The sequence below is a fragment of the Alosa alosa genome, chromosome 17, assembly GCF_017589495.1.
Source record: "Alosa alosa isolate M-15738 ecotype Scorff River chromosome 17, AALO_Geno_1.1, whole genome shotgun sequence".
Lineage (NCBI taxonomy): Eukaryota > Metazoa > Chordata > Actinopteri > Clupeiformes > Clupeidae > Alosa > Alosa alosa.
The window spans coordinates 13830699-13965264 of NC_063205.1; the positions used below are offsets into that span (position 1 = coordinate 13830699).

General features: G+C 40.7%; 4 protein-coding genes across 9 annotated transcripts in view; all 4 read left to right on the top strand.

The window, feature by feature from the left end:
* The first annotated feature begins 5764 nt into the window (after window positions 1–5764).
* Window positions 5765–53465, top strand: ttll12 (tubulin tyrosine ligase-like family, member 12). The gene is given in 15 exon segments (XM_048268390.1): window positions 5765–5970; window positions 8401–8567; window positions 9072–9270; window positions 20586–20690; window positions 20692–20746; window positions 37058–37191; window positions 37298–37374; window positions 37736–37852; window positions 42210–42404; window positions 43028–43139; window positions 43465–43616; window positions 43953–44034; window positions 46395–46463; window positions 51733–51871; window positions 53275–53465. Coding segments are annotated over 15 exon segments (1905 nt in total). The 5' UTR covers window positions 5765–5820; the 3' UTR covers window positions 53427–53465.
* A 3069-nt stretch (window positions 53466–56534) lies between these two features.
* On the top strand, window positions 56535–69013 carry LOC125311002. The gene is made up of 3 exons (XM_048268805.1): window positions 56535–56689; window positions 62709–67807; window positions 68110–69013. Exon 2 carries the CDS (start codon window positions 62748–62750, stop codon window positions 67779–67781), a length of 5034 nt encoding a protein of 1677 aa, XP_048124762.1. The 5' UTR covers window positions 56535–56689; window positions 62709–62747; the 3' UTR covers window positions 67782–67807; window positions 68110–69013.
* An 11406-nt stretch (window positions 69014–80419) lies between these two features.
* Window positions 80420–110216, top strand: LOC125310583. Of its 5 annotated transcripts, XM_048268143.1 has the most exons (3): window positions 80421–80499; window positions 101573–101687; window positions 106365–110216. In XM_048268143.1, the coding sequence occupies exon 3, from the start codon at window positions 106402–106404 to the stop codon at window positions 109645–109647; it is 3246 nt and encodes a 1081-aa protein (XP_048124100.1). In that variant the 5' UTR covers window positions 80421–80499; window positions 101573–101687; window positions 106365–106401; the 3' UTR covers window positions 109648–110216. The 5 variants fall into 5 exon arrangements, with proteins under 5 accessions (XP_048124099.1, XP_048124100.1, XP_048124102.1 ...); XM_048268142.1 differs by lacking the exon at window positions 101573–101687 and having other exon boundaries at window positions 80420–80499; XM_048268145.1 differs by lacking the exons at window positions 80421–80499; window positions 101573–101687 and adding an exon at window positions 99073–99250.
* A 21252-nt stretch (window positions 110217–131468) lies between these two features.
* The window catches only part of LOC125310600, an 82508-nt gene continuing 79410 nt past the window's right edge, over window positions 131469–134566 (top strand). For both annotated transcript variants that reach the window (XM_048268184.1, XM_048268185.1), the window contains exon 1: window positions 131469–131554. In XM_048268184.1, coding sequence (XP_048124141.1) covers window positions 131524–131554 — 31 coding nt within the window. In that variant the 5' untranslated portion in view covers window positions 131469–131523. The remainder of the gene's footprint in view (window positions 131555–134566) is intronic.

Below are 134566 nucleotides of genomic sequence, written 5' to 3' on the forward strand. Positions count from 1 at the left end.
AGACCGAATAAAGTCCAAACACCACCAGGTGAGAGTAAAAGAGGATTAAAATAACAGGTGATAGAGAGAGAGACATACAAATCCAAGCACCAGATGAGACAATTCTAGGATTTTTTGTTTTCCTGAATGCTTCTCGAAAGTGTTCCTCTGCTGTGACTGACTGATGCCAGGAGGCAGCACTCAACAGTGTGAGGACATTGTGTGTTGTTCACAGTGTGCTGTCCCTGGAGCAGTATACTTCTTCTTACAATTTAGGAATTGAACCAATCAGCCCAAAACATGAGCAAAGACGGTATGCTAATTTACTGGTATACATATAATTTTGCACTTAACATATTTTACATTATCTTTTTAGGGATGGGACCACTCTACTAAACTTTGCAGGCAGGCAGGCAGGCATAAAAAAAAAAGCAGAAACCACATTTTTTGTGGTGGGGGATCTGTTCAGTATTGCTAGTAAGCTAGTTGCATTTGCACTTGTTTCAATTGTTTTGGTCTTTTATACAATTTCTCCCTTTGTACTTGGAAATCATGGTCACTCTGAAACTGTGTGTGTGTGTGTGTGTGTGTGTGTGTGTGTGTGTGTGTGTGTGTGTGTGTGTGTGTGTGTGTCACTACAAATACCAGTGACACTGGAAATATGAGTGCCCCATTCATCAGAGGAATGAAGTGTCCTTCTCTGCTGTTCTGAGGTGCGGAGGAAATGGCCATGTTTGTTCACATCACTTAGCGGAGCGGAGCGGAGAGGAAGGAGGCTGGTGGGCCACTCAGCTCAGATAACAACAAGAAAAATGAAGACGGGGATGAAGCAGAGAATTTATGCAGGGGGGGGGGGCCACAACAAAAACCCCTTCACTCACATACACACAAAGATTCACATGCTCAAGGACACACTCCCAGACACACATACTCTTTCTCACACACACACACACACACACACACACTCATACATGCATGCACACACACCCACGCCTCTTGAAGCCCTGCCAAAAAAGGAGATGAGCTTGCCTTGCGTTGCGTTGCAGCGTGATGTGGTGCAGTGTGGTATTGGGTGCACTCAGCAGGAGATAAGAGCACGTTGAGATCCTTGCCCCCCATTATCCGCCTCTTAGGCGCTGATTTTCTGTGTGAGAGGCCCAGCGTCCCGATCTGCCGGCGGGGCTGAGGGCTTAATCAGGCTCCACCGCTTGACTGGAGAGGACGGCCAACCACCAGGCTAGTGCCTCCGCCGCTGATGCCGCCATTGCAAAGGTGTGTGTGTGGGGGGCTGAGCGGTAGTGTCTGCCTCAACAGCTTGTGGGGTCAAAGATCAAAGCATGAGAATGATCTCATCCACCAACACACACACACACACAAACACACACACACAAACACACACACAGCGCTGCTTGTAATTGGTTTGTGTCTAAAATGGGGTAGAGTGAGATGAGTGTTTTGATGCTTAGTAGTGGACACATGACAAAGCCCTCAAGAGCAAGCCTGTGGTGAGAGCAACAAGGAGTTCAGCATGGTATTTAGAGACATCCAATAAGATGTCTGAGGTCCAATAACCACAAAAAGTGCATTCAATTCACTTCAGATGAGTTTCCTCATCACTTTTGGTAATACAGATGGCTTGAAAACCTTGGGTTCTGAACACCATTAACAATGCAGTCACAGACAACACACCAAGCACAATAAACAATATAATACATAGAATATAAAGAGCAATAAAAAATCCTGTTTCTGAGAAAGTGATAAAAGTAGCCCTAATAGCTTAGTTTGGTGTGAGCTATTTAGCACTGAAACCACTTTCCTCATTTATGAAACTTAAAAAAAAAGAGAAAAGGGAAGAAAAACAATGTCCAAACATCTGAATGCCATCACATGGATTTCATAAAACATTTCCTGGCCAAGTCTTCAAGATGAAATGAATCCTCCTGCAGTAAATTAAACTGTTGTTGAGGATTATGGAATGCAACGCTGCGCTGTCTGAGGAGGCTGTTGATTTGAATGTGATTTCGAGTGGCCTAGAGCGTGATTATTAGTCATCAGTGATTATGACGCTCAGTGCTTCATGGGTGTGTGTGTGTGAGGAGGAGCTGGGGGGGGGTTGGAGGAGTATTTGAGAGGTTGCTTCAACTCAGTCAATTGTTATAGCGTTATACACAAATAGCCACTTCAATAACAAAAGGTAAGGAAATGTGAGTGGGATTTAGCAAATGGACTCAACATCGGATATCAAACCCAGACTGAATGCTTTCCAGGCAATGATGCTACCAATACACCACCAATAAGACAGCATTGCTTACATAGCCTAGTGTACACCATTCCCCAGCATAAGGTGTAAAATTACAAAAATAAGTGCATAAGTGCAAATAATTTGCATTTCAAACCACAACACAGTTGTTTGGGAACAGCATTGGTGGCATCTGTGCCCTCTGATGTTTGGAGGAACACCTTTTGATGTGTGAGTGTCATCCACTCCACAGCACTATTGTAAAGCAGAAGAGCCTGATCAGCTGAAGACTTCGCTCACTGCCTTGCACAACAGACAGACTGAGGAAGTCATTTATCCCCAGGGCCATTGAACTGATCAATGCTTCACTTAAGGGAAGAGGAGAGACTTCTCTGCATAGTCTGTCTGCCTCTCCACCCATGTTTGGGTACTGTCTGTACACTAGCCACTTTTTACCACTGTCTTATGCCTCACTGTTTGCGTGCTATATTAGCACATATGCATAACCCCTCCCTCCATCCCACAGCCGGATTGTGGCCACACTTATGCCTTTACTTAATATATATATATATATATATATATATATAAGAAACATAGAGGGAACAGTTCCATATTTTGTTTAGGGAGCAGACTACATCTCAAACTTAAACTTAAGTTTAAACTACCATTTAAAAACTAATGCATACATAATGAAATAACATAATTAATAATTAAATATAATTCAAAACAATGCATCCATCCTTGTGAGGGTCAGGGACAGCAGAAGAGAGTCAAGACTTTTAATAACCATCACATTCAACATACAGCCGTGGCCCACTGGTTAGCACTCTAGACTTGCAACCGGAGGGTTGCCGGTTCGAGCCCCGACCAGTGGGGCCACGGCTGAAGTGCCCTTGAGCAAGGCACCTAACCCCTCACTGCTCCCTGAGCGCTGCCGTTGTAGCAGGCAGCTCACTGCACCGGGATTAGTGTGTGCTTCTGTTCACTGTGTGCTGTTTGTGTTTCACTAATTCACCGATTGGGTTAAATGCAAAGACCCGATTTCCCTCATGGGATCAAAAAAGTATATATACAATCAAAAATGTACCTACCTACATATTTTTGCTGTAGCATAACTAACGTATACTGGAAAGGAGATCTACAAGAGATAGACAGGAAGAGGTGAAAACAAAGACAGACAGACAGACAGAAAGAGGTGAAAACAAAGACAGACAGACAGACAGACAGACAGACTATTGATCCTCCAGGGGAAATTCAGGGGGTCTCAGTAGCATACAGACATAACACACAACATGCACTCACAGCAGAAATGGTAAACATAAGTATAAGTGTAAACATATAACTATAACTCCACTGTACAATAGAAGATAAGACAGATAAGAAAACTAAATACTAAATACACTATATAAGTTAAATTAAGAAAAGTCCAATATGCTTGAGGGTAATCAAGCATAAGACGCTTGTAGTGACAGGGCCGGGACTGGTGAGGTGCTAAAGGGAGTGAGAGATAGAGAGAGAGAGAGATCTGTGTGTTTACTGCTGTTGACTGAAACAATTTAACACCAGTTAAAACCACTTAAATACCATTCATCAATGGCACTGTCATTTGTCCTTTAGAGCATTCTCTTTAAATGTCTCCACCACTAACCCCCCCCCACACACACACACAACCCGCCCCACCCCCACACAACAAACCCTCGCCTCTCCTTCGGTCTCAAAGTTAGTGGAAGACAGCAGAATAAACTTCCTCCTCCGTCTCATGTGCAAACCTAATCACTTTCGCTTACCTCTGATCAATGCACTCCATTCCAAGCACCGCCGCTGTGTCAGACAAGTTAAGTTGTAAGAGCCCCCGCCATCCACTCCACGCCCTCCCCCCACCTCACAGAAAAAAAGAAGAAAAATGACAAAAGAAAAATGTCTCCCTCCACCCAAGCCCCCCCTCTCCTCCTCTTTTTTCAGTTAAAGATAGCAATTGTATGTGGCTGGGTGTCTGTCTTACCTGTGCACCTTTGATCAGGGCGGAGTGCAGGGTGGCGTTTGATTCGGGGGGCTACTTTTGACAGCTCACGGGGGTTGAATGGCGGCTCGGCTGGCAGCGATAGGTGGCGGCGGTGGCGGAGGAAGCAGCCTCTCGGAAAACCAACGGGGAAGATCAGAGGAGACAGCGAGGGAGAGGGAGAGGGAGAGGGAGAGGGAGAAGTCCAGCTGGGAGAAGATCAGAAGAGACACAACTTCAACCACAGCCATTGTGTGGAACCCGACACAGTGGCTTGGGTAACTTTTTCCTCACACCCCCCCCCCCCATCTTTTTTCTTTCCCTTGTCTCTTTTTACCGCCCCCTCCACCTCCTGCACCTAACACCCCCCATTCCCTTCCATCTCACCTTCACTCTCTAAACTTCCTTTCAGAATTTTTGAATGCTTCACTTAAAGGTCTGTGAGGTTTTTTTTTTGTTTTGTACGTCTGGCGCCGACAAAAGAGACATGTATCCTTTTTTTCTAGACCCTTCTGTCCTGTTTGAACACTCCAGGGGTTTGGCTTTCCCTTTTCCCTCCAAGAACATCACAATTCAGCTCCTGTTTCAGGTGCTTGCCACCATAAAGGCCACACTCTCTTTGCTCAAGGGCTTATTTCAATGCCCCTTGTGCTGTGCTCACAGGCTGTGAAAAGATCTCTCTCTTGTTTGTCAATCACAATTTCTTTTTCAGTTACCAAGACATCTAAAGAGGCTCATCACATCAAGTTTTTATCTATTAAAATAATGTTCTTCATCTAATCAACCTGTTTCTGAGTTAAATGTCTCTCGTAATTAAATAATTCACATAGAATTTAAATGATAATTCACACCTGATACTTGAATTTCAATTCTGCTTTATGTCTAGGCTATAATTAGAGGACTGACTGATTGGCATATAGACAACTGAGTAAATGTTCAATACAAATGAACATTACACTGTAACAATGTCTCCCTCTAGCGGCTATTTTTACAATCTACAGTACTGACGACCTAGAAATGATGGAGCAAAAAAGCCAACTAGCCTTCTTAGTACAACCTACCCTAGTGTAGTTAGTTTAGTGGGTGCTATTCTGGGTAAGTAGGCTAAAAGTAGGTAAGTAGGCTCATTTTTGAGTCCGAATCTGGAAGCCGTTCAACTGTGATCAGAATTAGCCTACTCTAGGCCTACTCTACAGCATCTGATGCATAGGCTACAAAAACATAAATTGAAATAAAACATATGTTTTAAAATATTTCATGAAAGAAAACATAATGATAGCGTGTTATTGTGACAATGATAGAGTGTTACGAGCAGTGGCTTACCCTCATAATTGTCGAGACAAAACTATTTACGCCAGGGCAGTTCGTTTTTATTTCAAAGGAACAAAGTTTGTTTTGCTGGAGGCCTAGTCAGAGAACGTCTAATAACGTAACGGGCTCTAGCCTAGTCTAGCCATGACTTATTTTGTCTCCAACCCAGTAGGTGGCGATAATTTCTCTGGGGCTGTTACACACCCGTCAAAATTATATTAGAAGAAAACAAAGGACTTCCTGGTTATCTTTACACGACATTCACGTGTAGTGATTTTTTGGATGAAACCTCATGGATGTGTCTGAGTCCATCATGTTGAATGGCAATGACCACGAAGATGAAGAATTTAAACTCTTCCTCAGTGTGCATACCCCTGCTTTAAAGGCGTCAAACATTCCTCCGGTGTATTGGAGAAATCTGCATCTGAAACTTGCAAATGAGGTGTGTTCTTATCTCTGGCCATCTCCTAGCTAGCTCCCATATACAATCTTTTGAAAACCATAGAATCATACTTAACCTCTTCACTTTATGTTTCTGCATGTGTGCAAGTGTGGTTGACGTTAAATGTAGCAAGCTGTTTTCACAATAAGCATGCTTTGTGAGGTTAACTTTATTCAGAAACCCTCTTTCAGGCAAGTTCTGCATTATGGACAAACCACGTTTTCAATTGACGTGCATTGATGTTAAAACAATTAAATTCTCATTGTAGCTTACTATGTTTACACGTCCCCAGAGATAAGTAGCTGCTAAGCCTACAAAAAAAAACTCACGAGCAAAACTGTCAACCCAACGGCATGGGTTGGGTCCGGGCTCATGCAAGCGCTGGCGGGTCTCAGATGGCTGAAAATGAGCCATTTTTGCTCACTTCGTTAGAGATTGACTGTGGAAATTAAACGCTCTTGTTTCTCTTACTTACACACCCTGGCAATGAATTATGCTGTTGTAGGCTTTTATTCGGTAATAGGCCTACCATCAAAATTTAAATAATGTGTTTGTACTCCTGGTATTTCACACCATAGACTTCAGCAGGGATGCCCAAATTCTTCCCCATCAAATCAAGGGCCAAAAATGAATGTTCAAGTCGTGGACCATTAAATTGAAATGAATGGCATGTTTGTGCAAAATTAACATTCTATAAAAAGTAGCCTAGACTATTTATTTAAGAAATACAAACACTACTCTTTTTCGTATCTTTTTCATTACAGTTCATACAGTTCTTGAATTTCCCCATGGGGATCAATAAAGTGTCTATCTATCTATCTATCTATCTACATCATGAAATGCATCCATTAAGCTGTTTTAAGAAGTAGAAATATGCGATGTATCTGAAGCAATGAAAATCTTTGAAGAAAAACATATGGAGCACTTATTTGTCTTGGAATAGAGTTATTTGCATCAATATGTATATAGAACACATGCCCCTATGGGACAAATTGATACATTTTTCAGAACAATCTTTTTTTCTCTCTCTCCAGGAAGGGAGGCATACGTATTTTTAAAAAATTGTTGTGCAAAATGTGTTTCCATAAATATAAATATGCATACAATATTAATACACATAAGAAATAATAAAAATATTAATACAAATAGATTTGATTGAGCAATGACAATTGGATCATTCAGATTAGCTACTAGCTTCAGTTGTGCCTGCAGGTGTAGCCTGCGGCCATAGCCTATGCAAAGTGTGTACCATCAGGCTACTAACAAGAGATCATTTCCCCTGGGTATTCTTCCCAACCAGCACTTTGTCCCATTAACTGCATGACAGTAGTTTATTTACAATTTTCTGTAAAATCAACTTGACGCAGAACTATACGTGCGCAAACTGTGCATGCACACCTTTTGTTTGAGCAGGAGAGAGAATAACAGTACACACGCAAAGTTGTAGGCTAGGCTACTTGTTGCTTTATTATGTTTCACACAAGCTTACGTCACAGACCACTTGGAGTTTTGGTTGATTTGACCATCAGTTAACTTCAAAACAGGCACTTTACTTTAGATAGACAACACATCATAGGAGTGATTACCGTCAGAATTTGACACCTGATATGTTTAGTGTTCTAAAGACATGAAATAGCCTGTTATAGTTAGGCCTACTAAATTGATAGCCAAGGATCCAGAAGTGAACACACAAGGATGATGACTACAAAAACAGTGCTTTCATTATACAAATGAACATGATAAAATACTTTTTTAACCCTTGAGCCAGCTCCTTTCTATTTGATCTCAATGGCGATGCAGCATTTGTTTGCACCAACTGCTTGATGGTATACCTTATTACTGCCTGCCTGGTTACCTCCGAAAAACACCCACAAACGATGCCCCTATGTTTGTGTGAAAGAATATGCTCGAGCTAATATCCTGGAGAGGCAAAGAGGCAGGCATGGGAATCAATAAGACACACCAGCTTTTCAACCAAACAACCAAATCTTCTCAAAAAGCTTTAAGTGTAGGCACCTATGCATCAAACTCAGAATGCTTGACATTTGAATGTATCAACATGTAGAACATCCAATGAAGAGAACAGTAAATAATTGGACGTTCAATCAAGGATCATTGTATACAAGGAAAGTAAAACATTTGTAATGAGATCTTTCTAAAGAGCTAAAGAGTTCCCATCGGGACAGCACATTTTCAGACACTTCAGTGTGTGTGTGTGTCTCTGTCTGTGTCTGTGACTGTAAATGAGACAGAAAGTAAGTAACCCAAAGACAATTCACAGGCGCTTACAGAGTAATAACAGAGGGATACACTCAGATACAGGATAATGCAACTTTCAGAGTGAAAAGCTTCCTCTTCAGAAGGAATAATTATAGCCCAGTAGCCTACATGGGTATCGACTCCCAGCGAGCATGATTTGTCATTTTTCAGGTATTTGATGCTGGGGAAGTCTTTGGCATTATGCAAGTTGACGACAGTGAAGAGCAGGAGGAAGAGGAAGAGAATTCCGAAGTGGAGAGAAAGAAATCCAATCCTGAAATAGTTTACAAAGTGATCGTCACCAGTGAGAGTGGCCTGCAAGCTTCTGCTCCCACCAGGTGAGGTGGCCAGAGCTATGCATTTGGTTGCATTTGGAAATTGTAGTGGTGTTGTGGTATATACTGTATTTACAGAATATAAAAACACAGTTTATGTACAGTTGGTTTCCAAGCATTCATTTAATGGTTTCAAAGTACATCACTTGTTTCAAAGCATTCATTAATGAATGACACTGAATATGTTGCACATATCCGTTGGATATCCTTTAAAAAAAAAAAAAAAAAAAAAATAGTGTGTGTTTACATTTGAATGGTAGTCATGCTATATAGCCTGGAGACGAGGCTATAGTATTTTAGCCTGTTGTTCTTTTACATTACATTACATTTGGCTGATGCTTTTTAGCCAAAGCGACTTACAACATGGTAAACAGCTTAAAGTTCTTATTGTCACATTGTTGTTTGGCCTGCATAAGAATTATCCTAAGAATAAGAATGATTGTGAATGCTCTAAGTAAGTAATTCTTTAGTATTAAGCAACATAATGTTTCTGGTGTGTGCCTTTAGTGTTTTCTTAGTGGACCATGCATGGACATATCGTGTGGAGACAGCAAGGCAGCAGCTAGAGCAGGTTGCCGGTCTGCTGGCACGTATGGCCAGCTTAATGGGCCTGGACTTCCATGGTGAGGCCCCTGACCCTGACACAGTGGACCAAGTGCTGGAGGACATGTGGCTGTACAACCAGACATATCATCTGTCTCACGGGGTGAGTGCCATTATATACCTATTTGTGTCTTCGACGGGAAATGCCGGGCCAATCAGAGCCCTTGTCAGAAGGTGATTAATCATATCAGTGGAAATTCCTGCTGTGTTTACCATAAAAATAATGTATGACATCAGCTGGTCTCAATGTCATGGTTTTGTTGATTAATATTACTTCGATGCACATGGGTTTGGGTGTTTGACACTGTGGTAAAAATGAACTATTAATCCACAAAGAGGCAAAAAGTAACGCACAGGCAATCCGACCGTACAGCAGAGTACAAAGCTTTTTTCACGACGCCAGAGACAGGCATTTTTTTAATTTTTTTTATGGATTACATAAAATGAAAGAAAAAGAGCTGTCATGATAAGGAAAAGCTGTTATTACTCCAGACTCCCTAAGGGCGGTTGACCTCAGAAGTCATGGACAAGAGAAACCCAAAATAACTCAGATCATCCTTTTAATGTCTACATTAAAAAGTGTAACTAGTTGAACAACAACAACCCCAGTAGACATTTAACCCAGGCACTTTTCTAGGCACTATCCCAGGCAACTAATCATATTGACTTGTGCTATGGGGATGCTTTCCTAAGTGCTCCTTAAGTGCTTTCTTAAGGCTTCTACATACAAAGTCAAAGTCAAAGTCAAAGTCAGCTTTATTGTCAATTTCTTCACATGTTCCAGACATACAAAGAGATCGAAATTACGTTTCTCACTATCCCACGGTGAAGACAAGACATATTTTACCAATTTTAAGTCCACAGACAAACATAACATTCAAGTAAACAAAAAAGTAAGTAAATAAGTAAATAAGAGGGCACATATAATAATGAAAAAATAAGAGCAGCAAAATTTTGTTGAAATTGTGCATAGACAGTCAATAAAAAACTAGTGCAAAGTCAGGCCAATAAGAGGCTTGGGTAGTTCTGTTTGACCTGAGTAATGAAGAAAGTGGCATAGTGGTGCAAGTTATGTAAGAGCAGCAGAAGTGTTGTGTTTTCAGGACAACAACACCAAGTTGTAAAGTGTACAAGTGTGCAAGTGTTCAAGTGTGCAAGTGGAGTAGTGCAGGCGGCCATTGTGGGTCCAATGTCCAGGATGTTATGTAGCTGAGGGTGGAGGGGGGAGAGGAGGGAGAGAGTTCAGCATCCTTACAGCTTGGTGTATGAAGCTGTTGGTGAGTCTGGTAGTGCGGGAGCGCAGGCTTCTGTACCTCTTCCCAGAGGGCAGTAGATCAAACAGATTGTGAGCGGGGTGACTTGCATCACTCACAATTTTGGTCGCCTTATGGTGAGGTGGGTGGTGTAAATGTCCTTCAGGGAGGGGGGGAGTGAAGCACCAATGATCCTTCCAGCTGTGTTCACTATGCTGCAGGGCTTTCCTGTTGTATTCAGTGCAGCTTCCGCCCCACACAGCGATACAGCTGGAGAGGATGCTCTCAATGGTGCCTCGGTAGAATGTGGTCATGATGGCTGGTGGAGCACTTGCTGCGCCCTGAGTTTCCGCAGGAAGTACAGGCCGCTGAGCTCTCTTAAGCCAGTGATGCAGTGTTGGTGGTCCAGGAGAGGTCTTCGCTGATGTGCACCCCCAGGAATTTGGTGCTGCTCGCTCTCTCCACCACAGCACCGTCGATGGTCAGTGGCAGGTGTTGGGTGTGACCTCTCCGAAGTCAACAACAATCTCTTTGGTCTTGCTGGCGCTCAGCAGGAGGTTGTTGTCCCTGCACCACGCGGGTCAGATGGTCGACCTCCAACCTGTATTGAGTCTCGCCGCCCTTGGTGATGAGACCCACCAGAGTTGTGTCGTCAGCAAATTTCACTATGTGATTGTTGCTGTAGGTTGCAGTGCAGTCATGCGTCAGCAGGGTGAAGAGCAGCGGACTGAGCACGCAGCCTTGGGGGGCCCCTGTGCTCAGTGTGATGCTGCTTGAGGTATTGTTGCCAACACGTACTACTTGGGGCCTCTGACAGAGGAAGCTACCATACCTGACGACCCGACCGGTAGCGCGACAACGTGACGTCAAAATGACGTAGATCTCTCTGGCGCGCCAGGGTTGAAGCCAGGTAGCGCGAGGTAGCGCACCACTCATTTTTTTTCAGACGAGCGCGACAAGGCGGAAACAGGAAGATGGACTAGTTCGAGGGCAAGTGAGAGTTGCAGTGTTTTGTTACAGTCGTGAATTTTTAATAGTTTGCTGGATAAGTTAACAAAGTTACCAGTGAGAGTTGCAACACATGGAATTAAGAGGAAATAATAGAAACTATTTATTTTCAAACAAAGGATATCTATTAAGGCCTGAAATCTATTTATTAAGGCCAGGAAATTACACAAACTCAGCCAGCTGCTAGCTAGCTAGCCAGCTAACTAAACTGTTTAAATTATTAAAATTTCCCTCGGGATGACTAAGATATCTATCTATATATCCATCTATCTATCTATCTATCTATCTACCTGTGCACACACCTTGGAAACTAGATGATAATGATGATGGTAGTTGTGAATAGTAGCAACCAAAGTCTGAAGTACCATCACAGAGGCTAGCTAGGTAGCTACCAGTGTTTCTTACTGCAGCTTCTTCTGCTGTGTAAGGTAGTTAGCGTTAGTCTTTTCACAACAGCGACACCTCTGTTCAGGAGAATATTGTAACTAGTGTCGCGACCACCAGCGCGAGTATAAATGGTTACGGCGCTTCTGTGACGTCACATTGTCGCGCTACAGGTCGGGTGCGTCGAGTATGTGGGACGTTTTAGGTTTCAGTGTCACGTTCCCAAGTTTCCAGGGGTTGCTTGGGATGCGGGCCAAGAAAGATGTAATGGGCAGTATCCAGCACACAGGTGAGTGCATGAACCAAAGTGGATGGGGAAACGAGTTCTACTGCAGAGTGGTACATAGGCCTCTTCCTGGAAAATTGCCACATTAGTCAAGTATTCAATGTTTTCCATGTTATGCATTGCAGTAACGCTGCTTGCATAGTAATACAGCAATAACAACTTGAGCTGAGGCAAATGTGGACGAGAGCATTCTTAACTTGTAGAGTGCAAGAGGCGGAATCAGTTACTAATATCAGTCTTAAATGAACAATTCAGTAACCAGTACCAGTAAATCAATGTTCTACAAACAGAATGCTGTCCTACTGTTACCATTTGTTTCTGCAGGTACACAGACTTTTGCCCCACCTTTGAGATCACATGTGTTGTATGTGTGTGTCACGATTTGTAACTATAAAACTGATTTGTGACCGTGCAAACAATTTGCATAAACACTTTTCAATATTACCAATATGTCCTTCACTTACAAATCTGTTCCACGGGTACATATCATTCCACAATTACTATGTGTTTCAATTACAATTATATTCTGCAGTTACAAATCTGTTACGCGTATGATTGGGGGTAGGTTTACAGAGTCTCGGCCATTTGCGTTTCTCCATTGCCAGAAAGGCCCTGTGAAGATGATTTTTAATTTTTTTCAAACAAGCACAATTTGTTTAAACTCAGCAAGGCAGACGGTACAGCTAAATTAGCTAGATGTACCGCATTGCGATACAAAATATGACCGCCTCTCAATCCTGCACATTCTCTATGCAGAAATAAATCATGCTAGTCAATTTGTGTGTGTGTGTATATGCGTGCTTGTGTGTATGAGAATGTCTGTGTGTTTATGTATTTGCGTGTGTGCCTGCATGTGTGTAAGTGCGTGTGTGTAAGTGTGTGTGTGTGTGTGTATTAATGCATTTGGCGCAAGGTGCGTGTGTGCATCGCGACGGGTGGCGGGATATGGCGTGCCTGTGTGTGAGCGTGCATGCGTGCGTGTCGGTGCAAGTGAGTGTGTGCATGTGTGTGCGTGCCTACATGTGTGTGCGTTTGTACATGTGAGTGTGTTTGTGCATGCGTGTGTGCGTGCGTCTGTCTGTCAGTATCGGGATGCGGGTGATGGTGTAGAGGTAGGAAGAGAGGCCTCATAATCAGCGCTCAGTTAGGGGTAAACCCCCCACCTCTAACCCCCTAACCCCAATCCTGGGGATGGTGTTTTGAGGAAGGGTGTAGAGGTGGGGAGAGAGGCCTCATAATCAGCGCTCTGTTGGGGGTGAGCCCACCACCTCTAACCCCCTAACCCCCATCCTCTGGCTCCACAGTAAAGTGAGAGCCCCTGGAGTGCATCCCTACCCAACCCCCATCCAGGTGGGAAAGGAGGTGAAGATATTGGGTGAAGGGGCCCTTTTGTTATTTACTTTCAATCTTGTTTTCTGTAGTACAGTGCATATGGAAAGTGTTCACAGTGCTTCACTTTTTCCACATTGCATTATGTTACAGCCTTACTCCAAAAATGTTTGCAAATTTATTAGAAATAAAGAAATAGAAATAAAGAACTTAAATATAATATGTACACATGATAGCCTTTGCTCAATACTTTGTTGTGGCACCTTTGGCAACAGTCACAGCCTCAAGTGTTTTGGAATATCAAGCCACAAGCTTGGCAACCCAGTTTCGCCCATTCCTCTTTACAGAACCTCTCCCCCGATCACTGGATGGACGACCAGCTCTAGGAAGAGTCCTGGTGGTTTCAAACTTCTTCCATTTACGGATGATGGAGGCCACTGTGCTAATTGGGACCTTTAAAGCAGCAGATTTTTTTCTGTACCCTTCCCCAGATCTGTGCCTCGAGACAATCTGTCTTGGAGGTCTACAGACAATTCCTTCAAATTCATGCTTGTTTTGTGGTCTGACATGCACTGTTAACTGTGGAATCTTATACAGACAGGTGTGTGCCTTTCCAAATCATGTCCAATCAACTGAATTTACCACAGATGGACTCCAATTAAGCTGTAGAAACATCTCAAGGATGATCAGCAGAAAAAAGAATGCACCTGAGCTCAATTTTGAGCTTGATTGCAAAGGGTGTGAATACTTATGTACAACTGATTTTTCATTTTTAATAAATTTGCAAAAATCTTGTAGTGGAAAATTCCACAAAAGCTGTCCAGTAACCTCCAATTAACACGATATAGCACTCTGGTAAACCCGATCCAAGAATACACGAAGAAACTGCCGTTGACCACAAAGTTTAATTCACAAGTACTGGCAATGGACAAAGTCTGACCAAGTACCACTAAACAGTAGAGTGAATCAAGGTATATGCAGATAACCAGTTCCCATTAGATGGTGCGCACAATCTGAAGTCTGAGCTCCCGGGCTTCGCCTTTTATGTGATGCACAAGATCTCAGAACCTCCTAGTTTTCATACATCACCTGTCCAATCAAAAATCAAGGATTTTCCTTGTGACCGGTGACTGACATGCTAACGAGCCAATCAGAGCGCTGATTAGAAAATTGATTAATCATAATGGTGGATTTCCTTTTGACACTTTCCATTAAAAAATTATATATATGACTTCTAGAGTTGAGTTCTTTGATGTTTTGACACGTGTCCAATTGATGCTTGAGTGCACTCTTCCACCATTAATCATGACAGTTTGTCATTAGGACGTGTTCTTGAGTGCGTCCTTGTTGCGGGCTGCTGCAAATGATGCTTGGTGTGTGCAAACGATGTTTGGTGTGCGTGCGAACAGAGAGGTGTCCTAACGGGCAAATCCCTACATACAGTGGGTGCATTAACTTTAGGGCAACAGGACATTCTGTTCTTACTGCAGAGTGGTACATAGGCCTTTTTCAATAGATATTCACCACAATCTCAAACAAACTGTTTTTAAGTTGTTATTATGGGGTATTATGTGTATATTTTTGAGGGGGGAAAAATTTCAATCCATTTTGGAATAAGGCTGTAACATAACAAAATGTGGAAAAAGTGAAGCGCTGTGAATACTTTCTGTATGCACTGTATCTCTCGTCTTAGGGGGACATGAGGGAGGGAAGCACGGCCATTTGAAAATACTACTCTACTGATACAAACCTAATGCTAATTGGTGAAGTGTCCCTTTAAATTTCTGATGGATATTATTGTGGAAATCTGTCTTAACCAGTATTACAGCCTAAAATAAATTCACACTGAGGGTAAGATACAGAGTTTTATTCTCTGCAGAGGAGGCATGTCTGAGCACAAGTGTTTGCAGTCAGAGAAGCCTGTCTATCCATCAGTTGTTTTTTTATAACAGGCTTTCTGTTGTTTTGATAACTGTCTCTAACCGCAGTCTGTTACCTGAGGCATATGACAGTTGCAGACAGTTACTGGGGGGTGAGTCAAAACTTCACAAGAACATTTGGTTACAAGAGGACTGGACTAGCGACACACATGAAAATTAAGTTATCTGAGGACTGAGAAAACAGGAATAGAGGTGAATTTCCATTACAGGTAGGCAGCCCTCTACCCAGGTAAAGGTACCAGGTACAGGAACCCCCTACTATACAGCCCTTTCAGTCATTGTGTTTCCACTGCTTACAGGACCTACAGAACCTATCCATATTCAGCCTTTTGCTCCATGATCGTGACACTTACTAGATTAACTAAAATGGCATAGCACCTGCAGCTGTGTTTAGTTACAGTACACACAGACACACACAGACACATACACAATTTGGTTGGGGGAAGAGACATTGAGCAGCTGTGTTTTTACACAGCCCCACAACCAGCATCTCCACCAAATAAAAACACAGCCACACACACACACACAAACTTCATTAGCAATCAACACATCTTTTCCTGCTTTTTATGCAAATCATGGTTAACAGTTTTGAATACAATTTTTAGATAACAATTTTAACAAATAACTTATAACATACTGAAGTTATTCTACTGAAGTTATTATTGTTCTTCTCTCTGTACCCCAATAAAGTCTCTCTGTGACCCAATGAAAAAACAAAAAACCCTCGGCCTTGCACCTGCTAAGATAACCAGTCAGCAGAGCCAAGTTCTACACAAAGAGCTAGTGAGAAGAGCAAACTCTTGACCCTATTGCTTACAGTTAAAAGTTCTTAGTTCTGGCAGCATTAGTGCTGACCAACCAATTGTTCCAAACAATAAACCTTTCAAAAGATGTAAGCAGCATCTGTGGGTTTGGAATTTCCAAGTGCTCTCTCAGCACTTCAGGAGGGGTTTAAATATTGGTGTGTGACTAATGTTTTTCAGTGCGATCCAGGGGTATGTTGTTGAAGATGTACTAGTGAAAATAAAACAATTTTTTATAACTAGCAACTGGTAACCAGTATCACCTATGGGTAGGCCTACACATAGTTCTTATCGTGCTGTAATTGTGTGTGTGTGTGTTTGTGTGTGTGTATGTGTGCTTGTGTGATCTGATCTCTTGTAAGTGTGTTTAATGTAATGTATCCCAATGTTCCTTGCCAATTTCGTCAGCTACAAGAGTCTGTCCACACGTACACTGTCACATTATATATGCCCACAATATAGTACCCCCTATTCTTCAATGAAAATTCACCACATACATTTCCTGTATTTTTATTCAAGCAAAGGCATGGCATACGTCTATACACCTTTAATACTCTCAACAAGGGAACCAAGTTTTTTTGGCACCATTGTTAGGTCCATATTCAACAACACACTTACAAGCGAACACACGCACAGTCGCCACACACGTAAAACACACAAACACATGCAGGCAAGCAGACACACACTAGTTAGTTGGCGACACTCCCACCCACCCACCCCCCAAACACACACACACACACACTCACAAGCGAACATGCATACACAGAAAAGCACACATATACACAAAAGAAAACGCACACATGCACACACTCATTTACATACACAAAAGTTGCAAGAGTAGGAGATGGAGACAATTTGACAAGCGTGATTTATTTTTGTGTGTAGAGAATGTGCAGGACTGAGCGGCGGTCATATTTTGTACCACTTTACGTCTATTTCCTTAATGAATGAAAGACTCCTTGAATTGTTTTGATTTTGTGTATTGGAATGTGCCCCACAGATTTAGTCGTCATCAGTTCTATTGTCATTCAACAAAGAATTCAAAACATGAAGAAAACACACCAAGGACATGTTCTCAATGGTAGATATTGGCATGCTCACCACCAGATTACAACCATGATAACATTTGTAATAAAATACTTTCTTTCAAAAAATGTTGTTACATTGTACCTTGTTTATAAAACAGTGAAACATATTGTGGTGCAAAATTCTGGATTTGCTTGAAAGTTCTCAGGCAGAGTCAGAAGTCAGTCAGAAATATTTATCTTTATAAATATATATAGCTTTATCCATGGTACCGTGGGCTTACGTTGGGTCGCTAACAGGTGCAATCTGAAAAGATACAATACAAAGCCACTTATTTTTATACCCCCCTGTCAGGCTTTCAAGTTCCATCTCCATCTTTGGTATGTCAATCGTCTTATTACCCCATTACCTAACTCATCAACAGTGGCCACAAGGATATATCCCCTAATGTTAAAGAAAAACACAATCGTTTGGAGTAATAAAAAAGATAAAAGCAATTGGCCTAATAGGCAATATATATATACAGTCTGTGTATTAATTAGGAAAAGGAACCAGAATGGCATGTGGTGGTGTGGGAGGGAGGGAGGCTGCATTCCTCCACGTCAGTTTTAATAAGGAGGAGATACAGAGTAAAAACCTGAGAGCAAACTATGCAGACAGAAGCATCAAAAGGCCAGATTATGTGTCAACATGCAGTAGCAGTGGCCGTCAGACTTCTGCTCTTGTTGCAATTAGCCTTATCTGTTATTTCCATAACCAAACAGAAATAGGCTAAACACTAATAGGCTATAATAAAGAAAATAAGGAAAACGAGTAGTTCAATAGGCTACATAATTTATGATTTTTTTTTTTACAAATTCATAACAGCACATATTGCAGATGCATTGCATTGTGATTACTGTGATGTGTTGCATATTCAGGCATTCAGTCATCCCATCACTTTTCAAAACTGCCACCATCATACCCGTGCCAAAGAAATCATCACCATCATGCTTCAATGACTACCGTCCTGTAGCACTCACGCCCATAATCATGAAGTGCTTCGAACGGCTAGTCATGTCACACATCAAAGCCACCCTACCCCCACCCCCTGGACCCCTTCCAGTTTGCATACCGAGCCAAACGATCCACGGAGGATGCAATCTGCTCTGCCCTCCATCCAGCCCTCACCCACTTAGACAATAAAGACTCATATGTGAGAATGCTGTTCATAGACTTCAGTTCAGCATTCAATACCATAATACCACAACAACTCATCAGCAAACTGGACAAGCTAGGATTCAGTACCTCCCTCTGCAACTGGCTGCTGGACTTCCTGTTGCAGAGACCACAAGCAGTAAATGCGTGTCGGGGACAACACTTCAAGCACTCTGACCCTGAGCACGGGGCCCCTCAAGGGTGTGTGCTCAGCCCCCTGCTCTTCACACTGCTAACACATGACTGTACAACCACTCACAGCTCCAACCATCTGGTGAAGTTTTATGGATCGACACAACACTGGTGGGCCTCATCACTAAGGGCTTATGAGGCTCACTACAGAGAAGAAGTAGACCTGCTGGCTAAATGGTGCAAAGACAACAACCTCCTGCTAAATGTCAGCAAGACCAAGGAGATTGTTGTCAACTTTCAGAGAGGCCACAAACAACTGCCACCACTGTCCATCGACGGAGATGCTGTGGAGAGAGTGAGCAGCACAAAATTTCTGGGGTGCACATCAGCGGCGACCTCTCCTGGACCACCAACACAGCATCACTGGCTAAGAAAGCCCAGCAGCCTCTACTTCTTGCGCAAATTGAAGAAGGCAAGTGCCACGCCCCCGTCATGACTACATTCTACAGAGGGACCATCGAGAGCATCGCCTCCAGCAGCATCACAGTGTGGGGCGGAAGCTGCACAGATCAGAACAGGAAGACCTCCAGCGCACTGTTAACACAGCTAAGAGGATCATTGAGCACCACTCCCCTCCTGCAGGACATTTACACCACCCGCCTCACCCGCAAAGCACTAATGATTGTCAAGGATACAACCCACCCTGCACACAAACTGTTCAGCCTCCTGCCCTCTGGAAAGCGGTACAGGAGCCTCCGCCCCCCAGCACCACCAGACTGGCAAGTAGCTTCATCCACCAAGCAATCAGGATGCTGAACACTCTACCCACTCTCCCATCACTGACAGCCCCCCCACCCACCAGCCAGCCAGGAACCTAGGAAACTAGGATCCTGTCTACCCTAACCCCCCTCCCCCCCAACACCGCCCTGTGGAACTGCACTGTGACTGCGCAGCCTAACGTGTTGGTGCTTCACATCAAGCCTGATATACTTGAAATTACTGCATACTGCATATCAATGTAAATATACAGGTCACACAAGCACAAGTTTAAACTTCATGTAACTGTTAAGACTATATAAATATACAACACAACTACCTTTATTTTTTTTTTATATATATATGTCCTATATTTCTATTTTGATACATACATGTTCTATATTTCAGTCTTGCACTTTAATTTAATGTTTATTGTCTATGACTATGTCTATAGTATGTCTATGTCTGTATTTAAAGCATGTCTATGTCTGCATGGGAAAGTAAGAAACGAAATTTCAATTCTTTGTATGACCAGTGCATGTAAAGAAATTGACAATAAAAGCCGACTTGACTTGACTTGACTTGACTTGATTCTGGATTAAATCCAGTGCCATGTTAAGTAAGTATATATACTCTTTTGATCCTGTGAGGGAAATTTGGTCTCTGATTAAGTATAAGTATATATACTCTTTTGATCCCGTGAGGGAAATTCGGTCTCTGCATTTATCCCAATCCGTGAATTAGTGAAACACACAGCACGTAGTGTACACACAGTAAGGTGAAGCACACACTAATCCCGGCGCAGTGAGCTGCCTGCATCAACAGCGGCGCTCGGGGAGGGGTTAGGTGCCTTGCTCAAGGGCACTTCAGCCGTGCCTACTGGTCGGGGTTCGAACCCCGGCAACCCTCCGGTTACAAGTCCGAAGTGCTAACCAGTAGGCCACGGCTGCCCTCTGATTATGTTGAATATGTTCGCTGATGACCTGATAAAAATGCCCTTTTCTTTAGAATGCATGTTTGTAGGCTGGTTTGACAGTGCAGGGCTTAAGGTGGCAGCGTGTGTTTCAGTGAAGACAGTGTGAGGTGAAATTGTATCTATTTCCAACACTATTCATAAACCGAATGTGGCAAAATAATATTTTTTTCTCAATTGCATTGTTTTTGTGATCGTTTGGAGCCCAAATCGAGATTGAAATTAAAATTCCATCAATTACACAGCCTACTTCATTGTAAAATGTTTTGGGTGTCTACATGAAGTGCTATAACATGCTGTTGTTGTTTTGTTATTTCCCCTGACTTTGTAGTCTGCAGAGGAGAAGGTGCCTGTGTGGTACATCATGGATGAGTTTGGCTCTCGGGTGCAGCACTCCAACCAGCCGACATGCTGTATGGCGCCCTTCTTCTATGCCCCCCCAGCAGATAGCCTACACGGTGCTGTGGCCCTTACAGGACTTGGAGAATGGAGGTACACAAACATGCACAAACACACACACACTCTTTGTCACTCTCTCTCACACACACAAATATCTTAATTACAGAATGATTTGATCTAAATGTACCCATAGGTGATATATTTGGACTGGTTACTAGTTATAAAAAAGTGGTTTATTTTCACCACTAAATCTTCAACAGCATACCCCTGGATCGCATTGAAAAACATTAGTCACACACCAATATTTAAACCCTTCCTGAGGTGCTGAGACAGCACTTGGAAATTCCAAACCCCCAGATGTCGCTTACATCTTTTGAAAGGTTCATTGTTTGGAACTATTGGTCTTATCTTTTGTTGGTCAGCACTAATGCTGCCAGAACTAAGAATGTTTAACTGTAAGCAATAGGGTCAAGAGTTTGCTCTGCTCACTAGCTTTTTGTGTAGAACTTGGTTCTGCTGACTCGTTATCTTAGCAGGTGCAAGGCCGAGGTTTTTTTTTTGGTTTTTTTTTCACTGGGTCACAGAGAGACTTTATTGGGATACAGAGAGTAGAAAGAGAATAGCGCCAGTAGAATAACTTCAGTAGCCTATGTTAGAAGTTATTTGTTAAAATTGTTATTTAAACATTTTATTCAAAACTCTTAACCGTAATGTTTTGCTAGCCATTAAGGTTACATAAATACATGTTTTACTGTTTCAGTCTCTTTCTCCTACCATGATTTCTTCATTTCACGTTATTTATTTGACCACAGTTGCATTCCACTTTCATTTCAGGTTTAGGTTTGAGGTTTATCAGGTTTATTGCCAAGTAGGTTTTCACATACAATGAATTTGCTTTAGTCTCAATGTGCATGACATAAAATAATTGAAACACATAAAATACAATAACACAATAAATAGAATAAACATGTTCAGTCGAGACAGACGACCACAAACTAAAGAAAAACAAAACAAAGTGCACAAAGACACCGAGACAGCCATTGCGGCGACAATGACAATGACACACAAGACAAAGATGCCAGACGGAGCAGCGCAATCGCCAGCATACGCGTGACACCAAGATACAACAAACAAATGAGCAAATAATAAAAAGTAAAACAAAAAATAAAACAAAATGTAAAAATCCATGTTAAATTAGTCCAATTGTTTGCATCTATTGCACCGGCTGAAAAAATATTAGGCCTATACAGTCCATTGCGACGAGAGGCGCAAAGCATCCGGAGTGTAGGGAGTTGGTGTGTGGTGAAGCGGGAGACACCAGGTGACTATCCTCCTCTGCTGGACGTTGAGAGCGATGCTTGAGCAGACTGCTGGAAGGTGCTGTGCTGTTTAGAAGGCTGTTGGCAGGCAACAAGCAGGGCAGAGCCAGTGACTGCGAACCTCATTGCAGATGCTGGCTTTGCAGGAGCAAAATGCGAAGAGCTCAGCGGCAGTGCACCGTAAGGCCTTCATGACCAAACAACACAAACAATCATAGCCTAGCTAGCACAAAGCCTCAATCTCCCAGCTGGACAGTCAACCGACTAGGATCCCAGCGTAGACAGGTTGGAAAGGGAGAGAGACACTAGTAGGCAGCAAGTCTTCAATAGCAGTGCAGTAAGTTATTTTACTGTCTAGTAGCTTCAACAGTGCAAACCAGTTACCAGATGTCTCGCTGATGGCAATCGGCAGAAAAAGAAACTGATCACCAAGCAGAAGCTGAAGCTGATCACCAAGCAGCGCAGATAGAATGCAAAGCGCGGAGGGCAAACTTCAGGTAAGAACACAGTAAAAGTATGGAAAAACAAAATAAACAATTGAAATAAAAAGGTTATCTATAACTGTGCAGCTAAACTAAACAAGAATTAAAGAAAAATAATCAGGAATAAAATAGTAAATGTAAACAATCTGAACAAAAACAAGTCAGACAGAGCGGCTTGAGCAGCCAGCGTCTCCGTTGCTGGGCAACCTCATTTAGATGACGTTTCAGCCTTGAGGTTTGTTCATGATCAATAATAGACAAAGATGTTTTTTCAGAATGCTGCAGGATGTCCCATTAATATGGACAGACCTTCCCAGCGTTTGGAGGTCTGATATTTCTGTCTGCTGCAAAAGAATGAATGACCGCTGCTAGTGGCAGTGGAAAGGGAAAAGTCAGCAACCTTGCTATACAACATTTGAAACTTGCCATTTCTATTTGTGTGGTGAACTATGTATTTCTCAGTAAAAGCCTCGAAACGGTAACAAAATAATTTTATTTTGAAAAAAGAATACACTGGTTCAAAACTCAGAGAAAACTATTCAGGAATAATAAGATTCATTTGCATAATAATAAGCTTTAAATAGGCTAATAACCCTATTACCTCAACCAGTTCTTGCACTGAAATAGTTTTTTATTTTACCTTGTCTACATTATACTTTACTCTCCTATTTGTCCATATTATTTATGCTGGTCTCTAGACCTTACTCTTGCACTGTTGCGCTGTTGGACTAATGTTGGACTACTTTTTGCACCTTCACCATGACACTCACTCTCTTGAGCACCTTGCCATGCACACATAACTAAAGGACTATGGTTGGACTACTTTTTGCACCTTCACCATGACACTCACTCCCTTTAGCACCTTACCAGTCCCGGCCCTGTCACTACAAGCGTCTTATGCTTGATCACCCTCAAGCACATTGGACTTTCTTAATTTAATTTATATAGTGTATTTAGTATTTAGTTTTGTTAGTTTTCTTATCTTTCTTATCTTCTACTGTCTTTATTGTACAGTGGAGTTTAGTTATATGTTTATACTTATACTTATGTTTACCATTTCTGCTGTAAGTGCATGTTGTGTGTGATGTCTGTATGCTACTGAGACCCTTGAATTTCTCCTTGGGGATCAATAAAGTATCTATCTATCTATCTATCATCTTTATTTGTTTAGCACCTTTCATATATAGAGGGCAGCTCAAAGTGCTTTACATTTAAAAACATTTAACACTATAATAGAGAAGAAAATAATAATAATACATGTTGAGGCTAACGCAGCAAGTTGTTGCTGTAGTGTATATATATATATATATATAGGCTCTGCTAACAAATGCTTAGGCCCTGTTGATGTGGACTCTAAGCGGTTAGCCTTAGTATGTTCTTAGTATTTGTTGTGATTATATGAATTTATACAGACATTTAACGATCGGAAATCTGCCAGCCTTAACCCTTATATGGCATGTGGCTGATATGGCATATGGCAATAAATTGAAACAACAGAGAACATGTCCGATACGGTTGAGTATGTGACCTCTTCAGATACCTGTGGGAGAGAGACTGGTTTTCATCTCACCAGAAGCTTTTACTCCACAGTGTGTGTGTGAGTGAATGAGAGAGAGAGTCCTGTTCGTCCTGTCGGGACTGTGGGACAAAGTTAATTTATGGCACTTTAATATTCTGCAGTATAATGTTTTATTTTATATCAAAAAGACCAAAAGGAAAGACCAAAAGGATAGACATGGAATGCATAAGTGAAGAGAAGTCTTGACTGTAGGAAGAAATTTATATATATATATATATATAAGATATATATGTGTGTGTAAGAGCCTTTTCATGTGTTCTGTGTACTCTGAACCTGTAATGTTTTATCCTTTTGTGTGTTCAAGCTATACAGAGAAGTGTAGGGAGGACAGACTGCTGAATAATGTTTGGCATTAATAACATTCTTTGTCAGGGTGACTAGGCCTGAGAGTTGGTTTGTTAGGATAGGAGAGGCCCTGAGTTGGCATTGCCATCTCCACCAAGAGGTTGGCACTTCATTGTATGTTAAGGTCAAAGGCTTGTGTTCAATGTTTAGAAACGTGGTGATGTGGCCGAATATTTGTCATGTCACAGGGGAAGATGTAATGCTCTGTCCTATAAAAAGTGTGCCTTTTATTTGTTTCTTCAGACTGCGTCTGTTAGCAACATGACGTAGATCTCCGGTATCGTGTATAAAGCTCTCTATAAGTATAAGTATATATACTTTTTTGATCCCGTGAGGGAAATTCGGTCTCTGCATTTATCCCAATCCGTGAATTAGTGAAACACACACACAGCACACAGTGAACACACAGTGAGGTGAAGCACACACTAATCCCGACGCAGTGAGCTGCCTGCTACAGCGGCGCTCAGGGAGCAGTGAGGGGTTAGGTACCTTGCTCAAGGGCACTTCAGCCGTTCCTACTGGTCAGGGTTCGAACCGGCAACCCTTCGGTTACAAGGCCGAAACACTAACCAGTAGGCCACAGCTGCCCCTCTGAGATTTCTGATCTGACTACCGACTGGCTGAGACTTTGTTTGACTGATTCCTAAAACCCAGATCCAACATGACACAACTTGATGACAATATTGAACGTTGACCATAGGAAAGGCACACACAATGAACATACATATATACTATAATGACCACCAACATAGGACTTACTTAGTTAAACATGAAACATACCGATCTGACATGAAACAAAAACTATATGCCAAGTAAAAGCAGTTGGCAATGCCTTTTGCAGATGACAATGTCTTTATATAAATGACAGACACCCTTGTAGTCGGTCATATTGCTGGATGGATTTGCCGCCATCGATCTGACTGCGCAGGTGGTCTATTAGGTTGCATACAACAAAAGCCTAGTCCTTGTATGTGCCTGCCTGTGTGCTGACATGATCTAATGATGATTGCGCGGTGGTACATCAGCTTCTAATCAAATTGCCATAATGCCTTTTCCAGAAAAGCCTAGAGGTCAGAGACAGGCCACCAGCCCCATGGGATTGTAGGGATTGTAAACCTCCTAGAGGTCAAACCAGGGGCACTGCCAGCTGTGACTAGCCTGAGAATGAATCCTTTCCAGGGCCAACTGAAAGTGATGACATGATGATGGAGGACTCCTATTATCAGTAGTCCTGGTGGGACGAGGGGCCAGGTGGTAACTGGTGAGGGTGTGAAGTCAAAAGTCTGTTTTTTTGTTAAGCGACCTTGGGTATCTTGAAAGGCACTCTATAAAAGAACTTGTAGTAATAGACACTAATTACATTCAGAATAGCGACAGGTTCAAACACACCTGGCTCCACAGGAAACAAACAAGCTCACCGATAGCCTTTCGTGCAACTATTCAATTGTGTGATCAACGACAGCTTTCTTGAGTCTCAGCGTGTCTTCTTCGATCAGGTTTTTCCAGTGTGCTATTTGTTTTATTCCAGAGTGCTAATTGGTAGTGTAGATAGCTAGTGTGGTTCTCACAACAGTCTCGGGGAGCGAGTGTTTCCATTTTAGGCCAGAGGCTTCGCCCATCTAAGAAAAAGAAAAAAAATGTATCAATCAACAGTCCTGATCCAACCGTCAAGCTTTATTGAGTGCCACTTCAATACAGACATTGATACGAAAACACAACACAACATTTTCTTTGGGCAACCAAAGAATGCAATAATTAATTAGTTCGAACCTACATCAATAAGTGGCACACATAGCGTTCCATAAGAAACAAAAGAAACACTAAACATATACTCATACATAGTAAATAAACATATCAATTAACCCATGGGTACATCAATACACACATCAAAATAGAACAATAGACCTGTACAAGTAGAATAATAGACCGGTCAAGAAAAGTTATACTTTCCAGGAAATGGGATACCCAGTACCTGATGGAGCGTAGCCTGTAATTTACCAAAATCTTCTTACTTTGCCGAAGCCTGAGGTCTGAGCCTGAGCCACACTCTCTCTCTCTCTCTCTCTCTCTCTCTCTCTCTCTCTCTCTCTCTCTCTCTCTCTCTCTCTCTCTCCCCCCACACACATTCCCTTTCCACTTCTCATGATCATGTCTAATAAAGACTAAAACACTCAAATATATAGCTTTAAAAAGGTTAATCTTAATACAGGGATGCAGAATTAAGACTGTTACACCTTCAACACCACATCAAAACCATTAGTGGTCAAAAAAACTCCAAGACAACCCAATGGTGAGACTGCGGCTTTACTTGCACACCAGACTAGTTACCTACATGCAGTGTTAAGTAACAAGCTCAATTTCTCTGGGCCTAAGTCCACTTGTTATACCTCAACACAGATACATTTAATCAGGAGCTGTCACCTATAACAATGATCCACTGAACCGGTTAGTATTAACAGAGACAAGGATATCACGAAGCCCCTTAGCCTTCCCCTCTTGACCTATGCCATGTTTGTGATGCCCCCTGGGGTCAGCAACACCAAAATACTTTACACCCCTCTCTCACTAATTAGAAATTCCATAGTGCTTGTATTATTACCTCTAGTGGGAGGTGTCAGGGACGAAGACATATATACATATATAAAACACATATACTAAAACATGTCATTAAATAAGAAACTTCAAACCATGCCATATGTTTTATGACATGGCACCAGATAGGGCAGACATTTCCTTGCAATATCATACAATCAAACTCTGCCCTTTGTATACTATAAAATTCTATCACACATTCAAATGGCACCAAATAAGGTAAATAAATGTCCTTGCAATTTCATACAATAAGTAGCATCCTCAACATGACCGATGGATGACCCTTGTGTGGTGGAGCATGGGAGAAAGTGGAATGTAGAGATAACAAAAGCAGGGGGGCAGATGACTGTTAATTGGTTGTTTGCCTTTTCTGCCTGCTGCCAGGAAGCACATAGTAACCTTCAAATATTCCCCAAAGGAGATACAATCCTGCTAGATAATGCTTTGCCACTGTAGACTAGATCTAACACTGTGGTTTCTACCTTTTTTCCTCTTCCGCTCCTTTCTTCTGTGGTGTCAAATTTTAATTAAATAATACAAACTCAAAAGAAGTCCGCACAGCGTGGATGAATACTGCAGATGATGGCTTTAATGCATTCCAGAGCATGGCAAGCAAGCAGAGCAATTCCAGAGCGAAGCAAGCTACAAGCATCATGTCTTTACACAGCTTATATAGCCCTTTTCAGTAGCATCATTTGTTTTTGTTAACTCAGAATAGAATAGAGCTCCTATGTCCTTCCTACCATTTTAGGCATATGTGCCTAGGTACTGTATTCATTGTATATTTCTACAAGTGACCTCTGACCCTGCTTGAACAGCCACTGAGGCTTACCACCCTCCCTAGGCCTCTATGCCCTTATAGGTACTAGCTGCATGCCGTAGTTAAAATTACCTCCTGTTGTTTACCACATCACCCTCAGACAGTTTTTCCCAATGTACAGAATATCTTTTGATAAAACTAAAGAATGACACTTCCACAACCAAAAGACCCATGTCTGTCAATGGCAATGCCATTTACAATTTATTATCAAACATATTCTAGATTAAAAGATCAGATGTGGAACTGTCTGTGGGGAGAATTAATACACACAGTAGGGTGACCAGACGTCCCGAAAAATTCGGGACAGTCCCGATATCCAAGCAGTGGTCCCGAATCCCGAATCCTGCCCTAATTGTCCCGAAAATTATACTCAATCAGAATACTGAGTAGTTATTTTCTGATAAACATTAAAAACTGTCCGTAGAGAGGTTGAGTCGACTGCATGCAGCCCCCGACGGCAGCTAAGTGTCTGAATGCAGCCCCGGCTACTTTTCTTTTTTGACGTTCTATAATTAGGCGCAAATATGCACTGATTTTAGCTCGTTTCCATTCATTCCTTAACACGGCTGATGTACCGGAACCCCAACACGCCGCTAAAAAGCAAAAGCGCCTATGCAGGTACCGGGAGGAGTGGGTGGTGGGGTACCTGTGGATTGACAAAGCCTTAAGCGACGAGATGAAAGCATTCTGCAAAGTGTGTAGAAGAGAGTTTGGTGTTTCTCACGGAGGGGAGGCATCATGTGTGCAAAAAAAATATGTTCGGCCTAATGTCCGATGTCGTTTTAACATAGCCTAATCTACTTAATCTAACAATTATTTTGTATTCATACTTAATGACCCATAGTTTTGGCAAGGCTTGTTATTAGCGTTAGGGTAGGCCTATTATCCTTATTCTGAAAGGTCTGATTTGCACTGTTACACAGTCATTGTTTTTTTCTTTCACAATGACTGTATTGTGAGGCAGACTTGATGTTTGAATAAAAATGTGTTTTGGTACAGGTTTGAAAATTCATTATCTTTTATAATAGGCTAGTCTATGTAGGCCTACAACCCCGTGAAAAAAAAAAAGCGTCCCGAATTTTAGCCAATCTCATCTGGTCACCCTAACACACAGTCATACTGGTAACAATGGGACAGATGGGTATTAGTTCAAAACTTTAAATCATCATAATGAATGACTGACCTGCTGACTCCTGTCACACCTCTGTAGACTACAGTGATCTACAGGTGAATAGAAAAAGTTTGAGGGGGAAATGAGAAATGGTCTATGGTGTCATTGATGTTTGGTGTTGCTAACAGACGCAGTCTCATGTTACAGAGAAAAAAAACACTTCTTATACCCTCCTGACAAGACAGACAAGACATGACATCTCCATTAATGGTACGCAAACCATTTTACGACCTTGTTACTTAAACAGTTGATCTTATCTATAAGGTTGTATCCCCTACAACCGACATCTGTGGAATCCAGTCAAATATTGACCCCGAGGCAGTAAATAAGGCCTAGGTGCCAGCCCGTCTGAGCAAAGGCCTGGCAAAGCTTCTCCAAGGCACAACACAAGCAGCATGGTTCAACAAACTCCTTGAACATGAAATTCCACAGATGCTGGACATAAAGGCCTACGTACAAGGCTGGCGACGCTACAGCAATTTATGACAGGCGACCGGCAAGATGAAATAGAATCTATTGAAGTGAATGGTGCATAGCACACAGCAAGTGGAATGAAAGGGCAACTGTTGCCATCGCTCCACACTTTTCTATTTTTCAGGGCGAGAAAACAGCTGTCTGGCCACTGAATCGATGGGTGATCGCGTCGCCAGCAGTGCGTGTAGTAAAGCGATTACTGAATCCCACCTTCGCGTTTGACTGTTGTTTCGCCTGTCCTGTAGTTTTTGCACTCAAAAGTTAAAAATGATAGTGTGTAACTGTGGAACTAACTTGGTTTTGTAACAGCGATGGTTGTTTTGAGTTCTTAAATAAGCAAATAAAGCCTTGACTAATTAAAATTCACTACTTTGCACACATTTTGTCTGGCACTGCAGGTGAAACTTCAACATATCACCAAATGACTTTACCACAGCCTGCATGAAGACAGTATTTCCCCCTGAAATGTTCAAATATAGTATTGTTTTTTTTGTTTTTGTTTTTTTTTGGGGGTCATTCAATCATTGCACAAAACATGATAAACAATTATCATGAAATAACAATTATTAACACGATTGTGATGTTGCCAACCAAATCACTGACCACAAACAATAACAGGACAACTTAAATGCTCACAAAAATGCATCACAGGATATGTTCACAAACATGGTGACTTAAAACACCACAGATAATGCACTGGAGACAAAAGACACCATGTACATGAAACACAGCAGCAGGAAACAATCTGCCGGAAACTTGAATTTCCCCTAGGGATCAATAAAGTATATCTATCTATCTATAAATCTATCTATCTATCTATAGGGCACAGGGTCAGGTTGCATGGGAGCAGCAAGCTTGATGATTACCAGCCACCATACAACGCAGCCTAATTGCTGATCAAGTTTAGCTGAAATGCTGTAGAGGGAGAACAAGGACATAAGTCACTTTTAATTGTTCCTCTCGACCGGCTAGTGTAAACCAAAATCTCGAAATTGACCAGTAACTTGGAGAAAAATGTTTTGCATAGTGTCTTGTCTTAAACTGCATCATTTTGATCATAGGCTCCTCCTTATCTAATAACTAGGACTATTCATTCTATTTAACTAGTTTGTTCTTTGCCAGTAGATCTTCATCAATACATGATTGATGATCATTTTGATGATACAGACAGCCGTTCCTTATATGTGAAAGGGGGATAATAAAGAACTGATTCTTAGGTTGAAATTTGTTGAATAGCCTATTAAATATTTGCATGAGTGTGAGGGTATTTCAATAAATCGGTAGGCCTAAATCAGATACTTGCTACCCATATATATATTTTTTATACTTTTATTTTTTATTTGAAATGTCTGCATTAATGGGGGCAGTAGGCAAACATTAGGCCTACGTTCGTTTTGCACTTCAGATTGTATTCGGTGTAAACACACAAGCATGCGTGGAAGCCTGGAGTTGTCAGTAGCGTTCTACCTTTGAATAAAATGGGAGTATTACGGGAGGCTACGTTCGCTACAGCTATATTTTGCATATTGCAGCCAATACCTCAACTGGGCTAAAAGGCATGTTAGGTTACCTTTCCTTCTGTCACTGCATTCTCAGAATCTCATCCTGTTCCTCCTATCCAGTGAATTCGGTGGATAGAAGAACTAATTTCTTCAATCTTTGCATCTTGGCTGGCTAGTCTAAACTTTCAGCTTTTTCTGCGCGCTCTTGGATTTGATAGAAGTGACTACTAGCGAGTCACAACGCGAAACTGCTAACGTTGATTGGAGGTGTAGTTTTTATGCTGCATTCGCGACGTGATTCTATGGTTTGCACCAGCTATTGTTTCTCGATGTTGCGGTGTATTTTGTAGACAAACATTGACATGGTTAAAAGTCACCATGTGCCTAAATATTTTTTTGCACTCTGTAGTAAGAAATTTTGGCCTTAAATGTGTTCACCATATAAGTGCGTGCTATATTCAACCATTTACCCTTTTGGTGTGGTCTGTGCAATGGTGAAGAAAGAGATTTATTAAGTGAAGGAGAGATTTATGAGGTAACAACTGTGGAATTCCATGTTCAAGGTGTTTGTGCAGCCATGCTGTGTGTGTGTGTGTGTGCCATGCTGTGTGTGTGTCCTCGAAGGAGGCTGGGTAGGCCTAGCTCGACAGGCTGGCTCCCCTAAGACCTTATTTATTGCCTTGGGGTCAATCTTGACTGGATTCCATAGGCCTTGGTTGTTATGGGATACAACCTTATAGATATGGTTGACTCTTGGTAACTATGTCGTAAACAAGTTTGCGTACCATTAATGGAGATGTCATGTCTTGTCTGACCTGTCAGTAGGGTATAAAAAGTGTTTCCTTGTTTGTAACATCAGACTGCGTCTGTTAGCAACACGACGTAGGTCTCCGGATTCGTGAATAAAGCTCTCTGAGATTTCTGACTTCACTCCTGGCTTTTTAAGGTGTGAGCAATCAAGGTGATTAAGGGCCCGTCCACAAGGAGACGCTTTTTGGGTTAAACGTAGAGGTTTTGCTTCGTCTTGGCCGAGCGTCCAAACGAATCCTGTAAACGCACTGCCCGAAACCGCACCTTTTTGAAACCTGGTCCCAGAGTGGAAAAATCTGAATCCGTAGCCCTTTTGAATTCGTTTGGACAGCGAAACCGCACATCCTACTTGCGTATCGATGATGTCATCGCCACACCTCAGTTGCCCTGGACTTGACACTTATAGTAGGCTACTGCCTAACAATACTATGCCTAGTTTTCATACATGACATTACCTACGATTACACTCCGTAGGATAAATATCACAACTGGTGCTGCGCAGCGCCAATAGCTTATGACTTGGTGGACTGAACACTGTTTTTCCCGGTGTTTTTTTATGCATTCTCGCTACTGTCAGTGACGGAGAGAACTTAAGTTATTAGGGAAGTGCGGTGTAAGTTTACATTAATTTGTGCGTAGTGCCGGTGTCATTCATTTATTTTACATGTCTTACAACATAAATGAATAGTGAAGTCAGATATGAGCATACAAAGACGCTTAGAACTCATGTTAAGCCTATAGATGCGCACTAAATGCGAATGCGCGATTTGATGCAAGCAAAAGTATCGACTGTTACTAACAAAGGTATTATAGCAATAGTATAAATGTGGCGACCGAATAGCCTAGTACGCCTAGCCTTTGCACTTGCGGTGATAACCAAAACTAATGTGAATCGCGGACTATCCTACAACCAAAGAAAGTAAAGGAGATTATTTTTACCTGCGTTAGCCAAATAAAGGACGGGACTGCACCCTTCACAAACCGTAAAAATTAAGTTTATTAGTTTTACAGTTGACTACAGTTGACAGTTCACTATAAGTCCACACAAACAATTCTGGTTTCCTTGCACTAGCCATTTCGTTGTAGCCTATTCTGTCTGTTTGTATAGCCTACAGCGCAAGCTTTGGTCAATTTCTGTAAAGAAACAGTGCCACCAATAGGCCTGGGATATGAAGTAACGTGTTGAGTCGTGTTGAGATTGATCCGTTTGGACGCAAATATTCTTAAGTATATATAAGTATAAGTATATATACTCTTTTGATCCCCTAAGGGAAATTTGGTCTCTGCATTTAGCCCAATCCATAAATTAGTGAAACACACACAGCACACAGTGTACACACAGTGAGGTGAAGCACACACTAATCCCGGCGCAGTGAGCTGCCTGCATCAACAGCGGCGCTCGGGGAGAAGTGAGGGGTTAGGTGCCTTGGCTTCAGCCGTGCCTACTGGTCAGGGTTCGAACCGGCAACCCTCCGGTTACAAGTCCGAAGCGCTAACCAGTAGGCCACGGCTGGTCGTGAGCTGTCTGCAACAACAGCGGCGCTTGGGGAGCAGTGAGGGGTTAGGTGCCTTGCTCAAGGGCACTTCAGCCGTGCCTACTGGTCGTGGGGTTCAAACCGGCAACCCTCCGGCACCAAAGACACATCTACAGCAGTTTCTACAACCAAATTCCAAGTACCGTCAACACGATTACTCAAGGCCTAAGCCTGTGACATCTGTGACCTTGTTGTCTAGATTAGACTGGTGTGAGGATCATGTTGCTAACCGATGCAAAGATCTGTTAGTGAAACCAATATGAGCATATTAATATTATGTTGTAAAGAGATGTAATGAGTTTGCTATATAATTGAGTAATCGTGTTGACGGTACTTGGAATTTGGTTGTAGAAACTGCTGTAGATGTGTCTTTGGTGCCGGAGGGTTGCCGGTTTGAACCCCACGACCAGTAGGCACGGCTGAAGTGCCCTTGAGCAAGGCACCTAACCCCTCACTGCTCCCCAAGCGCCGCTGTTGTTGCAGACAGCTCACTGCGCCGGGATTAGTGTGTGCTTCACTTCACTGTGTGCTGAGTGTGTTTCACTAATTCACGGATGGGGATAAATGCAGAGACCAAATTTCCCTCACTGGATCAAAAGAGTATATATACTTATATACATTTCAAGTGACTCTGTGAAACCCCAGGCATTCCCAGACCCCTTCCCCTCCGTCTGTGCTCACAGACACATAAACTGCTTTCAAACGTCCTCTGCACTACAGTGGTATGCATACGTTTAGACCCCCATGCTAAAAAGAGGAACCTTTTAGGAATCAAAAGATCATCTTTTGGAAATTGATCGTAATGCCTTAAAAAAAAATGAGAAAAAAATCCAACCTTTAACCCTTAGAACCCGTTTGACGCAAAGTGCGTCAAAAAACACACCCTTTCTTCTCTGTTACATTGCTCCGCGACTGTTCATCACAGCGAGATAAAACCTTTATTTTATGACAGAGAAGAAGTGGGGCTTTCCAAAGAGACTACGCACTTGTCTGTACGATCAAGTATGAAAATAAAAAAAAATCATGAAATTAAATAAAATTGCATCATATTTAAAGTCTATATTTCTCGGCGTTCACCTGCGCACCCATTACTCTCGTTTGAATTACTCGCGAACCCGTGATCGCATAGATATGGCAAGCATATCAGATGAAAGAGGAGAAACAGGGCTATCCACTGGTACCATGGATATCGATCTTTCTGGCTTATAAAAACAGACGAAGTGACTGCAAAATATTAACGTCATGTACACAAACCAACGCTGCACACCCATTACTCTCGGAGTAATTACTCGCGGACCCGTGATCGGATATATATGCCACGTATGTTAGATGAAAGAGGAGACACAGATCTATCATTTGATACCAAATACAGCAAAATAATAACTTCATATAGCTGGACTTACCCCACGATTTTGTCTGTTTCTGTGGCAAAGCATGTTTATAATCCAACGCTATCGTGTGTTTCTCTATGGCAAAACATGTTCATAATCCGGTTTTGAGATCCTAGCAAATTCCTGCATGGCATCCAATTCAAGGCTCACATTGCATCCCAACAAAGAAACACCTTTTTTGCCTTTACTTTGTTCATGGCAATGCAGTAAAAAGTTGAGAATCATCATGAGTGCATACACCATAGTCACACATGCTAACAGGCAAACTTGGGTCAAGTCAGGTCAGATCAGTTAAATGGTCACAGATATGGAGCCAGAATGGTCATTTTTCATCGCTAAATAAAAATGGCATTTATTTCCGTAAATCACACACCACATATTTCTGTAAATTGCTCAGCCCCAGAGTATCCCTCCAACATGGCAATTATATTGCCCGTTTCAGGACAGTCTGCCCTACACACACATGAAATGCATGTAGAGCTATGAGCTTGCTGTGGTGAGATACAGGTCAAAATATACAAATTTTTATAATATGAAATGCTAGTACTAATACATGAAATGATGGCAGATCTGGATAGCCTAGACTCTGCTGAAAAAAAAACAATATATAATATGTGTGTGTGGCACTTACAATGACCAGAATAAATCCTTATGAATAAAGGTAGTAAAAATGCCCTAAAAACAGCTTAGGGTTCTAAGGGTTAAGGACACCAATTTTCTTTGTGAATGAATAATGTATCGTAAATAAATAAATGACCTTCATTAAAATACAGGATGCATTATAGACCCCCCTATGTTCAATTCTCATAGAGGCAGGCAGATTTTTATTTTTAAACGCCATTTTTATCATGGATCCAGGATACCATGCATCCTGATAAAGTTCCCTTGGTCTTTGGAATTAAAATAGCTCCATATCATCACATACACTTACCTAAAGATTGGCATGGTTATCAGTTAGCATGGGGTAAGATCAGACCCAGAGGTCCTGCATGCACCGCAGGCAGGTAGCGCACAGCGCGTCAGAGAGGCCATCATGATGACCATCATGCCGCAGGCGTGATCCTGAAAAACCGGGGACATTTCTAGTTTGACTATCAAGATAATTGAAAATGTTGATGCTTCATTATTAGAAAAATGAGGGCAAATGTAGTGTTTTTCTGTAAAAATGGGGACTGGAAGGCATGGATGTTTGGTCACCCCATAGGTATATTATTCTGCTAACTGTTGTAAACAACGTTTTTTTCCCCCATATGTACACATGCAGTTGTGAAACTCTTTTATGTAATCTGTTTCACAATGTGCACGTAAACAAGCCTGAATGCACACTAAGCGGACATTTAGGCTAAAAAAAGTCACACGCAATTGTGCGTAATACTTGAAGTAGTCATGTAAGTATGAATACTTGAAGCTGACATTCATATTTGACTAGTTTGCAGGAGCACACAAAAGACATCTGAATGGCTGATTGTCATTTAGGCTGCCATTCAACGAAATGCAAATGGCCTATATGAACCTCCATGCCAGGCACACAATTGATGGGCTGTAGTTAGCAGATGCATAGCCACACATTATGGCAATGGCAGATGCCTTTTGTAAGATGCAGCTTATCAAATGTGTGTCTGGCATTGGGGATTGCATTTCGTTGAATGGCAGCCTAAATTATAATCAGCCATTCACATGCCTTTTGTGTGTTCCTGCAAACTAGTCAAATATGTATGTACATATTGCATTTAAGTAGCCTATTTGAAGCTAAATGCAGATGGCCATTTTCTTCATTTTCATTAATTTGGCAAGGCTTTATTCATTCTCAACCCTCTTAAAATGTTTTAGTTAAAAAAATTGTAGAGGACCCCCAGGTGGCCAGATTCACTATCCTGTGTCTGGCAGGTGTGTTTTGGTAATTATTTTAGATCACTAACAAGATATTACATTAGACATGGTTAATAAGAAGTGTCTATCATCTAGAAGTGATTACTTAACCAGAATGAAAGAGGTTATTAACCTTACAGTACTTACATATGTTAGATGCCCTTAACCTTACATTTGGGGCCGTTGGTAGCATAGTGGCTAAGTAGTATGCAATAGCCTGACAAGTCCCGGCTTCCATCGGTGTGCCCTAGAGCAAGGCACTTAATCCCAAGTTGCTCTGGGGACAATGGCCCTTGTAATATTATTGACATATGCAAGTCGCTTTGGATCAAAACATCTGCTAAATGAACAAATGTAAATGTTCACAAGCAAATTATTTGGCGGACCCCACTTTGAGACCCACTGGTTTTAACCCATACACCACTCAATGGTTCCTGCACTGCCACTGCCTAACAATTGCATCCATTAATCCATTGAACTAATGTATCTTTTCATTTATGTCTCCTCTGTGTCAGATGAAGTAACACGTGACTATGCCTATGGAGAGACTAATAACTTGATCCGTGAATGCCGGTTGTTGCCATGGGTACCATCAGACCTGGAGGGTGTTGGCAGCTGCACCCCTGAACCCCCAAATCTTTATTTTGAGGTGTGCTCATATGTCAATAAAAATTGACAAACAACTACAATTTAATATTATAACAGGCCTGGTGCACAAAACAACAGTCTTAATATGTCTTCTGTCTGAATTGCAGGCCATTATGGCAGGTAATAAAGAAACACGTCCTCTGCCTATTGAGCCCTCCAGTGTACCAGAAGACAAAGTATTGAAGTAAGTTTCCTCACTTTTGAGGTCATTTCATCATGTTGATATAGTATATGTATATTGGGGATTGGGTCTGTGGACGTTAAGTGCTTTTCTAGGCATTCTTGTGGATTGGTTAGGCTTGGGTGCATGGTGTTGTAATGGGCAAGTCTTGATGAACAAGTGTGTAGGTGAGTCAAGGTGACTAGGCAATGGCTTCTGTTGCACAGAGGTACGCCTTTTGTCTAGAAAATGACCACATTGGTGCACTAAATTTGTTTTCTTTTCTTTGGAATTACCTGTGTTGTACAAAATGCATTGGGTTGATTTGGACATTTAGAATTCACTTACCTTATACTGTACGTGTGTGTGTGTGTGTGTGTCACAGGGTCTACACAGAGATGAAACAAGTCAGAGATAATCTCACACACCCACGATTTCTGATGGTTGAGACTGAGGAGGAGGCTGATGTTCTCTGGATGTACAATCATATCAGAGACTATCGGTATGTATCGGTATCATATGGTCTTTTTGTCTCTTTTTGTTTCATTGGAAAACACACCTGACTTCATCTACAGAAATGACAGTGTTGTGCATATTGGGGGCAGTTGTGGCCTACTGGTTAGGTTGGGGGCAGTCGTGGCCTACTAGTTAGGGCTTCGGGCTTGGAACAGGAGGGTTGCTGGTGATACAACAAAGCATGAACGTCATTGAGCGTCTGTCCTAGCAAGCTTTTACATTATCACATTATAACTACTGTTAGCCACATAACATTTAGAAGCTGGACATTTGCGAACATAGCTTAATTTCACTGTTTAAAAAAAAAAAAAGAACTTTTAACCTTAATGTGGATAACTAGAAGTTATCCACAGTTACCCATAGTCCACTGTTATTTCAGTCATGCATTCTGTGGTGTCAAATCCAAATTAAATAATACAACATCAAACGAAGTCCGCACACTGTGGATGTATACTGCAGATGATGGCTTTAATGCACTCCGGAGCATTAGTGAAGCAAGCAAGTAAGTGAAAGCAAAGTAAGCAAAGTGAGCTCACATCCTCTGGCTGTTGTCCAGCCTTTATAACCCTTCAAGTCATCCCAGACAAGACACTCTATGTTTACAGATAACTGACCAAGTAACGTATGGTACTTCACCTTTGCCCTCTCATCCTGTTATTCATACATTCTTTATGCTTACATTTCCTGGCACCAAACCTTATCTATGCCATTTTTCTGCCAGGCCTGCTTCTTTCACTTAAACCAGTCTTCCTTTCCCACACTGAACGCTCCCCGAGTCGCTTCCTCGATCCGTCTCGAAGTCCAAACCTGAGACAAAGCCTGTTATACTAAAATCATGTCAACGTAAATCATGCCAACGTGGAAGGTACCAGCCATAGCTCAAAAATAATAGGAAAAGTACTAGCCCTGAAAACAGAATAACAAGGTGATATCTCATTCTGCCCATGCTATGACTACGGCCAGGAACATGGCAGTCTGACCTGTTGATGGTAAATCCTATGTGCAGACACAAACAATGGCATGTACCTCTCCACGTCTCTACTACACACAAAAAGTAACACAAAAGTAACACAGATGAACACATCAGAATACATACAGAAATACCCCAGATTTCTACAATACTACAGACTTCAGTTTCACAAAACAATGATATTACACAGAATAAAGATACTACATAGAAGATATATAAACTAAAGGATATATTTCAATAAAGCCCACAACAATTCTTCTCGGTATGAGCTAGTTAGAGATGGCCATATTATAATATCACACAGGTCTGACTAAATTCAATGTTCTCTCCAGAAACACTTTGTTGTAGCCTATAGCTAATGGACCTTGCCCAAAACTTCAGACAGCAGGCTTTACCCTTACAAACTGTCATAGTGTAATATGCAGTTTCTGGCATCCATAAGAAAAGCATTTGTAGATGAATGGCCAACATAACTTAACTGTAGCCTACATCTGATTCATCTTCAGGGAAGCAACATTACTCTCCTTCAATAACGTGACACACAACTTTATTTTCATACATTAATGGGATTAATAGGCTATAGCCTACATGGCTATTAAGCACATTGAAGAGGCTTTCTGTTCATTGTATTTTATTTTATTTTCAGTTGTCAAAAGTTATGGGGGTAAAATTAGTGATGGCAAAATCCCCTGTTCTGAAAATCATGCATAGTTTGTTCACAAATGTGTCCTGCCCAATGTTGCACATCACGCTTCATTTTGCTATTTGGTCCTGCCTCCTGGCTCCTCAATATGCCGGCTTCTATGTAAACACTTGGGGTACAAAAGCAAATTGTCGCTTTGGTTTTAGACACACTATGAGGTATCATCTTTTGCTGATCCAAATGGTACAAACTACTGACTATTAGGGGTTTATTGTTATTTCACCCCCCTGGCTTTTGGACCATTTATGGTGTGAAATACCACAACGACTAATGGGCCTGCCACACCTCACTGTCTCACACATGCATACACAGGTCTCAGTCCATTTGAAAGTCAGTCAGGGATCAAAGCTGTGCTTTTATCTTGCTCACAGCTCAATTCTTAGCTCATGCATTACCAAAATTAAAACAAAAAACTAAAATACCGAATGCTACATAGTCTAACCTTTGTCCAGTTTCATTTCATTTCTCTTGAATGGCCTAACAACAACACGTTACATTTATATAGCGTTTTTACCACCCCCAATGTGTAGCTCCCACCTGGGTGATGCACGGCAGCCATTATGCGCCAGAACACTCACCACACACCAGTTTGAGGTGGAGAGTGAGGGAGCAAAAATACTGAATGCTACATAGTCTAACCTTTGTCCAGTTTAATTTAATTTCTCTTGAATGGCCTAAGACATCATTGTGTATACATATTTTGACCTTTGGGTCAAACAGTACATTTTGAGACATGAGACCTTTAGGTCAGACAGCACATTTCAAGACCGCTGACATGAATTTCTTTCCATTCCTCTGCGGTTGATTTGCACAACTGCAAGTTGTGTGACTCAGCTTGTCTGGTGACTTAAAAGCGGAATTATAAACAGAACATAAGATTCATGCAGAACACTTATATGTTTTAAAGCAGTGCATGTGAAACACTTATATGTCGTAAATCAGTGCAATAACTTTTCTTAATTGTCAACATACGCAAACAGATACATTTGTATTTTACAATTTCTTCAATAGTTGGATTCTCTGGTTTCCCCAGGAAAATGTACTAATGTCTGTATTGAAGATGTTCTTAATAAAGCTTGACGGTTGGATCAGGGTCGGTGATTAGATGAATTTATTGTAGATGATATAACAATGAATACCAAAACCTAGGCTAAGTCTCGGAACAGGTAAATCGCAGAGTTTAACAGTCTTGTTATTAGAAGCGGGCTATTGAGCGTCCTGACAGAATAGTTATACTAAAACCATGAGAATGTAAATCTGTCAACGTGGCAGTTACCAACCATTGCACAAACTAGGCATGACCATAAATGAAAACACTATGACCCTGGCCCAAAAACAGGGTGATATCTCACTCCGCTCATGTTATAGCTGAGACCTCAGAGATGTCTCCAGCCAGCATGACATTATGTCCTTAAATCCTATAGGCAAATCCTGGCATTAAATCCTAGTTGTTTGTGACACAGGATCTTCAAAGGAGCACACAATGACATTACAAACTTTCCAATTTCATTAGCCAATATAATCAGTGCAGTGACAAGTGAATAATTAGACAGCTGCAGTTTTTCCCTATCTAAGGAGACATGCCATAAATATGACTACCTACTTGTTGCACCTCAGATGTCCACTTTACATCTCTATCACCTTGATAAAAGTTAGTCTTAAATGTAGAATTCTGATGCATCCTAGATGTATCTCACTTGTAGTTTGTGCAAACACACACAAATGGTCTCACTAATAGCCAGACTGATGCCCTGACAGGTCATGTATATGTGTGTAGAATTCTGATGTATTCTGGCCTGTTCTATATTCTGATGTGTTCATAAGTCATAAGAAAGGTAGATATATGAGGTTACAGACAGACCATGTTTATATAACACATTTTCCTTGCACTAGTTTACAGGGCAGGGTGCCACAGTTAGATTGGAGATGGTGCTGCTGGGTGTAACCGAGGCACAAGCCAGGCCTTTGTTATAACTAATATTATCAGTACAGGCTCCCTGTGTTCTGGGTCATGGGTCACATTATCTTCACCTATCGTTGTGTCTCAGGAATATTCCCTGAGACGGATCGAGGAAGTGACTAGCCTACAAAAGCCTCTCTGTCGGATGCCCAGCAGCCCACTTCAACCAGAAACTATGAACCAGTCTGCACTTTGGCTTTCGAGACTTAGCCATTTTTCTTTGCTTTTGTTATTGTGTCATTTGTAATAAATCACTTCATTAATCCTGATCCAACCATCAAGTTTTATTTCAATGCAACTTTGATACATTGATGCAAAACACAAACAATCTAATATAAAGTAACCAGCAGTTACATTTTTCCTCATGTTTAGATAAAGTAACAGTTTATTAATGACTATTTTTTCCTGATATAGTTACTTAGTGTCACTGAGACACTGTACCATACACTACTTCCAATGTCTCACTCACCTTTCAGTGTCCACTATTATTTTAAAAACATCAGTTCAACATTTTTCAAGAGTCACTATTTTCCTTTTCTCCCACAAGAATTGGTATGCAAAGTGTGTTTTTTGTTGTTGTTGTATTTTGTTATTAAAACATAAAGCATTAAAAAGCACATTTCTCTGAACTCCAATTGTGGATGATGATAAATGCATTGAATTGAAAATTGACTTTAACTGAACCTCTGTTTATCTTTATGTAACCATAGCAAGCTGAGTGAAGAGAGGCCTCATGTCCTTTTAAACCAGTTCCCATGTGAAGTGGTGGTCACTACGAAGGACTGCCTGGCATCTGTGTCACGTCGTGCACAGGGGGATGAGGGCGCCCAATGGATCCCGAAGACCTTTAACCTTCAGACAGAATTGCCTCAGTTTGTCAAGCACTACCAGCAGAGAAAGAACAGGTGGGCTGTGTAAACACACACAAACACACACACACACACACACACACAGAGAGGGAGAGAGATATAGAGTGAGAGAGATATTCATCCACTCTTCACTGTATATTAAAAAGTCATGGTTATGTGCATTCTCTCGTAAATATTTTTCTACTACAAGTTCAGTAGTAGTGCCAAAAACCTTTTAGGCAAGTCCCTCCACTCAGCGGCCATATTGTAACGCCCTCAGCCCATATTGGGCACTTATTGGGCAGAAATGCGCATGCCCAAGGCTTCACGACACCAACCTTGCTCCAGCTGTGAGATCACAAAACATGATTGGCATGATGTATTCACAACACACCACATGATTGGCACAATGTATTCACATGTCAGCGTTTTTTGCCACTGAAGAGGTGGGATATGTCGGAGACGGGACAACTCACATGTCACATGTCGCCTGGCACTTTGTTTGGGCGTCATAATTTCCCGGTACCTGTAAGACCAACACAAAACCTACAATAGATAACTACGAATCACCTATAATGTGTAACAATGAAGTAGCCAAACTACTTCTTGCTTATTTTTATTTCCCACATTTTAAAATGTACTTTGAAAATAACACAAACATGATTCATCTTCTTGTGTAGAGGAGAGGATAACCATTGGATTTGCAAGCCCTGGAATCTGGCCCGTGGACTTGACACACACATAACCAACAACCTCAACTACATCATCAGACAGAGAGAGAGCACCCCTAAGGTAGGCCTTGTTGTCGTCGTCGCTTAAGCCAGTATTAGACTCGACAGTAAGTGTTTGTGGCCTTTCTTCCTGTGCCGCCTTTAGTGACGTAAGAAACTTGCAAAAAAAAAAAAAACATTTAACAGCCCTACCATGGTGGTCATCTGTACAGATGTTGTTACCACTGTAGGTAGACATATTGTATAGATCACAGATTCACTTGGTATTAATACAGAAACAGAGTATTCAGCCATTATTGTCCACCATGGTCACGATTGTCGATTGAGTTTGTCAGAAGAGCTTATCATATTTATTTCTCTCACTCCTCCAACCCTTTTTTTATCAGGTGGTTTGTAAATATTTGGAGGATCCCGTCTTGTTTGACAGAGAGGATATAGGTTTGGTCAAGATGGACATTCGCTACATGGTGCTGCTGCGCTCGGTCAACCCCCTCCGTCTATATGCCTACAATGTCTTCTGGCTCCGCTTTGCCAACAAGTAATGTTTATAATCTCTATTCCTATTTAACAAATTAATTGTTAATTAATCTATTTCATTATTATAGAGATGTTAGGTCTACAATTTGTTTATGCAGGGGGAAAAGATATTTAAAATGTATTTAATATATATATAAACTTCTATGGAAAGTACATGGCACTCTCTTGTTTCTCTCTTATTTTACTCAACCCTCTTTCTTTCTCCGACTTTCTCCTGCCTGGTTCTGTCTATCCCTCCCCCACCCCTCCCCCATCTCTTCCTCCACCTCCCCCGCAACTGTTCCTATCTGTTCTTTCTCCTCTCTCTTTCCCTCCCCCACCCTCCTTCTGTCTTCAGACCATTCTCCCTCGACACCTTTGATGACTATCAGAAGCACTTCACAGTAATGAACTATGCTGAGGGAGTTGTGCTAAAACAGGTAAGAGGCCTTATTATCTTTAAGGACCTGTGGAATTCACAGATATGATTTCCAGTCATAGTTTGGGTCCCATCAATTTCCCAATAAATAATATTTATGAATAATTCAGTGTCTTCACAAATTTCCTAAATGAAACAATTATGTCGTAGATTTTAAGTACAATATCAGTAATGGCTGTTAAGATGCCATTTGAATTGGAGTTGTGTTTCATGTACATTAACACGGGTGGAAGTGGGGATGGAAAAGGGCATCCTTACAGCTCTGAATCAGCACAGGGTCATACTGCATTCATGATGTAGAATAAATTGCACCAAATAGACGCCGCGATTGTCAGGGCATGGTCAACATCATGTGTTGATGAGGGGATGGTCAGCATAATGTGATGGATGAATATTAATTGCACCAAATAGACACTGTGATAGTCAGGGCATGGTCAACATCATGTGTTGAAAAGGGGATGCTCAGCATAATGTGATAGATAGATACCTGTGGTGTCCCTCTGTCATTTTGTGCCTTAGGCAACCACGTATGTCTCCTATGCCTAGAGCCAACCCTGCCAGGGACAGACCAAAGAGAGCAGAATACACAGATAGCCTATTGATATGTAGGTCTCAGAGAGGCCACGTCTCCTAGCTGGCTTTGGCACCCTCACCTGTAAATTGGCAAATCTACATCTTGCTGTTTAGAGTCATTCCGTGTCAAATCAGACAAAAGCCAAGAAAATGGTTGCAGCACCGACTCCAATATCCCTAAAAGTTTGTCTACACAATGTTTAGGTTCTGTAACTATAACCATAACTAATATTTTTGTTCATATTTTGTTCAATTCTATTGTTTTCATAGTCTTTTTGCCCTTGATGTTTACACTCTCTAAAAGGCCTTATCTTGGAGGCCCTTTTTGGACATTGATATCTTAAAAAGTATTATTCCTAGCCTAACCAAACTTTGTAGAATAGAAGACAAACATCAGACAATCTCAGTAAGATTCAGACATTAAAAGTTTTTACCACAGTCCCATTGGTTTTATAGAAGTCCCTAATTTCAGAAAATACATGCAAAAAAGTGATGTTGAGTGTCTCAAAACTCTTTTATTGAGACATACCTGCCATCAATCAACTGTCCAAAGCATGGACAGTTAGCTTGTTTACAGTTGATTCCATTGTTGCGAAGCCTGCTTCCAGGCTCATCCGTCGTCCTACTATCATTGTTATAGTTACCATTCATAAGCATTGATATTGAACGGCGATTAAACTTTTTTTACCAGATCTACTTCATAGGTGTCCCGTTATTCAGAATTAAAAGCCACCTCGCCAGCCAATCAGAAAAGAGTATTTCTTCTCTCCGGGTGATAATAAAAAATGATGCATGGTTCCCGTCATAAGGTATTCTCGTGTTTCGAGCTTTTAAGTATTGTGTTCTCATTTGTCGTTTTCATGTATGGTTTTCTGACATGATGTACCCTCATGCAGTGATGTATGGCTCCTAGTCAATCTTCTCAATTACAATTCACTATTGAATGGGCCCCTGAGGGCACCCTCACTTTGGGTCATTTTCTTCTCGAGATCTTTATCACTGTTTTCCCTATATCTGGGTGTCACTCTTGATGTCATAAAAAAGTATGAAGGATTCTTGTTTTGAACAATGTTTGAGGTGCATTTGAGCAGAGGGGTAACTTGGTGAGCAAATCCCACGTGCAGGTGGGTGCATGAACCCTTCAAGGGAACAGGCCATTCTGTCCTTGTTACTGCAGAGTGGCACTTAGGCTGTTTCTTATGCTGGAAATGTACCACATTGGTCTTCCACCTTAGACAATTTGAGGAGGCTAGGGAAAAAAAATGTCAAGAAGATATTAATTCCCTAAAATGGCATGTGTTTTTTAAACTGTAAAAATGAAAGAATTTCAATGTCTGAAAAAGATATGAAGACAAGATTTGCACAGAAATATTTCACAGGTCTTGATTTTAGGACCCATTGATGAGACAAAGTTTGAACAAAATCTGAAATGGTGCAGCAACAACCTTATCTGATTTGACACAGAATGACTCATTACACATATGCATGGCCTTCCATGGCGTCAGTATGGCTGCCTGTATGGTGTTATTTACCAATGAGATACATCCAAACTTGACACAGAGAGGCCACAATGATAAGAAATTGACACTGATATTACTGATAGCAAGGAAAAATGTGTATTGCGGTATTGCAACTGCCCAGATACTTCAAATAAATTATGTTATCTGCATTACAATTCCTTGATCGACTCATGGTTAATTGTAACAGTTATCCATGTGTAATCTGAAATAGACTGAAGTTACAAGGTTCATGTTTTAATACCCATCTCCCTTTACTTCTCCTTTATAGGTTCATTATGATGAGTTCATTCCCATGTTTGAAAAGCAGCACCCACAATATCCCTGGAAACAAGTTGAGGTACGGAACACAAATGTTTAACACATTTCAACGCATCTTTGGTTTGTTTCTCCTATAACTCTTTGATAAGAGAAAGGAAAACATCCAATAATAATAATAATAATAATAAAGCTTTATTTGTATAGCACCTTTCATACACAGAATGCAGCTCAAAGTGCTTTACATTTGAAGCATGTAACACAATAATAGTCAGTCAGTCATTATCAATCACTTTTCTTTGCTGTTTATGATATACTCAGCAACATATCAAAAATATAGAAAATGACGTCATAAGACTGGCAGCCTTAACCCTCTTACCCCCCACAAGCATGCCATATGGCAACTGTGGCAAGGAAAAACTCCCATATTCCAGGAAGAAACCTTGAGCAGAACCTGACTTAATAGGGGGAGCCCATCTGCTTCTGGCTGGCTGCGCCCTCCAATAGTAGCAGATGTAGAATAATCTGAAAATGTAGTCTACAGGATAAGATGAGTTAACAAGGCATTCCTGTGCTTGTTGTGTGTAAGTATAGTGCACATGCCTCTCCCAAGGTCTACTGAGTCCTTACCTCTTATCACTAGAAAGGCCATGACGGGTCATTTTGACTATGGTTTCTATGGTTTTGTTCTGCTGGTGAAATTTTGAGTTAGGATCTGTCATGGAAAAACTGGTCCACTTCCTAATCCAGTTCGCAATTAGTCACTTAACTATTTACTAATTAGCACTCTGGGACAAGGCGTCCGAAGGAGACAATGGAGACAGGAGATCTCTGAAGACTGTTGATTCTTTATTCACCGTATTGCAGTGATAGTCCAGCCTAAACAATGTCAAGACCAGGTGTCAAGCAATAGGGTGAGGTGAGATGTCATCAGCTGGCGCCCCCCGATGAGATCTGACTACAAGGTGGCTGCGGCCTATCTTTTATACTCCTTAACCTTAGAGTTGGGCCCTCTCCTCTCGCCACTCTCGAAATACACCTGTTGGCCAATCAGCATGCACCAGGGTTACGAATATTGGTGGAACCCATTGTCTCATCATGCATAAAATGATATGCAAAACTGTCTGATTCTGGGGTCTTTCTGGTTCTATCCAGTTGGGTGTAAACAGGGCTTCTTATCTTGCCACCTGTTACTTGGCCTTGATGTTATCATCACCATTACATCATCCTCTCGCTCTTGACCATCAAAGTCAAAGTCAAAGTCAAAGTCAGCTTTATTGTCAATTTCTTCACATGTTCCAGACATACAAAGAGATCGAAATTACGTTTCTCACTATCCCACGGTGAAGACAAGACATATTTGACCAATTTTAAGTCCACAGACAAACATAACATTCAAGTAAACAAAAAAAGTAAGTAAATAAGTAAATAAGAGGGCACATATAATAATAATGAAAAAATAAGAGCAGCAAAATTTTGTTGAAATTGTGCATAGACAGTCAATAAAATACTAGTGCAAATACTGTAAAATACTATAAAATACTGTTTGACCTAAGTAATAAAGAAAGTGGCATAGTAGTGCAAGTTATGTAAGAGCAGCAGAAGTGTTGTGTTTTCAGGACAACAACACCAAGTTGTAAAGTGTACAAGTGTGCAAGTGTTCAAGTGTGCAGGTGGAGTAGTGCAGGCGGCCATTGTGGGTCCAATGTCCAGGATGTTATGTAGCTGAGGGTGGAGGGGGGAGAGGAGGGAGAGAGTTCAGCATCCTTACAGCTTGGTGTATGAAGCTGTTAGTGAGTCTGGTAGTCGGGGGGCGCAGGCTTCTGTACCTCTTCCCAGAGGGCAGTAGATCAAACAGATTGTGAGCGGGGTGACTTGCATCACTCACAATTTTGGTCGCCTTAGGTGAGGTGGGTGGTGTAAATGTCCTTCAGGGAGGGAGTGAAGCACCAATGATCCTTCCAGCTGTGTTCACTATGCGCTGCAGGGCTTTCCTGTTGTATTCAGTGCAGCTTCCGCCCCACACAGCGATACAGCTGGAGAGGATGATGCTCAATGGTGCCTCGGTAGAATGTGGTCATGATGGCTGGTGGAGCACTTGCTCGCCTGAGTTTTCGCAGGAAGTACAGGCGGCGCTGAGCTCTCTTCGCCAGTGATGCAGTGTTGGTGGTCCAGGAGAGGTCTTCACTGATGTGCACCCCCAGGAATTTGGTGCTGCTCGCTCTCTCACCACAGCACCGTCGATGGTCAGTGGCAGGTGTTGGGTGTGACCTCTCCGGAAGTCAACAACAATCTCTTTGGTCTTGCTGACGTTCAGCAGGAGGTTGTTGTCCCTGCACCACGTGGTCAGATGGTCGACCTCCAACCTGTATTGAGTCTCGTCGCCCTTGGTGATGAGACCCACCAGAGTTGTGTCGTCAGCAAATTTCACTATGTGATTGTTGCTGTAGGTTGCAGTGCAGTCATGCGTCAGCAGGGTGAAGAGCAGCGGACTGAGCACGCAGCCTTGGGGGGCCCCTGTGCTCAGTGTGATGCTGCTTGAGGTATTGTTGCCAACACGTACTACTTGGGGCCTCTGACAGAGGAAGTCCAGTAGCCAGTTGCAGAGGTAGGTACTGAGTCCTAGTTTGTCAAGTTTGCAGATGAGTTGTTGTGGTATTATGGTGTTGAATGCAGAACTGAAGTCTATAAACAGCAATCTCACATATGAGTCTCTTTTTTCCAGGTGGGTGAGGGCTGGGTGGAGGGCAGAGCAGATTGCATCCTCTGTAGACCGCTTGGCTCGGTATGCAAACTGGAAGGGGTCCAGGGTGGGGGGGAGAATGGCTTTGATATGTGACATGACAAGCCGCTCAAAGCACTTCATGATGATGGGTGTCAGTGCCACAGGGCGGTAGTCATTGAAGCAGGATGGAGCAGTTTTCTTCGGTACAGGTATGATGGTGGCAGCTTTGAAACATGATGGGACGATGGCTTGCTTCAGGGAAGTGTTAAAGATGTCTGTGAAGACATCCTTAAGCTCCCCTGCGCAGTCCTAATCTAATGAGAGGCCTAGTGTCACTGTGACCTTCTTCACCCCACTCCTTGACTGCTGGTCTGGTCTGTTTAAGATGTGTACAGGCCTTGAAGTCTCACAATAATTGCAGTAATATCCAAGTTTATAAAACCCATACATGCATCCTTTAAGTCAGTGTTTTTTTTTTTAACCACTGTGCCGGGGCACACTAGTGTGCTGTGAGAGATCATCAGGTGTGCCACAGAAAATTACCCAGATGTCACTCACTGGTCCAGAAAAGCAACTGTTGCATCAAAGAATTTATAACCACATGCTCTCATTGATTGTATGATTGCACTATTTGTGGTATGCAGGCATTGTACAACGGGGGCCCCATATCCAGTATTCACAGAATCATCACATATCCAGTTCATAACAACAATTAAATTAGATATAGTCACCTACAAATGAAACAGAGGGCGCTTGTTTTATTGAGCAGGTCTTGAATAGAAGCCATAATAAGGCCATATCTGTGTATTATTTGAGCTTTTAGGCTATGGCATGTTTATTTTTTCTTCACACAGGATGTTAGTGTGCCGTGGGACATTTTAAGTGTCAAAAGTGTGTCGTGGCACAAAAAAGGTTGAAAAACACTGCTTTAAGTCATAGAAATCCACCACAAATTCCAACGGTCAAAATGACTGCCTTGGCAGTTCTAGTACTTTTGAAATTCTTGGCAGTACTAGTGTTAAATATACTTCCCCCTTGTTTCCCCTTGTTTCTGCATCTCTCCGCTGAAAGGAAGTCTGCTGTCTTAAATGTAGTCCAACTGGTTTGTTTTGGGGGTTTTACATCCTGTGATCTTTACCAAGCCTCTTGACTGCTGTCATGTTACTTCATTACACAATGAAGCTATAGGGACTGGGGTCATGTTCGCAGTTCATTTGAAGATGATTTAGCATACTATACCCAGCTCCAGTGTCCTTTAATTCTCCCCTCTATCTTCACCTCAGTTCTCTCTTGTCTCTTATCTCTAATTTTATTTTCTGGCTTTAAGCCCAATCTGAGGCAGCCTGTTCTTTGTCAAGTTTATACCTTTCTCAATCTTGTTAGTTTTATACTTACCTGTTTGCTTATTTGGCATGTATACTTTTATTTTTCTATTTGTGTTATTCCTTTTTAGATCCTTCTACTTACGTTTGCGTTAGTATCTTCCTGTTTTAAAAATGCATTATATAAATAAAGTGGCTTGACTTGACTCGGTGACTCACTAAGCAGAGGCCTTGATTATAGTAACATTTGTCAGAGGTGTATTTGGGTCTTGTTAAGATTAGTTTTGTCACTTGTGCTTAAACCCTCAGATTAGAGCTTAGATTGGGCCCAAAAATCAAGCCCGACCAGCCCTTGCACGTTGTGTCCGAGCCCGGCCCTGCCCAACACATTAACTGTAATTATGAGCCCGAGCCAGATTTAAACCGACAATTTTTTAATGCGTGGGCCGTTATAACTGACGTTCTAAACTACAATTCTGAGTTGTTTGAACTACAGAAATCTGTTCAGAATTATCTTAATGAATAATGCAACAAGGAAACTGCTTTGTTTGTTTATTCAAAATGGAATGGATCGCAAATAAATCCGAATGAAGAAACGTAGGCCTAAGCACTTACAACATAAAATGGCCTTATGTCCCTGCAGCAAAACTCTGTGAGGGCTTGCCTCACCCTCAGGGGTATGCTTGAGGAAGTAACAAAAGAGCACATTGAAGGCTGACTATCATAGTTTCTGCAGGCAAGCCTGCTTCATGTGTCTGTTCATCGTCAAAGTCCCCGTTTTTTTGCTGTCATAGACGAGCAGCGAGCCGCACTTAATGCACTCGAAAAAGCCAGCACATATGTTGTCACTGCTCTTGACTTGTTTAAAATGGTTCAAACATGCTTAAAGTTAATTATCCTATTTTTATTTTTCTCTACATCTTCAAGCTCCATGTTGCACTGCTGCTACACAATACAGCACAGCAGGCCCAGTGTGATGCGAATGAGTGGAAGAGACGCTGTGCATGACACGTGTTGCGTTTTGTAACTTTGTAGCATAACTTGTGCAACTTTGTACACATGTGTTACTTAGGCCTACTTTGCTAAAAATATAAAATATTTTTGATTATGGCATAGCCTTCTCCCCATTAGGCTAATAGAGTAATAGAGAAATATCGGCCTGATCCGGCCCTCGGGTCAAGTTCGGGCTTGGGAAGAAAATCTATATTCTACCTCAGATAGATATGTTTCATTATTTTGTGCCCCTTGTTCATCTAAGTTTTCGGTGTGTGTGTGTGTAATTGGCTGTGTTCTTAAATCCACAGGCAGATATCTTTGTGGCCTTTGGTGAGCTGTTCCAGGCTGCTAGCTCCCAGCCTGCCCCCTATGGTATAGCTGATTATCCCTCTTCCAGAGCCATCTATGCCATCGACCTGATGCTGAAATGGGACAAAACTGAACAAGGTAACACACCTAATAACTGCTCCTGCGGATGTAATTCATTGCTGAGTACTCAGCGATACATTACATCCGCAGGAAAATGTTGCGTTGTGTTTTGGTATTAATGTCTGTATTGAAGACGTTCTCAATAAAGCTTGACGGTTGGATCAAGATTGGAGATTAGATGATTTTATTGTAGGGAATAAAACAAAACAAACAGGCTAATATAAACTGCAGATTCTAATAGTCTGTGTGGTGGAAAAATGCCACTAACCCTTTGCAGCTGTCAAGGAATTTACCTCAACATATAGACACAAGAACCACAGCACGTAGTATTGGTTTGCTCACAGACTCTCGGCGCCACGAGGAGAGAGTGCTAGTGAAAGGTATGAAACCCCTCACCATCAGTCTCCGACCCTGCAGCCCAAAAGCAGTGTCTTTTATTGTACAGATACACAAAGAAACAGGATGCCAGACATCTATCTCCTTCAGCACGACTTTCCTCAAAACCTACCCACAGACACACTCAGATCCGGGGGGCCTTTTCCTGTGTGTCCCAACTCGAACTCTGTGTCCTTGAAACTCAGCATAATATTTTTGGTTACAGAGATGATTTATATATCTGTTTACACAGGTGTTTTATACAATGATAATAATAATTCCTTTACAGCAGCCAAATTGAACTCTCTGAATAATGAGATCCTTGTAGCCAGTCAGAATGTGATCACTTAATTATATTGGTGTGATGTGTGCCATCAATCTAACTGGGCAGATCTATTAGGTTACGTGCAACATGCATGTTCCTGTGGCTGCCATGATCTAATGATGACTGCTCGGTGGTGCATCTGCTTCTAAACAAATTACCTCATCTGATTCGGTGTTTTTGATCGGTCTCGAAGCTAACTTCCTGAGACAAAATTATTTTACTTTATATTACTTCCCAAAACCAGACATGACCATAAATGAATACTTTGACTATTGCCTAAGAACAGCACATTTGCCAGCCATTGGCTCATGTTATGGCTGCAACCTGGGGTCTCCACACAGCCTCCAGGCACCCTGACCTTTAGGCTAGTAAATTGTAAGTTGTTGTTGACTTGGGTCCCACGTATTTGGTGACAACAAGATTGGATACAAGGGAGAACCCATCTGCACACCACATGTCACATCAATACAATTTTTGTTATCAATTCAAATACAAATACTGTAGTTGACATTAAAACATTTTATTTTTATTTTTCTCCTTTTCACTCAATGAATGTGTTGAGAACCTCGCTGTACCACAGAGATCTGAAGAATTACTTATTAGGTGTTTACTCTCCCTTCATGTGTTTACTATATCCGTCTGTTTATCTTTCTGTGCAAATATAATGGCCTGTAATGAAATGTTCTCATTCTTTTCTGCATATTTCTGTCTACCACCTCAGGGGAGCGTATAATGAGACCACAAATTCTGGAGGTGAACTTTAATCCTGACTGTGAGCGCGCGTGCAAGTACCACCCACAGTTCTACAACCACATGTTCCAGACACTATTTCTGGACAACGCTGAGGAATGTCCAGTCAGTCAGATCGTATAACTACTTTTTGTCCTCCAAGAAAAATAAACTGTTTCTTACAACCCATTATGATTTTTATGAAAGTTTTATTATTATTGACATAAATTCATATTCAACTTGAAGAATTCAGATGCATCCCACTTGTACCTGAACTGAGAGCAACCCTATACGAGTGGTTAATTCAACCCATAAATGCAGTTATGGGCTACGCCCCAGGAATCCCATGCATATGTGCAGAGTAAATAGCGAGATACAGAGTCAGGGTGATATCATATCAGGATGCCACAGCTACTTCCGTTACAGATGTACAAAGCTTTCATCCTGTAGGCGCCCTGAGTGTGGTCCCTTGGACAGGGCTCTAAATTAACGATGTCCCGACGTCCAGGGGACCATAAAAAATGCTTCCGGGACACAATAGAAGGATGTCTGGGACAACTCTGGGACAGTAGAAAAAATGGCAAAGTAAATTTCAAAATAGGTACTTTTTTCCCTAAACTGTTCACATGGGAATCTAAACGTATCTTTCTTGTCTGAATAAAATACAGAATCTGGCCTATACAAAATTTGACCTGGCGTGGACGGGCAGCTGGCAAAAAGCAGCGTTAGCCAGCTGATCTGTAAAGAAATCTGTAAAAGCGGTTTTGTACACGCAGCCTTACAACACTGTTTAGGCTACTGCTCTTCAAATCACTGTAGGCTACAATGTTATTTTTGGTACAAATATAGTAAGATACCCAAATGGGCTGGGTGCTTGCGTTTCCTTAGGAATCTGCCGTTATTGGTTAAATGAATATTGTGACTTATAGGCCGACGTAAAAAATAGGGCAAGGGCGGTAGGCCTAATGGGTCGATATAGATATATCGATATATATATTTTATATTTCGATATAGAGGTTAACTTACCTAACTAGCAGGCAGGTAAATGGCATTTGTTTTCATGACATTGTGAACATTTTTGACTGATAGTGTAGGCCTAAGGTTACACTGGTGTTCTAAAAAAAAACGAGATGACAGTCCTCTCTGACTAAAACGGTACGTGTTTTCTGTCATTGACAGACAAACGTCACCAATATCATGCTGAGCTAAATAGCCTACTGCAACTGCGATTTGACAAAACGATAGTGTTGCAAGGTAGCCTATAACAATAAAAACAGTTATTTAAGTTAGCATTTGACATTTCGCTGTGGCAGTTCTAAGGGGTGTCCAAACTGCGGCCATGCACTTTAATCAGCATTTATTAGTTTATCAAATTATTAAAATAGGCCGCTTCGCTATTTTTCCAGCAATAGACGTTGTTGTGGTTAACTTTAGGCTACTGCAAACTGCTTTACACTCTTCTTAGAGAACGTTTACAATGTCAAAACAGCTTGTTACATCGAGATACATATTCTAACCACGTTTTGCTAATTAATTTAATTGGGAACGATTTGAGGGTGAGAGCGTGGCAGGAGAGTAGGCTAGCCTATCTGACAGCTTTGTGGTAATTTCCCACGCTAGGCTACTTATTGTTTTCACTGAGATCTGTGGCCATGACATCATACCAAACTGACATTGAAATTAAAGACACGTGAAAATAGATTATTGACGGAATGTTTTACAACCCTGTCCGTCAAAACGATGGACAATGAATGTCTAGTGCAACCTCAAAAAAAGCCAAAAAGCTATCTCTGAAAAATGAGTGTTGTGTGAAACAGCAGATGATTAATGAAATGGTGTTTAATAAATTGTTCAGAACTGACATGGTGGACCAGAACGAGTTAATTAAGTGATGCAAGTTACTGATTATTATGCTGTTTATTATGTAGAATGGGAAAAAACAAGAACTTGAATTTGGGACACTGGTGTTTAAGTCCGGGACAGTGGCAAGTAGAATTCGGGACAGCTGCGGGACACTGAAAAAAAAAGTTAATTTCGAGCCCTGCCCTTGGATCACATTAGCTTGCACATGCCAATGACCATTTTTCTCATATGGTTGTGTCTGTTTTGTTCCGATCTGGGAACACCTGTCGCATTCCTCCTCACATGACAGATGTATGTATTTGCTTTTGTAATGGATCTGTCTTGTGACCAAAATGGACTCGACCATATGACCATAGCCAACACCTGTCACCTATGTCTTTGAGGTCCACAGAGCAACGGGTCTGGATTTTGTTGAATGCACCACTCAGCCCACTTCCGTTAACCTGATCTGCAGTTCAACTGTAGAAACTTTGCCATTTCCTTTTTATCTGACATTTTACCATCTACAATAAATCATTTCATTTGTGATCCTGATCAACCCGTTGGGTCTTATTTGATTGTAACTTCAAGATGTCTCTGACAAGAAAACACAACACAATGGTCATGCAATTCGCCTTATTCACCCGGCAGCCATAACGAGGCTAAAGGGTACACTTGCCATTACACCTAAGTCCAGCAGATGGTGGTGGTAATGCACTCCATTTGCAAACGGCCAAAAAAAAAACTCACTGAAGAAGAACAGGCCAGGACAGAAATACAAAACTAAGTTTTTTTGGAAGTTTTATTCAATAGGCCAATGCATACATGTATCCACTTTCATGTTAATCTAGCAATTAACAGTAGACACTCTATGTCAAATAAAGTGTTATAGGTCTTCTATCTTGAGTATCCATATCCATGTTTCATAAATGAGAAAAGTCAGGTAGTATGTTGTCTTTGTAAGTCGCTAGCTCCATCCCACAGGACCTTTGGGACTACTTCAAGAATCTCCATAGTGTTGCTGTTCATTGGGTGCTTGACTAGTATAATCATTCTATATTGTTTTTTATGTTTTTATGTTATGTTTTAATTATTACTTTTTAAACACTTTTAAATTATTGTCCTTGTATGCTTTTTATTATTAGGCCTACCTTTTGTGTTTTTCTTATTTTTCATGCTTTACTTTTTAAACTATTATTTGAGTATTGCCCTTCTATGCTTTATTTTGTTTATTTGAAGCACATTGAATGACCTCTGTGTATGAAATGCGCTATATAAATAAAGTTGACTTAACGTATTCACTAGTGACTAGGCCTAGTCCAATGCCAACTGTACATATAGGCTCCACCCACTGGTTCTGCAACAACTCTTAGTGCGTACCTAGGATATTATCAGTTTGCCAGAGTCCGTCCGATGGTGCTGCAGTCCGGGAGACTTGGGATGTGGTGGGCGGAGATATATCTTCTCATTATAAATAGGTAGTCACAGGCGAGCTATGAAGAAGAGCCAAGTTGTGACGGATCGAGTTCTGGACTGGATATAACATTAACATTTGGAAAAAATGCGTGAGTCGACTTTATTTTCCTTTTTTAACTCAACATTTAGTCAGGCATGCATCTGTTATGTAAACCATAGTGTATGTAACCCCAAATAGGCTAACTCTTCGTAAATTGAGTTAGAACGCTCGTCTTTTTCGAACTTCCGAGCTTTATTCTGTTTTCAGAGTGTAAGATTGAATTTATGAACGCACCCAAAGCCTTCTGATATGGGTAGCAGAACGCTAAGTGAAGCTGTCTCCTTATTCCGCATTTCGAATGAAGATACGTGTTAAAAGAGTGAACACAATTTCGGTTTGTCTAATTCTCAGTCGCATCTTTAATGTTGTGATCCTTGTGCTCCTCTCACGCTCGCACACAGACAACGGAGACTCCCCTCCGTAGAGGCTAGGCTACTTAAAACAAAACAAAATCTTGTGCCCCCCAAAATCACAAATGCCCCCTCTGCTCTGTCACTGTAGCCCCTGCGCAGGGCTACTCTGCAGCCGGGGTCTGAAAGGCTACCGTTGCTGCACTAGTTGAACGTAAATTGCATGCCGAAACGAAAGGCTTCTTTCAACTTTGCATGGTACCCTGAACACCACTTTTTTGCTACCAAAAGTAGACGTGCATACCATGCATTTTGTAAACTGTGCCAAACAAACACATTGTCAGTTCAGAAAGGCACGCTCTCACATACGGGCAAAAGGAGAAAGCCTGATCTGCCTGGTATCGTTTTTTTTGCTCCAGCCGCAGTATCTACTGGATGATAAAACCATAGCTGGAGACTCAGAGCTCAAGTTAAGTGACTAAAAAGTTGGAAAAAAGCTTTTTTATAGTTTTAATATTTTTATAGTCAGTAAAATAGTAGTTTGCGTGTTATTAAGTCCTTTATTGGTTGCTATAGCTCATTTGCATTGTGTTGTGTTTTGGCAATTAGCCTACTTTTAAATAGCAAAAGTAGGCTATCAAGGTCAGTGTTCAAATTACTGCATGTAGATGAATGCTATGCCGTTTAGCTATCTGATGTAGGTTACCCCGTCAGGCCTTCCCGTATTTATGGGATTTCTTTGACAGTTGCAAAAGGGGAAAAAAGTGAAGATGGTCTTTTTGCTCCCAGTGTGATTTCATAAGTAGCCTACAACGATTACCTGTTGCAATGTATCTGTGTGCATTCCTACACTACGTCTATTTCTTTGATAGTTAACATTATTTGCTACCACATAACAAGCCGCTATTATTATTAGGACTCAGCATGCTTCGGTGGTAGCGCATTTCCGGTAGCCTAATCTACATCTGGGCAATAATTATTGATTAAATTGCAGTTTCATATGATTCGTAAGTTATTTTGCTGCCTAAATACATACACTTTCACTTCAAAGCAGTCCATGTTTAAAGTGTTAAATTGTTCACAAAAAAAAATGTGAAAACATGCACAGGACTGCTTTACTAATAGTTAATTGCTTTTGCATGGTTGCATGATGCTTGCATGAGAAATACTTCTGAAAACAACAGCAAAAATATGGGTGCTATTGTTTTGGAATGTTTCCCTCATGCAAGCATCATACACTGGTAGGCAAATGGAGAAAAAATACATGTTTTTTTAATGTTTTAATTTTCATTCAGGAAACACAATACCACCTTTTGTGTATGGTAAACGGTGGAGCAGATAAGCGTACATCTCTAATCTGGAGATCTAAAATAAGGCTACAATAGCTTTTGGCCACGTTATTCAAAGCCAGACTGATGCCTGTCTGACTACGTGAGAATATACGTTAGAAGCTGTACATTATACCCTAATCTGCAGTTCTGCATCTAGTTTCTTTATGGTCTGCAGTTCATAACAAAGTCCTAAATGTTCCTCCACAGTGGATATAAAAGACAACAGTGCTTCTTAAAAAATTGTTTCTCTGTCTCCTTAGTCATTAAGCTTTCCATTCAGGATGGAGTAGTCAGCTATCCTGACTTTTTTTTCTCGTACTAATTTGCATTCAGAGCGCTATCAGCCTTTTAACATAACAAGGAGGCAGGGCCCATTCATTGGTCCTCTGGTCGTGTCCTGTCAAGTCCTAATAGGTTGCAGAGGTGTCAGGACCCATTCACTGGTCCTCTGGTCGTGTCCTGTCAAGTGCTGATAGGTTGCAGAGGTGTCAGGACCCATTCACTGGTCCTCTGGAGGTGTTCTGTGAATGTATAATGTAGGCCTACATGCAGTTTGCTGCACAATGAGCAACTTTTGGAAATTACAAATGACAGTTGTACCGTATTATATTGAATTATCACTTTCATTTTCAATTGTAAGTGGGAGAGGATGGAGCAGATGCTAGTTGGTGGTTTGGTTTGTATATGAAGACTATTGCGGAGAGAGTTCATTTGTCTTCTATAAATGGCATTTGGTAATCTGATTTTGAGGTTATGTGCTTAAGCACTTTTAATTACAATGTTGGTGTAATGTATATGGTCCTAGCCAGGTACCCCCCCCGTAAAGCTCTGCAATCTCCTCTATTATTGTCTTTGTTGCCCTCATGATTTCCTTTTAAACGTTTCTAATATTAAAAATGTAGGAAGAGTGAAAAGCAGTTTGCAGTAAAGCTTCTGTTTATTGGCTACATTTTGGTGCCCCTTCTGTCCCTTGGTGCCCTATGAACACAGTGTGTGTATGATGTGCGTGGTGGTAGTGGCGCCCCGGACCATTAGTTTTGTATAAGGCCCTGATATGGAACAAAGTGCAAAACTTGTGATATTGAGGGTAAACTGGTATCAGCTGGCCACATGGCAATCATTATTTTGTGTGCAAATACAATACTTTATTAATGTTGAGCCAATAAGGTCTCAGCAACAAATGCACATGATGATATTATGGATAAAAGGAAGTGTGATTGGATTTTTTGGTAATGTTCATAGGACTAAAATGGCATAGGAACACAAAAATCAACGTGGGAATATCTGAGTTTATAGTAATGTTGTGTATAAAGTGCCAATGATGTACCATGTTTCATTCATACATCACAAAATAATTTACCTGGTTACATAGGGCTGGGCGATATATCAGTATTACGACTACGACCGATATATTTTTGAAAACGATATGTAGTTGAGACAATATCGTAATACCGGTATTATGTCAAATAATGGCCCATTTGATCAAAGCCACTTGCTCTTCTGTGTTCAGACCATTCAGATAGCCGCAGCTCTGCTCAACTGCGCCCCTTGCGTGTGCACGTTCTCCCTCGCAGCACTACAAACTTTCAAACATGACGGACACTGAGTCAGATTTTGTTTACCTTGATCAGAGGTTGGTGCTGATGCCTATTCCGTCGGCACATCAACGGCTAGACCGAGAATTCTCGTTGTGAAATCAAAATTCCACTGGAGCTCCAAGCGGTTTTGTACACGCAGATTTAAGTTACAACACTGTTTACAGCTCTTCGACTCACGGTAAAATGTCATTTTTGGTACATAGCCTAGCTAATTTAAATACACCGAATGCTTGCGTTTAGCGATATACAGTAGCAGATCTAGTCCTCAGGGAGACCACCTACACGCTGATTTTATTAAGAGGATATGCACGCGACTCGCGAGCAGTTAGGGCATCATTTTTCATGATTCCTGAAACCCCATTCAATCGTGCATAGGGATTTTTCTTACGAACAGAAACATGCAAAAATGAACGCATACAAAACGACGGTAGCGTCTATCACACGCTTGATGAGTGACTCAGTTACGTTGTTTAAGTAGCCTAATTGTTGATAGCAACATGTCTAGGCCATCATAGTCTACATTTGCTTGTCATCTAGGCCCTATCAAACCCTTACAGGTAAAAAAACTGCATTTTGTGACAAAACTGCAGGTTTTTTAAATATTGTTGTGCCCAAAATAGCCTATTGCATTGTGCAGTACAATGTAGGCCTGCGTTGTCAGTCAGGGTCAACTTTTGGTCTTTTGTTATTTGCACAGCTTTATCAGAGCAACTGTAGCCTATGCCTATTGTAGGCCTATGTTATTGTTTACACTTTTTTGCACAGCTCTGTTAGAGCAGTCTGAAATGAATATAATTAAAACTGGCTGTGTTGTCATAATTGTTGTGTTGAGTGAATATACCAAGCACTTCGCTCTTTCTGTTTGAAATATCAATATCGTATCGATATCGTATATCGCCAATCAGCCCCAAAATATCGGGATATCAGTTTTGGTCCATATCGCCCAGCCCTATGGTTACATTGTATACCTATGTGTTTAATTCTTGGCCCTGAGGCAAAACAATGATTTTGACTCTATTTATTTATCTATGGTACAACATTGGCACTTTGTACCCTGGAAGTCCATACACTGAGCTACATTCACGTTGATTTTCAAGAAGTCATTTCAAGGGCTGAAATTAATATGAAGACAGAATTTGAATGACACATACAATATTATTTAATTTATTAAGTTAAATTGGTACAATGCAAGGTATACTTACTGTGGTGTTAAATAATACAAACTCAAAAGAATTCTGCACAGCGTGGATGTATACTGCAGATGATGGCTTTAATACATTCCAGAGCATTGGTTCGCGAAGCAAGCTAACATACTCGGGCTGCTGTCCAGCCTTTATACCCCTTCAAGTCATCCCAGACAGGACACACTCTGGCTTTCCCACCACCTAACAGATAGCTGACCAAGTCACATATGGTACTCCACCTTTGCCCTCTCATCCTGTTATTCATACATTCTTTAGGTTTTGCCATTCTTTAGGTTTTGCTTACACTTCCTGGCACCAAACCTTATCTATGACATTTTCTGCCAGGTCTGCTCTTTCACTTAAACCAGTCTTCCTTTCCCACACACTAAACATACTACATAATTCAGTTTCACAAAATAATGATACTACACAAAATAAAGATACTATATAAAAGATAAAAGATACTACATATGTATACCTTAGCTGTAATCACCCCCTGCTGTTTCACCACATGGACCTCAGACAGTTTTCCCAAAGTACAAAATATCTTTTCATACAAACTAAAGAATATATTTCCATAAAACCACGACATTACCTGGTATGCACATCATGGGCTACTCATGATTTGATTTGATGCACAGCGTTTATTTGTATTGTGGCAGTAGAAAGAAAGTTAGCCTGGAGGTAGAAACAAGGCTTACAGATTGTATTAATTGAATGCGTCACTGGCATTACAGAAGATCAAGGAAAATTATTAAAAATAAAGCATTAGATATCTACTCTTCAGTGATTGATGGAGGCAAGAGCTTTGTAGCTATAGCTAGAGGTTGATTACAAAGGTTTCTAGACTCCAATTTTCACTGAAAAAAAACTAAAAAACACCTAAAAAAACAGACATTCTCATTGAGAAACTTGTTTTGTTTGTTGACTACGTTGGCAAGTTAGTCAGTTCTAAGAAAAATCTACGACAAAGATATAATTTCAATAGACGAGACTGCAGTCTGGTTTGAAATGGTGTCCCCCTACAACTGTAGATGAGGTGTGAGTTGGAAAACGACATGAAAAGAGCCACCTCACGGTGGTCCTGTAGCAGTATAGGCCGACGGCACTAAACATAAGCTGTGTGTAGTCTTTAAGGGGGTTATTTGCGAAGTGATGGGAATGCAAGAGCAGACATCCAGCGCAGGTCTCCAAATCTCTTATCCAGTTTAGATGTAGTTGGGCAGCCGTGCCTACTGGTTAGCACTTCGGACCTGTAACCGGAGGGTTGCCGGTTTGAACCCCGACCAGTAGGCACGGCTGAAGTGCCCTTGAGCAAGGCACCTAACCCCTCACTGCTCCCCGAGCGCCGCTGTTGATGCAGGCAGCTCACTGCGCCAGGATTAGTGTGTGCTTCGCCTCACTGTGTGTACACTGTGTGCTGTGTCTGTTTCACTAATTCACGGATTGGGATAAATGCAGAGACCAAATTTCCCTCACGGGATCAAAAGAGTATATATACTATACTATACTAGACATTTAGAATGCTTTGTGAACATTAGCCTATATACTATCTGAGGTGAATTTAAAACATGCTGAAACTTTCCTTTTCCTTTCTCTTTTCAGACATTCCAGTGATTGGTCAGTTCTCATGATTGTGTCATCATGCATCCCCAATCCTGCCAAGAGACCCAGGAAAACCAGGTGTTTTACGGCTATCCTGTCAACAGCAACCAGTATGGGCAGCCAGTTGGAAATGCCTGGCTTAATTCAAACCAAGTTACAAGTTCCCAAGGAATCCCAAGTTCCGATTTCAACCAGCAGATCAATTGCAGACCCAGTCAGCATCAGCTTTCATCACAGCATGGAACATACCCCCCACAGGCTAGTTACCATGGAAATGGATCTCATGTAATATCATCACCAAATCGGAATTCTGTTTGTCCACCTGCAGTTTCAGCCTCAGTCCCAACTTCAGGTCCTTATTACAGTTCCTGTGGATACAGCATTCAAGCAGACAATTCCCAGATGGTACAGTCACATCAAGGAGCTGTGGCACAACCTACACACATACCCTCTTTAGGAACAGCACAGGACTGGCATGTGAGAAAAGCCTCACAAACGTTTGTGGTGCAAAGCACCCCTGGGAAACCTCAATCACAAACAACACAGAACTGGTGTATACAGACTAACTCACACACAAATATGAATGTTGTCCCAAATGGAAGACTTCAAATGTTAAGTGTCCAACCTCAGACCTCTGTTAACAATCTGAATGTCAACAGGTCATTTCACTCAGAACAGACATTACAGTTACAGACAGTACAGATAAAGCAGCCAAGATGTGTTACTGTTCAAAACAAATCTTCTCACCCATCTCAGGCATTGCTGTTGCAGAGGTCCAACTGTCAACCTCATATTTCAAACCAAGGCAGTTATGGACAACACAGACAACATACTACAAAATCCATACTGCAGCAGCAACTCTTATTTAAAAATAAGGAGAGAAAGAAGAAGGTGGCCCAGGCATATCTTCCAAATTCAGTTAACAGGGAACTGCAAAATATCCAGACGAATGGCAGGTTGAGCTCCAAAGGCCCTGCATTACAACCAACGCAAAGTAGCTTGATTCCCAATGGAACATATGGACAAAACGTGACACTGGTCTCATCACTTGCCTCCATAATGGCTTCTCAATGTCATTACTCAAACATCTCAACCCACACACCTCCTGTCTCCTCTGATGTACAGAGGTTGAACCCTTATCCTTATGGACTACACTCACAGTCAGCCCCCTCTCAAGACATGAACGTTCCCTCTTATTCCAATGATTTGCCCCCCTCAACCACCAGCTACAATAGTCTGTCCCCTCCAGATAATGTCACAGTGTTAAGCTCCAATGCTGCCCATACAAATCAGAACAATCCAACGTCTGTGGACAATTCACCCATGGTGGCTTCTCCTCCTTTTTACTCAAGTAGCTCAACCAGCTTACGTCTTGTCTCCTCAGGTGTGAATGAATTAAACCCTCCTCCTTATCCTTATGGACCACACTCACAATCATCCCCTTCTCAAAACATGAAAGTTCCCTCTTGTTCCAATGATTTGATCCCCTCAACCACCAGCTATAATAGTCTGTCCCTTCCAAATAATGTCACAGGTGTGAATGGATTAAACCCTCCTCCTTATCCTGGGACATACCCACAGTCTGCCCCTTCCAAAAATATGAACATTTCCTCCTCTGGATCAAGTGATTTTCTTCCATCAACCACCAGAGCCAACTGTTTGCTGCCTCGTCGTCATCATGTTTTGGGAAGTCTCAGACATACAAGCCAGAACAATCATACTTTTGTGGACAATTCAAACAGAAATGAAAGTAGAGCTCCTAACCTTGGTAATGGACATTCTGTTCATGGTGCACTTGCCCAACAACAAAACTCCTCTGTTGACTCACCCCAACAGAGGTTGTTCCAACAACAGCATTCACAGAGGAAAGCAGATCTGTACAACCACCATACACCAAACTTGCACAACAAACCTGCCGTAACTCTGCAAGACAGAAATACTTTGCTCTTGAATCTCCTTGTAACAAAAGACACATGGAATATTGACCAAAGCATTGAATTTATGGGCTGCCATGGCTCTATTATTCAAGGGCCCCCTAACAAAAGTGTACAGACACACAGAGCAGTTGCAGTCGTACCTCCTATATCAAAGCAACCTGGAGATAGTGGCAAAGGGAAGGAATGGGATGACGCCCTTCCCAACTGTGATGACCATCATCCCATGTTAATGAAAGATTTGCAGTCTCTTGCTGATGACAAGAAAATCAAGAAGGCCATTGTTTTGCCTTTTGACACTGACAGTGCTGCTGTGAGGAAAACATGTGTGAAGTCTGCAGAGGTTGGCTGTTGTCCTGAAGCTGATGTCACTGATGAGTCTGCAGTCTGCCACAACTTGAATTCTCTCAATAGCCTGTCCCCTGAAAACAAAGATACTCCCAAGGACCAGAACAATGAAGAGTTATGTGGACCAGATGTTTTCTTTGGCATGCCTATAGTGACGTTCAGTCTGAAAATGGTGAAGATATTGGTGATAGCCATGGAGTTGAAAGAAGAGGAAGAAAGGGAAAAAAATGAAAGCAGAATGAACAACAAACCAGAATTTGCAGATGCTGTACTTGATCTTTATTGGGCTGGCAAATATCTCAACTACACTGTAGCAGAACTAGACGGTACATTTGAAAATATATTGAAGGAGGCTGCAAAGCTTGACACAAAAGAAGATAATATGGTGTTTGATGTCATGGACGTGGAGAATTTAAATCAGCTGAAGCAAAAGGGCCATATTCTTACCAATTGTTTTGATTGTGACATAGCCACAGAGTTAAATAAATCATCGTGGAGAAATGTAAATGATGAATCATTGGACATTGACCGAGAATTGGCAGATGAAGATTTTACAAGAGAAATCTGTGGATCATTGCTGGAACATTGTAATCTAAAGTCACAGGAAAGACACTTGCTCAATAGCATCCAAGCCCCAGATACCACATCTCCCCATGAGGACAGTGTGTCTAAGAAAGATCTCTGTCCATCCTCACCACTGCGAAAAGACACAGCTTCTTTGTACAATGAAAACTGTACAGCCAAAGCTGAGCAGACTAAACATGTCAAACCTGAAAGTCAAGATGATCCTAGACAAAAAGTGACAGTCTCCACCAACAACAACAGTGATAGACAAAGTGTTTCAAAAAAGGAAAACAAGGAAGATGATGTCTCCCTTCAGGTTTTAATGTCTTTAAGAAATCTCAATAGACATTCATATAAAAAATCAGATGCTGCTGACACTCAGAAGGACACAGTGTTTAACATTCTCGAGATGTCTGAGGAACAAACCTCACAACATTGTTTAAGAATAGGATCAGAAAGCACAGCTGTTCTTAAAATTTCATCCTCACAAGATTCTGTGGACTCGGGTCATAACAGCAGAGACTTGGATCATGAGATGAATGTGACTGAAGAAGGTTTGAAATTGTCTGAAAGACTCTGTGAAGAGGTGGAAACATCAGAAAAGGACTATTCAGTGAGCCCAGCTGATACGATGTTGTCCATCAAATTAACTGCTTTGTCATCTGAGAAAGAAGATAAGGTTGATTCTGAAAATGTACATCAGGACCTCATTAGTTCTCCACAGACAGATCCGCCATCACCTAGCAATGAGCATTCATATGAGTCCCCGAAGAGTCCAGATGAACCCATGCTGTCAATGAAAATAACAGTGTTGTCAATGGAGGAGTTTAAAGCATTGTCAAAAGAATTATGGGTAGACTCTGATGACAGTGTACACAATGTTGCTCCGTCTTCTCCCATTTGTCTTGACAGTGAAGATGATGATCTGGAGGTGGACTTGGAGCACACTTTTAAGACAATTGGAGATTTGAGTCAAATGATGAAACAAGAAAAGATTACTACATTTGAAGAAGAGATTCCATCCTTTCCCTCCATAGAGCAAGTGTTGAAACAGTGTGAAATACAGACAAGCAGAACAGCTACAAAAGGGCTACCTAGTCCTCTTAAAGATAGCAGGAAGGAGAAGGACACTCTGGAACATCAACTTCCATCCCAAAATGCTTGCAGAAAGGACCATGCTCTGACAACCCATCAGGGAGCCAAGTCCCCTGGACTGGAGATTCATATTCCTCACTCATCATCATCCAGGGGGATTAAAGCCAGCTCTCCCATCTCTCCATCTGCTCCCATAAGGACAACAAACTCTGATGTAATGAAGGAATCAAGTTCACTGGAGGCTGAAAGCTCAAGTGCAAGTAATGAACATGAAATCAGCAGTCCCACCAGCACTCTCCAGTCAGTACCGCTCAAAAAATGTAGAATGGAACCACTCGAAAATTGTGAGAATTCAAAGTTGACAGATGTCCTGTGTCCATCAGGCCATTCACCCCTGAAAGTGACTAAGAAATCTAATAACTCCCAAAAGATTGTTACAGACATCACAAAGACACCAGACAATAAAAGGCATATAGATAATGATGTAAGCCTCAATAATACCTCAAGGGAGAATGTTCTGAATCTAGCAAGTACTTCAGAAAATCCAGAATTGCCAAAGTCTTCAGGTGTGCACAGGAAAAGAAAACGTGTAGCGTTTAAGCTGTATGGATCCCAAAAAGTAGATTCTAAGGAAGCAAATGGAATGGATCAGTATCACACAAATTGTGACCGTAATTTGCCTCCTCTACTTAATATTTTGTATTCCCCTGACCAGACATCTGCCAGGGACAAGATCAGGAAATGTTGGGGGGACAGTTTTGTGCCCACTCCTGTCAAATGCAGAATACTGTCAAGCTCAGAAGATAAGAACAGGGAAAAGAATGTGCCTGAAAGACCAGTAAATCACTATAAATTACCTAGAAAGGACCAGGAAGAGCAGCAGCGATCATCTGACAATGAACCCCAGTCAGAAAGGAAATCGTCTGGCAAAGACAAGGATAAGCAGCAGCAGCGATCATCCAGCAAGGAGCACCGGTCAGATCACAGAAAGCGTAAACACAGGTCCTTCAGTCTAGGCAAATTGAGACGGGAAGCTGAGAGGAGGAACACATCCAAAAAATCTCTGCAAGAAAAGCAAGACATGGGACTACATGTGATTAAACGGTATCAGCAGATTCACATGAAAGTGTGACCAAGAATAACGACGAGTGATAGAAAGTAAGTATGAAACATGAGTTGTTGTTGCTTGTTAGAATGCTTCCCCTTTGTTCCTGTACACAAGGTATCTTGAGTTTGTTTTTATGTTATTCTTTGTGGCTATATGGACAGGAGGAATGTAAACAATTGCAATGGAATGCTGCACATATAACATCCTTAAAACATATAATCTAAAGAAATACTCAACAACAGTGTAATTTTCCCAAAATACATATAACAAAGCTTAATATCAAATGTCTGATATATGCGGAAGCATTGCTCTCCAAATTGATCAAAATATTCTTTTTTCCCCTTTTCACCAGATACTGATAATGAGATTTATTGAAATTGCATCAGGATGGGCCAATTGTATTCTGATTTGTCTCATATCTGGAGGTGTAGTAAATAATCTGTCATATTGGATTACTGTCTTGCCTGGTTGTTGGTATGTAGCCCAGCATTTTTATATTTTTATGTTGTATGTTTTATATTTGTTTTATATTTTATATTTGTTAATACACTATGCAGCATATTGTTGATTGTTGACACCATGTTACACCTTCAGGTTAAGGTTGAATGATGTCATTTTTTACTGTTTGTTTTTTATGGATATTTTTTATCAACAATGTCATGTCAAATGTGTTTTTATACAGTACATATATTTTTTAAATAAAGCAATACTGCAGCAACATAAAGGATAATGCCCTAGCTAACAAACGTTGCGCTTGTACTGAATGACCCAGATCAAGGATAAGAATTTCCAGAAGAACAAAGGTGAAAAGTAAATTACATTGAAAAGTAGTGTTGGCAGTAATAAAACACACATAATGTTGTTATCTGTTATTTTCGGATGATGACGAGAACTCAAGCACTCTGGTAAAACCCGATCCAAGAAGACACAAAGAGACTGAAGAGAGCTGCCGTTGACCACAAAGTTTAATTCACAAGTACTGTGCGAACAGAGATGTGTCGTAATGGGCAAGTCCCCATGTACAGGAGTGCATAAACTTTAGGGGAACAGGACAACGTGCTCTTACCGCAGAGTGGTACATAGGCCTTCACTGGAAAAAAATTTACACTCCATAAATTGTTTGCCTAAAAGTTAGATTATTGCAAAGTGGATAGAAAAGAGGATGTGAATGCTTAGACAAACGTCTTACTATATAAAATGTATTTATACAACCCCAAAACAGAAAAAGCTGGGTTGTTGTGTAAAATGTGAATAAAAACAGAATATAATAATCTGCAAATCTCTTCAATTTATATTTAGTTGCAAATAGGACAGACAACATATCAGATGTTGAAAATTATAAATTTGAAAATATATGAATTTGATACCAGCAACATGTTTCAAAAAAAGTTGGGACAATGGGGTAACAAAATGCTGGAAAAGTTGTGTAATGATAAAAAAAAAGAGGAGGAATATTTCACAACTAATAAGGGTACCTGGCAACACGATTGGGTATGAAAAAGAGCATCCCAGCGAGACAGGATCTCTTAGAAGTAAAGATGTAGGGGTATTCATCACTCTGTGTAAAATGATGAAACAAGGTAATTTTAATGCTTCTTAAGATAAAATGTTGATGTATTTGGGGAGTTCATCATACAGGACATAATATTAAAACATTCAGAGAATCCAGAGAAATCTTTGCAAACAATTGAAAGAGCTGAAAAACAAATTGGATGGCTGTGCTCTTTTGGACCTCAGATGGTACTGTATCAACACCAGACTTGTTTCCATACCTGTTATTGTACGGCCTCAGGAAAACCTCTGATAACCCTTGGCCTTATCTCTGTACACAGTTTGATACTCAATTCAAAAACTACAGCCAACATTATTTATATATATATATATATATATATATATATATATATATATATATATATATATATATGTGTGTGTGTGTATATATGTTGGCTGTAGTTTTTGAATTGAATATATTATATGAAAATGAAAATTTTGAAAAATATTTAATTTGATGCCAGAAACACGTTTCAAAAAATCTTGGGACGGGAGCATGTTTACCACTGTGCTGCTTCACCTTTTAATTTAACACATTTCTGTAAATGTTCCATTCCATGAAGAAAGTGTAACATTATGGAAATATGCCTCATTAGGCTTATTATTACTTCAACGAGAGAGTTTATTTATACAGTTTATTATCACCAAGTAGGAATGGATCAAATGTTGAAGGTTGCCAAATAATACTGTCTGGAGGAATATGAGTGGCCAACAGCAAGGCCTCACTATCACACGGAAACAGTGCATCAGACACCTCAATCTCAAAACTGAACAGTATATGTGAAGCCTCACCAAATCCAAACTAGAGGCTAGCTTTAGGCAAGTGCCAGACCATTCAAAAATAACCACCCCTTCAAAAAAGGTAGAATTCTATGTTTAGGGACTATAATGAGGGTCCGGTGCTATGTATGTATAAAGAATGCGTGAGGCAGAAGGTAATTGACCGGTACAATGGCACAAGGAATGACTGATGCAAGGGATGTAAAAACACATCTACTGATATTAACTATTGATCATAAAATGATAGCTTTATTTCAAGCAGAGAGGCTGATATGTTTATATACTCAAACACAATCTGGCTTCATGAAAAATCATCATAGACTGATGTTTGACCTCCTAGATTATGCAGATTCATGTCTTTAAAGCCTATAAGACCTATAAGGCCTTTTACATGATTTAACATACATTTCTCATGCAACCCCTTAAGGCTAACTCCAACATCACCATCTGCACAAACTGAAATGTGTATTAACATCCTGAGTTTGATACAAATAGTGCATTCACACTTTGTAATGTTTGTGGTAAATCTTGTCTTTATTGTGGTGAAAACAGATTGGCATTACATTCTATGTAAATGTAAAGCAGCGATTGTGAAAGTTAATGTGCAGTATAAGTTGAATTGAATAAGTTGAATTCGTAAGGATCCTAATTCCCAGGCTGATGATAATCCTTTCAATCATATGTGGACTCTTGATCAGCTAAGTGTGGGCCTATTGTGGGCCTACTGTCACATGCTTGTCACATGTCCACAGAAACAGTTAACTATGTAGGTATGTATACCTATATGTATACATACCTACGTATAACTATATGTATAACTATAAGGTATGTATACCTTGTCATGTCTTGATTGATTCACTCTCATCAACACTCCTCATGTGATTCTAAATCAGCTGACCTCCAACCATGTGATCCATATCAATGTAACCAATCACAAACTGGGTAGCCTATTTAAGGGAAGTTGACACATTAATCTTGGAGCCTCTGTAGCCAGAACTCCCGCACCCCAGGTGTGTAGCCATCATCCTCTGAGCAGGATATGTTAATTCTTTGATTGTTTCGTATGATCTCCTAAATATTCCTTTAACCTGGTTTCATAACTTTCATATTATTCATTTCGATGTACTTTCTAAAATTAATTGGATGAGTAACTTATACCTGACAAATAAATAGGTGTGCCACAAGGAACAGGCTAGGGCTAGGATTAGTTTTCGACGCCATAAGGGCTAATCAGTTGGAAGTGGCATGCTACCAGAAGAACTGACCATTGCATTGTATTGTGAGTGATCACTGATTTACTAGTAGTCTGGAATTAGACAACTAAAACCTTAGTACACCCTGAACCCTCTGACTTTCACACTAGGATCATTACTTGCATTACTTGTATCTTGGTACCTCCCAAATTATTCAGCAGAGGGCCTTCATGCTAGCCTAGAAATCTAGACGCACCCTAGCGTATGTAATTTGCTGCCCAGCTACCAACTCTCCATTGGCTTGCGAGCTGGAAAAATTAAACTTCGATAGGGCCAAACACATTGTGTATAGAGTTGTTAGGCGGAATGTGTGTGTGCGTTTGTGTGTGTGTGTGTGTGTGTGTGTGTGTGTGTGCTTCTCTCATCTTCTCAAAGGAACTCTAAATCTCATTCATAGTGGCCATTGGGTCCTTGGCTACCTGTCTGACCAAAGCCGGATTACTCAGTTTGGCTGAGCGGCCAGATCTAAGAAGACTGTTAGTAGTTCCAAACTTTTCCAGTTGAGAATAATGGAGGCTACCGTGCTCTTGGACACTTTCAATGCTGCAGATTTTTTTTGTATCCTTGCCCAGATCTGTGTCTTCACACAACCCTGTCTCGCAGGTCTATGGACAATTGTCTCGACCTTGTGGCTTAGTTTTCACTCTGAAATACACGATCAACTGTGAGACCTTATATAAAGAGATGTCTGCCTGCCCTAATAATGGCCAATGAATTAATTTAGGCACAGGTGAACTCTACTCAAGTTGTAGAAGCATCTCAAGGACCATTGATAGAAGTAGGATGCACCAGAACTCAATTTCAAGTGTCATAACAAAGGGTCTGAATAATTATGTAAATGGAAAATGTCAGACTTTTATTTATTTTTTATAAATTTACCAAACACTCCAAACACCTGATTTTTTTGTGGAGTGTTGGAGTATTGTGTGTAGATTGATGAGAAAAAAAGCCGAATTGAATCCATTTCAAGATGAGTCTGAAATATACTGTAACCAAATGTGGAAAACTTGAAAGGGTCTGAATACTTTCTGGTTGCACTGTAGGCTATATGGTTCCTGGCATACTGAGATGTTCTATGTCTTTCTGATTTCCTGGTTGTCAGGCTTCATAAGCAGAGAGACACAGTGAAACCAGCCTAATGGATAAGCAAGCCCTAGAAACAACCACTACACTGCCAATTGAGTGCTGGGGTCTCATGCCATGTTCAACCAACCACCAGCTCTCCGCCCAGCCAGCCAGCCAGCGAGGATTTGACACCAGGGATTCCGTAACATGGCGCTGGCCAATGGATCTGTTGCTTTGCCATGATAACCTGTTGTTTTTGTATGTTTGTTTGCCAACATTGTAAGCAATGTCTTATTTCAAATTAGTACACACACTAATATGTACTTCCTTAAAGGAACACAAATTTATGGAGTCCAGACACCATTCATCTGATTATAAGTCTGTGTATAGACCTCTCCAGAATAAGTCCCGCCTCCTAACTTCCGTATCCATCCAACCTTCGGTAGTCAAATGTCTATGGGAAATAACATGGCGTTTTGAAAGATCGTTACCTGTCAAACTCTGTAGGTGACAAAGTAGAAAAAGCTGCTGGGCAGATTGGCCTACACTTCTGCCATCTAGTTTCCACTGGATTTTTTTGATTTTTTGTTAATGCGTTTAAGTAGTATAGTCTATAGTATACTACTTAAAGCGGCACCGACAATAAAAAAAATCCAGTGGAAACTAGATGGCAGAAGTGTGTAGGCCAATCTGCCCACCAGCTTTTTCAACTTCGCTACCTACAGATGTTTTACCGGTAGGCCTATGATATTTCGAAACGCCATGTTATTTCCCATAGACAATCCACGCCCCCGGAAGTTGGATGGATCTGAAGTCTGAGGAGGAGGACTTATTCTGAGAGGTCAATAGAAAGGTTTACTCAGTAAACTTTTAGTGCTTTTCTCAGAATTGGACCTCTCAAAACTGCTTGTTCAAACTCCATATCATCTTATCACTTGAGCACATCATTAAAGCATTTTGTCTTAATCTTGAATAAACAGCAAATGCTTTCCCAGATAGCAATTTCCTTTGGGCCGGATCCGCATAAAAGCCTTTAGATCCGCCTGTAGCGGACATACGGTATCTGACTGTGGGCCAGGTCTACTCCTGATACAGGTTTCAGCTCTAGCAATAGCAATGCTGTTTTATCACCGGTTTACAGATTTGTCCCAGGTCCAATTTCCGCAGCTCAACTGGAAGTCAGGAGATGCGTTTAAAATACAAAACACTGATTTGGCCCAAACCTGTGATACGGATATGAGCCGAAGGACCATTTTTTCACAGCAGACCCAGGTGGTAATGATATTAATTAAGGTGCTGATTCTGCTAAATTGACTGTCCTTTCCCTATTTCATTGTCAACTGGCTGCTAAAGAAAGGTATTTTGGAATGGCACAAATTTAGAAACCATGGGGGTGCACTATGTTCCCATGGCCACTTCATTTCTACAGTAAGGCTGGAAAAGAAGATATAGTTGGCTCAATATTGATCATATGTTCGTTTCATTATTTTTATTATTACCTAGCAGTGGTAAAAGTAGTCAATTGTTGTTTGTGTCAGATCTAACAGTGCTATGAAACAACCCCATATTCTTGCCACGCATGCAGAAGTCCAAGCAGTAATGTTAATCAAGGATCTTTGGTTTGCTCACTATCAATCTTTTGACATGATTTGCCAGCCTGGGTTTGACTAGGACAGCCCAACTTTTCAAGGTAGTATCTGCTTTTTATCTCTGTTGGTTTATTCAGAGACAACAACAAGCAACCGAGCGATTGATAACTTTACTATTATTTTCCAGCAACAACAACTAGCTTAACTTAAACAAAACAGCCATCACAATAACTATTTTGGACAAAACAGTGATAACGCTAACAGGATCACTGATGATAAAAAACGAGTGTAATTGTGACTTAGGCTATTTGCAAAAAGGAATAAATGGCTAATGTTTATTTTGTGTTGTTTCAGATTGACCATGGAGATGACTGAGGAAGACAGCCTGAATATCGATGGGAACAGTGGAATTAACACGACTTAAACTTTGTCTGGGATGGCACTTCTACAGGCAGGTTGTTGAATAAAAAAAATAATAAGACACTTATGTGTAAAGTTTTTTTACCCCCCTTGTGTTTGTAGCCTAGCTTATGTTTATCAGTTGAGCTGTTGGGAAAACGTTACGAACTTTAGCCTGGGTGAACCTATAACGAACCTGTTAGCAAATGTGTAGTGTAAAATGTGTAAATGTGAATTAGCCCTAATTACCAATCACATTTCACATGTCAAATAAAGCCAGCTGATGTCTGATAAACGGGTCCGTACCACACACAATAAGCGGACCCGTATTGCATATGATAAACAGATCTGGAACACGTCAGTAACACAGACTACCATACGGAACTGGGCCAGTCTTAGCCCTTATTGGTACCAGATCCGTCAAACGGATCCAGGCCAATTTTGGACCGATGTGCGTTTGGACGCCGGATCAGGTCCATTATGCAGATCCGTGCCGGACGTTGTGGTAGGTGTGGCCCAGTTCCGTCCCAGTGTATGTTTGCTATCTGGGTTAGCACATGTGTGATTCTCCAACCAGGAGCACATTTGGCACTATGAGCTTATGGGAACATTCATGTGGTGTTTTTTTATGATTCAAAGGATGGTACATTTTTAATATTACTGCACTTATTGTGAGCGTCTCAAGGTGAATACACATCTTGAGCAGACCAGACCAGCCGTCAAGAGTTGGGTGCGGGAAAGTACTGTAAACACCAGAAGAAGACATCTTTAGATGGTCAAGGGAGAGGTGATGGTATCAGCTGGTGGAAACAGAGCAAGGACACGTATAGACACTTGTCTGCTATGAAGTAAACAAGATAAAAAAAAGTCCTCTTACAGTAGCCTAAACTGGAGAGAACCAGAAAAATCCAAGGCAACACCGTTTTGCATATATATTTTTATGTATGATGGGAAGATGGTTTCCACCAATATAAATACTGTACAACAGGCCCGGAGTGGGTAATCGGGAGCATTCCCGGTGGGCCGCTTCACTTCTGGGCCGGTCGGGGGAAAATATTGACATTTGCCACGTTAATCTATTTTCTCTTAAAATTGGCTACACACGTTCGCATTCTATGCCTAACACCGCAGCCTCTGCATGGGTTGTTCTCCCCTCCCAAGAAGAGTTAATTGGTTGGGTCCATATAGCCCGTCTTTTCTAAACAGTTTTCTCAGATACCAGTCGGGCCGGCCCTACCGTAGTGATAAGCGCCAAATATGCCAAGCTTCCAGATTTTTTTTTGAAGAAGAAGACAGACATAATAGTGGCAACTGGTAAAGAGATAGCCATGTATATATATCTATAGCGTCGTAATTATTGGGCTAAATACTGGACGTTGTAGCGTTGTCAACCTATTCGCAAGCAACATATTCAATTAATTAAAATATTAGCCTTTTTGTATCATCCAATATGGCGATTCATAGACTTTGCAAATATTATGCAAATATTGATAACAAAACTCAAGCTTGATCTGTGCATGCAGTAGCCTAGGCCGAAAACAAAAGTAGCCTCTAAGCAGCAGATCAGCAGTCCCCAGCTGAAAATGATGAGCCCGAAATTAGCTATGACTACAGGGACAAGTAGAAAGGTTAATAGAGTTAACCATATGATTTAAAGTTGTTTTATGTAAGAAAGAACAGTAGGCTATGACAGATCAACCTATATATAATTGTTTGCTCAGAAGTGGGTGTAGTAAAGGAGAAAATCACCAAACAACAACATGATAGCTGACCCATGTAGAAAAAGCATGTAAACAATACAGTAGGCCTAGTTCAATATGCCTCTTAGTAGAATTATGGGATACATTTCAAATGCTTCATTTCTTCCTTCCTGTTTTTGTTAACTTATCAACCTATCCTTGTGGAATAGTGGAATATTGGTAGCCTATAATAAAAATTATACAGGATAGTAAGAGCTGAAATGTTGCCTTATTTATCAAATTTCTACCGCCACTAAAAAAGTGGGCCGGTCTTGGGCCTGAAACTCCCGGGCTGAAAAGTGGCCCCACTCCGGCCCTGGCCTATCCCACGCTTCCACAAAGAGGCATATTGAACTAATGTTTAGGCTACATGTTTTTTGTATGGGTAGGCTATATTGTTGTTTGGTGATTTAGCCTACTCCTTTACTACACCGTCTTCTAAGCAAACAAGGCATATAGCTTCATCATGTAGCATACATATTTGGCTCTTTCTTACATTAAATAACTTTAATTTATCCTCTCTACTTGTCCCTGTAGTCATGGCCTCCTCATCACTTATTTAGGGCTCATCATTTTCAGCGGTCGACTGGTTGATCTGCTGCTCAGAGGCTACAATTTTTACCGCATAGGCCTACACAGATCGGTAGGTAGGCTAGGCCTACAACCCATGCAGAGGCAACGGTGCCATGCACAGAATGCAGAACGTGTAGCCTACTTTAAGAGAAGTTAGACTAATGTGACAAATGTCAATATTTTTTTCCTCAACCGGCCCAAAAGTGAAGCGGCCCACCGGGAATTCTCCCGATTACCCACGTTCTGGGATAGGCTACCCCCCGGTCCTGGGATAGGCTACATTTCAAAGGCTTTCTTTCTTTCTGTTTTTGTTAACTTGTGGAATAGTGGAATATTTTTTGTTAATGTCGTGGAAAAACTATCCACTTTCCAAAACCTCCAATCCAACTAGCACTCTGATGTCAAAAGACCCGAAGGATAACACCAGGACGAGAGATGCTGAAGACTGTTGATCCTTTATTCACCGTATTGCAGTGATAATACAATCCAAACAGCGTCAGGACTGGACCGTCAGGCAATAGAGAGATGAGTGGCAGCTGCTACCCCGATGAGATCTGATCTGAATGTGCCTGAGCTCTCTCTTTTATGCTCTCAGGGGCCTGGGAGGCGTTCCTATCCCCAGGAACGTCACCAGGCCCCTTCTAGCCAATCAGATCGTTTTGGGACCTGAGATATTGGTGGAAACTCCTCCTCATATAAACATTAAAAAATGTGTGTTGTCAGGCAGAATTCATGTATCCAGGTTCTATGTGTATTATCATGCCCGGACATGTCCAGACATGTCCACTGGTAAAACATCTTTCTCTCCCAGGCCCTGTCTTGTTTACTTCCACTCTTAGCCTTTGACCGTCCAGTCTCATGACTTCCAGTAAATGTTTACCTCCACTCTTAGCCTTTGGCCGTCCAGTCTCATGACTTAAGCATTATTAATAACATGCCTAGACATGTCCAGACAAAGTCACCCCATGTCCAGATGTGTCCAGATAAAATCACCACATTAACTTCTCAGTTGAAGTGAATTAATATAACCTTTACACATTTGTTGAACCATGGTAGGCTACTAATAAAAACTACAGGATAGTAAGAGCTGAAATGTTGCTTCATTTATCCAATTTCCACCACTATGGAAAACGTGGGCCGGTCTTGGGCCTGAAACTCCCGGGCTGAAAAGTGGCCCCACTCCGGCCCTGGGAAGAGGTGCTTATTATTGATGTGGATGCTGCTGCGGGAACGTCTAGCAAAGTACTCACTCCTTAAAAACAGGATTTCTGAACCTGACGAACGCTTGTCAAACGCTCCCGCAAGGAAAAGGCCGAGACCCATTCTTACCTCCACTGAGTCTGTAGGCCTAGTCTACTGTGACGGAACAGATCGAGGGGGCTCCTCCCGACAACACCGTCATGACTTTGATCTTACGATTGGAAAACGTGTCAAGAGATCGTCACTAACTGTATGAAAGGTAAAACGGAGGGATCTGAGAGTATCTCTGCGATGTGGTGCTGACAAAGTGTATGTACGTTTTTTTTTGCTGCCTGAAGAATGAAGCCCTTTTGTCTTTCTTTACACTCTCTCGTCAAGTGGGTGAGGATGAGAAAAAAGCTACACTGTAAATTGTGATTAGTTCACTTTACTTAAAAACTGTGAAAACCTGTTGCCTTAGAAAAAGCTGTTGTACTGTATATTATATATAATATTCTCATGGGCGGATTATGAACTTTCGGGCCCCTGGGCCCAGATGTATTAAGGGCCCCCCACTAATTTTCGTATATGAAGGGGGGGTTTAGGGGTCCTCCCCCAGAATTTTTTTTAATTTTTTTGATGTGATTTCCTGTATTCTGGTGCATTTTGGGGATGGCCAATACTAAATTCAATCAGATTCATAGCCTACATCCTGATTTGTTGATATTGAGGCAATGATTCCATGCAAAGGCTTGGGCTTCAGGGCCCCCTGACCCCTGGGCCCGGTAGGCCCGTGCAGTAATCCATCCCTGAATATTGTTGATGTTAATTGTTGAAGTTCATACGAAAGTTGTTGTTACTCACACACTCACAAACACACACACACACACAACATCCATATGTACATGGATAAAGACACACACACATTCAACAAAATGTAGTCATTCAAACTAACTTGAGCTTCAAACTAACTTGCTTGCTTACTTAAAGATTATTAATATTCCAGTTTATAATACAATTTATATAGCACATTAACTTCCAGATTAACTGCTTTTTGCATTGACATAGAATGTAATGCTAAACTGTTTTCATTCAAATAATGACAAGATTTTACCATAAACATTACAGAGTCTGCACCCTGCATGTATGAAACTCAGGCTTTTAATACACATTTTTAGTTTGTGCAGAAGGTGATGTTGAAGTTAGCCTTAAGGGGTTGCATGAGAAATGTATGTTAGATTGTGTAAAAGACCCTATATGTGTATAGGGTTTATAGGCATATAAAGGCCTGCATCTGCATAATCTAGGAGGTCAAATATCAGTCTATATGACGATTTTTCCGATTTTTCATAAAGCCAGATTGTATTTGAGTATATACTGTAAACATATCAGCCTCACTACTTTAACTAAAGCAAACATTTTATATTCAACAGTTAATATTGAGATTGGATGTCAGTTGTCAATAAAAGACTGTGTCGTTACATTCCTTTTGTCACTGATTCCTTGTGTCATTGTCTTCTGCCTCACACATTCTTTATACATACATAGCACCGAACCCTCATTATAGCCCCAAAATGAACACGGAATTCTACTAAACATAGAATTCTATCTTGTTTTGAAGGGGTTGGTTGTTTTGAATGGTCTGGCACTTGCCTAAAGCTAGCCTCTAGTGTGAATTTGGTGAGGTTTCACGTGTACTCTTCAGTTTTGAGATTGAAGTGTCTGATGCTCTGTGTTTCCGTGTGATAGTGAGGCCTTGCTGTTCTGGACAGTATTATTTGGCAACCTTCAACATTTTATCCATTCCTACGTGATAATAAACTGTATAAATAAACTCTCTCGTTCAATCCTTTAAGCAATTATAAGCCTAATTAGGCTCATTTCCATAACGTTACACTTTCTTCATGGAATGGTGGGCATTTCATTCATTCATCATTGCTCTATAAGCATTCTTGCGTGCGTTCATTTTTTTGTTTTCAACCTGCTGCCCGAGGGCCAAATGTGGCCCTTTAGCTCCTCTATGGCTCCCTGGCTTTCTCTAAAAATGGAAGTTATGAAATATTTCTAACAATTTCATATAGTCGTTAAGCTTCAAGCTGTCCCAACACATTAACAGTTAGTGGTAATATCATACTGTACCTGCAGAAGAGTATGGCGTGTAGGCTATGACATGTGCCTGAAGCTAATAAAGATAGCCTAATAGAGATGTTTAAACTGATTTCTTTTAAATGGTTCCGATATCTTTGCGGCCTCAGACAGATTTATTTGTATTTCTGATTTAAAAAATGGCCCTTTTAAGAGAAAAGATTGCTGCACTCTGCTCAGATGCAGCCAAATGGATTTAATGGGTTAATTAATAAGTATTATGAATTAATAATTCAATTGCAGTCTGATTATCAGAGAGTATTTTGTTTTTTTCCTTTGTTTTATAAAATCCAACAAAAAATAATCTCGTGACCTCGCATATTTGATGCTGTAAATTACGGAAAGACGGTGGGCGGGCATATATCTGGGCTGGGCTGTGCAGAGTATAGCCGTGAACTTCGCAGTGACCGCATTTAAGGAGCTGTATGTCATGTGGGAGAGAAGTCAAATGCTGGAGGAGTCGCGCCGCGTAAGTAGCCTAGTTTCATTTATAATTAAATTTAATTAATGAACTCATTAGGGTTCTCGTACGGAAATACTAAAGTTTGACAAATTTGGGATTTGCTTTGCCGGTCTGTCTGGCCAAGATGCCATTGAAGCCCATTTCCAATGTCCTTAACACACAGGCACGCAAATACAATCGCTAATCCGGCATGTAGGCTACGTCTAGGCTATTTCTTTGGAATTAAGCAAACAACTGCGTTTAAAATATTCGTTTACATGATCGCTGCACTTTTGAAACGATGTGGTAAGAGTTAATGCTGTTTCTTGTAAATCATCTGTTTGACCCATCAGGCAGTTGTGATTTTTCCTTTTATGAAGTTTCTAGGCTTATAAGTTTCATTATTAATGTTGGAAAGTACAAAAAACCCAGACTGACGCAATAACAAAGGTAGCCTAGCCTACAATAATGGCGCCAGCAGCTGTAATTATGCTACGCACTGAGCGTACATTTTTTCCACCGATTAGACTGTTCATAAAATCATTCAATATCTACAACAACTAGATTTACTACCGCATAGTGGTAGGCTACAAAATATGACCGCCGCTCAGTCCTGTACCAGTTCCGCTCCTACTCCACCCCTCAGCAAACTTTTGTGTAGGCTATTATTCCTGTGTGTGCGCGCGCACGCTTTTGTGGTTATGCATGTGTGCGTGTTTGTGTGTGTGTGGGTGAAGACGTATTATGCAGCCAAAAGAGGGAATTCCACCAGCGGAGATTTATGTCACGTTGGGACCCTATTTGTAGGCTGTGTGGTGATTTTGTCTGGACATGTCTGGACATGTGGTGATATGTCTGGACATGTGGTGATTTTATCTAGACATGCCTGGACATGATGATAATAATAATACTTGTGTGTACTGGTTTATTGAGGAAGACAACATTTACTGGAAGTCATGAGACTGGACTGTCAAAGGCTAAGAGTGGGAGTAAACAAGACAGGGCCTGGGAGAGAAAGGTGCTTACCAGAAGGGCAGAAATAGAAGGGGCTAGCAAAAGAGGAAAGGCAGGGACCTTCCAGAGAGAGGAAGAGAAACCAAAGTTGAAGTGACACATAGAACCAAATCAAAACGTACCCTGCCTGGCAACAGATTACACATAGAACCTGGACACATGTATTCTGCCTAGCAACACACATTTTTTAATGTTTATATGAGGAGGAGTTTCCACCAATATCTCAGGTCCCAAAATGTTCTGATTGGCTAAAAGGGGCCTGGTGACGTTCCTGGGGAGAGGAACGCCTCCCAGGCCCCTTGAGAGCATAAAAGAGAGAGCTCAGGCACACTCAGATCAGATCTCATCGGGGTGGCAGCTGCCACTCATCGCTCTATTGCCTGACAGTTCAGTCCTGATGCTGTTTGGATTGTATTCTCACTGCAATACTGCGAATAAAGGAATAACATTCTTCAGCATCTCTCGTCTTTGGTGGTCTCCTGCGGGTCTTTGACATCACAGTGCTTATTGGATTGAAGGTTCAGGAAGTGGTTAATTTTCCACGTCAAGCGTTTCTGAGAAAACTGCCAGAGGAAGAACACAATAACATAAAAGTACCTGACACGCAAGCAGTTGCAATATGGCAAAGACGTGAGCACATATTTTAATGCAGAAAGGGGATGTGGTTTCCACCATTGTACAACGCCCCCTGAGTGCTGATTGGCTGAGCAGCGTTTTCGTGACATCCCAAGGAGGGGCGCTCCTGGGACCACCAAAGTGTATATAAGGCAGAGCACAGCCAGCAGAGAGTCAGATCGATCTCAGTGAGGGTACCAGCTGGTAACATTGCCTTCACCCTATTGCTTGACAGCTCAGTTCAGACATTGTTTGGATTGTGTTTTCATTGCAAAACGGTGAAGAAAGGATCAACAGTCTCGAGAACTCTGTCTGTGTGGTCTCCTTCCAATACTCGATTCCAGTGCAGTGCTGATTGGTGTTTCAAGAGGTTGATTGGTTCCAGAGTGCTAGTTACTGCAAAGTCTAGGAGGATGGAATTTTCCACCACAGTAGGTCTTGTCTTTGTTCTGGGCCGAGGTTAGGGATCTTGGGCTCAAAAAGTTGGTGACCACTGCTTTAAAAGAACATCTAGTTATTTTCGTGTTATTGGTGTTATCGATAAATTCAAACTTCTTGCAACAGAGGTGTAAGCCTACAGAGGAGACCGCAGGTAAGTTGACCGTTTAAGGACTTACTTTCTAGTAGGGTTGGGCTATGTGTACAGTATAGTATGTATAGTTAACTCCAATTGCCATATGTCTAGATACATAAATACATTTATAATGTTCTACATATAATGACATCAGTATCAGTATAGTTACACCGCATATTATATATACTGTATATGGCCTGATGAAAGTGGACAGCTAAGTTATAGGGTACCTCAGTTATGTGCAAGAGCTGCTCCAGTGAAATCCGTGTAAAAAATGACAAACAGACAACCAATCTGAACATTTGCTTGTGCACCAACCAGTGGAATACATTGCCAGCCTTTGCTGGGCCTAGCAAAAAAGCTACGTAAGACTACTACCGCGGTCACTCATCTAAAATCTTCAGTAAGCATAGGTCAACCATCTCATTTCTACGTTATTACCGGCCAGGCCAACTAGAGGAGCGGCAGCAGAAAGTGTAAGGGAGGGGCTGAGATCCAGGCTACCAGAAACAACAAACCCGCAAACAACTTTATACAAATAAGGAATCCCGATTACCACTCCACTGCTGTCTGGGGCTTTTGCCAAATGCACAAAATACAAGCCTTATAGTGAAAGATGGAGGTCTTCTGATCCTATAACTCTAACAAAAGAATTCTTAAATCTTTCCTAAAACATGATGGAGAAGAATGTATTTGGCCATTCAGTTATATACACCACAGCTATATACAGCGGGGAAAATAAGTATTGAACATGTCAACATTTTTTTCAGTAAGTATACTTCCAGTGAGCCTCTTCGCATGAAATTTTCACCGGACATTAGTATTAACTTTGGTAATCCACACATATAAAAATCCAAACATTAAGAAGAGTAGAGTTATGAGTAAAAAAGTGGAATGGCACAGGGAAAAGGTATTGAACACGCTAAGAAAAAGCAGTACACAAAGGCAAGGAACAAACTAGTTAGAGAAATTATCCCTCCTATCTGTGCAAATTAATATAAGCTGGGTTAGTACATACTGGTAGGCTATAAAAAGGTGTTTTGTTACCAAGGTGTCACACAAGAAACATTTCATGATGGGTAAAAGCAAAGAGCTCTCCCAAGACCTTTGCAACCTTATTGTTGCAAAACATATCAATGGGACTGGTTACAGATGCACTTCAAAACTTCAGAATTATCCAGCAAGCAGTATTGTAGCCATTATCTGCAAGTAGAAGGAACATCACTGCATCATCAACTGGCCATGCACAGGATCTCCTTGCAAGATTTCTGATCAGGAAGTCAGAAGAGTAGCCCAAGAGCCAAGGACCACTTGGAGAAAGCTCCAGAAAGACTTGGAGGCAGCAGGTACAATTGTTACAGAGAAAATCATAGGTAATGCACTCCACCGCCATGGCCTCTATGCACGCTCATCCCGCATGACTCTATTGCTGAAGAAAAAACATGTCAAAGCTTGTTGAAAGTTTGCTACATAACATTTGGACAATCATATGAAATACTGAGAGAATGTATTCTGGTCAGGCAAGAGCAAAATTAAACTTTTCGGATGTCATACTACACACCATATTTGGAGGAGAAATGGCACTGTGTATCACCCTAAAAATACCCTACCAATAGTGAGGTTTGGAGGTGGTGGCATCATGGTGTGGGCTGTTTTTCATCTCATGATACTAGCAGACTTCATACAGTTGAAGGAATGATGAATGGAGTCATTTTGGGAGATTCTTTCCATCCACCAGGATGATGAGGATGAGACATGGCTAGACCTTCCAGTAGGACAATGATCCAAACCATTCAGCAAAGGAAGATCTCAATTGGTTTCAGAGAAATTAAATCAAGGCCCTGACTTCAATCCAATTGAACAGTTTTGGAAGTTAACTAAAGATCAGGATTCACAAGATGGACCCCTGGAATCTTCAATATTAAAGGACTATCTGTTTAAAAGAATGGGCCAAACTCACACCAGAATACTGTGACTGAATAGTTTCGTCATACAGGAAATGCCTTGAAGCCGTCATTACAAAAGGCTTTTCCACAAAGTATTTAAGAAATTTCAGCAGGTGTGTTCAATACTTTTTTTCCTGTGTGATTCCACTTTATTACACATAACTCTACCTATGGACTTTAATGTTTGGATTTTTTTATATGGGTGGATTAACTGAGTTAATACTCAGGTCTGGTGAAAATTTCATGCAAATACATTGGAAGTATACTTACTGAAAAAATTTTTTGACGTGTTCAATACTTATTTTCCCCGCTGTATTAGCTATATGTGACATCAGCAAGAATTTCATCTAGTTGTAATATTAAGAATAATTCATTAGGACTATTTTCTGCTAAAACATTAAATATTTTTAGTTCAATGTAGGTAACAGTGTGAGGAAAGGAAAAAAAAAGATAATAACAACACAATCAATAATTATTTTAATAAGACTGTAGTTTCACATCGCTTCACATGCATAATCGCTTCATTTTTGCACACCCTGGCTGACAGTCATGCATATGCATCAGTTCTTGGCTCAATTTCATTTCCAGGGAAACATTTTTATGTGTTAGCCTATGTTAAAGCAGGGTCTATAGAATTACTGCTTACACACTCCACATTACTGCTAAAGACACTGATGACACACAGGAGTAGTGATCTCAGATGTGTATATAGGAAAGAGAGTCCTGTACACCAGAGCCGACATAAAATGTAATAAAAGACTGTTCTCTGTACACTACAGGGCATCAGGATCCTTTAGGAGCTGGCCAGCTCATTTTAGGATCAGATCACACCAGACACAAGCAAGGATAAGGAACTTGATTCTGCCAGAGAGAGTCTTAGGCAAACACATACTGGACTAGTGATCTCAACTGTAACCCGAGGGCACTAGAGTAGGCACAAGACAAAAAGTTTAACTAACAGCTTGAAAATGTACTTACTTGCCTTTAACTTTGGCCCTGTCCCACTCAACCTGACATGCCCTGTCCGAATTTTTCGAACCCTGTCAGGTTAAGTTTTTTTTATTTTTACAAAATTTGAGGTCGGGAAATTTGGTCTGGCATTGCTCCATTGAAGTGCTTCTATGTCCGTATGATAATCGGCCGACCAATCAAATCGCTTTATATAAAAATACAACAGAACGGAAAACGGTGATTTAAGGCATTTGTTGAGAATGATGTTTTGGCTGTTCTTTCTACACGTCTCATGGTAGACTATTTCATTGCTCTGATTAGTTAGGTCAATCCAATTGTGTTTAGATGCATTTTTTCCCCTATATTTGAAGCAGTGTGTTTAAAGCAACCTTGAGTTTGAGAAAGGTGCTACATACTGTAAATAAAACTTCCTCAAATCACTGATTCTGCAGGTGAGGTGCATGTTAGTTTTCTTTGTCTTCAAGATGGTTGATCCTGCTGGAAATTCACTCGTGTGTTTGTGGCATGTAACTGCTGACTAGCACACTGGTCTTTAGACATGTAAATACCATTTGTTAATACGGTGTATCTGTATCAGTGGAAAAGTAATCAACAGGACAAGTGTGATCATTAATCTTGGACAAAAACTACAACCCCTATAGATTAGTGAAGCAGAAATAGCGTTGACATAAACCACAATTCTCTATTACATCATGATGTCATTTCCCCTTGATAACAACATACCATCTGCACTCGGTGAAAACAACCACATGAATGCATTGAAATTATTTGCTGATTGAAGATGTCATACAACTATTCTGATAAGCTAGATAAAACAGTGAAAGAAGGGCAGTCTGAAGTTGATGACCGCAGGATTGAGTGCATGCCCTTAAAAACTACTTGCTGGCTCATGGAAAAATTATCTGACTAAATTGTTGAATGTTCAAACGTCAAATGTTTAAGGCGAAATGGCAGAGGCAAGGACAAAGGCAGAAAGAAAGGAAAATAAAAGTGGACTGGACAAATGACAATGTATAGCTGCAATGGGTGGAGTATACACGGAAGTTAATCACTAGTGATTCTGGCACCTTGGGAGATAGAGGAATAAGGGGAATAGCATGGAGAGTTTGGTAACAGCCCCTTTAAGTGCCTGATCATGATGAGCAGCAGCGAACGCAAAGCCTGAAGCAAAGAAGCAAATACAGGTTAAACAGGCAAATTCATGCATCCCATACACAGCAGATAACGGAACAAGCGACTAATATGGACCATGAAGAAAGGTTCGAAAAGTTTGAATACTACACCCCCAAAGACCAATCTGTGACCGTGGTCAAAGGAAAGGTGGACTCCTTTGAAAGACAGTGTGAAAAAAAAACATGTGAGCAAAAATAGCATGCTGAGTGCTGGAAAGGATAGAAACAAGGTCATATTATCAGGGATGGATTACTGCACAGGCCTACCAGGCCCAGGGGCCCAAGGGGTCAGGGGGCCCTGAAGCCCAAGCCATTGCATGGAATCACTGCCTCAATATCAACAAATCAGGATGTAGGCTATGAATCTGATTGAATTAAAGTATTGGCCATCCCCAAAATGCACCAGAATACAGGAATACAGGAAATCACATCAAACAAACCCCCAACCCCCCCCTCCCACATATGCGACAATTAGTGGGGGGCCCTTAATACATCTAGGCCCAGGGGCCCGAAAGTTCATAATCCGTCCATGCATATTATAATGGTTGGATGTTGGTAGTTCACACAGGGCATTCCACTTGTGAACCTCTGGTGGGCCTGTGGAAAAGAGCGGGAAAAGATAACACCCTTCCTCCAAATTGGAAAAACTGGGAGATGTTCTTGAGTTGCCCTCATGCAGCTGACTGAGATGATACCCATGGACGAGATTGGGGAACTGGGAACCTTGGGAAGCAGAAATGGGATATTAATGACTTTGCAATAAGAAAGAGTCGGATATACAGATGTGTGCAGATATAGATGTGTGTCTAGTGTAGTGCACTGTTTTGGGAGGAGGTCTTGTGTTGACTCTTGTGTTGACTCTTTGTGCAAAATATAATGGGGATGCGCAAAAGGAAATATAAGAGTGTAAAACATAAGACTTTTTCACTTTCCTTTTAGACCTGCCAGTGCTCGGCACTCATCATGCATCCTCAGTCCTACCAAGAAACTCAACAATATCAAAACCACTACGACTGTTCTATGAACCGCAACTACTATGGGCTGTCTGTTGAAAACCCACAGCTAAATGGAAGCCAAATCCCAAGTTCCAATTTAAACCAGCATGCCAATTTCGGATCCAGTCAGCATCACCATTCTTTGCAGCATGAAACATGCTCCCCACATAGTAGTTACCATGGAAATGGATGTCATGGGACATCTTTACCCAATCAGAATCATCTGTGTCCACTTGAACATTCAGCCTCAGCCCCAACTTCGGGTCCTTGCAACAGTTTCTCTGGATGTAGCATGCCACTGGGCGGTTCTCAGAATTCCCAAATAGTACAGTCACACCAGGGAGCTGTGGTACAACCGACACACATACCCTCTTCAAGAACATCACAGGACTGGCATCCAAGGAACAGCCCACTAACCTACTTGAGACACAGTACACCCCAACTTCAACCAGAATCAACACATGGCTGGCATTTACAGAACCACTCACAAAGTAATGGGAATGGCACAGTCATGCTAAACAGAGGATTACAAATGTTAAGTGGCCAACTTCAGGCCACTGTTAAAAATCTTAATGTCAACAGATCATCTCTCCCAGCCCAGCCCCAGACATTACAGTTAGAACACCCTAGCTGTCAAGGTGTACTTCAATATCTACTTCTTTTTCCGGCTACCAATATCTGTTGCTTAAAATACCAGCTCTATGCAATTTGGCATGCCTTATGTGAAAGGCAGAATATGCAGCAGTTTTGCAAACAAGGTCATGTTCAAATGCCTGTTGTCAATAAATGCTGCCGATCATGCCTATACCAGGTTGTGCGGATCATCTCTCATAAAATGAAGACAATAATGACAATGACCCACCACAGCAAGCATCAGCAATATATTCAAATGAATGGTGTGTTGAGTACCAAAGGCCATGCATTAAAGCCGCTTGCAGATGGTGGCAAATTGAAGACATGTGAAGACGTTCCACTGAAATGTGGTGATGACCTCCCATTGCTAATTAAAGACATTCAGCCCCTTGCTGTTGAAGAAGTAACAGAAGAGGCAATAACGGCATTAGACACTGACTGTTTAGCTATGAGGAAGTTGTCAACAAATGTAAAATCATCAGAAGATGGCAGTTGTCCTAAAGATTATTTCACAGGTGGTCAAGGCACAACACACCAAGAGTTTGTACTCTACCCAAGTACGGAGTCAGCAATCTGTTCAAGCACATTGTCTGCAGTCTGCCCAAACTTAGACTCTGTGATCAACCTGTCCCCTGAGAACAAAGATACTCCCAAGAACAAAAACAATGAAGAATTAAACCAACCTGATGTTCTCTTTGATGTGCCTATAGTGACTTTCAGACTGGAAATGTTGCAAAAATTGGTGGCAAGCCTGGACCCAAAAGGAGAAGAAACAAAAAAAGATGAAAGCAGCATGAACAAGAATGAACTAGATTTTGCACCTAGTATACTTGATCTGTATTGGGATGGCAGCTATCACAACTACATTGAGGCAGAACAAGGAGGTACATTTGCAAATATATTGAAGGAAGCTGCAGAGTTTGACACAGAGGAAGACAAGAAGATATTTGATTCCATAAAGGTCGAGGATTTAAATCAGCTTCAGCAAAAGGGCCACATTCTCACAAATTGTTTTGATTTTGATTCTGCTACCAAAGTAGATATGTCATCATGGAGAAACATAAGTGATAACTCATTGGATATTGACAAAGAATTGGCAGATGGGTCATTTCCAGAAAATTGCCATGAAAAGTCACTTGAGAGAAGCTTGCTCAATAACCTCCAGAACTTGGGCAAACATTTAGGCCAGGACCTTATCAGTTCTAAACCAGAAGATCACCCATCATCAACTATTATCATTGATGACCAGTCATATGAGTCTGATCAAGACTGCTCTAAGACTTCAGATGACCCCATGTTGCCAACTAAGATAATACTGCTGCCACCAAATGAGTTAAAGCCTCTTCCAAAACAAACATACAAAGACTCTGATAGTGCGTGTGGTGTTGCAGCACCTTCAACCTGCGTTGATGTTAATTATTCTGAGATGAAGTTGGTACCAGACGATTCTGTGAACTCACAGGATCAAAATGAGGTTTTTCCTGAAGATGGTTGCAGATTGTCAGAAAATCTCTCTGAAGAGGTAGAAACACCAAACAAGGACTTTCCCAATAGCCCAGATGATTCCATACTGTCCATAAAATTGCCATCTGTGAATGAAATAAAGAAGGTGGATTTAGACAATTTGTATCGGGACCTTGTGAGTTCTCCGCAGAAAGACTCCCCCTTACCTATTATTCTTGATGAGCATTCAGCCCGTCTTAAGAGTCCAGCTGATCCCGCACTGTCAATGAAGATAACGGTGCTGTCAATGGATGAGGTAAAGGAATTGTCAGAGGAATTCTGCAAAGACTCTGATGACGGTGTACATGACTGTTGCTCTGTCTTCTCCCATCTGTCTTCTCCCATTTGTCTTGACAGTGAAGATGATGATTCTGAGGTGAACTTGGGCCCAACTTGTCAGATGACCAGAGATCTGAGTCAAACATCAAATCAAGAACTGATTGCCATACTTGATGGAGAAGAAGAAATACCGTCCTTTACCTCCATAAAAGATGTGTTAAAACAAGCCAAGACAAGCAGTAAAAAAAGAAAACAAGATGACCACTTAACAAAGACAACTGGAAAAGAGCCAACTAATCCCCTTATAGATAGAAGGAAGGGAAATGAAGTTCAGAAGCCCCAGCAACACCTGCAAAAGGAATACAATCATCCAAAACTAAGCCGTTGGTCATCCATTCATCAAAAGGTTTCCAGGAAGGACTCTGCTCATACAGCTCACCAGCCAGCAAAGCCACATGGACTGGAAACTGTTGCTAATTCATCCCCCTGTGGGATTAAAGCCAGCCATCCCATCTCTCCATCAGCACCCATTAGGAAAAGAAAGTTCAGTGAAATGAAGGAATCAAGTTCACTGGACACAGTAAAGGGTTGGGAGCCTGGAAGGCTTGGTGCAAATTATGGACTTGAAAGCAGCAGCCCCACCTGCATTCTCCAATCATTGCCCCTCAAAAAAAGAATGCGATCACTTGGTGAATTTGGGAATTCAGTAAAGTTGACAGATATCATGGTTCCCTCAAACCACTCACCCGTTAAAGGGACTAAGACATTTAGTAATTCCCAAGACACTGGTGTAGACACACAGCTAACAGACAGCAAAATTCATACAGATGAAGCTGTAGGCCTACCTACTACTTCAGAAGATATTGTTTTGAATTTGGCAGGGACTTCAAATGTTTCAGAATTACAAAAGTCTTCACGTGGGTGCAAGAAAAGGAAACCTGTAACTTTGAGACTGTTTGGAGCCCACCTTGAAGACTTAAATAGAACAACTCAGCATTATACAGATTGTGACCGTAATATACCAATTCAACTTTCCATTATGCATTCCTTGGAAAAGAACTCTATAAAGGACAAGGTCAGAAAAAGTTGGGAGGACTGTTTTGTGCCCACTCCTGGGAAATCCAAAAGACTATCAGGTCCAGAAGGTGTGTACAGAAAAAAGAATGTGCATGTAGGACCAGTAGAGCATCAGAAATCACAAGGAGCACCTGGAAAGGACAAGGAGGAGCAGCAATCATTTGCCAAGGAACACCAGTCAGAACACAGGAAACATGCCAAACACATATCTGCCAGTCTAGGCAGTTGAGGTGGAGGTGATGCAAGGGTCCAAGAAGGTATGAAACATGAGTTGCTGATGCTATGTTTGAATGCTTTCTTCATTCCTGAACATTTTAGATGCCTTGAATCTATGTTTCAAGTTTTTGTCATTCCTTAAGGGCCATTCACACCTGGAGAGATAATTATAAGAATAACGGTAACAGTATGACCGCATCAGGTGCGGTGGTAATGTAGTGGCTAAGGAACAGAGTTTTGCATGCAGTCTGAAAAGTTGTGAATTCGACTCTCAGCTGCAACTGTTGTGCCACTGCAATCAATTTGCATCTGTAAGTTGCTCTGAATAAAAGTCAAGCCATAAAAAATTAAGATACGGACAGATCAGGATGAAATGCAAAACAGCACCATCAGGAGAACATAAATGATAAATGATCCATGTTACAATGTTAATGAAGGTCTACTTCAGAGTTGGATGGTTTCTTGGCTCATGCTGCATACTTCAGTGTATGTGTATAACTTATCGAGTGAGTTTGTTATGTTCATAAATAAAATTCACCGACATTGCTGGACCACCTGCTATTCAACCGCTATTGTTTACTAGCAACAACAGCACAATAACATTGATTACAGGTCACCACACTGACAAGGCCGATACCAACTATGCAATGTTTGTTGACTTAACGCAATGGAAGTTAATTCAAGCGTGATTTATGTTTTATAGCTAAGACATATTCAGAGCCTACACCGCCTACGCAAACAGGCTAGGCTACACCGTTGTAAGCAGAATTCAATGTGTATCAGCGTGTCTGCTGATATATATTCAATATAGCTAGCTACTTTATCATTGCTGGTGTGAATGGTCCTTTTAATGAAAGGTCAAAATAAATTTAAAACATTAAAGGTAAGCTTTTTGTCTGATATCTGAAAGAACATATTGGGATCTGAAAACAACTGATTTTCTTTTTTCCCTCTGTCACCAGATATTGCAGATAAGATGACCTAAAATGACTATGTTGTGTTTATCATTGTTGTGTACAGCACTCCATTGATTTCTAAAGTAAAGTGGCTGGTACAACACTGTTGCAATGTCAAGTTAAGGATTTGAACCCAAGCCAACCAATTGTTCAGGCATTGTTAATTAACTCTTTAATTTTGTGTTTAATTTTGCATTTTACTGAAATAAGTAACAAACAAATAGAGCATATGGACATACAAAAAACTGTATTTGAATCTTAGTATGATGTATTACTCCTCTGTTATAGCAAATGTGGATATTATGAAACAGTTTTGGTCAGTGATTATGATACAGCTATACATTAATATACACTAACCAAAACCTTGTTGCTGTTGTGCTTCTCGGCAACCATGCTGCTATATTTTGCTGTGTAACCACATTCCCAGATAGCAAGAGGTTGGCGGACCACTGTTGGCCCACTGGGGGAAGATCTATTGGTCCACTGGCATTTTGCTCATTGGTTTTCTGGCAGTCCGCTGGCGGGTTGCCTACCTATGCCCCAGTATTTTGCCAGTATTGGTCTAAAATCTTTTTCATGTATTCAGTTATAATGAATCCATCATTTTAACAACATTTCATGTAATGTCTTAATATTCATAAAAAGTTACATTTAAAGAGATGGTCGCCCCCTCATTGGTCCAGCGTGGGAAGTCACACTAGTTTTGCGGTGATTTTCCACATAAATATTTTGTACATAACTCTACATTTGATATTGTTTTCAAACTAATTCTTGCATTCCAATGATAATGCTATATTTCATGCATGCATTTACTGTATGCTAAAATGCTGAAGTTTTGTGCAAAAATGTAAGCTAGCTGTCACACACAACCCGATATTCATGTGACATTTCCAGTAGGCATATTTGTATGTATATTGTTGTCAGCAACAAATATGAAAGATGACATAGGGAGGGAAAGTAATCTCATCGCCACCTACTGGTTGCGTTCCTAGAGTTGAGCGGAGTGGATGGGATTTGTTTTTGGAAAAAATATATCTTGGTCAACATTGGGAACTTAGTTTAACTTAGTTAAATACACATCTACAATTGTGAAAACCAATTTACAAGTTACAAATATGATTTTTTTTTATTTGTAGATATCAAAACACACATGCAAATCAAGAAATATTTGTGGATTCGCCTCTGCCCATATACAAATATTATTGAGACAAATTTAGCTCCATAAAAGTAGGCTACACGTTCCGCATTCTGTGCATTGCACCGTTGCCTCTGCATGGGTTGTAGCCTACCGTGTGAGTGAGTTCTCCCCTCCCAAAAAGAGTTGGTTGGGTCCATATAGCCTGTCTTTTCCAAAAAAAAATTCTCAGATACGGATAGCCGGGCCGGTGTTACATGGCAACTGGCTCCCATGTTAACTGGCTGCATTGATGACGTTTCATGATTTGATGACGAGTCTTTGACAGATGTGGCCGCGTGCAGATTTGTCACTTTCTGATACACTAGAGACGCACACAAATATGCATGACATGTTTAAAAGTCAAAATTGTATGTAGTACTACATGCACTGGACCATGAATATGCCACCCAAAAAACACCTAAATAGCATAAATTAACTCCAAGTGGGTATCGAACCACGAATAAATTGACTGACTTACTTACTTGGTAATCCGACCTTTATCCACTTGCGCCACGAACCAGCTGACAGCTCTCTCAGAAATTGACTTTAGTTGTATGATTAAAAGAAGGCAGCTAACGTTATTATAATTGTAACAAGTTAACATAGCTGTTCATGTTATCTGGCTACCATGTTATCATGCTACCGTTGCCCAAGCCATTTAGTAGGCCTTCAAAGTATCGTGGTTAAGTTTTACAAACGTTCCACTGAGGTTAGGCTGTGGCCACCCCTACCTGAAGTGTCTGTAGAGCCACATGAATGTCAGCAAATAAATCAAATAAAAATGTGTTGCCTAATTGTGTATTTTGACAGGGAGAGTCAAAACTCTTAGGCTTATAGGCTATTAACGTTAATGTTGCTGACATGTAAACATGGGTTTGATGTTTTTTTTTTTTATATATTTTGTTTCCTAAAATGCAAGTTAGTGCTTCTCCTGTGGCGCAACGGGTTAAAGCTTCCACATTGCTTTTTCACGCAGTCGACATGGGTTCAATCCTCCCGCACACACGTTTTTTATTTATTTTTTTTTATTATTTTTAGACCAGCAACGCTTCCTCAATTTAGGCTACACATACTAGGTGGCCACAGAGAGCCTGACCAACAGTCAGTGAAATGTTTGAAAACTTAACCATGATACTTTGAAGACCTACTGTACTGGCTTGGGCAACTGCTGTAGCAAGACAACACCATCAGCCGTGTTAACTTGCTACAATCATCAGCTGACTTCTTCTAATTGTATAGACTAAGTCAAGTAAATTTCAATGTAGCTTATCAGCTATTTTGTGGCGCAAGTATGTAGATGAATGGTTATCATGTAAGCAGTTTCATTTAGGAAGCAGGTTCGATACCCACGTGGAGTCATTAGGCTGTTTAGGTATGTATTTTTTTGGTGGCATATTCATGGTCCAGTGCATATAGCGTACTACAGACAATTTTGACATTTAAATATGTCATGCATATTTGTATTTTACCGTCTCCAGTTTCCATCAGAAAATGACAAATGTGCAAGCGGCCACATCTGTCAAAGAAACGTCATCACTCGTGAAACGTCACCAACGCAGCCAGTTAACATGGGTGCCAGTTGCCATGTAACACCGCCCTACAGTAGCCATAAGCGTCAGGAAGGATGGATGGTAGAAAGAGGCCAGGAGGGACTGAAACGGCCAGGTAGATGCTGCTAAATGTGCCAAGCTTCTAGATTAGGCCTACAGACAAAAGTGGCAACTGGTAAAAAGAGATAGCCTATAGGCAATGATTATTAGCAGTTATTGGGCTAATATTGGACGTTTGCAACGTTGTCAAGCTATTTGCAAGCAACATATTACATTTCTTAAAATATTAGCCTTTTGTATCCGATTCATAGACTTTGCAGTATGCAAATATTCATAACAAAACTGAAGTTTGATCTGTGTAGGCCTATGCTGTAAAAAGCCTCTGAGCAGCAGATCAACCAGTCAACCACTGAAAATGATGAGCCCGAAATTAGTGATGAGGAGGCCATGACTATAGGGACAAGTAGAGAGGATAAATTAAAGTTATTTCATGTAAGAAAGAGCCAAATATGTATGCTACATGATGAACCTATATGCCTTGTTTGCTTAGAAGAGGGTGTAGTAAAGGAGTAGGCTAAATCACCAAACAACAATATAGCCTACCCATGCAAAAAACATGTAGCCTAAACATTAGTTCAATATGCCTCTTTGTGGAAGCGTGGAATAGGCTACATTTCAAAGGCTTTCTTTCTTTCTGTCTTTCTTTCTTTCTGTTTAAAATGTCTTATTAATTATATATTTTAGTATTTGTTAAATTCTGTTTGTTGTCTGTCTTGGTGTCATGAGTACGCCGCATCCGGCATCTTTTGTCTTGTGTGGCATTTGTTATTTTGTAAATTTGTTAGGCCTAGGCTGTCTTGGTGTCACGGGCTTGTTGTGACTACTCCATCCAGCATATATTCTCTTATGTGTAAATGTCTTGTGAGTGCTGATTATCATTATATTTTATTACTGTGCTTTACTGTATTTACTCAAAAAAAGTGACCTTGGGTGCTTTGAAAGGCAATGTAACAAATAAAATGTAGTATTATTATTATTATTATTATTATTATTATTATTATTATTATTATTATTATTACTTTTATTTTACATTTGCCCAAACTCTCACTTTCTTGCGAAAGTCATATGCATTGCTAGCCTATGTGTCTATTTTATCTTGCTGACATATACCTCAGTAATTAGGATATTTTTTTTCCATACATTGGCCTACACATATAGTTAATTTACTTACAATGAAACCTGACAAAAGTGATGTACAGTGGATAACTAAAGATAAAGTCTAAGACAAATAGTACTGAAAAACACACTGGACCAACAGGGGCGGAGCCAGACATTTGAAACATTGAGGGCTTAGCCCAGTGTCACACACAGGAAGACCAGGGGGGTCCGGGGGCATGCCCCCCCCCCCCGGCAGAACATTTTGAAATATAACCCCTTAAATAATGACTTCTAGTGAATTCTATGTAAACTAATGGACACGTAGAGACTTTAAAAATGTGAGACTCAAGGTATATCTAACTGCCACTTTGGGTCTTTCAAGAGGGGTCTATAGGCATATATCCTATTTGATCAGCATGCACTTAGTTAATTAAGCGTTTTTTATGAGTTATGGTTTGTATATTATAGGATAGTATACTATGTTGAGATAACCCTGATGGGATGTGACGTGGAAAATTAACCACTTCCTGAACCTCCAATCCAATTAGCCTGTCCCCTTCTATTTCTGCTCTTCTGGTAAGTCCATACCTGTCAACATTTAACTTTCCAAAAACTATATTTAATACGTTTCATACACGTGTGTCACCAATGGACTATATATTTATTCATGATGCGCCCTTCTCAGCTCGTCTTAGCGGCAAGGCAAGTGGCAAATAGTAGGAACAAACTCAGCGGAGAAAGATATCAGTAGATACTTCTGATTTGTATAGTGTTTTGTTCACTTGGATTTTGGAAATGTTACAGAGAAATATGTTAGCCCTTCTGCCTCCAGACCATATAGTTGCATCATTGGTCCTCTTGTATCAGACAAAAGATGATGACTGGCTAACCACTTTAAACTACTTTAGCAAAGTCCTTGGCTGCATGTTGTGAGCAACAGGCAAACGCAAGATACAATTGCAGTCCAATGAGATGCAACTTTATTCTCTGCGATCATGGCAATGTTAGACGATGTCGTTGGTGGAACAAATATAAGTTCGCCAACCTTGACTTGCCTTGTCTCCTTCAGCTGCGACGTGTACCGATGTATGAACAAGACAGTAGGCTATAAATAAATATCAGCTAATATCAGTTACAGCTGACAATAATGACAGATCTTTACTTAATGCTATTGAGTTTATTAGATATGGGTCCATACGTTTATCTACTTATATTGACGAGATGAAGCCGTAGGCTATGTGCTCTGCTCAGCTCAAATCTACGCGCTACAGGCGATTGTCACATAGAATAGTCTATAGAACTGGAATGTCAAATCAACAATATGACCGTGGCGGTGTTTGCGAATAAGCCCTATTATAAAAAGCTACAATAATGATGATTAGTTTCTGTATTAATGCATTACATTGCACATTTGTCAAACAAATTTGAGTGTGCACAGTGACATACCCCATAGTCCTCATTGAAAACACACAAACACTTACAGCATGTTGAGGGCAGCAGCCATGGCTTCCAGACATAGTCAAGTAGCATATTGTAGTAGCGGGACAGACCGACTTTGCCCTGGTCTGTTGATGAAGCCCACTACAGTCATAACAACAAACAGACACATGAAAAAAGTGGATAAACTAAACACAGTAAATTTATGTTTTACCCCCCCCTCCCCCTACTCCATTTCACCAATTGCCCTGTTACTCATCCTCCTTACACAGGGGGGTGCAAGCGGTCATCGCTCTATCGCGATATCCGCTCCAGGCACTCCAGGACCACGGACAGCTACCTTGCCAAACACGCACTTCTCCCATACATTCTAGTCTAGCTGAAGCAATCATATAGAAGGGCGAACTAGTGAACAGACACAAATACATGCACACATATTATAATGTTATTTGCTATTCTACGTGTGTGTGTGTGTGTGTGTGTGTGTGTGTGTGTGTGTCTGTCTGTCTGTCTCTACCTGGTGAGTGAACTCTCTTGCGGGATTGGAACTTCTTTTGTATGGAAGTGGCACACATTTGGAATATTCCAGAATGCACTCAGTGTTCTCAGGGAAGCAGTCCTCACAACTCGCTGCCTGCAAACAGGGAACAGAGGGAAATTAAGATTAATAAATTGCACAATACACATAACATGAAAAGACCATCACTGAAGCACTACTGCCCTCACATGCATCTTAAATGAACACATGCCTTGGCACAAGTCAGGTACAACCAAATAAGGGCTATGAAATGAAGAAAATTTTGCCTAATGCTACCCATACATCAGAATACTTTGACAAGATTTGGGAAAGATTGGCGTTTTTTAACTAATGCCCCCCATTCAAGCTTTACTCAAAAGACTACAATCTTTCAATAATCTTACCCAAATCTGGTCAAGTCTTCTGGTGTAAGGATGGCTTAAAATAACACTATAGGTTACCCTTCACAAACTAAAAATCCCTTGACTTGTCTACATATTGAGGTAGGTCAACAACCTGTTCACATAGACTCTATATATACAGTCTATGAGATAACTAGTGGATATGACAAGAAAAAATAAGTTGTACCAATTGTGTCATTGGTTTTCACAACTAAAATCCAAATATATAAGTTATCTGAACAACAGAGTTAAATTTAAGTCTACTTGGCTAAATATTACAAGTTAACATAACTAAAAGGGAAAATATTTTTTACAGTGTGATTTTTAACTAAACATTATACTTGCATGTATCTGTGTCTGTGTGTGCATGCTGATTTATCAGAAATAATCCATTTATCATAGGAATGTTGTTTGTGCAACCGTTATGCAACATGTACTGGAAGTTATGAGACTGAACCGTCAAAAGCCAAGAGTGGAGTAAACAAGACGGGGCCTGGGAGAGAAAGGTACTTTCCAGAAGGGCATAAACAGAGAGGGCTAACAGAAGAAGAGATGCAGGGACTTTCCGGAGGAGAAGTGAAATCAGGTGACACATAGAACCAAACAAACACATACCCTGCCTGGCAACAGATTACACATAGACCTTGGCAACATATATTCTGCCTAGCAACTCATATTTTTTAATATGGGGTTTTCCACCAATGTCTCAGTCCCAAAACATTCTGATTGGCTAAAAGGGTCCTGGTGACGCTCCTGGAGAGAGAGGTGCATCTCAGGCTCTGAGAAGCATAAAAGGCAGAGCATAATTATCTTTGGCATAGGCACACTCAGATCAGATCTCATCAAGGCAGCTGCAACTCATCATCCTATTGTCTGACAGTTCAGTCTAGACTTTGTTTGGATTGTATTCTCACTGCAATATGGTGAATAAAGGATCAACAGTCTTCAGCTCATCGTGGTGGTCTCCTGCGATATGACAATAGAGTGCTAATTGGATTGGAGAGGTTCAGGAAGTGGTTAATTTTCCACGTCAAGGGACAGAAGAAGCAGCGCATATGTGTGGCTCATGTGACATGTAGGTCTACATGATCTACCTACTATCACTTCACCATTTGACACTACTACTCTACATGGAGACATATCTCATGTTATAAACCAAGAAATAATTTCAGAAATTATTATGTTTTGTGCATATGGGTTAGCAGGCTACAATAAATTGCCTAACAGACAGCAGCCTAATTTCGAGGTATCACTAGCTACCTATTAAATAAATGTAAAGGAACTGTAAGTTCAAATTCAAAAACGTTTGAAGTCTACCCAAACATATGCAAAGGGAATATAAATAAATTGTGTTGCATATAGCCAGCTTAATTAATGTCAATTTAAAGATTATGATTAGCAGTTTTATGGTTTTCCATTGATAGTTACAGGAAGACTCGTTGTTGTTTAAACTATTGTTGCTTCTAGCCCACGTTACCTCCAGTTTCACTTGCTGGGACGCACACATTGCATGAGCGCTCATAAGCGTTCTATTTGAGTTCTACATGCTGGAAATCTTAGTTCTCAGATGTAGGCTATAACTCAAATGTGTCTTGACGCCGCCGTTTATAAGATCAAAATAAGATTTTTTTTTTCAGTCGGCGGTTCCATACAATTGAATCTTGCTGCAAATTATCAGACGTGTGAAGCACCGGGCATAACTTAATTTCGCGGCTACATGGACCAGTAAGTAGGTTAATTGTTGAGGAGGCCCATAGTTTGAGAAAAGCTGCAGATCATAGACAGAGAAAGCATAATGCTCTGTAGCCAAAGGTCTTTCTGCAGAAACAACAAGTGCCGCGCGCACCCCCGCTTTCACTTTGACTCTCTGCATTTCCACATTGTGACAAAAACTGTCAGTCAGACAATGAATTTTGCTTTACTAAATTAGCCTAATGCAGTAACAATTAGCATTTAAATTCTACCTGAAATTTGCTCACTGCAGACGTTATAAGCAGACCCAGCAACACAGCCTTGAAAGACGCACACTTTGAATTTGATCAGAGCGGCTCTGGTTCTTCACTGTCTAACTTGATGTGATTGGCTGGATGACCGTTAAATCAAACCAACAGACCTATTTGTCTCTCTGTGTGTGCATTATGGTAGATCGGTCAACTCTTTACGGGAGCGTTTATTTCCATATTTTACTTTCATTTTAATATGACAAAAAGTGTGGGGGATAGAATCGTGTTCCAGCAAAAGTGTGTACGTTATAACACCCACATCCCCCACGCTTGCTACGCGCCTAAGGGGGATTGTGGTAGTTTTAGTCAAGTATGATACTCATGTGTGCTGGTTTACCAGAAATGATCCATTTATTATAAGAGTATTGGTTATGCAACTGTTATGCAACATTTCCTGTAAGTCATGAGACTGAACTGTCGAAAGGCTGAGAGTGAAATTAAAAGGGACAAAAGTGAAAGTAGAACCAGACAGGGTTTGGAGGAAATGGAGAGGTTTACAGGAAAGAGAGGTGGAACCAAAGGTGGAGCTACAAATAGAACCTAGCACACATAATACACATAGGATAGGTTTCCACCAATAGCTCAAGTCCAAAAACATTCTGATTGGCTGATGACGCTCCTGAAGAGGGAGGCGCGTTTCAAGCCCCGAGAAGCATAAATCGCGGAGCGCAGGCACACTCACATCAGATGTCATGTCAGAGTGACAGCTGCAACTCATCACTGACAGTTCAGTATAGACATTGTTTGGATTGTATTCTCACTGTAATACGGTGAATAAAGGATCAACGGTCTTTCAGCATCTTTCGTCTTGGTGGTCTCTTTCGGGTCTTTGACATCAGATTGCTAATTAGATTAGAGTTCAGGAAGTGGTTAATTTTCCACATCAGGATTTCCATTTTTCACAGGAAACTGAGCTCTCCTGAGGTCATCTGTTTCCCGTGGGCGTGGAATGGACACCCAAAGAAGGAACGCAGTCGTGATTTCAAAAACTGAAAAGAAAGAAAAAACTCTTCATTGAAGGTTTGACCATGATATCAATCGATTGAATAATTGAAAACGCAAGTTGCTAGCCTAGTCTACTTAACGTGTTGGTTTGTTGTGGTGCAGATATAACGTTTTCCAAACAAAGTCTAATTTGTCTGCCTTAATTGTTTGCACCTGCGAGTTGTGAGGGAAAATAACCCCACTGAAGATAAGCATGCGTTCTGACTGAGACTCCTGAACAAAAAAGGAAGAGGGACGTTTAAGTAGGTGGGTTTCCAGCTAACTCTGGTTTTAACAGAAACTAGACTTAATGCTCTGCTGACTAGAAGATGTTAGCCTCCAACCTTTTGAAACAAACAAACCCTCGCCCCTTTTTGCAAGGGCAATCCTCCTAAATAATAGTCCTATGTGATTTTTACATTTCAATTATCAATATTCTGTAGGCCTATACGCCTTTATATAGGCTATTAAACAACTGTATTTTCATCTGATTCTTGAATAGGCCTACTTAAATATCAATATGCAACACTACCAACATGTTTCTTCATTTCAATTTGATTTAATTTCCATGGGGAATCTAATCTATATTTTTAAATGAAAAAGCAATCTTTTTGTGCTTCTGACTTCAGTGGACAATTCGGTTGTAAAATTTCAATAGCAATCACCAAAACCACCCTAAGACGCCTCTTCTAGATATTGCACATCTGAAATCTCTCCATGATTAAGATAAAAAAGATTTTGTTTTTCGCCAGGTAATGCACAGTCCATCAGACGATTTTCAGCGCTATACCAGTAGGCTATGGAGGAGAAAGGGCCCGTGAGATAAAGCAATTGTTTTTCAGTCCTTGAACAATCATGCACGAACCGTAGCCTATGGGACGAACATGGAATAGCCACAGAACTTTTGCAAAGTTATGCTTCCATTGGCTACACCAGATGAGCAAGCTTTTTTTCTGTTACTGTCTATGCGTGTGAGCAACGTATATGCGCTCCGCTTCCGTTGTTGTTTAAAGATTGAATGGGATGTTTAATGGCTTCTACATACCTGACGCACCCGACCGGTAGCGCGACAATGTGACGTCAAAATGACGTAGATCTCTCTGGCGCGCCAGGGTTTTGGCCGTGTAGCACACGGTAGCGCACCACTCATTTTTTTTCAGACGAGCGCGACAAGGCGGAAACCGGAAGATGGACTAGTTCGAGGGCAAGCGAGTTGCAGTGTTTTGTTACAGTCGTGAATTTTTAATAGTTTGCTGGGTAAGTTAACAAAGTTACCAGTGAGTTGCAACACATGGAATTAAGAGGAAAGAATAGAAACGATTTATTTTCAAACAAAGGATATCTATTAAGGCCTGAACAAAATCTCTTTCCACTTCAGGAAATTACACAAACTCAGCCAGCTGCTAGCTAGCTAGCCAGCTAACTAAACTGTTTAAATATTAAAATTTCCCTCAGGATGACTAAAGTACCTATCTATATATCCATCTATCTATCTATCTACCTGTGCACACACCTTGGAAACTACATGATAATGATGATGGTAGTTGTGAATAGTAGCAACCAAAGTCTGAAGTACCATCACAGAGGCTAGCTACTGGTGTTTCTTACTGCAGCTTCTTCTGCTGTGTAAGTAGTTAATGTTAGTCTTTTCACAACAGCGACACCTCTGTTCAGGAGAATATTGCAACTAGTGTTGCGACCACCAGCGCGAGTATAAATGGTTACGGCGCTTCTGTGACGTCACATTGTCGCGCTACTGGACGGGTGCGTCGAGTATGTGGGACGTTTAACGGTACCGATCCACTTGCACGACACTTCATTTTGTCGTGCCGCATTCCACTCTAGTCCTATGGGTGACGTCAAGCGACTTTAACGCGCCCGCAAAGCATTCCGGGAAGGCAGCGATTTGAAAATATGTCGCGCGTCAAAAAGCTGGGCGAAGCCAGAGAATGTCTAATAAGGGGAGAACTGCCACTCTCGGAAAATTTCCGGTTTCTGAACTAGTTGCAGTTCCTTCTGTGGTTTCACATGAGGGTGCTCGTCCACGAGTGCAGAATGCATGGAGGTCTATGTAGCTGTACCCCTCAAAATCTACTTTTCTCGGGATATAATTTTTTTTCAAGTAATTTGAGTATTGTATTCGAAAGGCGAGGCAAAGAAAATACACTTGGTTGACTATTATATTTTTTGAAGTCACTTAATTGTTCTTAAAAGCCTTTCAAATGTGTCAGACGTCATTCATTAGCACAATGCTAGCGTGTTATGTGCAACAACGACCCAACCTGTAAGAAATCAAAAGGACATAAGTACTCGTTCATTCAACTTTTGACCTATAACCCATATTGAAGTTATACAAACTACAATCAAATCTGAGATTTGTCAACGACAATCAGGTGAAAGAGACAATTTTAGCCGTCTAGCTCCATTGACTCCCATTCATTCTGCACTCATGGCGATCGCCCCCAGTGGAACTCTGGTGGAACGGCATCCAAAATTCAGTACAATGGGACTTAATACGGAGTGGCAAGGCTCTCTGTAGACGGGCTCTGGCGAAGCCCATCTTTATGCAAATGAATCCGTTGAACCCGAGGCGACTCTAATGAAAGGACGAGGTTGTAGGTCCTTTGTTCTACCACAACGGTGCCTGTGAAACTTTGGTTCCGCTTACAAGACAAATAATGTTTTAACGATCTCTTCCACGACCACCTAGTAGTCCATAAAACAAACGAAACTAGAATTTGGATGAATATATTGACTGTTGGTGTTTCTGGTGAGGATTTGAGATTGCATTGAGTAGTTTAAATAAAACAAGATTTCCAAATGGCTTGCATAGTTTGTTTAGGCTATTAATGTGTTGTATACTGTTAAGTACATGCCTAAAATTGTGGTCCATTTGTGGAAAAACACTTAAGATAATGCTAAAACGAACTGAGTATGAGCTGGTAACTGACATTTTAAACAAAACGCCCACACACGACTGAACGTGGGGAGGCAGCGCGACATCTATGCGACACGACAAAATGAAGTGTCGTGCAAGTGGATCGGTACTGTAACAGGCTCCTACACACAGTTGAGTGCGCTGCAGTGCTGGAGACGCATCCCATTCACTTTGCATGGACTCATATCATCTGTTGCCGAAATGAATTGTAGGTCCGTTGCGTCGTTTCTCCCGCTGCTCGCGTTGAGAAGTTCAGCTGTTGCTGCACCGACAGACGGCACCGGCCAATCAAGCCAATCTACGGACGGCACCAACCAATCACATTACGGTTTTACTTCAAGTCATTTGCATAGCTACCGTCGGGAACACCCACTGGAATGCGCTGACGGAACGCAGCTGTGTGTGGGAGCCGTAAAGCACCCACCTCCTTCATTTAGCGAATTCACGATTGATGCACGTTAGTCATAGCCTACCGTTTACTAGTTAGCCTACAAACTCCTGTGCTGCGCGTCGGGAGTTCTTTGCATCCGCCTCGTCCATTAATTGTGAATAACGGGACACCTCGGCGGACGTTATCCCTTAGACCTACATAGTAGTCCTAAATTATGCGATAGCGAACGTCAAAAAGTCTAGTTGCTGCTTTTTGACGGACTGTCAGAAAAGACTACAGGCACCCAGGGTCAGCCGTAATTTAATCAGACCTGAACTAAATCGCTTCCTGAGCTTACAATTACGTGCCTTTTAGGCTCACAGAAGTGTAGTTTATAGCCTACATATGGACACAAATTGCATGCTTAAATAGCCTAAGAACTATTTTAAAACTGTTTTGTTAAACTATTAAACCATAACACTTGCCATCACGCATGCACCTCTTCCTCTCCCTATCCCTCTCTCGTGCACTCACACACACGATGGCAAAGCATCCTCTTTGTGACAGGTCTCTTACAAGCACATAGCCCATTGTGTATGCCTATGGAAATAATTGCTATCAGTCAGCTCTTGGATTAACATGATACACAGGATTTACACTTGAGATGCAAGTTGATAGACAATTGTGTATCAAAAGAAGAAAGAAAAGTTAGCATAATTAAATGCTTTTGAATGAAAATTTTCAGCATATCGCCATAGCCTAGGCTACTATCTACCCCCCTTTTTGACAACTGAAATATCGGTTATATATATCGGTTATCGGCCTCCTGTTTTTGTAATAATTGATATCGGTATCGGCCCTGAAAAAACCATATCGGTCGATCCCTAGATAGGAGCAGGCTTCACTCAATTTGTCTATTTTTAAACTTTAAGAGTGCTGGCCTGGATAGTTATACATAAAGTAAAGTAGGAGAGAGGCCGCACATATGCATAGTGCGGCCTCTCTCCTACTTTCCTTTAATTTCACGTTTCCATATTATTATAACCCGATTCAAAATTATTTATTATTTATGAATTAATTAGATTATTAATCATTGAATCAATTTAATCATTTTTACCACCTTTCCAACATTGCCCTTTTCATCTCGCGTACCCCCTAGTGGCAGTTTGATCTGCTGGAACATGGAATTGTGACGTGCATAGAGTGTATAGGGCACATCATGGAATTCTTGATTATGGCAAACGAAAATGAATGCACTTCTGGCTCTAGGCTATATTTTTGGACAGGGTCTTTGAACATGAGGTTTTGTCACATGTGTGTATTCTCACCTTGAAATACGTCTTTACATGACTGAAATAACTCTACACATGTTCCTATTACTAAATCTGTCACCTTTGCTTTGCAGGAATACCTTTGCCAATGACCCGACACATTGCCTCATCATGCAGTCCGAAACTCACTGTGACCCTCCTAGCAATCTCTCCCACAATGGACAATCAGTCGGAACTACAAATGGAAGCCAAATCCCAAATCCCAGTATGAACCAACACCACTATATTATCGGGTGGCAGCCACAACTTTTCACACAGCATGGATTACACGTTCTACAGACTGGGCATCATGGAGATGGAGTTAATGGGAGGTCATCAGCAGAACAGACTCCTGTGTACTTATCTGTAGGTCCAGGTTGTGGCACTCTTACCAGTGGACACAACATGGCCTCAGCTGGAACCCAGCACTGTGTGCAGTCACAGCCCATGGCCATGGTACAAAGTCAACAGACATTCCTCATTAACACGTACAAAGTTCGCTTACACAGAGGTAATCAGCCACAGGACAAGTTAAACAGTGACAAGAGTTCCTCCCATTCATCTCCTGTTTCTCAATCTCACCAATTCAGTGGTTCAAAGCAAGTTCAAAAGCCCACCATGGATCAGATCTCCAGTGGGATCTCGAATCACCAAAAAAGTTTTCCAAGAAAAGTTACTCTTCTCATCAAGCAGAGTGACTTGGTTTGTGCTGCTAAACCAGAGCATGTCCTTAAGGAACAAAGAACTGTTGTTTCATGTGGAGATGACCGTTCACAACAGTCTGAGCAAGAGCGCAACATGATTGGGAGGGGAATGGTACAGGCATCCTCAACTTTATCTACAGGACAATCAGGGAGCTCAGTTCTTCACATAAGTGACGGTCGCTTTAATGGTGTGAAATTAGCTAACAGGTCATCTTTGTTAGCTTCTCAGTCTGTCTTCACTACCAGTTTGACTAGCTTGCAATCCACCTGCTGCTCATCTGATAACGGTGTCCCTTCTCCGCCTACCATCATTTCCCATGGTCTTCAGTCAAAGTATACCTCTTCTCAGGGTTTGAGTACTTCCCTCCCGACGAGGAGTAGTGCACATATTTCCACCTCCTACCCCAATAGCCTTCCTCCTGATCTTTCCAGGCCCACTCAGACCCGTGTTGATGTTAGAAACATGCTGGTGCAAACAGTCCAAGGACAATCGAAAACACATACGCAAAGGGCTGTTGCGGTTGTCCCTCCTACATTACAACAGCATCCTGATGATGATGAAAGAAAAAAAGAAAAGGGTGATGAACAATCTATTAAGATACATAGTGTTTGGTCAGACGCTGCAGAAAACACAGATGAAAATATATCTAAGCCTGGTTGTCATCCTTCAGTAATTGGCATTGATGGGTCTGATGTGAAGTCCTCATCTGATCACAAGAGAGTAGTAAATGAAGGCTGCCATCAAACTGTTGTCTCGTTTAAAAAATGTGTGCCTAACTTGTCACAATCAACAGAACAGAAATCTGATGTAGCAAAACATCCAAAAATAAAGGGGAGCATTGTCGATCTGAAATCAAAGACAGAGGAGATCACCACCCAACCAAACCAACATGCCACAACCAACACTCATCCAGAACAAAATTACGGACTATTAGGTTCCTTCAGAGACTCTGTAAAGTTTAGTCTTAGGATGTTGAAAGAGTTGATTGCTAATCTTGAAGCAGAACAAATCAAGCAAAACGGCAAGAGTGATGATGGCTCAGACCTTGTGCATACTTTACTTGACCTTTACTGGGGTGGAAGTTCTTATAACTACAAGACTGCAAAAGCAGAAGGTGTCATTGAGAATATACTGCAAGAAGCCACCGAGTTTAACATTGCAAATGATTCTGTGGTTTTTGATGGCATGAAAGTGGAGGATTTATATCAGTTAAAAGAAAGATTTCACATTCCTAAGTGGGATTGCAATGTTTCAGTGTCGGATGATATCTTTAAGTCATCTTCAAGAGGCATTGAGGAAAAAGTAGGAGGGCTTGACAAACAATCTACAGAGAACAGTTTTATCTCTGAAACCTGTTCGCTATTACCACCAGAGCACATTGAGACCATGGTAGGTGTATCTATGGAAGATCCTCATTGTTCCCTATCAGCCAAAACTTTGGACAAAGCCACTGATCTTGAGAGTACTGGCACAAATAATGCAGAAGATTCCCAAAAGCCAGCCATTAGCCTTTCAAATCTGCATGTTTCTGACAATGAAATTGTCACTGACACAGAAAAAAATGCTTTTTATAGCAGCAATGTTCCAAACATCCGTAAGTGTAAAAAACAGGATGATTGTGGTATCCTTGAGCTGGAGAAAACACCAGAGAAGGACTACACAATAAGTCCAAAGTCCCCTCCAGATTTTGCAGTGAAATTAACCATGCTGTCTGAGGACATAATGAAAATGTTTGACTGTGAGAATAATGGCAAGATGAAAAATCTCTGTGAGAACCTGTCTTCAACAGCACCAAGCACGGCTGAAGAACCAAATCAAGGCTTTACCAAAATGAAGATGCAAGTGTTGTCACCAGATGAGGCAAAGGCCCTCTTTAAGCTATTATATGAAGATGACAAAGAGGGGTTGTGTACATCTTCTCCTGACACACCTCATAGGCATGCAGATGATGAGGATGAGACAGGGCTTGTTTCTCTGCAAAAGGGTAATGTAAACCCAGATCAGATCCAAGCAGAAACTGTTGATGGCAAAACTCTAGACTTGTCAGGTGGTGTTTTGCCATGTATTTTCGCTAACAATTCAGGTAAAGGGATTCACAGCCACACAATTACAGCAGACAAGATGGTACTTGACAAGAACAAGTTATCATTGTTTAAAAAGGTGCAGCATAGTTCTCCTGAAAAAACCCTAACTGAAGAGGATGCAGTGAAACCAAGGTGTCTCCAACCCAAAAGCAGTAATGCACAGAAATCATGTGGTACAACAACCCTCAAAAAGCTATCCCATGGTCCAACAACCTCCCAGAAGGCTAAGAAAGGTTTTCTTTCATCAGCCAAATATGTGCATGGAGCAAAAGGGGTGCTGCATCCACACCTTCTCTCAAAATCCAACAGTTGTGCCACACTTTCTGTAAAGGATCTTGCCAGAAGCAATAAAAGGAAATGGGTTGAACATGGTAGTGAAGATCAAGTAACATTAGTCACATCCTCACCACCCAAACCTTCAATTGTTTTCTCACCAATGGAAACATCTGCTAAGGAAAAGGTCCTCAAAAATTGGGAGAGCACCTTTGTGCCAACAAATGTTAAGTCAAGAAGACTGTCTGTCCCTAGTACAAAGGAGACATCCTTCAGTTCATCAGAGTTTAAACCTAGAAGACATGAGAAGACATGACAAATTAAGAATGAAGCCAGATATTGGACCATTAATAATTTTACGTCTGGGTGACATCTCTCAGTTACACTATTCAAATGAAGAGTTTTGTATGAATCTCTGTTAAATAATTTCATTGTAGATGAGGTTGACATTATGTTTTTTTTCAGTATATATATTTTTTTAAATAAAACATTTACACCTATTTTTGGTAAGTGATGTTACTGTTGACCTTTATAACAAAAAAATAAAAAATGTATACACTGAACTTGCACATGAACAGAAGATAAATGACCATTCAGTATATAAATGTTGAGTATATAAATATAAAAATTTTCAATTTAGGAAAAGGTCCTCAAAAATTGGGAGAGCACCTTTGTGCCAACAAATGTTAGGTCAAGAAGATTGTCTGTCCCTACATAAAAAGTACAAAGGAGACATCTTTTACTTCATCAGTGTTTAAACCTAGAAGACACGACAAATGAAGAATGAAGCCAGATATTGGACCATTACTGATTAAGCTGCCACCATCATACCTGTGCCGAAGAAAACTGCTCCATCCTGCTTCAATGACTACCGCCCTGTGGCACTGACACCCATCATCATGAAGTGCTTTGAGCGGCTTGTCATGTCACATATCAAAGCCATTCTCCCCCCCACCCTGGACCCCTTCCAGTTTGCATACCAAGCCAAGCGGTCTACAGAGGATGCAATCTGCTCTGCCCTCCACCCAGCCCTCACCCACCTGGAAAAAAGAGACTCATATGTGAGATTGCTGTTTATAGACTTCAGTTCTGCATTCAACACCATAATACCACAACAACTCATCTGCAAACTTGACAAACTGGGACTCAGTACCTACCTCTGCAACTGGCTACTGGACTTCCTCTGTCAGAGGCCCCAAGTAGTACGTGTTGGCAACAATACCTCAAGCAGCATCACACTGAGCACAGGAGAGAGATATAACATCCACCTTCTGTCAAGATGATGGATGGGGGGCCCCCTAATTAAGGTCAGAGGTCAAATTAAAAATTAAGCGATTCAGGGCGTTACCTTCCAGATCATTCTTGATCACGTGAGGTAGGCGTATCTTATGACGTCATGATGGGGAGGTCTTATTTTCTGCAGGCGTGTCTTATGACGTCATGATGGGGAGGTCTTATTTTCTGCAGGCGTGTCTTATGACATCATACAAAGGGGCGGGGACCGTTCTTGTTTTTCTGGAACTTTCAGCAACATCGGTGTAACTTTGCTTTGTACCTTGAAACCGTAAAAAGTTTAGAGTTTTTTTTTTAAATGTATAAAAGAAGTAATGTTTTTTTTTTTTAAATGTATTATTGAAAAATAAAAATAAATAAAAATAAAAGTCTGTAAAGCACAACCTGAGTGTGAGAGGGCAACCGTGTTGAACAGTTAATTTTTGTTGCCGGGGGCCTGTGCGGCGTGCGTGGCTTGCGAGGGCTCTGAACTCGGGGAGCTTGGGATTCCTTAGGATTCCCCGGGCCTAGTAGCGGGCAGAGGCAGGCAGGCAGGCAGAGTCCCGGGGATGGGGCTCCGCACGCGCGCGACGAGAGAGAGAGAGAGAGAGAGAAGTCTGGAGCTCTTAGTCGCAGTCTTCTCCCTCCGACGGTTTGACTGAAAGTGACTGAAAAAGCGGGAAGGTTTAGGGGCGTGATCAAACAAATGGGGAGGAATCAAAAATGCCTGTGGGCCGGGCTAGAGGCTGAGTGTACAGGCACAGCAGGGGGTAGGGGTTGAACTCGCACATGCACATGTATGTTGCAAACGTAGGGGCATTCCTTAACCATCAAGTCACGCTTCGCCATCAAGCCGCGAGGGTTCGCAAACACAGAGAGGATAAAAGGAGCAGATGCAATCGAGCCCCGGTGACCTTTTTAAAATTATCCTTCTCTGCAGCATCAGCGCGCATAAGAGGTGAAACCTAGGCTAGCCATTGTGTGAAAATGGCTGAGCAGATGCAAACAGGCACTGGGTAACCTTTTTAAAATTCACCTTTAAGCCTTATGGCCCGCGATTGAAAGTTCAAGCACAATAGAGGGTAGTGTAGGATTACATACATGTAGCCTATGTTGCAAACGCAGACATTCCTTAAGCATTAAGACACGCTGCGCCATCAAGGACGAGGGTCGTAAAAACAGAGAGGATAAAAGGGGAGCAGATGCAAACGGGCACTGGGTAACCTTTTTAAAATTCAGCTTTAAGCCTTATGGCCCGCGATTGAAAAGTTCAAGCACAATAGGGGTAGTGTAGGATTACATACATGTAGCCTACGTTGCAAACGTAGGTATTCTTTAAGCATTAAGACACGCAAGGCCATCAAGCGCAGAGGCTCGTAAACACAGAGAGGATAAACGAGCTAGAGAGAAAGAGCAAACATGGCTGAGAGAATGAGTGCTGGCAGCAGTGCTGACGGCAGTGCTAGCGGCAGTGAGGAAGAGGCGCTCACTATCGATATGGATGCTGTTGCAGGGCCGTCTAGCGAAGCAGTCACTCCTCAAAACAGGATTTCTAAACCTGACGAAGGCTTGGCGAACGCTCCGGCAAGGAAAAAACCGAAGCCCATTTTTACCTCCAGATATCAAGATCCTCCTCCCAACGAGTTAGGAGGAAACGAGAGATGGTGTAATATCATTTTAGGCTACGACTTTTATTTGCAATTGGGGCAACTGAGTCTGTTGACCTCCGGACAACGCCATCATTCTGAGATCTTACGACTTTAAAACGTGTCAAGGAATCATCGGTAACAGTTTGAAAGGTAAAACGGAGGGAGAAGAGAGTATCTCTGCGGTGTGGTGCTCTGTACCTACAAATGATGAGAACGTTGTCTATCAGGTGTTTTTGTTGCCTGAAGAATGAAGCTCCGCCGTCTTTCTTTACACTCTCTCGTCAAGTGGGTGGCGATGAGGAAAAAGGCTACAGTGTAAATTGTGATTAGTTCACTTTACTTAAAAAACTGTGAAAACCTGTTGCCTTAGAAAAAGTAAGTAAATTAACTTGGTAAAGTTTGTTGTACTGTATATTGTATAATATTCTGAGTTGTAAGTTCATACGAAAGTTGTTGTTACTCACACACTCACAAACACACACACACACACACACACACATCCATATGTACATGTATACAGACACACACACATTCGACAAAATGTAGTCATTCAAACTAACTTGAGCTTCAAACTAACTTGCTTGCTTACTTAAAGATTATTAAGTAATTATTCCAGTTGTTAATACACCTTATATAGCACATTAACTTCCACAATTTTGCATTGACATAGAATGTAATGCTAAACTGTTTTCATTCAAATAATGACAAGATTTACCATAAACATTACAGAGTGTGCACCCTGCATGTATGAAACTCAGGCTTTTAATACACATTTTTAGTTTGTGCAGAAGGTGATGTTGGAGTTAGCCTTAAGGGGTTGCATGAGAAATGTATGTTAGATTGTGTAAAATACCCTATAGGGTTTATAGGCATATTAAGGCCTGCATCTGCATAATCTATCTTTAATAATCAATTTTTCTGATTTTTCATAAAGCCAGATTGTATTCGAGTATATACTGTAGACATATCAGCCTCACTACTTTAACTAAAGCAAACATTTTATATTCAACAGTTAATATTGAGATTGGATGTCAGTTGTCAATAAAAGACTGCGTCGTTACATTCCTTGTGTCACTGATTCCTTGTGTCATTGTCTTCTGCCTCACACATTCTTTATACAGTACATAGCACCGAACCCTCATTATAGCCCCAAAATGAACACGGAATTCCACTAAACGTAGCATTCTACCTTGTTTTGAAGGGACTGGTTGTTTTTGAATGGTCTGGCACTTGCCTAAAGCTAGCCTCTAGTGTGAATTTGGTGAGGTTTCACGTGTACTCTTCAGTTTAGAGATTGAGGCGTCTGATGCTCTATGTTTCTGTGTGATAGTGAGGCCTTGCTGTTCCGGACAGTATTATTTGGCGACCTTCAACATTTTATCCATTCCTACTTGTGATAATAAACTGTATAAAATAATAAACTCTCTCGTTCAATCCTTAATAATAAGCCTAATAAGGCTCATTTCCATAACGTTACACTTTCTTCATGGAATGGTGGGCATTTCATTCATTCATCATTGCTCTGTAAGCATTCTTGCGTGCGTTCATTTCTGAACAGAATTCACAATCAAATTGACAGATTCACATTGTCAGATTCAGATGTTTTTTTTTTTAAAATGTTTATGTGCACTGAGTAATACTTACTTGACTTACTTACTTAGATATAACTTCATCTAGATAAGTTCCTTTACTTGTCTTTTCCAGGCAATCGGTTTCCAAATTGTTTAAAGTGTAGTTGTATAGTTAACACATCAGATTTTACAGTGTACATTACTGCGTGTACATGATTCAAGTGTAATCGGATCATTTGGTGTGTTTGTGATTTGACAACAAAATAGAGTTTCATTTTAAAACAAGTGTTTCATTTTGTAAAAGATCCGAGGGATTCTGTTATTTGGCTGTGGCGGCTGTGTGTTAATTGTGTTTTTCAAAAAAAAAAAAAATTGAATTTGAAATTTCAAAATTCTGCTTAAGCAATGGAAGGGGAAAAAACTGTAACAACAGTTCTGCTCACACCGTTCTCTAAAAATTTGCTCCACGATCTTACGAAGCCCCCTTTAGTCAAATAAATCTCCTCAGGTTGTAATTTTAGGCTATTCTCTTTTGACAACTCAACTGTTTCCACAACTTTGTTTTCTGGAGATTTTAATCATTTTACATCTCTGAATGACAATATATCTTGTTTTATACTTTGAGAATCCCCACATGTTTTTGTTTAGATCAGAAAACCGCATCGGAAATCAGTTTCCGTCCTTTAATAGAGCATTGTTCAATTTCCAATAACCTCATAGTGATGGAAAATCTGAGGGGTCTGTTTATCCGGACAAATAGCAGACTGGGGAAACGTAAGACATGATCAATCCACGATTTGAGCGTTACGTTTTTTATTTGACATAGTGATGTCCAAACCTCCTGCACATTGCAACAGGCTAATGGATCCTGAAATAACTTTTGCACCAAAAAGAGGAAAGCCGGAAACATTCGTAAACTTTTTTCATAAACCGAGCAATGCTCTGGAATACCAATGGATGTTGAGTGATGGTCGCATAGGAGGCTATGTTTTTGATAAAGAAGAATGCAGTGTGAAGCTATATGTTTTGGCTTCACCGTTATTTGGTGTTTTCAGAGGGATGCTACACATCTCATTTTGTGCTGCCGATTGGATAATGTTTAGGGATATTTGGAGTGATCTTGAACTACCTGTTTCGGATAGCACCTTCACAGCATCATGGAATAGTTCGGTCTATACCAAATGTTACCATATTTATGCTAATTGTCTTGAAATAGAACCACAGGGGTTCATTCACCTGTGTAGTGATGACTACAGAATAGCAACATATGCTGAAGCAATATTTACTGCAGAAAATGATGTAGAGACATTCGTACAAGGTCCTAAAGTGAGGTATCTATGGAAAGACATGCTTGTTTTAAGTAATGTTTTCAAAAAAGGTTGATAGATTGTTCAAATGTAGTGTTGGCTTGGATAGGTACCAAAGGATCAAGAGGCGTCTTTTTCCGATCGTTGCCTTTGATCTAGCCAACAATTGTGAATCGTCAGCTTTGGAATCAACGCCCCCTCGTTCTGAAGCTTAAACAGTGAGCATGCAAAGGGTCACTTCAGTCTCAGCGATAACTTGAAACTTGAAATGGCTGAAGAGTATGTTTGACTTAACGAAATGACAGACATACAAGAAGAAGAAAATGCTGAAACACCAATGATTGTCTCGTCAACAAATACCTGTGAATCCTCTGAAGCTACCGGATTTGGTTGTCACTACCTTACAACATCCTAAAGGCGTGTGTGTGCAGCATTCTACAGCATATCATCGCTGAGAAGTTATGTGAGAATTGTTTCGGCGGTGAAGTCCGGATGCCTACTACTAGCAGAAGCACATAGGGGATCTAAAAAACAGAGACTTTTTAAGCCAGAATTGTTACAAGTCATCACGAGTGTTTTCCAGACGTAAGGAATTCATGCAAACCTTCAAAATTCCTGGGGTGCTGTAGAGGCCCTTGTGTATGAAACATTACAATCAAGGAAAACATTGCTGAAGCTCTGGATTAAAGCTCTGGACTGTTGGTGTGAAAAATACTTTTTTCAAAAGATCATTGTGTTAGAAACAGGCAATCAAAAGATTCTGACTTTTCAAGATTCTGTTATAGCCTACCATAGAATTTGCAGTGCTTAATGCCCTTAAAAACAAATGATGCTTGCTAGGTCATTGTCTGAAGACTGCTCTAACCTATTGTATGTAGAGTAGGGGCCTCCATTAACAAACCATATCACGTAACAGTATGTGAAATTTGAAAAAACATGTCATAGACAACATATAATAGCTGTATGTACATATACTGATAAAGTTTGTATCATCAATTTGTATGAAAATGTGTTTTTTGTATTTATAGATAGCTTTTAAACTAGTTTGATACTTTACCATTGTAAATGTGTTTGTGTGGGTGACAATAAATGTTATCAAAATCAATATTTGGGGAAAAGGTTATCATGACGGACCCTCTAAATGCGGTTTACTATACACCATCCAGTGAGGGGTCTTTTGACGATAAAACAAGATTAAAAGAAGCTGTATTTAAAGATACAGGTGTACGTTTGTCTGACAAAGAAGTCACCGACTGGTTATCTGTCGAGGATTCTTATACACCTCACAAAAATATGCATGTTAATTACAAGAGAATTGTTTTGAAACAGTTTCAAGCAGACTTGGTGGTTATGCCTATATACTCAAAGTAGAATGATAACTTTAAATATACGTTCACACACATAGACATTTTTAGCAAATATACCTGGGTATGTATGAAAATAATAATTGTATAAATAGTTGAATCCATTTTAAAGGAGGAGGGCCTCAGAAATTGCATGCAAACGGACCGTGGGGCAGAATTCTTCAACAAACATATTGTTGTATTAAAAGAGACTATTACTTTAATAACTCAACAGCACTGAAGAAACATATTGTAAGCGTATTCATTTAAAACAAATAAAAACTCCCTCTGACTGTGGTGACTTTAGAACTGACTGTGGGCACTAATCTGATGGCGGTGACAGTGGCCTCATTACAACATACAATTCCAAAACTTATACCACTCAAGTCAATAGCTTCTTGCTTAACAACTTTGTTATTTTTTGGACCAATGGTTAAATAATCCTGAGCACTGAGATAAACATTTTTCAAGGAATATAAGGTACAATTAAGCAATATCATTATTAAAAGTACCCATCATCAAATATTAAATCATCATAGTAAAAAATAAAGTCATTACCAGTAGGAATTATGCATCACTGACATCATCTTAAACCGTCATCTAGTGCCCCTACTCATGCTAATTCATAATAATACATTGTATTGTTCTGAAAACTGGATTGTAAACTGTATTTATGACGTGAAGAACAGATAACAAATAACAATTGTGAGCACTGTGGCAAACATTCAATAAGAAACATATCGGTTCAATTAGCAATAGGCTATCATTAAATGGTGTTCAAATGCTATTGTTCAAATGCTAATTGACTATTGTGATAGATGTTAAGGAAAGGATGTTTTGTGTGTTTTATCTATCTTTTCCCATGCCAGCTTTCACAAACATTAGCTATCATTTTCCTAACTAGCAGTGTTAGCTCATAGATATGAGCATAGACTAACATGGTAAGCCAAACATATGCGCTAATTCAAAAAGGATGGTAACGTTATAACATTAGTGTTGGTGAAAGAAGCCTGGTATGTGGATGCATGCAGTAAGCATGATCAGGGCTGTACGTTAACTTTTTTGCAAGTAACACCGGTGCTACAGAGGTTAAACGTTTTGTAGCACCAGCCATAAATTCTGTTTCATCGGAATAAAATCAATTCAAAATCATCAATTGTGGTTGGGATCTAGGGCTACTGCAACTGGATTGATAAAAGGTCATGTAGTTGTAAACATCTCACCCGGCTACATTGTGTTTGAGAAGAGCAAAATCTATCAGTATGGTATGATATGCCATGCTATTTTGTTGTTGAATTTATAAAAAACAAAAAAATAATCCCTGTCAGTTCCATGCAGTTCAACTTTTCAACGGGTATCAGAAAGAGAGGTCATGCTACTCCGTCTTCAGTGTCCCGCTGGCGAGACGGTTATCCCCCTCCCCCAACATTCTAAACCAATTGTATGCACCGTATTGCTATGTAGCATGGTAATGGTATACACCATTTGAAAGCTTGGACTCTTGGGAATCCAAACATGACAACTTTTCATGTACAATCTGTATAGTGCTTTACATTGTCAGATTAATCTTACTATGTCTCACTTAAATTTCATCAAAAATGCCCTCCTCTCCCTCTATCACCTTTGGTGCTTCCCTATCTTCTAACTGCAGTGTATATCCTTAGCAATAAGTAGATTCAGCATATTGGGTCTTGACATATTCACAGGAATCCATAGAAATGGAATCTTCATGCTGTTTTATCCAATATTAGTTGTGCAGATGTATAGTCCATCTTATACACACCCATTGAAGCAACAAAAAAAATGGAACAAAATGAGACTTTTGTGTAATTATTCCATATTTTGTGTAGTCATTCTATATCAGAAACCCTGACATACAATCCAAATAGTCTACAAGAAACTTCAGAGTGTTATCTTTCATTTGAGACCAAGATTATGCTTCTACACAAAAGGGGTTAATATGCATGTAAGCATTTGATTGTCAGTATGCATTTTGGATAACCAATAGTCCTATGGGGAGTTTCCATAGGGCATTTTACGAAACGCATGAGCATATCTTGGCAAATAATGGTACCCACATTTTCATTCTATATTGATCTACTGTTGCACACAGCTCCACAATACCTGGTGCTAGGGCTCAGTTGTGTTTCTAAGTCGTATCAAGTGACCTAGGGGGTTGAAATGTGGTCAGTTCAGAGATGCTTGTAATCCGACAGAAAAAAAAATCTATATTCTAGCCTTTGTAACTCTGTGTCAGTACAGTTATTCTGATTGTTTCCAAAGAAACTACAGTGTCTCTGTCTAACTACAGTGTCCAAAGAGGTCAAGCATTGGATAGGCCCAACTAGGTGGCCTCTGAAGCAGGCGCTGTGCAATTTCAGACAAAAATTTGAAATTGGTATTGAGAATGAAGCGGTTCATTTTTCTTATACTCATTGTAAGTCAGTTCATATATTTTTGAGTAAGTAGAAGATGTGCTGAAGATTTTGTTCCACTAAGATTAAATTCACGTTTAGTTCATATTTCTAAGTTTTTAGATTAGAGTATGTTCAACTTTATTGTCATTGCACGGGTGAAACATTATTTTTCATCTAACCAGCGGTGCAAATGAGAACTGACATGTCAAACATTTGCCAATATTTTTGAGACGGTAAAAAGCTGATTTACACTAGTTATTGCTTTCATGTGGCTGTTGAAATTTATATCACTGTCAATTAATACACCCAGATTTCTAACAGTATACTTTGCTTTCAACCCTTTTGTGTCAAAGAGTGTGGCAACCCAAAGTCTTTCCTCCATTTTACCAAATATTATTACTTCCGTCTTGTCTTTGTTCAGCTGAAGAAAATTTTGAGACATCCATTTGTTCATTTGCTCAATACACTGACAGAGATTCTAGGGAACCATAGTCATTTGGCGACAGAGCTGTACCGTTTTTTTCAAGTGTTTTGTAGTCTATCAAGCTGAACTCTGTTCTCTATCAAGTTAAGTTTCCCTCTATTTGTAGCTGGAAATTCCTGATGTTGAAGTAGTAATTGAGCAGATATGTTGACGGATTTTGTAAATTTTACCTTTGAAAAAGATGACTAGTTGAGAGAAGTTCAGGCATTTATTTTGAGGGGGGATTTGTTAACTTCTTGACGGTTGAAAATAGTGTTATTTTAACTTCTACTGATGATGTTAGAAAGAAAGTCTATCTTCCTTTGCATACGTCAGAGTTATACTGTATGTGCGGAGCATCTCTTTATGGATCTCAATGCGGATCTGAAGTTTGTATTTACGCCATTTTCTTTCGGTCTTCCTACACTCTCTTTTTAGGAGTTTAACCGCTGGATTTTGCTTCCATGGTGCTTTGTTTGTCCTTAACTTTCCTGAATTGTAATGGAGCAATGTCATCCATAATGGTTGTCATTTTTGTCATCCAATTAGTCTTCTACCGTCTGAAAGTAGACTTGACGTCTGTGAAAGTGCTTGCTCAAAGAGAGCCATTTATGATTCTCCTTTTTTGTCATCATAGAAATGTTATTGGGAACATAGACATTATAAAAGAACACAGAAATGATCGGGTAAGGTCAGGTCTTTAACAGTTGTAGAGACATTGAGACCCTTTGTGATAACAAAGTCGAGGGTATGGCTAAGAGAGTGTGTTGGCCCCCTGTACATTAATTCCTTGGCATAATTGTTTTCAGGATTATCCACACGTAAATTTAGATCCTCTGATATAATCTGATAAGACTGACTGATAAGACAGTCAAACTCTATGCAAATGACTGACAGCATATCACCTAGCTCTTCAAGAAAGACTTTAGCTGAATGTTTTGAAGACATGTAAATTGTCAATAATAAAATCTGAGGAGAAGGCTTGCAGTAATGTGTGCACACACAGGTATTCAAATGATGTAAAGTCACCGATGATGACTACCCAGTTGGAAGGATTGGAGTGTGTTTTCTGATTTATTTATTTATTGGTGATGGTATGAACATATTGTATGTTTTTACAGGCTTGCTCATGTTTCCCAAGGCTTGTGCATTGTTTTCTGAGATACTACTCTAAAATGTTGCTAAATGACTCATTACATCATACTTAAAGAAACACATTGTTCACCTAAATTCTATGGTCTATGGCTATGAATCCAAACATGAAAATAAGATAATAGATAATAGCTTCTGCAAAGTTACTGCAATGACTTTAGTAATTTTGTAAAACCTTAAGTGACAAGCACAAGATGCAATAGTGCTGGGAGCTTTTCTCTGTAACATTCTCTATGCATTTGTAATGGTGACGGTAAGCAGAGAGTGTATTTTCATCACTCATTGACATGAACTTGAAAGCATGCAAGGTTTTTTGTGTGAAATGTCACTAAGTCAAATATTGCTGTAATATAGATAAAATAAAAGTGTTATTAGTGTTGACCACCTATCATGCAAGTTCATTTTTTTTTTCTTGCATATACACAATGTGGCTACTCAGGCAAAATATTGTAAATCAAAGTGTTTTATTATTTACACTTACATAAAGAGCATGTTTTGCATAAGTATATTGATATGAATGCAAGATACTTTGATGTTTTGATATGAATGTGTTTTTAATATGAAGATGATTTAATGTTATCATTTATTGTACCTGCATTCATGCGTAGTATTGTGTATAATGTCACTGAAAGTGATTTTTCTCCCATATAATGATATAAATTTACTTATAGGAAAATATAAAATGAGGAGGTTGCACCAGTACATTGCTGAACAGCCAATACCTTGGTCTATAATGATGTACCTTCAGATTTTATAATTTCACAAACTTTTTATTTTCAAAATTAAAACCTGTTTTATACAAATTCCCAAGAATCAGTGAACTGTATTAGGGACCCTCACAGTCTGACCTCTGTATGATGGACCACAGAGATGAGTGTGGGGGGCACTCTAGGATGGCAAAAGTTATTTCAGGATCCATTAGCCTGTTGCTAACCGACGTGAGCGTAACTCTTTTCTTGGAAACGGATACTCTTGGTGTATGCGATTCGGCCATCCTTGTAAATACAGGTCCAGAAACTCTTGACAAGTTATTGGTTTGACTGTCTTGAAAGTTAGTTACTCGGTACACACCTACCCGATGCTTTTTATGTCTTTATGTTACAACACTCCCCCCTGAACTGTTATCAACCAATGAAACACTGTGAAAAACTAACACACCCCCAAAAATGTCATCAATCACCCCTTGCGTCGCTATAAAAATGAGAAAAATGCTATGTCCGCCATTTTGAAAAGAAAGTTTGTGCGCTCCGTTAAGTAAGTAAGTAAGTATTTATTTATATAGCACATTTTACATGCACAGGGTGCAACACAAAGAGTGCGGTAGGACTCGAATACATGCGCCGCAAATTTGCCGGTGTGATGCTTGACTTACGTATAGGTCTTAGATTAGATTCAACTTGAATTGCTGGGTCTTAGATTAGATTCAACTTTATTGGCATTATGCAGAGTACAAGTACAAAGTTAGCGAAATGCAGTTTGCGTCTAACCAGAAGTGTAAAAAAAGCAGGAAAGTGCAATGTGATATATAAATTATAGACGGACAGGACAAGAAATTGAAAAGAATAGAAGAAGGTAAATATGTGCAGCGTATTAGCAGCAGGCCTATATAGCATATGAACAATGTATGAACAACATGTAGGCTACAGATATGTGCAATGAAGTAGCAGTAACTTTATAATAGAGAATACTATAGATGTATGCAGCTTATTTACAGAATATATTATAAGAAATTATTATAAGAAAACCATATAGACGGATATGCACAGTAGCCTACTGTATGTACAGATATGTGCAGGAGGTTTGGACATCACTGTGTCAAATAAAAAACGTAACGCTCAAATCGTGGATTGATCATGTCTTACGTTTCCCCAGTCTGCTATTTGTCCGGATAAACAGACCCCTCAGATTTTCCATCACTATGGGGTTATTGGAAATTGAACAATGCTCTATTAAAGGACGGAAACTGATTTCCGATGCGGTTTTCTGATCTAAACAAAAAAATGTGGGGATTCTCAAAGTATAAAACAAGATATATTGTCATTCAGAGATGTAAAATGATTAAAATCTCCAGAAAACAAAGTTGTGGAAACAGTTGAGTTGTCAAAAGAGAATAGCCTAAAATTACAACCTGAGGAGATTTATTTGACTAAAGGGGGCTTCGTAAGATCGTGGAGCAAATTTTTAGAGAACGGTGTGAGCAGAACTGTTGTTACAGTTTTTTTCCCCTTCCATTGCTTAAGCAGAATTTTGAAATTTCAAATTCAATTTTTTTTTTCTTCGAAAAACACAATTAACACACAGCCGCCACAGCCAAATAACAGAATCCCTCGGATCTTTTACAAAATGAAACACTTGTTTTAAAATGAAACTCTATTTTGTTGTCAAATCACAAACACACCAAATGATCCGATTACACTTGAATCATGTACACGCAGTAATGTACACTGTAAAATCTGATGTGTTAACTATACAACTACACTTTAAACAATTTGGAAACCGATTGCCTGGAAAAGACAAGTAAAGGAACTTATCTAGATGAAGTTATATCTAAGTAAGTAAGTCAAGTAAGTATTACTCAGTGCACATAAACATTTAAAAAAAAAAAAAACATCTGAATCTGACAATGTGAATCTGTCAATTTGATTGTGAATTCTGTTCAGAAATGAACGCACGCAAGAATGCTTACAGAGCAATGATGAATGAATGAAATGCCCACCATTCCATGAAGAAAGTGTAACGTTATGGAAATGAGCCTTATTAGGCTTATTATTAAGGATTGAACGAGAGAGTTTATTATTTTATACAGTTTATTATCACAAGTAGGAATGGATAAAATGTTGAAGGTCGCCAAATAATACTGTCCGGAACAGCAAGGCCTCACTATCACACGGAAACACAGAGCATCAGACGCCTCAATCTCTAAACTGAAGAGTACACGTGAAACCTCACCAAATTCACACTAGAGGCTAGCTTTAGGCAAGTGCCAGACCATTCAAAAACAACCAGTCCCTTCAAAACAAGGTAGAATGCTACGTTTAGTGGAATTCCGTGTTCATTTTGGGGCTATAATGAGGGTTCGGTGCTATGTACTGTATAAAGAATGTGTGAGGCAGAAGACAATGACACAAGGAATCAGTGACACAAGGAATGTAACGACGCAGTCTTTTATTGACAACTGACATCCAATCTCAATATTAACTGTTGAATATAAAATGTTTGCTTTAGTTAAAGTAGTGAGGCTGATATGTCTACAGTATATACTCGAATACAATCTGGCTTTATGAAAAATCAGAAAAATTGATTATTAAAGATAGATTATGCAGATGCAGGCCTTAATATGCCTATAAACCCTATAGGGTATTTTACACAATCTAACATACATTTCTCATGCAACCCCTTAAGGCTAACTCCAACATCACCTTCTGCACAAACTAAAAATGTGTATTAAAAGCCTGAGTTTCATACATGCAGGGTGCACACTCTGTAATGTTTATGGTAAATCTTGTCATTATTTGAATGAAAACAGTTTAGCATTACATTCTATGTCAATGCAAAATTGTGGAAGTTAATGTGCTATATAAGGTGTATTAACAACTGGAATAATTACTTGATAATCTTTAAGTAAGCAAGCAAGTTAGTTTGAAGCTCAAGTTAGTTTGAATGACTACATTTTGTCGAATGTGTGTGTGTCTGTATACATGTACATATGGATGTGTGTGTGTGTGTGTGTGTGTTTGTGAGTGTGTGAGTAACAACAACTTTCGTATGAACTTACAACTCAGAATATTATACAATATACAGTACAACAAACTTTACCAAGTTAATTTACTTACTTTTTCTAAGGCAACAGGTTTTCACAGTTTTTTAAGTAAAGTGAACTAATCACAATTTACACTGTAGCCTTTTCCTCATCGTCACCCACTTGACGAGAGAGTGTAAAGAAAGACGGCGGAGCTTCATTCTTCAGGCAACAAAAACACCTGATAGACAACGTTCTCATCATTTGTAGGTACAGAGCACCACACCGCAGAGATACTCTCTTCTCCCTCCGTTTTACCTTTCAAACAGTTACCGATGATTCCTTGACACGTTTTAAAGTCGTAAGATCTCAAAATGATGGGGTCCTTTGGAGGAGACCCCCGATTGTCCGAGGTCAACAGACTCAGTTGCCCCAATTGAAAATGAAAGTCGTAGCCTAAAATGATATTACACCATCTCTCGTTTCCTCCTAACTCGTTGGGAGGAGGATCTTGATATCTGGAGGTAAAAATGGGCTTCGTTTTTTTCCTTGGCCGGAGCGTTCGCCAGGCCTTCGTCAGGTTTAGAAATCCTGTTTTGAGGAGTGACTGGTCCGCTAGACGGCCCTGCAACAGCATCCATATCAATAGTGAGCGCCTCTTCCTCACTGCCCTCACTGCCGTCAGCACTGCTGCCAGCACTCATTCTCTCAGCCATGTTTGCTCCATCTCTTTAGCTCTTTCTCTCTAGCTCTTTATCCTCTCTGTGTTTACGAGCCTCTGCGCTTGATGGCCTTGCGTGTCTTAATGCTTAAAGAATACCTACGTTTGCAACGTAGGCTACATGTATGTAATCCTACACTACCCCTATTGTGCTTGAACTTTTCAATCGCGGGCCATGCTCCCCTTTTATCCTCTCTGTTTTTACGACCCTCGTCCTTGATGGCGCAGCGTGTCTTATTGCAAATAAATTAATGCAATTAATGCTTAAGGAATGTCTGCGTTTGCAACATAGGCTACATGTATGTAATCCTACACTACCCTCTATTGTGCTTGAACTTTCAATCGCGGGCCATAAGGCTTTGCAAGCTGAATTTTAAAAAAGGTTACCCCGTGCCTGTTTGCATCTGCTCAGCCATTTTCACACAATGGCTAGCCTAGGTTTCACCTCTTATGCGCGCTGATGCTGCAGAGAAGGAGAATTTTAAAAAGGTCACCGGGGCCCGTTTGCATCTGCTCCTTTTATCCTCTCTGTGTTTGCGAACCTCGTGCTTGATGACGTAGCGTGACTTGATGGTTAAGGAATGCCCCTACGTTTGCAACATACATGTGCATGTGCGAAGTTCAACCCCCTACCCCCTGCTGTGCCTGTACACTCAGCCTCTAGCCCGGCCCACAGGCATTTTTGATTCCTCCCCATTTGTTTGATCACGCCCCTAAACCTTCCCGCTTTTTCAGTCACTTTCAGTCAAACCGTCGGAGGGAGAAGACGTGCGACTAAGAGCTCAGGACTTTGGAGAAGAGCGGACTTTGCTCTGTCTCTGTGGACTAAGAGCTCGGACTTTGCTCTCTGTCTCTCTGTGTCTAAGAGCTCTGAGCTCCTCTGTGTCTGTGTTCGGACTTTGCTCTCTCTCTGTGTCTCTCTCTCTGGACTCTCTCTCTCTCTCTCTCTCTCTCTCTGTCTCTCAAGCCTCATCATCCCAGGGACTCTGCCTGCCTGCCTGCCTGCCTCCTGCCCCCCGCTACTAGGGCCGAGGAATCCTAAGGAATCCCAAGCTCCCCCAGAGTTCAGAGCCCCTCGCAAAGCCACGCGCGCGCCGCACAGGCCCCGGTAAAAATTAACTGTTCAACACGGTTCAACACTGCCCTCCCCTCACACTCTGGTTGTGCTTTACAGACTTTTATTTTAATTTCTTTTTATTTTTCAATAATACATTTTAAAAAAAAAAAATTACTTCTTTTAAAAAAAAAAAAAAAAAACTCTAAACTTTTACGGTTTCAAGGTACAAAGCAAAGTTACACCGATGTTGCTGAAAGTTCCAGAAAAACAAGAACGGTCCCCGCCCCTTTGTATGATGTCATAAGACACGCCTGCAGAAAATAAGACCTCCCCATCATGACGTCATAAGACATCATGCCTGCAGAAAAATAAGACCTCCCCATCATGACGTCATAAGATCACGCCTACCTCACGTGATCAAGAATGATCTGGAAGGTAACGCCCCTGAATCAGCGAATTTTTAATTTGACCTCTTGACCTTAATTAGGGGCCCCCATCCATCATCTTGACAGAAGGTGGATTTTATATCTCTCTCACTGACCATCGACGGTGCTGTGGGTGGAGAGAGCGAGCAGCACCAAATTCCTGGGGGTGCACATCAGTGAAGACCTCTCCTGACCACCAACACTGCATCACTGGCGAAGAGAGCTCAGCGCCGCCTGTACTTCCCAAGCGGAAACTCAGGCGAGCAAGTGCTCCACCAGCCATCATGACCACATTCTACTGGGGCACCATTGAGAGCATCCTCTCCAGCTGTATCGTTGTGTGGGGGCGAAGCTGCACTGAATACAACAGGAAAGCCCTGCAGCAGCATAGTGAACACAGCTGGAAGGATTATTGGTGCTTCACTCCCCCCTGAAGGACATTTACACCACCCACCTCACCCGCCAGTAAGGCGACCAAAATTGTGAGTGATGCAAGTCACCCCGCTCACAATCTGTTTGATCTACTGCCCTCTGGGAAGAGGTACAGAAGCCTGCGCTCCCACTACCAGACTCACCAACAGCTTCATACACCAAACTGTAAGGATGCTGAACTCTCTCCTCCTCTCTCCCCTCCACCCTCAGCTACATAACATCCTGGACATTGGACCCAAAATGGCCGCCTGCACTACTCCACTTGCACACTTGTACACTTTACAACTTGGTGTTGTTGTCCTGAAAACACAACACTTCTGCTGCTCTTACATAACTTGCACCACTATGCCACTTTCTTTCTTACTTAGGTCAAACAGAACTACCCAAGCCTTTTATTGGCCTGACTTTGCAGTAGTATTTTATTGACTGTCTATGCACAATTTCAACCAAATTTTGCTGCTCTTATTTTTTCATTATTATATGTGCCCTCTTATTTACTTATTTACTTACTTTTTTGTTTACTTGAATGTTATGTTTGTCTGTGGACCTAAATTGGTAAAATATGTCTAGTCTTCACCGTGGGATAGTGAGAAACGTAATTTCGATCTCTTTGTATGTCTGGAACATGTGAAGAAATTGACAATAAAGCTGACTTTGACTTTGACTTTGACTTTGACTTTAAGTGGAGAAAACTTTTGCAAAAAAAGAGCTAAAGCTAAGTTGTGTGTCATTGTGAAATTACTTTCTGGAAAGTTATATTTAATTTCAGTGACATTTCATTTCAGTAAAATGTCAGTTATAAGGTCCCTTGAAATGCATAACTCAGCATGTCTTTCATTGCCTCAAATTTCATTGACAAAAATGCTTCCATGATGGCATTCACAAGTATAATACAGTTTTCCCACCGTTTCTGGGCTGACCCAAGTCTTGTTGGTTGATGTGCCAGAGATGTTACCCAATCAGCAGCAGCTATGTAAACCCCACCATATTAAAGGCCCCCCTATGCAACATGTCCAACTTTAAAAGACAGTTTAGAAATCATTGTGATGGTTAAATGGCCTGTTCTGGCGAGAATGGAGGCTTTCCCTGCTTCTTCTACCGTCTCCCAGGGCTGTAGTCAAGACCACCTTTGTCGAGTCCAAGACAAGTCCAAGACCAGGACTAGTCGAGACCAAGTCAAGACCGAGTCCAAAGAGGTTCGAGTCCAAGACAAGACCGAGTCCAAAAAGGTTCGAGTCCGAGTCAAGACCGAGTCCAGGATAGGAAAAAAAGTCTTGTGCATGACAGTATCAAGACAATCATTTTGGGTTATTATTATTATTATCTAAAAGCAAAAACAGTGTGAACACACCCAGGATTTGTAAGTGTAGCCATTCCCCTTCTCCAATATTATTATAGGGCTGTCAAACGATTCAAAATATATATTTTGAAATGAATTAATCTCGATTAACCGCAATTAAAAAGTTCCTAAAGACTAAAGCTTCAACATAAATCACAAAATTAATGAGTAACCACAAAGGTAAAAGTAAAACACTTTTATATTATTTAAATGATAATACTGACACAGTAATTGCGTTTTAAAGTATTCATTTCTTAAGAAATACTACACATATGATGCTGTTTAACTCATTTGTAAATGGTGCACTGTTACTTTAAGCCCATTGTGGCCACGTTCTCATAATGATCTTTTTTTTTACCAGCTCCATTGAAATATAGCCTATAGCTAGTCCACAAGCTCTAATATTGTTTGTACCACATGTATTGTACAATATTAACAATGATAAGCATGATATTAAGTTGGTATAAACAGTTTTCATTCCTTTGGAAATAGAAGCATGTAATGGCATGATGCTAGCTAGACATTTTCTGTTTGCAATTAAAAGTGAATGATGAGCCTGAGCCAGTCACCTAGCTATCTGAATGGAATGTGTTTCAATCGGCATAATATGTGCTTCATGTAAGCAAATTATTGAAGACTTCAAGACTCACCAGTTCCATTACACAAAGGCAAAGACAACTCTTCATATTTTTGTCCATTTTTCAAATCACAGTGAGTGCAGCCTACATACATGTTTATAACTGGTCAGTAGTGGAAATCGGATAAATCCGCAATCTCCTCTAACCTCGTCTTTGTTGCCTTCCTTTTATAAGTTTCTTATATTAAAAAGGAGATATCAATTATCCTCAACAACGACAAGCCAGCTGGAGCCTGCCAATCGTTTTTCTCTCCTTCTCGTTATGCGTTCAGACGCGCTCTTAATTAAATGGAGTAGCATACGTTCAAGTTGGATCTTAATGGAGAGGAGCCGAAAAGTATCATCTTTATGTAACTGTTGCAGTTGGTGCATTTTGACATTGTAAACGTTATCTAACAAGAGTGAAAAGCAGTTTGCAGTAAAGCTACTATTTCACTAAATGTTGGTTCCTCTTTATCTTCAGCTAACTCCACAGACAGTAAAATAAACTCTCAGGCTTGCGGTTTTAGGTTTTGCGGCTTCCGTTACGTGACATCAGCCCCCCACAAAGGTAAACACTATTGAGTTAATATTTTGTAACGCATTATGTATTTCAAAATGAATCGCGGCGATTAACACGTTCATTTTGATGGCCCTAAAGACACCTGGACTCGGTCGAGACCAAAAGCCATATTTGGCAAGACCAGTGGCCGAGACCGAGACAAGACCAAGTCCAAATACTAGCGAGTCCGAGACAAGTCCGAGACCATAGAAAAACGGTCTCGAGTCCGGACTCGAGTCCAAGACCGGACTCGAGTACTACAGCCCTGCCGTCTCCTATAGTGGAAAACCAGCCTGGCAAGATCTGCACTAGTGTCCCGGCAGTGTCTGAGTCAGGAAGTCCCATGAGAAGCGAGAAACACAAAATGCTTAAAATTCTCTAGACACATGGCCCTGTCAAGCACTGATCAGCCATGCTGGCTAGCTATTAGATTAGATGGCTTCAATTTTTAGACGTTAATCATGGCAGAGCCAGCGAAAAGACCAAAAAGATGGATGTGAAATATGCACCCAAAGGTGTCGGAGGTCCGTATAGGAGGAGCTCCGGAGAGAAAAATGTGAAATTCTCCAAGAGGGATTCTTTTTTCAAAGTTCATAGGTGTCCCTGTGCACCAACCTTCAGTTGAACAGGTGCAGGTGAGGCAGGTAAGTATAATCCAAGAGTGAAAAATCAAGAATCACCGCACACTGATCACTGATTGATTTTTCACTCTAGGATTTCTTTTTTCTTCAGGCAGCCTTAAAAAAGGCAAAAAAACAAAACAAACAAAGACCCTCAATGGCTCACAATCTGCCCATACCTACAGTAAACAATGTAGACTCTCCCTACATTCAATTTTTGTATAATAATGTTTCAGTTCACATTCACATTGGCAACAAATAATGTTCCTTTTTCAGTATTTGAGTGTCTCATTAATGCAACATACATTACTGTACATCCATCTAGCCCTCTATGGCTCTCTAATAAAGATCATGCAACATTCATTGTTAGGATAGTGAGGGATTTCTCTTAAGCATTCAAGTGAATATGTGGCATGCATTGCTCTGCAGAGAATAGTGCTGTCATATAATTAACATCATGTGATGCAGCCTCCAACAGCAGGACACTGAAGGATGCATATGGGGTATTGCGCTCAATATTTGTGTTGTCTACTGTCTCTCTGCTGGAAACTACAGCATGATGGTCATGATTTTTTTTATTGTGAAATTAAATTACCACATGTATGTATGCATTGGTTTTGAACAATGTAACTGTGTGTGATGATCTTTGGGACCTTTCGATTTGCTGCTGGTAATTTTCCATGGTTGAGATGTTCATCTGTTGCAATGTGTGAGTGTGACCTAAAAGGTAATAATAAAGCTTATTGTGGTAGTAATTTGCCAATTAGGCCAGTTAATAAGTAGAAAATGGTTTACTGTTTCCAAAACACACCAACAGCAAGCGAGTGTAGGCCTACCGTGAGAACAAGAGTTGGCTTCTGCTCACTGGCTCTTTGTGTATGCTGACTCATCATCTTAGCAGGTGCTAGGCTGAGTGTTTTTCCCCAAAAAGGCTTCGAGAGACTTCACCGGGATACAGAGAGCTCAAAGAGAATAACTTAAGTAGAATAACTTCAGTGTGTTATTCGTTATTTGTTAAAATTGTTATTTAAAAATTGTATTTATCAGTAACTTCCGTGTTTTACTTAATTACCATTGAGGTTATATAAATACATGTACAATACATTTACTGTTTCAATCTTTCTTCCATCATCATGTCTTCAATTCATGTTATCAATTATACCACAGCTTCAAACCCATTGCTTTGGTCTGACTTGATTTTCTAATCTCAAGAGCTGTGAATTATCAATTCATGATTAGAAATGGAAACATATTGACAAAATAGACAGTTTTTTTTGTAGGCTACTTTATTTTTTTCAGTCATGGCATTTCACAGCTCCTGTAACAATGCAACAGAACAGTATCCTTTATTGCATCAGATTAGAAATCATAATGTGAAATGGTAAAATTCTTCTTTACTTGTTGGATTCTATCACCAAGGTTACATATTACATTTTAATTGTAACATAAACATAGAAATAAATGTAATGTTGGAGTCAGAAGTGGCATTAATTAATGACTTCCATGGATGGTGCGCCTGAGGATGTCTTCCCCAACAGGTACAGTTGCATCACCTATGTTCCTTTTTAAACCTGTGTGACTACTGTAGGCCATACAATGAAAATACCATGGCCTCAGAATAACAAGAGGTTATTTTACCCATGTACTGTTTTAACATTTGATGAACATTAATGTCTAGGCCTATTTCAAACCAGCTGACTAACTGTCAGGCAGTTAAACCAAAAGTAAAGTATGTTTTGTGTGTGTGTGATCAAATTTTGCATTGCTTTTTAAAAAGGGGGAGGGGGGGGGTTCTTATATTGGAAGTGAAACGTGTCAAAGAGGAAGTGGTGACATCATGGTGTGTGTGCAGAAGTCATGGTGTGTGTGCAGTCTCTTTACATGATCAAAACCAAAAATACAGGATTACACATGTTTTTAATATTAAATCATATCCTGCCTTCCACCAGGTTTAAGTTATATGTTTTTGAACCCATGCAAACGCTGACTAAAAAGAGGAATATAAAATCATCTTTTGGAAATTGATCTTAATGCTTTAAGTAAAAAAAAATGAGGAAATATCCAACACCAAGGACACCAATTTTCTTTGTGAATGAATAATAATAAAGTACCCCTTCACATGTTCCCATAGAGGCAGGCAGATTTTTATTTTTAAGGGCAGTTATTTCATGCATCCAGGATACCATGCATCCTGATAAAGTTGCCTTGGCCTTTGGAATTAAAATAGCCCCACATCATCACATACCCTTCACCATACCTAGAGATTGGCATGGTTTTATTTCAGTTAGCCTAATAACTGGTTTGATTTGCATCGAAAGACGATCTTATGGAAAGTACCCCATGCCAATCGTGAGATATGGTGAAGGGTGATGATGTGGGGCTATTTTCATCATCATGTAAAGAGCCTGCACACACACCATGACTTGCCACCTCCTGTCACCACTTCCTCTTTCACACGTTTCACTTTATGCATGTGGGCCCGATTGATGGTTGACGGCACTTCTCCACCATTAATCATGACAGTTTGTCATTTGGACGGGCCCTTGAGTGCGCCCTTGTTATGGGCCGCTTCCTTGAGAGCAGGGTAGGAATTTCACGGCGGCCACGACGGCCATGGCCGTCGTAGCCCCTTGCGTTGGCCGTGAGGCCCCTTTGAAAATCGGAGGTTTACAGGCCACGGTGGCCTTGGTGCCCCCTTCTTTCAATATTCTGCTTTGCGTCCTACTAATAGCGATTTTTATTTAGCCTGTGGCCTGTTAAAATAATCTTAGCATTCACAGCGCAAATTAAGCAAGAAAGAAAGTGCATCCAAATTCACCCATTCTCAGTTAAACTACTCGCGAAGTAGCCTATTCATCACACAGACATCACACGTATCACATGAAAGAGCTTTTTCTCAGCTTTTAAACGATGTTAGCCGATAATTGCTGTGTTGAACGGTTCATGAGAAAAAGTAAATAATATAATTCAATTTAATCATACATTCTACTGAAGGTTTTGCGTCCCATGATCTCCATACCCATTCATCTCGGTGTAATACTTTACGAACCCTTCTTTTAACACATGATAACCCATATATCAGAATAAACAGGAGACCTTACCGAACACAAAGGTGTAAAGCAGTCCCCTGTACAGTTAGCCGTTCCAGAGTAATCCAGTTTTGAATTTGCAGTAAAGTTCGACATACATGGATGTCTCCAAATTTGGGCTTTAAGTTTTACAATGTGTTTAAATTGTTCCACATGATTTCATAACGGGCCAAATACAAAATAAATGTTAAATATCGCCTATATATTGATAAATCAGAGGACAGCTGACTAAGAGTTTGTAAAAGTAGCCTTAATGATCACAAAATGCTAAGCATGCATCTAGGCTATTTGAGTTTCTTAAAGCTGAGCTGTGCTTAAATTGTTCAATACATGATTTCATAACAGGCCAAATATAAAATAAATGATATATATAGCCTAGATATCTGTAAATATTAGATAGTCAGATGATTTACAGTTCTATGTAATATGTCATATTTTCATTTCATGTTTTTGTAATGTTTCATACAGTGATGCAGGTCTACTGCAGTGAATAGGCTAAATACAACTTTGATCATTTTTATAGCCTACTACTAATAGTTAACTTTGGCCTTGGTGCCCTGACATGTCAACCCAGTCTCACGTCTGAACGTGTCACTGTCACGTTAATTAATCTATTGGGACGTGTTGTGTAACACGTTTCCTTGTTAAAAAACGTGTTGAGCAGGACGTAATTATCGTGTTACTATCACGTTGTATTTCGCATTCAATGAGCCAACAGAACCACGTCATCTGTCAAAAAAGCCCGACCCAAAATGGCGAGAATGTTATTTGATGCTTTTGACGTGCAGTTTCATACTCTTAAGCCTGCTTTGAGTTGTGGGTTAGAAGGAGCCACCTTCTAGCTAGCAGTTTTAAAAGGCTGAACCCCAGAATCCAGAAACAAGAACCGAGCAGGGACGGAGAAAAAAGAAGAATCCAAATGGGAAATGAGGTGAGCCTTGCTACTGCCGCTAGCATGATCATTTTGCTAGCAATTGAGCAAAACATGTTAAAGTTGATTTAACATGAAATAGTAGCCTATGCATGGGCAATACTGTGAATTCAGAGTAGGCTTGCACAACTTATAATTTAGCTAACGTGCATGATGTAATGTTACATTAATCTGTAAAACAGCTGTTGTCTGTGTAAATTAACATTGTAGCCTAATATTGTTAGTGTGGGCTAAAGCTAACAGCTGGGAGGTAGCCTATCAGCCAGGCATGTATAATCGATAATCATGATGAACGTGAATAGATTTCGTTGCGAAAACGCGCATTGTTTTAGGCCACATATCAGCTATAAAACAATTGTATTCTGATACAGCAGTTCTCAGATGTTAGATATTCACTTATATTATAATATAATTTTGTATTTCTTTAACCTGATTAAGAGAGGGGTTTAATTCAATAGAGAATTGCAATGTGTGTAGCCCATAATATTAGAGATTAGATTAGGCTAGATTTAGATTAGATTCAACTTTAT

Bases quoted from the DNA above. Each gene is read 5' to 3' on its own strand.
- LOC125311002 (XM_048268805.1), top strand. From the start codon at position 62,748: ATGCATCCCCAATCCTGCCAAGAGACCCAGGAAAACCAGGTGTTTTAC.
- LOC125310583 (XM_048268142.1), top strand. From the start codon at position 80,456: ATGTCATGTGGGAGAGAAGTCAAATGCTGGAGGAGTCGCGCCGC. The intron at 80,500-106,364 runs GTAAGTAGCCTA...TTTGCTTTGCAG, and splicing joins TGCTGGAGGAGTCGCGCCGC to GAATACCTTTGCCAATGACC.